Below are 144,179 nucleotides of genomic sequence, written 5' to 3'. Positions count from 1 at the left end.
CTTGCATTCTGGTCGTTGCTTTTAGGAGCCCAGCTCACTCTGGGGTCTCTCCATTTGCCACCACCACCTGACACCCCTACTCAATCACCTGTACCACCCAGCAGCACCCAATCCTATTTGGATCTCTGACCCTCAATGTCGGGCAGCAGACATCAAAAAGATCCCCTTGTTTACCCCTTGTTTGTGGGGCTGTGGCCCCATAGCCGCAGCTTTCGTCGCCTGTGCGGTTTGTGGGCGTGCCGAGGGACCTTGGGGGGGGGTCTCTGGAGGGGAAAGAGTGGGACGAGAGGCCTGGTTTTATGGACAGGTACTGTAACCGGAGAGCTGTGCTCCTGGCTGCTGCAGCGTCGCCCACCGTCTTTACAGACAGGCAGCTGCTAATAACCAGCCCGACGCTGCCTCCAGGCCCCACCCCCCTGTGCCACCTCTCTCCCTTCCAACCCCCTAATACATTTCTCACAGCATCCCCCTCAGACAAGGCTCAGGCTGCCCCTTGGGATCCAAATGGGCTGCCAGCACTGCCACATTTATGACATAAGTAAGGTGTGTGTGTGTGTGTGACCACGTTCGTCCAATCACAAAAGGATTGGGAAGAAAATGGAGCCTTGAGGTACCTCTTCTTCTTCTTTTTCTTCTTCCTGATGAGTGCCACTCATGGAGGTACATTTGGAGTGTTGGGCTCTTGTCCCTGCTGACCACCCTGTGCCTTGTTGGTCCCAGGGGATTCACACGATGATGATGGAGACGTCTCCTCATCTAGGACATCCTCAGGAGGCCTCATCCTATTGAATGCAAGAGGAACCAAAACATTATTTAATTTTCAATCTATAGGCATATATAACAGTAGCAGTCAAAGGTTTGGACACACCTACTCATTCCAGGGTTTTTCTTTATTTTTACTATTTTCTGCATTGTATAATGATAGTGAAGACATCAAAACTATGAAATAACACATGTGGAATCATGTAGTAACCAAATTATTTTGAAACAAATTGGTATTTTATGAAATAGGGCTATCTTCTGTATCCCACCCCTACCTTGTCACAACACAACAGATTGGCTCAAACGCATTAAGAAGGAAAGAAATTCCACAAATGAACTTTTAACAAGGCACACCTGTTAATTGAAATGCATTCCAGGTGACTACTTCACGAAGCTGGTTGAGAGAATGCCAAGAGTGTGCAAATCTGTCATCAAGGGAATACTTTGAAGAATCTAAAATATTAAATATGTTTTGATTTATTTAACACTTTTTTGGTTAATCCATGATTCCATGTGTTATTTCATAGTTTTGATGTCTTCACTATATATATATATATATGATGATATATATATGACTATATATATATATGAAGACATCAAAACTATGAAATAACACATGGAATCATATATATATATAAATATATATTCAGCATTTGTTTGTTCAAAAATATTTACATTCAAGACCAATATAAAATCTTAGTTGGTCCCCATTTGAGAAAGTAGGAAATTGTATGTGCTTTGAATTAAAAGCATTGTGGGTGTTCTGGGAATTAATCATTAACAAACTACCAGAATAAACACTGAACAACCACATCTCTGCTACCAGTGTTAACTGCTGTGTCAGTGTCAACTGGCTCCAGACACAGAGTCCGCTTCTGGGCAACATGTCAGCATAGCAGTAGTAAACACGTTCACCTCCAGGAAGAGAATAGTAGAGATGATGTATTCTACTAACCAACACCCCTGTGAATGTAAACAGTGAGGAGTACCCACATGGCTAACCACAGGGACACCTGAGCTAAGTAGGGCAGACAGTAAATAGCTCAGATTACGAGTGTGGGCTCATCAAAGCACTGAGGTTAACCAAGAGGGTTACTATAAAAGTCCCAGGTAGGTAACTGGCTGGTGGATGGGAGCTGAGACACCCAACCTGGCTGGATACCATAGCAACATAACCACCTTGTCTGGTCCTTATACATCTGGTTCCACAGATGGACTGTTTGAACCCAGGTAAGGTGACAACAGCCCTCTAACTAAAAGCACAAGCTGAGGTGTGGAAACGGGTGTGTGTAACTGATAACCTACCTGGCATTCCTTACAGCACTGCTCAAATATGACCACACTGGTCTGGTACTGTTCTCTTATCACACTTCCGCTCTCACGGTGGAACAGCTATGGGGCAAAACTGAATTATAACGCAGCTGTAGTTTACATGTGTCAAGTGTATGTCTACTCTGTCCCAAAAAGACAGAACGATTCTGTCGGATTGCCAGAATCATAGCCTACACATATCAGTAAGCTACTCTACAACCATAAAATGCATGACATAGCTAGCTCATCTTTGACATTCTATGTAAGTTACAGACAAACTGGCATGGGGTAAATGGAGGGAAACGTGAGGGCACAACTCCGTAATGTTAGCTACCCTACAGTAGACAGTAACGTTAGCTAGCATACTTAAATTGTTTATCATTTCAACATGCACATCAAACTATGCCACTGTGGACCAACTTCAACCCATTCTAGCTAGCCATTATTGACTGTCTGTCGTTAGCATTAAATATGTTTTTTTTTTTAAATAAATATACCAATACCGAATGATTCTTCGCCACAGGTCAGCAGGCATGATGCTCCAGACCGTCTTTTGTCTAACACAGAGACTTTTCAACCAACCTTAACAATTTCTTCCAAACATGTATCTTCTAAAATGTCTGTGTCCAGTTACAGGTGGTGCGTTTGAATTTGAAGTCATGAAGTAATCCAACAATGTGTACACGCCATCTTTCAAATAATTCTCTCATTGACGGAGACAGGTGAGTGTCTCGATCTGCGGCACTTTGGGGTGGACACCTGTCTTAATCCATGAGAGAAGATTTGAAATAGACAAGATGGAGGTGTACACATTGTTGGATTACTTTATGGAGCATTTTCTAAATTCAAACACACCACATGCAACTGGACACAGATATTTTGAAGGATACATGTTTGACTGAATCGAGAACAAAGCAAGTTAAGGTTGGTCTAAAATTCTCTGTGCAACCAGTACCTAACCTATAACTCCCAGTAATAAATATCAAACATCTTTGGTTAAATTACATTATCAGGTGTAACAATCTGTAGCTAAACTGTAACCTAATGCATCAGCTCAATTTCTATATTCTCTATGAGTCTATCTATTCAACTGGTCACTGAAAGCTATAGGCCTACTGGGTGTGCAAGCTTTTGTTCCAGACCTGATTCATCATCTTACTGTTGACCAGAGGGCTGGGGTCAATTTGAATTGAATGCAGTGAATTCAGGAAGCCATTTTAATTTAAAATTCTGAAATGAAAAAAACATTTGAAATAAATCACTTCTACTTCTCAGTTTATTGAGAAGTCATTGAAAATAGATGCCTTTTTATTTTGAATTGTTATTCAAGTTTACTTCCTGAATTGACTGCCTTCAATTTGAATTGGTAGGCCGCCCTGGTTGACCAAACTGAAGACCATGAGTGACCCAAAAATCAAGATAAACACTATCATTCAGTTCACCGTGCACATTATGCTCCCTGGATCAGTCTCACCTTTTCCTCCCTAAGACCTAGTAAGCCTATTTACTCTATGTGGATGTGTGTTGTGACATTTGATCTCAGAATAGGGGCGGATGGGCGCTGTCATGCTATATCCCCATAGAGCACTGGTAGTTTAGACATAATCTTGCTTTCACCCAGAACGTTTGGAGAGATACTTTTGGACACAACAGCTAGCAGTGAGTGGACTTTTTCATGTTAGGCCGTCATTGTAAATGAGAATTTGTTTTTAACTGACTTGCCTAGTTAAATAAAGGTTAAATAAAATAAATGCAATAAATGTTCAGTATCATAGTAACACATTAACACCCCAAGGGGGCAGGTGGTGTGAGTGTAGCCAACACCAGCTGTTTCTTCTGTGAGTTGGCCATGGCCCCAGTTGGAACCATTGGATGGTGGGTGGTGGCTGCTCAATAGGTCGGCCTGCTATGAATGGACTGCTTTGCGTCAGTGCTGTTTCAGCCACACATATGCTATTTGAGTGACTGACTGCTTGGTTGGGTTTACAGCACACCCATTGTCTGAACTATGGGGATCGCTTCTATATCAGCCTACATGACATAGCCACTACAGTCTACTTCCTCCCCCCATCAGTACTCTCCTCTGACTGATCCTGTCAGATATCTAGCTGTTGGGTGGCCATTTTCCTTCCTCGCCCTGAACAGGGCCTATAAATCAGGTGGTCACCTCCTCCCCCTACCCTTTCACGCATTCAATTAATCCAAATGATTTCTACAGGAAATCTGATGAACTAATCAATTCACCTGCACATTTCAATACCCCTGCAGATCCATCGAGTGCCTCTGTGGCTGTAACTGCATGACTCCATCGCTCTTGTAAAAACATTATTAATTGCCACGCGAGCTAGGCCATCCATCTTTCTCCGTCCGTCCGCTCGACACGGGCCCGGCAGGCAGCACAGAAAAGGCTGAATGTGTAATAATGTGCTCTGGCGACAGGCCGCGCCTACTACTACGTCCCTTTTAATCCTATTAAAACAGCTAGCAGCTAAAGGGCCGCTCCTCTCCTCTCTCTCGCCATGCAGAGCCCAGTGTGATGCTACTGACACTGGGAGACAATGGTGTGGGCAGGAGGTGGGGTAATTTCAAAAGACTCGTCGGCCTCTAGACTCTGCACCTATCGATCGCTCTGATGGTGGTCATTGTTTCCGTGTTATTGTTGGAAGGAATGCTGAGGATGTGTGCAGTGTGGGGGGGGGGCTTTGGTTGTGGCTATGGTAACCTACCATCACCCCCCCATGCCTCACTGTAACCCGTGTGCCTGCCATTGTCTGCTAGAAGCTTCCCTCCTTCCCTCTGCTGAATAAATGGAGTAACAAACTGCTCCAGTTGTTTTGTGGTAGTTCAGTGCTTGTCTTTGGACAGTTATGTACTGTCTATCTGATGAATATTATAACTTAATGACTGTCTTTGTCAGAGACAGCTGTGGCACCACCTATCTTCCATTTTACACGTCTAAAGCCACATCACCAGCAGATGGTCAGTGGGGAAGAGAGAACCCTGGACCTCTACCCTCCCCCTCATCCACACACCAACCTCCACGTATCCCACCTCACATAGCTGGTCAGTGTCCATCAAGGTCTGGACAAGCCCCACTCACTATAAAGCCATTGCATGAAAACACTAGCAATCATGGATATATCTGAAAGTCTATATGTTGAATCTGTGACACTTTGTGACAGTGTTTAGAAACTTGATCTGAAATCTATAGATCTACAACCTTCCCTATAAAGGCCTGATGAAGCGGTTTCGTGCTCTTTGGTATAGTGTAGAACATAGCCTAGAGAATTGGTTCTAATATAATTTCCTCACTCAGCCAGCTAATTAAGCCAGCGGCGCATCAGCAGTTAGCACTTAGTCATAATGACAATCATAACCCTTCTGTAGTATCGGCAGAGTAGTCTACAGGGTTTTTCATTCACAGTGAATGGGCACAATAAGCATCCATTCATTCACCCAGTGGATGAATGAGGGATCAGGGTCCCTGTTCTGTGTTTGTGTGGTTCTACAAACACAAATCCAATGGTCAGCGGGCCAGTCGGACACATTGCGTTTTAACATCAACCTGCTGAGAGATTGCCCTGTTTCAGAGCGCTAATCAATTAGCATGCTCTCGTTTGTCACAGCCCGTGCCCAGAGAAATAATCTTCAGTCGCCTGTTAAGAGTATATTGATTTTACACATGCCACAGTCAAGGCATATTGTTGATGGTGCGTGTCGTAGGGGTGGTGAGGGGAGGGAGGGAGCTTGTTGTGGTCTTTAAAGAGCTTGCATGTGATTCAGAACACTGCCCACTCCCCTACTCCCACCCGTCTTGCAATTTATTAGCGACTTCAGCCCTAACCCAGAAGGTCGTTTGACACAAGCAACTGAAAACAATTTTCACAGCCAGGCCCACTTTTTCCAATACCTCAGGCCACGTTGTGCTGCTACAGCTGTGGTTATAGTTCTCAGAGAACCTGTAGTGTTTACTGAGGATCTTAGCAGATTCTCTGTCAGTTCCTGGATGGTTAAGGGGTTAAAATGGAGTAGTAGGGGTATGGGAGGAAACAACATACAGTGGCAGTTGAATTGGCTTCCCTTCAATATAATTATGAGAAACCAATCCATTTTGGGGAAGTTATGCTGAACAAAAATAAAAGGCAATGTGCAACATTTTCAACTATTTTACTGAGTTACAGTTCATATAAGGAAATCAGTCAATTGAAATAAAGGCCCTAATCTAATAATTAGGCCCTAAACTATGGATTTCACATACCCAGCCAATCAGAATTATTTTTTTCCCCACAAAAGGGGCTTATCACAGACAGAAATACCCCCCCAGTTTCATCAGCTGTCCAGGTGGCTGGTCTCACACGATCCCGTAGGTGAAGAAGCCAGATGTGGAGGTCCTTGCCTAGCGTACACGTGTTGTGAGGCTGGTTGGACGTACAGCCAAATTCTCTAAAATGACATTGGAGGCGGCTTATGGTAGAGAAATGGACATTAGATTCTCTGGCAACAGCTCTGGTGGACATTCCTGCAGTCAGCATGCCAATTGCAAGCTCCCTCAAATCTTGAGACATCTGTGGCAATGTGTGACAAAACTGCACATTGTAGAGTGGTCTTTTATTGTCCCCTGCACAAGGTGCAAATGTGTAATGATCATGCTGTTTAATCGGCTTCTTGATATTCCATAACTGTCAGGTGGATGGATTATCTTGGCAAAGGAGAAATGCTCACTCACAGGGATGTAAACAAATTTGTGCACAACATGTTAGAGAAATAAGCTTTTTGTGCATATCAAACATTCCTGGGATATTTTTTCAGCTCATGAAACATGGGACCAACACTTTACATGTTGCATTTATATTTTTGCTCATTATAGTCCCATCACAGACAAAATCCCAACCGTAGTTTTACATTGCTTATGACACGTTGAGATGGTTATTCTGTTGAGAGGGAATAAAAAGGATTAATGTACATATGATCAAATTGCCTGGCACTACTTCTATATATTGTGATATGGATAAGTGTAATCATTATTTTCTGTGATACATGAAAACTCTTTTATATTTTTGCTTCAGAGGATAAAAAAAACTAGATGGCATCATAAATTGACGCCCACTGCCATTGGTTCCAACATAATCGCAACCAATACCCTATGCTCCGCCTATCAACATCCTCTGTTGTCTCCATCTGCGCTGTGGGCTCAGGTGCCAGGCTTCAAACACAGCTGCCCTTTGACCTCATCGACGGATTACCTCACCACCCAACTGTTTTGCTTAGGAGGGTCAGTGTTATGTCGTTTTTCATCCTCCGTTCACTGCATTGTCATGGAAATCATGTCTACATGGTCGCAGCAGCAGCGTGATCACAGTGAACGAGCCTCAATTTCTGGCCAAAATTGGATACATCTCACAACCGTATTGCCGCATGATTTCTGCTTAATGTACAGCCGTCATGTGGGCTCATGAGGGATGGGCTGTAATATATTGGTAATTAAAACAGCCATAGTGGGCATCATGGAAGGCCCAGTGGAGGCTTCCATTTTAACCAATGAAGGCTTCCATTCCAACCCAATAGGCTAATAATTAAAATATGTATGGTTCTGTCGCGTGTCATCTCATAATTGAAGGTTGCTCCTATATTGGCAATGACAGGTAATCCCTATTTTTCTCTCCCCTTTTTTTAATCACACACACACGGATGTCAGCTGTCTGGTATTTCACTCTTGCATCTTGGCTTAGCCTTTGTGTGTGTGTGTATAGGTCCAGTAGGAAACACAGGGGTTTTGGCTCCCAGCCTCTGGTCTCAGTCCGTCCTGCCCATGTGTGTGGCGACCAGGGTGGGCCTGATGGAAACTTGACACCCTGGCCCCATGTGAGACCCATCTCCCCCTTTCCGATTATAGGAAAAGTCCCCCTTGCTGCAGCTGTCTCAGCCCCCCACCTCCAACACATGTACACACACACACACACACACACACACACACACACACACACACACACACACACACACACACACACCCATAGTCCACAACACAACACTACACCTCACCACATGACCATATAAAGACACCAAAACACAAACAACAAAACCACCTCTTTACTACTCCTCCCAGCCATCATGAAGAACTGAATCGGACCCCCCCCCCCCACCACCATCACCGCATTTCCTCAATCTCATCCACCATCAACCACTCCAACTCTCTCTCTTTCACACACATGCACATGCAATGCACGCACGCACGTCCACAGACACACACACACAAAAACACACAAACACACACTAAGCTGGTTAGGAAACTCTACACGTCTGAGTGTGGGTTTATCGGCATCCGTGTGGACAACAGCCGTCAGCCCGTAAAACCCTCTCAGAGCCTCCAACTGCCCCACAATGGAGACCTATTAGACTTTTTATCACGTCTATGTCGGTGGTTTTGAGGAAGAGGGGAATCTCACGACCCTCAAAATGGCTGCCCAACGACCAATAGTGCCCACTGTTGTTGACAACATGATTGGTGTGGCTTTTCTATGATTTTTTTTACATTCATTGAATTGTGTTTCTAATTTACAATAACTCGCATGAAGCTGCGTAGTGAGTAGCGACACCGTGCAGTGATTGTTGTGTGGTGCGCTAACTTTGACTTTAGCGTGAAGTTGTCACCCTTTGACGTCAAGCTGGCACTGTGGAGAGCTGTGAGAGAGCCTACATACCCACAGAAGCCAAAGCTGCTGGATTGAAGTTTTGACACTGGTTCAGCCCCATGCTGATCTGACTGCAGCCACTAAATTAAGAGCTCCCCCTCGAGCCGTCAGAAGGGGTAAGGATCAGCCCTGGAGGATTTGGATGGCAAGAAATAGTTGGATTCCATAAACATCTCCTCGTGCAAGTAGCCTTTAGTGGCCATGATATATCTGTAGTTGTAAAGGATTGCAATTTGAAGCTGTAAAGTTGCTTGAATACAGTGTGTCCGGTCAAGTCACAATTCAGGGATTTCACCTAGTCATATTCAACAATCAAGGTGTATTTTTCAAAAGTTTAAATTGTCACTGGCACCTTGAGAGTCTAATTTCCCCCCCTCTGGTGAGCAGGTTCGTCATTCACAAGCTACAGGAAAGTATATTCAGAACCCACTTCCCTCACAACCCCATGTGACCAGGAGAATTTGCAATATTCATATAAATCTAACTGAACTTGTTTTAAAGATCTCAAATCTGGACGATCATGAATTGACTGCTCAATTCTCTGCGTCCAGTGCATTATCTGTATGATTGAATCACACATTACACATGGATATACAGCTATTGTCAGTGCGGTAGACTAACTGGTAGCCCACTCTGTGTGAGAATGTCTGGATGAATATGTTGGATTATTGATGAGCAATGAATATGAAACATCCTAATGATGAGCTATGATGGATGAACTGCCACCTGGCTTTTCCCGTTAACTCATAGTTTATAGCTGGGTATTTCGAAATAGATTGAGGCGGAGCATTTTTTTCATTCAGATTCAGTTATAAACCGGGGGTTTCATACAACTAAGTAGACTGAAAGTGAAAAAAGCTATTTAGAATTCATTTTTTTCAGGACCAGACCGGACCACTGAGAAGATAGTGCCACCTGATGGTTCGAATTAGCACATTACACCTCTTCAGAATGAAAACGCTTGAAATGCAATGGAGCCAATCTCAATAACTAACGGAATAGTGTAAACGTGAGATGAAATGTGGATTTGATGGGATATTACGGCAGTCTGGCTTCTAGTGAATTATTAGGGATTCTCATGGATTATTTCCACATCTCTATCATATAAATGCAATCCCCCGCCCTTTGTATGTCACCCCCCCCCCCCCCCCCCAACAGCATGCAGACGGACTCTGTGCTTCTCTCACTGCAGCTTGTAAAGGCGCCATAATTTATTGCTCTTGTCATCTGTAAAACGTATCAAATCTACCTCCTGCTGAAGTGAAGCAGCTTCGCATAAGAATAGGATTTGTCTCGCTGTATCAGGGCAGGACGGACCCATGCCCCCCCTACTCCATACCCCGCAAATGATGAAAACAACCCAAAAAACAAGGGAAGACAGAAAATGTGTCGGTCTCAATATATGCCTACGTTTTTATGATCTTCTGTATAATTAGGAATATATTATGGATGATCTACTCTTGCATCCTCTTACAGGGGTTATGACTGCATTGAATGAGAAGCTGGCCATGTCCATATCTAGATGCTTTGAATGTTCATAGTTCATGGTGAATGTTGAAAAGGTCAGTTTCTCTGTTCTTATCTGCCGTAAATGTTGTCTCACTAAAATGAGAGGAAATAATGCATAATAAATCACAAAAATTCAGTAATTAGTCCTCAATAATTTGAAAATACAAGCAGAAGCACATATGAAATTTGTAACATTTATCTAACTTGGCAAGTCAGTTAAGAACAAATTATTATTTACAATGATGGTCTACCCCGGGAAAATTGTGCGCTGCCCTATAGTACTCCCAATCACGGCCGGATGTGATTCAGCCTGGATTCGAAACAGGGACTGTAGTGACACATCTTGTAGTGAGATGCTGTGCCTTAGACCGCTGTGCCACTCGAAAGCTCAACCTGTCTTGCAAATAGTGAATGATTTCATACCAATCCTTTAACAAAAAGGGGAGGAATCAGATTTCAAAATCAATTACATGTAGATGGCTCTGAATCTGTTTTTATGTGTCAGCATGAGCTTGTTCAAAGTATTCCCACCAAACGAGGGTTTGCATTAATTAGTTCTACATCTTTCTGCACTACATCGTGTTGTATTACATCTTTCTGCACTGCATCGTGCTGTATTACATCTTTCTGCACTGCATCGTGCTGTATTACATCTTGCTGCACTACATCTTGCTGCATGGTGAACTGTATCTAACAGTTTCAAGATACATCCAGATTCCTGACATCTGTAAATAGTAATGGAGTAACTTTATAGCGACAATGTTGGCATTTGACCAAATCTTTTCTCTTAGAAGTTTCAGATTTGATATTCACGGCTGTCAATGCCACTTTTGGCTACAGCAGTGCTACAGTTGTTACACATTCTTTGGTTATTGTCCAATTGCAGTTAGGGTTATTAGAGCATGACCAACCACAGAGGAGCAGCAGAGAGGTTGATTAATTACAAGACCCTCACTTGCGGTGTATCAACATGGCGTCAATGAGTGATAGATGATTGGACACACGCATCTCAATAGACTTAAGTGTTCTCCCTTCGTCTCCTCTTCTTCATCTGCACTGATCTGAAACTCCAGGATACTGTAGGTGAAAGCAATATAGCGGGTGAAAGAGGAGGCATCCTGGTTTAAAGTGAAGGTGGAGGGTGCAGAAGGGTGGTGGTGGTGAAGTGGGGTAGGAAGGAGAAGGAGAGAGATTTTAGGGCTGATTTATACTCTCGCTATAATCCAGCGAGGCCCATGTTCAGAGCGGCAGTTAAAATGATATAGACGTCTTGACATGGAAAGAAGAAAAGGTCTGACAGCTCCGGTCATTGGGGAGAAGAGACTCAGAGTTCACCATCAGGGCTGAAAGTATGCAGGTATATTGCATTCCCGCTCATAATAACCTTTCACTCGAACAGGCTCCAGTTCAGCATAGGAAGGGTGAATTATGAGGACACATACTCATGGACACACACCACCAGTGGCTCAAATTGATAGTAGTGTACAGGCAGATTGTCACCAACAGGTGGAGACAAAGCTCTTATCAATTGAGTGGATGGAGCTAACATTTCTGGGATAATTTAGTTTCTACCTAGAACTACTTGTTGATGAAATAATATATGGACAGGGAAGGACAAGAGTGAAGTGACTTCTTGGCAAAAGCCATGAAATCGAAGGGTTGCATAATGTTTACTGACCGTGTTGGTGAAGCTACACTGAAAATCTAGTTTACCAAGCCACCAATTACTTCACACTGGAAGAAGATACGCTACACTAAAGCTACCCTTAAGAAACATATAGTTTACTTAACTAAAGCTATTTTGAAAAGGTAACAAGATGACTAGCATGACTTTGTTATTACATTGTTTGTATACCAACCAGGACCAATGTTGATGACTATTCACTACTGAATACAGGCTTACATTGGGAGTAAAAGAAAACATCATACTGGATGTCAATCTGAAATGTCATAGACTATACATTGCATATGTTAACAGAATGTGTAATTAAGCCTATTAAACACATAAACAATGTTTCAAGTGAGAATTAGGCATGTCTGATGCAAAAAAAGATAAAGGAAATGATTGCCTACTTTACCCAGATTTTATTTTTTTCAAAAAGAGTAGGCCTAGTGGGTAGTTCCAGTAGTTAGCTACACCGATATATGGCAAAAAACACTACCTAGACTTGAATTTAGTTCAACTACCACCAAGCTATTGTAAAATGTAGTTTAATTACACTACCGGTAAAAAGTTTTAAAACACCTACTTATTTAAGGGTTTTTCTTTAATGTAGAATAATAGTGAAGACATCAAAACTATGAATTAACACATATGGAATTATGTGGTAACCAAAGAAGTGTTAAACAAATCAAAATATATTTTATATTTAGAGATTCTTCAAATAGCCACCCTTTGCCTTGATGACAGCTTTGCACACGCTTGGCATTCTCTCAACCAGCTCCATGAGGTAGTCAGCTGGAATGCATTTAAATTAACAGGTGTGCCTTCTTAAAAGTTAATTGATGGAATTTCTTTCCTTCTTAATGCATTTGAGCCAATCAGTTGTGTTGTGACAAGGTAGGGGGTATATAGAAGATAGCCCTATTTGGTAAAAGAACAAGTATAGATTATGGCAAGAACAGCTCAAATAAGCAAAGAGAAACGACAGTCCATCATTACTTTAAGATGTGAAGGTCAGTCAATACGGAACATTTCAAGCGCTATGATGAAACTGGCTCTCATGAGAATCGCCACAGGAATGGAAGACCCAGAGTTACCTCTGCTGTAGAGGATAAGTTCTTTAGCGCTACTAGCTTCAGAAATTGCAGCCCAAATAAATGCTTCACAGAGTTCAAGGAACAGACTCATCTCAGCATCAACTGTTCAGAGGAGACTGTGTGAATCAGGCCTTCATGGTCGAATTGCTGCAAGGAAACCATTAAGAAGAAAATACTTGCTTGGCCAAGAAACACAAGCAATGGACATTAGGTCTGGAGTCCAAATTGGAGATTTTTGGTTCCAACTGCCGTGTGGATGAACGGATGATCTCCGAATGTGTATTTCCCACCGTAAAGCGTGGAGGACGAGGTGTTATGGTGTGGGGGTGACACTGTCTGTGATTTATTTAGAATTCAAGGCACACTTCACCAGCATGGCTACCACAGCATTCTGCAGCGATATGCCATCCCATCTGGTTTGGGCTTAGTGGGACTATCATTTGTTTTTTTGTCAGGACAATGACCTAACACACCTCCAGGCTGTGTAAAGGCTATTTTACCAAGAAGGAAAGTGATAGAGCGCTGCATCAGATGACCTGGCCTCCACAATCCCCCGACCTCAACCAAGGGACTCGCAATGTGTGTGACTTTTGGTGTGGCATTATATTATGTTTTTAATTTTTACACTTAGGTTACAAACAATCTGCCATCTGTCAACGATGGATTTACAGTGGTGGGGTGTTGGACTGATCTTGTTGATCGTGTACATACCCACTACAAACAGACAAAATTATGAAAACGCTACTGGCAGCGAATCCAATACAGCAGAGAGTTCCTACTACAATTGCAACTCAAACATGAACGCGATGGATATCCCAATGGCCCATCTAATCCCCGATTGTCTGCGAGTGGATTACAAACCTACATGCAACCGTGGAAAACGCAGGGTAATCCAACAAACTTCCCTTATCCACCACCTTGCTGATCCAGTCACAGAGGGGAAAAGCGAATGAGCTGTCAGCGAATATGCACTTCCTACACAAATACCGGGAGGCCTGTTTGCTGGAGTTCACTGAGACTTGGCTGAATGACAGAGTCCCGGACAGGGAAATGGAGCCGGCTGGCTTCACTCTGGTCAGAGCTGACAGTGATCGGACAGTCACAGGGAAACATCACTGCTGGTGTCTGCCTGCTTGTCAGAGACCAGTGGTGTAAATCGATCCTGGTAAGAGAGAGACTCTGTACCCCCGACACTGAACTGCTTGCTGTGTCACTGCGACCCTACTAGTTCCCCTAATTGTTTGTTACCGTTGTGTACATTCAAACTAAAGCTAATATAACAAAGGCATCAGAGATTACTTCTAATCTGTCACAGAAATTGGAATCCATCTCCCACGACGCACCCAAATTTATTTGAGGGGATTTTAACAACTGTACTTTGCACAAAGTCCTGTGCACATACCACCAATATGTGAAATGTCACACTAGGAAAAATAAGACTCTTGATTTGTGCTATGGGACAATACCAAATGTGTTCTCTGCCACCACCACACCACAATGTTGTCTACCTTAGGCCAACCTACTGTCACCCCTTGGAGAGGGAGAAACCCACAGTTAAAACTGTCCAGATCTGGAAGGACAACAGTAAAACTTGTCTCCAGGGGTGTTTTGACTGTCCCACCTGCTACCGTCCCACCTGACCAACATCCAGTTGAAAGTGCATTGCGCCAAATTCAAATGACAGAAATATCAAATATCCGATTTCAAAAAGCCTTTACAGCGAAAGCATACATTGCGATTATCTGAGGACATTATCCTAGTCACAAAAAACATACAGCCATTTTCCAGCCAAAGAGAGGAGTCACAAAAAGCAGAAATAGAGATAAAATGAATCACTAACCTATGATGATCTTCATCAGATGGCACTCATAGGACTTCATGTTACACAATACATGTATGTTTTGTTCGATCAAGTTCATATTTATATCCAAAAATCTTAGTTTACATTGGCTCGTTATATTCAGTAATGTTTTGCCTCCAAAACATCCAGTGATTTTGCAGAGAGCCACATCAATTTACAGAAATACTCATCATAAACATTGATGAAAGATACAAGTGTTTTACATAGAATTAAAGATAAACTTCTTCTTAATGCAACCGCTGTTGCAGATTTCAGATTTCAAAAGCTTTACGGCAAAAGCACACCATGCGATTATCTGAGTACAGCGCTCAGTCACCAAAACAAGCCATACAGATACCCATCATTTTGTGGAGTCAACAAAAGTCTGAAATGGCATTATAAATATTAACTTACCTTTGATGATCTTCATCGGAATGCACTCCTAGGAATCCCAGTTCCACAATAAATGTTTGTTTTGTTCAATAAAGTCCATCTGTATGTCCAAATACCTCCTTTTTGTTTGCGCGTTTAGTTCACTAATCCAAATTCACAAGGCGCGGGCACTAAGTCCAGACAAAAAGTCAAAGTTCCATTACAGTTCATAGAAACATGTCAAACGATGTGTATATAATCAATCTTTAGGATGTTTTTATCATAAATCTTCAATAATGTTTCAACCTGACACTTCTTTTGTCATTAGAAAGGAAAGGGAACGGAGCTCGTGCTCACGTCCGCGCGCGATAAACAACTCATAGCTTTCAGCTGAGCCATCTACTGTGACTGGTCTTATTCTCTCCCCTTTCACAATAGAAGCCTGAAACAACATTCTAAAGACTGTTGACATCTAGTGGAAGCCTCAGGAAGTGCAATTTCGACCCCATTTACACTGTGTAGGCAATCACCTCAGATTTCCCACTTCCTGTTTGGATTTTTCTCCGGTTTTTGCCTACCATATGAGTTCTGTTATACTCCACAGACATCATTCAAACAGTTTTAGAAACTTCAGAATGTTTTATATCCAAATCTACTAATAAGATGCATATCCTAGCTTCTGGGCCTGAGTAGCAGGCAGTTTACTCTGGGCACGCTTTTCATCCGGACGTGATAAATACTGCCCCCTATCCCAAAGAAGTGTTAAGAGATGTACAATGTGAGCTCAAAAGACAGATACTGGTGGACAAGGAGGCATACAAGCAAAGGGTAGAGAGGACCCTCTCCTCAGGAAACTCCAGGGTGGCCTGGCAAGGGATTAAATCCATGGCTAGTGCTCCCCACATAGGCAGGGGGAAAAACAGTGCTGACCTTGTGAACATGAGGGCTAGGACATGGCTGAGGAAATGAATGTTTTCTTCTCAAGATTTGAAACAGACAACCTTGTGTCAGAGGTAAAACAAATGGAAGCATCATTACAAATGTTTGAGAGGGTTGTTGTTAAACAGGCTGGTGTTTTGAAGTTGGTCAGGGATGTAACACACATAAAAGCCCAAGGCCAGACAAAATAAGTGGACATGTGTTAAAGCACTGTGCTGAAGTTTTTACAGACATTTTCCAATCCTCGCTTGACCAGCAACACATACCAGTATTGTGGAAAAACTCAATAATTATGCCAATTCCTATAACATCTAATCCCTCTGTGCTGTATGATTACTGCCCTGTTGCCTTGACATCCTTAGTAATGAAATGCCTTGAGAAAATTGTGAAAAGTCACATTGTCAGCATCACTCAGAAGCTCCTTAGACAACCTGAAATGGGTCGATCAGCCCAGAAAGGAGTTGATGACATACGCAACACCAACACAGGCTCTCCTCAGGAATGTGTTTTGTCCCAACTCCTGTACATTTTATACACAAATAATTGTACTAGTTCCCATCCTGACAGACACCTCGTTGAGTTCGCTGATGACACTGCCTTGATCAGCCTGTTGCATAATGATGAGGAACACCATGGCCAGGTCCTAAATGACTTTGTAGAGTGGTGTGACGAATCACACTTGGTCCTCAATACCAATAAGACCAAAGAGATGTGCATAGACTTCAGGAAGCATACAACACCTACCTCTGCAACATCTATCAGAGGTCAGAACATAGAGATTGTAGAGGAAAACAAATATCTGGGTGTCCTCTTGGACAATAAGCTTCAGTGGAGTAAATGTACAGACCTGATCTACAAAAAGAGTCAACAGAGACTGTACTTTCTCAAAAAGCTGGGATCTTTTAATGTTAATTGTACTATACTGACTCTGTTTTACTCTGTTTTGTTTGTTGGTTTGGCAATTCCACTGTCAGACAGGGAAATATGCTGAGAAGGATTATCACCACATCAAGCAAGGTACTTGGAGTCAAACAGACAGGCCTGGATGATATCTTTAAGGTCAGGGCCCTCCACAAGGCTCACAAAATAATTTTAGACCCAATGGAGGCTATTTTATTTAGGCAAAGGGTGGCTATTTGAAGAATCTAAAATCTAAAATATATTTTGATTTGTTTAACACTTTTTTGGTTACTACGTGATTCCATGTGTTATTTCATCACTATTATTCTAGAATGTAGAAAATAGTACAAATAAAGAAAAACCCTTGAATGAGTAGGTGTTCGAAAACTTTTGACCGGTAGTGTACATGCAGGCCCAGTTCACTACTCCCCAACACTGTTCACATGATCAAGCACAGGCCATAAGCATAATGCCTGTTCCTAAGAGGTCCCTACGACAGCAGTACGGTCAATACAGTGGCCACATATAAATCAGCCCAGCTACTCTGGGAAAAGGAGAATGGCCCACAGCAGGTTTAAGTTTACAGTTGACACCGAAAATAAAGAACACTTTAGACAACTTTACTGTGTCCCAAATGGCACCCTATTCCCTACACTCATAGAAAAAAGGCTTCTAAAAGGGCTCTTCGGCTGTCCCCATAGGAGAACCCTTTTCGGTTTCAGTTAAAATCCTTTTTGGTTCCAGGTAGAACATATTGGGTTTCATGTAGAACCCTCTGTGGAAACGGTTCTGCATGTAACCCAAACGGTTCTACTTAGAACCAAAAGGGTTATGCTACCTGGAACCAACAAGGGTTGTTCAAAGGGTTCTCCTATGGGGACAGCCGAAGAACCTTTTTAGGTTTTAGATGGCACTTTTGTTTCTAAGAGTGCACCTATAGGCTCTGGTCAAAAGTTGCTTTGATATGGTCTCTCTTGGTGTGCACTGCAAATTTCTTTATCTCTTAAACATTTATCTCTGAACATTTTCAAGTTATTTTTAATGTAAATATTTTTAAATATTTTTTCTTGTTTTATTACCAGACGGGTTGGTTGTTTAGCAACAAAACCAAAGTGCATGCAACTGTGGGCAAAACAGACATTATTGCCATAGATTGTTGACAACATGTAAAATACACTGAACAAAAAATGCAATATGTAAAGTGTTCGTCCTGTGTTTCATGAGCTGAAATAAAAGATCCCCAAAATGTTCCATATACACAAAAATAATATTTCCCTAAAACATTGCGCACAAATTTGTTTACATCCTTGTTAGTGAGTATTTCTAATTTGCCAATATAATCCATACACCTGACAGGTGTGGCATATCAAGAAGGTGATTAAAACAGCATGATCATTACACAGGTGTACCTTGTGCTGGGGACAATAAAATGTAATCTAAAATGTGCAGATGTCTCAAGTTCTGAGGGAGCATGCAATAGGCATGCTAACTGCAGGAATGTCCACCAGAGCTGTTGCCAGATAATTTAATATTAATTTCTCTACCATAAGCCGCCTCCAACGTCCTTTTAGAGAATTTGGTAGTACGTCCAACCAGCCTCACAACTGCAGACCACATGGCGTTGTATGGCGTCGTGTGGGCAACCGGTTTGCTGTTGTGTACAGAGTGCCCCATGGTGGCGGTGGGGTTGTATAGTATGGGCAGGCATAATCTATGGACAATGAACACAATTGCATTTTATCGATGGCAATTTGAATGCACAGAGATACCGTGATGAGATCCTGAGGCCCATTGTCGTGCCATTGATCCTCTGCCATCACCTCATGTTTCAGCGTGATAATGATGAACAAGAATTTGTTATTAACTGACTTGCCAAGTTAAATTTTTTAAAAGCATGTTACAAGGATCTGTACACAATTCCTGGAAGCTGAAAATGTCACAGTTCTTCCATGGCCAACACACTCACCCATTGAGTGTTTGGCATGCTCTGGATTGACGTCTACAACAGTGTGTTCCAGTTCCCGCCAATATCCAGCAACTTCGCACAGCCATTGAAGAGGAGAGGGACAACATTCTACAGGCCACAATCAACAGCCAGATCAACTCTATGCAAAGGAGACGTCTTGCACTGCATGAGGCAAATGGTCACATCAGATACTCACTGGTATTCTGATCCATGGCCCTACTTTTTTAAGGTATCTGTGATCAGATGCATATCTGTATTCTCAGTCATGTGAAATACATAGATTAGGGCCTAATGAATTTATTTAAATTGACTGATTTCCTTTTTTACTCAGTAAAACCTTTTGACATTTTTACTTATTTTTTATTTAACCTTTATTGAACTAGACAAGTCAGTTGAGAACAAATTCTTATTTACAATGGTCTACCCTGGCCAAACCATAACCCGGACGACGCTGAGACAATTGTGCACTGCCATATGGGACACCCAATCACGGCCTGTTGTGATACAGCCCAGGATCGACCCAGGGTCTGTAGTGACACCTCTAGCACTGAGATGCAGTTCCTTAGACCACTGCACTACTCGGGGCCCTATAGATACCTTGTTCAATATATACAGTATTTTATCTCCAAACGTTTATTGAAAACAAATACATTTGCACAATGAGCACTATCACACAATGGGGAGAACAAGTATTTGATACACTGCCGATTTTGCAGGTTTTCCCTTCTTACAAACATGGAGAGGTCTGTAACTTTTATCATAGGTACACTTCAACTGTGAGAGACGGAATCGAAAACAAAAATCCAGAAAATCACATTGTATGATTTTTAAGTAATTCATTTGCATTTTATTGCATGACATAAGTATTTGATACATCAGAAAAGCAGAAATTAATATTTGGTACAGAAACCTTTGTTTGCAATTACAGAGATCATATGTTTCCTGTAGTTCTTGACCAGGTTTGCACACACTGCAGCAGGGATTTTGGCCCACTCCTCCATACAGACCTTCTCCAGATCCTTCAGGTTTCGGGGCTGTCGCTGGCCAATACGGACTTTCAGCTCCCTACAAAGATTTTCTATTGGGTTCAGGTCTGGAGACTGGCTAGGCCACTCCAGGACCTTGAGATGCTTCTTACGGAGCCACTCCTTAGTTGCCCTGGCTGTGTGTTTTGAGTCGTTGTCATGCTGGAAGACCCCGCCACGACCCATCTTCAATGCTCTTACTGAGGGAAGGAGGTTGTTGACCAAGATCTCGCGATACATAGCCCCATCCATCCTACCCTCAATACGGTGCAGTCGTCCTGTCCCTTTGCAGAAAAGCATCCCCAAAGAATGATGTTTCCACCTCCATGCTTCACGGTGAGGATGGTGTTCTTGGGGTTGTACTCATCCTTCTTCTTCCTCCAAACACGGTGAGTGGAGTTTAGACCAAAAAGCTCTATTTTTGTCTCATCAGATGACATGACCTTCTCCCATTCCTCCTCTGTATCATCCAGATGGTCATTGGCAAACTTCAGATGGGCCTGGACATGCACTGGCTTGAGCAGGGGGACCTTGCGTGCGCTGCAGGATTTTAATCCATGACGGTGTAGTATGTTACTAATGGTTTTCTTTGAGACTGTGGTCCGAGCTCTCTTCGGGTTATTGACATGGTCCTGCCGTGTAGTTCTGGGCTGATCCCTCACCTTCCTCATGATCATTGATGCCCCACGAGGTGAGATCTTGCATGGAGCCCCAGACCGAGGGTGATTGACCGTCATCTTGAACTTCTTCCATTTTCGAATAATTGCGCCAACAGTTGTTGCCTTCTCACCAAGCTGCTTGCCTATTGTCCTGTAGCCCATCCCAGCCATGTGCAGGTCTACAATTTTATCCATGCTGTCCTTACACAGCTCTCTGGTCTTGGCCATTGTGGAGAGGTTGGAGTCTGTTTGAGTGTGTGGACAGGTGTCTTTTATACAGGTAATGAGTTCAAACAGGTGCAGCTAATACAGGTAATGAGTGGAGAACAGGAGGGATTCTTAAAGAAAAACTAACAGGTCTGTGAGACCCGGAATTCTTACTGGTTGGTAGGTCATCAAATACTTATGTCATGTAATAAAATGCCATTTAATTACTTAAAAATCATACAATGTGATTTTCTGGATGTTTGTTTTAGATTCCGTCTCTCACAGTTGAAGTGTACCTATGATAAAAATGACAGACCTCTACATGCTTTGTAAGTAGGAAACCCTGCAAAATCGGCAGTGTATCAAATACTTGTTCTCCCCACTGTACATTGTTACATACAGTTGTTGGTTAGCTAGCTAGCGAATTTAAGCCATATTAGCATTAACAAGCGCAAGACAAAATTAAAGCTGCAACTGTTGCCGGGATCAGCTGTGTGTTCACTGTGCCACCATCACGACAAATTGGGCACATTGCCTTAGCATGAGATACTTCTATACTGTTTACCACGCTTGGCAAAAGTATTCACAGTGTTCGTAACATATATACCAAGTGTTGTTACAATATGAATATTAGTGACTGCTTTATATGCATTTACAGTGGGGCAAAAAAAAGTATTTAGTCAGCCAACAATTGTGCAAGTTCTACCACTTAAAAAGATGAGCGAGGCCTGTAATTGTCATCATAAGTACACTTCAACTATGACAGACAAAATTAGAAAAAAAAATCCAGAAAAACTCATTGTTGAATTTTTAATGAATTTATTTGCAAATTATGGTGGAAAATAAGTATTTGGTCACCTACAAACAAGCAAGATTTCTGGCTCTCACAGACCTGTAAGAGGCTCCTCTGTCCTCCACTGTATTAATGGCACCTGTTTGAACTTGTTATCAATATAAAAGACACCTGTCCACAACCTCAAACAGTCACACTCCAAACTTCACTATGGCCAAGACCAAAGAGCTGTCAAAGGACACCAGAAACAAAATTGTAGACCTGCACCAGAATGGGAAGACTGAATCTGCAATAGGTAAGCAGCTTGGGTTGAAGAAATCAACTGTGGGAGCAATTATTAGGAAATGGAAGACATACAAGACCACTGATAATCTCCCTCGATCTGGGGCTCCACGCAAGATCTCACCCCGTGGGGTCAAAATGATCACAAGAACAGTGAACAAAAATCCCAGAACCACACGGGGGGACCTAGTGAATGACCTGCAGAGATCTGGGACCAAAGTAACAAAGCCTACCATCAGTAACACACTATGCCGCCAGGGACTCAAATCCTACAGTGTCAGACGTGTCCCCCTGCTTTAAGCCAGTACATGTCCAGGCCCGTCTGAAGTTTGCTAGAGAGCATTTGGATGATCCAAAAGAAGATTGGGAGAATGTCATATGGTCAGATGAAACCAAAATATAACTTCTTGGTAAAAACTCAGCTCGTCGTGTTTGGAGGACAAAGAATGCTGAGTTGCATCCAAAGAACACCATACCTACTGTGAAGCATGGGGGTGGAAACATCATGCTTTGGGGCTGTTTTTCTGCAAAGGGACCAGGACGACTGATCCATGTAAAGGAAAGAATGAATGGGGCCATGTATCGTGAGATTTTGAGTGAAAACCTCCTTCCATCAGCAAGGGCATTGAAGATGAAACGTAGCTGGGTCTTTCAGCATGACAATGACTCGAAACACAACGACTCGACAGCACATTCAGAAAGTATTCAGACCCTTTCCCTTTTTATACATTATGTTATGTTACAGCCTTATTCTAAAATTTCTTAAATAGTTTTCCTCATCGAACTACACACAGCACTTCATAATGACAAAGCGAAAATAGGTTTTTAGAATTCTTTGGCAAAGCCTCTCCTGTGTTGTCTTGGCTGTGTGCTTAGGGTCGTTGTCCTGTTGGAAGGTGAACCTTGACCCCAGTCTGAGGTCCTGAGCGCTTTGGAGCACGCTTTCATGAAGGATCAATGTACTTTGCTCTGTTCATCTTTGCCTCTATCCTGACTAGTCTCCAAGTCCCTGCTACTGAAAAACATCCCCACAGCATGATGCTGCCACCACCATGCTTCACAGTAGGGATGGTGCCAGGTTTCCTCCAGATGTGAAACTTGGCATTCAGGCCAAGTAGTTCAATCTTGGTTTCATCAGACCAGAGAATCTTCTTTCTCATGCTCTGAGAGTCTTTAGGTGCCTTTTGGCAAACTGCAAACTGGCTGTCAGGGTGGCTTTCGCCTGGCCACTCCATAGAGGAAGGCCTGATTGGTGGAGTGCTGCAGAGATGGTTGTCCTTCTGGAAGGTTCTGCCATCTCTACAGAGGAACTCTAGAGATCTGTCAGACTGACCATCGGGTTCTTGGTCACCTCCCTGACCAAGGCCCTTCTCCCCCGATTGCTCAGTTTGGCCAGGCGGACAGCTTTAGGAAGAGTCTTAGTGGTTCTAAACTTCTTCCGTTTAAGAATGATGGATTCCACTGTGTTCTTGGGGATCTTCAATGCTGCTGACATTTTTTGGTCCCCTTCCCCAGATCTGTGCATCGACACAATCCTGTCTCGGCGTGCTACGGACAATTATTTTTGACCTCATGGCTTTGGTTTTTGCTCTGACATGCACTGTCAACTGTGGGACCTTTTATAGGCAGGTGTGTGCCTTCCAAATCATGTCAAATCAATTGAATTTACCACAGGTAGTCAAGTTGTAGAAACATCAATGATAATCAATGGAAACAGGATGCACATGAGCTCAATTTCGGGTCTGAATGCTTATGTATAATGAGGTATTTCATTTATTTATTTTTTATAAAAATTTGCACAAATTTCTTAAACCCTGTTTCCGCTTTTTCATTATGGGGTATTGTGTGTAGATTGCTGAGGAATTGTTTTTATTTAATCAATTTTAGAATGAGGCTGTAACGTAAGAAAATGTGGAGAAAGTCAAGGGGTCTGAATACTTTCTTAAGGCACTGTATATGGTGTCATTTAGGGCTCTGAATAATGTGGAGTGTTGTGGTGTGGGGGCTGTGCTTTGGCAAAGTGGTTGGGGTTATATCCTTCCTGTTTGGCCCTGTCCGGGGGTGTCCTCGGGTGGGGCCACAGTGTCTCCTGACCCCTCCTGTCTCAGCCTCCAGTATTTATGCTGCAGTAGTTTATGTGTCGGGGGGCTGGGGTCAGTTTGTTATATCTGGAGTACTTCTCCTGTCCAATTCGGTGTCCTGTGTGAATCTAAGTGTGCGTTCTCTAATTCTCTCCTTCTCTCTCTCGGAGGACCTGAGCCCTAGGACCATGCCCCAGGACTACCTGACATGATGACTCCTTGCTGTCCCCAGTCCACCTGGCCGTGCTGCTGCTCCAGTTACAACTGTTCTACCTTATTGTTAATCGACCATGCTGGTCATTTATGAACATTTGAACATCTTGGCCATGTTCTGTTATCTCTACCTGGCACAGCCAGAAGAGGACTGGCCACCCCACATAGCCTGGTTCCTCTCTAGGTTTCTTCCTAGGTTTTGGCCTTTCTAGGGAGTTTTTCCTAACCACCGTGCTTCTACACCTGCATTGCTTGCTGTTTGGGGTTTTAGGCTGGGTTTCTGTACAGCACTTTGAGATATCAGCTGATGTACGAAGGGCTATATAAATAAATTTGATTTGATTTTGATTTGATTTGCTGGCCTTTTTACTCCACCCATTCCGTTTTGGCTTTGCATGACTGCACCTTAAAGTGTGTGTTATCCTGCAGCATAGCACTTTTGGGGAAATTGAGGTTAGGTCCAATATTGACTACACACCCAAGAGGGAAAGAGGTTCCGCCATCCTAGAAATGTTTTAGTGAAATATAATATATCAAGTTTAGCAAACACTTTTATCCAAAGCAACTTTCAGTCAAGCATGAATAATGTTTCAATGATGGTTGGTGTCGGGAATTGAATCCAATAATTCTGGCGTTGCAATGCTCTACCAAGATGCATGCTTTGTGAAGCCTCAATTGAATGATTATTATTAGGCCATTATTAAGCGATGTTTGTCATATTTGACATTGGTGGTTATGTCACACATTAATGCCACATTTATGAACCCTTTATAAAGCATGACATACGGTTATAGATGATTTGTATAAGCTGCACGTCAATTAAAGCGTACCAATTCCTTTACTCCTAAAATGTTGGAAGTAGGCGGGACGTCCTATACACTGTCCAATAGAAATCAAGGACACTGGATGTAGTTTGAAAGGTTAACGGGAATATGGTCCAATGGGGAAAGGAAATAGGATTCGAGTCCATTCTTACCATACGTCAGCGTTTGAGTCACCCAGCCGCCCTAAATACTGTCAACCAATTGCAAGCATTGTAGTTCATTGAAAGCTCCACTATAGGCTAGGTTAAAAGTAGTGACAAGCGAAACAGGAAATCACAGTCGAAGGAGGTTTCCTTTTGTCCAATGGACGTTTAGGACGTAGTAACTAAGATTATAAATGACAAGGTGACAGCTGTCAGAGTGCACATTGACTGCTGCTGTGAGCGAGAATTAGTAATCTAGGACCCCGTGTGTACTGTAACATTAAGGTGAGTTAATAATTTAGGGTTTCAGTGCGACGCATTATTTTGTAATTTCGGTATGGTTATAATCGCATTGTGAATATTTTGAAATGTCCTGTCAGCATTGCGGGGGCGAATATAAATTGTTAGCACGCTAGCTAGCTAGCCATGCAATGTAGGTGAAGTTGACGGCCATTCAATGATTTCTTCCAAAAATGACATTTTACAGTGAATATATTCGTACTGTAGAATTCTTACCAGAGAATTGTCTACATGGTCAGCCGCGAATACTGTTGGGAAATAAACATGCAAATATTAATATGCGAAACCATGCATTTTGGGGTACAACCGATTCTAAACTGCGGTGAAGCTTCTGCAAAATGTCTGACTTGCTCGTCCATATCTGGGCCTAGTGATCCAGTGCATGTTTTCGGTCATTATGAATTCATGTCCCTGAGGATTGCGAAGGACGTTTAACAATTTGTATCAATATCTAGTCCTGTACCAAATGCAGCGTCCTTGTATTTAAATCCTGTATTGGTGTCTGAGGTTCATTTTTGACCTTCACGTCTCGAGCTGGCTAGCCAAATCCTCCCACCTATCTAACGTTAGCAGTGTCCGTCTGAAGTCTATTAAATTTAGCTAGCCATGGCTAATAACCTACCCGGGTTATCCAACTAACGTTTCATGCTTCCATCTATTTGAAAATCGCTGCTACCCTCATTGCATGTGAAATGGGTCTAATAAGCCACATTCAAGCATGGACAATTTAGTGTAAGTTTCCCCCATGGTGATTCCTTCCGTTGTCATTCGTGTTAACTACCTGCCCAGCGGCGGAATGGCGACAGGGAAGGAGGGGGGTGTACTGTACTAAAGCGTGTGGTTTTTTTTTACCATGAATTTAGCTGGTTTATTAAAAATAAAATAAAAACTCATTCAATCATAGCTAAAGGCTCGCTTGCCTGTCTGGGTCATATGTGCACTGGTGCTACCTACACAATTGGATTAATTAGTATTAGACATCTCTGGAGTCGAAGTTGATCATCGTTTAACTCCCCACTTAGTGTTTTGAAAGGATCTTGTTTAATGCTTCACTGTCATTTGCTTTGGGCTCTTGCCACATTCAATCAAGCATTGCTATTTTCATGCATTTTCACTTAACTAATCTTATGACATGGGTGTAAAGATTGTAACTTGATTCTTTATTTGCGCTGAGTTGTAAACGTTATGATTCTACATTCAAACTTTACAACAGAACCTCAGTCTGCCTTTTGCACAGCCCCTTCCCTGATGCATATGGTCAAATGCTTGACTGGTTACACCTACAGCTTAGGTCACCATTACTGTACCTTTAGCAGTGACGAGCTGGTGTAGGGCTGTAGTTAATGGAAGTCATGCAAAACTCTTTTTGGGGGGTCCAAATGACCATGCTTAAAGATGCCTGTTGAATTGATAGGACATTTAATGGTGGTGCAAATTAGCAGTTCAAATAATGTAATATCTCATCTCTCTCCACAGGCACCAGCCATGTACGCCTGCGCTAAGTTTGTCACCTCACCTGCTGTGGTATGTATTCTTTGACACTACAATGTCACTGTTTGATCCTCTACCAGTTGTACCTTATCAGTCTAGATCTAGCACTTACAATCCTGTTTTGCTATAAGATGCGCAGCAAATGAGTGTCCTTGGTAAGGAATATCACTTTTTATATGTCACATGCGACGAATACAACAGGTGTCAGGATGCTCTCGATGGTGCAGCTGTAGAACTTTGAGGACCCATGCCAAATCTTTTCAGTCTCCTGAGGGGGAATAGGTTTTGTCGTGCCCTCTTCACGACTGTCTTGGTGTGTTTGGACCATGATACAGAGATGCAAACTAGTCACATTTCGGCCAAATTTGCTGTTATGAATCCAAAATTGGTGACCTACGTGATTCGTGTTCCGGTGGGGGTGGGGGCTTTGGCTCACTACTGTCTGTAAGTGAACGAGTGACGTGCGTTTGAAGCATTAATGTTGGATGTCTCCAAGGCTCAGCCAATCGTTCACACAACAGAATGCAGCACGTGACTGGAGAGAGACAACCAATTTGCTAGTTACATCATCAGCGTGAGGGAGAAAGTGAGTTCATGGTGTGAAAATTAGCTTGCTAATAAAGTCAGATGGCTAATGTTGGTAACCTAATCAATTCGCTGTAGTATTAACTGGTTTACTACTCCTTGCCGTTCCTCAAGTTATTATGTGTTAACGTTGCTTCCTGGTAATCTGTTTTTGAAATGTTAACTAGCTAACAAACTAACCACTATCTGTTAACCACATGCTGTAGAGGGAAAAGGGTTACTTTTCAGAATGGGAGAATTTAATGGCAATGAGGTTTTGCTTGTTAAACAAGTGGATTCAGGGATCAAGTGTAGCAGGGCCTGGCTTAAGCTGGATGCCACTATAGAGGTGAAAGGAACACAACACTTTTTAATACAGTGGATAGAAAGGGGTATGCCAGGTGTACTCGCTGCCTCAAAGAGATCAATTATGCCAACAAAGGGTATCCTGCGCTGCTGGCACATTGTACACTTTGCCTGTGGCCCTCTGTTCTACAATGTAGTAATGTGCAATGTAGCCTAAAGATATTGCTTTTGTTGTGTGAGGGAGGTTTATAATTTTTTTTTTACTCAGTGAATGTTATTTTTGCACATGTTGACTTGTGCACTTGATCGTGTACTATAGTGGCCACTATAATAGAGCAAAAGTAGGTATTCTATTTGTTCCATTATATTTCTACTTAAGAATTTTTCCCACCAAGTGCAATATTTAGGTGTGTGGTCAAGTGTTCTCGGCTCTCATGGCTAACTGCAATATTAGTGTATTGTTTAAAAAAAAAAACATTTAAGAATTGACATTTGCAGTGAATTCCAGGCAAACATTGGATTTCTTTCTTTACATTTGTTTTTACCTGTGAGTTAGGTTCACATTAACCACTTTATTTTACATAGACGGATCCTGTAGATCATATTTGTTGTTCCATTAGTTAAACTGCATTTCCCCCTAGCAGGGATTATATATTTTTTGCATGTTTCAGTGCAAAAAATTGTTTCCTTTCTGGGCCCTCACCAGCTTGCATCCCTGGTGATCTTTTGCTGGTTATGTGGACACCAAGGAACTTGCCGCTCTCAACCTGCTCCATTACAGCCCATCACTGAGATTGAGGGTGTGTTCAGTCCTCCTTTTCCTGTAGTCCACAATCATCTCCTTTGTCTTGATCACGTTGAGGGAGGTTGTTATCCTGGCACCACACTTCCAGGTCTCTGACCTCCTCCCTATAGGCTGTGTCATCATTGTCGGGGATCAGGCCTACCGCTGTTGCATCGTCTGCAAACTTAATGTTGGTGTTGCAGTCATGGGTGACTAGGGAGTACAGGAGGACTGAGCACGCACCACTGAGGGGCACCCGTATTGAGGATCAGCATGGTAGATGTGGTGTTACCTACCTTAACCACCTGGGGGCGGCCCGTCAGGAATTCTAGGATCCAGTTGCAGAGGGAAGAGTTTAGTCCCAGGGTCCTCAGCTTAGTGATGCGCTTTGAGAGCATAATGGTGTTGAATGCTGAGCTGTAGTCAGTGAATGGCATTCTCACATAGTTGTTCCTTTTGTCCAGGTGGGAAAGGGCAGTGGTGAGCAATAGATTGCATCGTCTGTGGATCTGTTAGGGTGGTATGCAAATTGGTGTAGAGTCTAGAGTTTCTGGGATAATGCTGTGAACTGACCAGCACATGAGATGAGAAAGCACTTTTTTTAAAGGATGATGATTGAAAGAATAGTCTATGGCAGTGTTACCTGCATGCATGACCAGTGGTCAGCTGGGGATATATTGGGACAACATCACCTTGTAGGCTAATCTAACCCTATAGTACTCAGTTTTTACTAAGGACAAGATTTGGATTGATCATGACATGACACCGGTGTACCTGACTCTGTTCCAGTACCCCTTGTATATAGCCCCGCTATTGTTATTTACTGCTACGCTTTAATCATTTATTCTTAGCTCTTACTTTTTATGTAAATTCTTAGAAGCCCTAAACCAACAATGCAGTAAAGTAAGCATTTCAATGTAAGGTGTTGTATTTGGCTCATGTGACAAATAAAATTTGGTTTGACATTGCCGTTCTACCGGTCTTCATGCCTCTAATCCTCCTAGACGTTAGACTATTAGATGCACCTCTAGGGTCATAATCTTGGCGTGCTCCAGAACTCGCCTCCGGGTAATCTACGTTTGGTAGTCTGTTAGTAATAATTGTAAGTAGAGCTTGTTACATGCTTTTAAGTCTGTCTAGGAGTTTGATGTGTAGTTGTCTCTTGCAGCTGCGTGGGGGGTCCAGAGTCCTCGCCCGGCCAGTCTCGGTCTCAGTCTTCAACAGACCTGAATCCAGAAGTGAGCAGCAGGTAAGCCTCTCTTCAAACCCAAATTAAACCCTGTGACCGACGCGTTGACAGTTCGGTGCTTAGGTTTGTGTAAACCTTTTGCCAATTGCCCCTTTTTTGTTAACCTGACACCATTTATTAGGCCATTTTTATGTTCATAAACTTTATTTAACTCATCAGTAACCCTTATTGCCTCTTCAGTTGTATTTATCCTTAACACCAGACTACTTTAAATCCCTGTATGGGGAAATACTAACATGGCCAGTGCTTAAGTAAGACTGGTATCCAGGCTGTCCTTGTGACCATTTCCAAGGATCCCTTCAAGACTCTCAGTGCGACCATTTTACTCGCATAGCCGCCTTAATATTTTTCTGTTCTACCCGGAATTTAAATGTAGGAGCACCAGTGTGCCTAGAGAAATTAAGGATTTTAACTTTATTACATGAAATATTTTTCATAGTGCTCCTAAATTTCTTTGTGCCTACACACATGTTCCTTGTAAAAATAAGATGAATTTAAAAAAGGCACTGGAGCACTCTGCACTTGTTGCCCTTGTCTGGTCTCTTGAGCAGCACTTTAAACCTCTGCACTAGTCTGTTCTTCTTGATAGGTTCTGTTCTGGACCTTTATTCAGTGGGGTCAATGTACTACTCATACACCGTAATAGTACTGAAATGTATTACGCCTTACAGTTCCATATCATTCCACTCCTAAACAAACCCCAGTTCCAGATGTGTCCCTAGCCCTTATCTGTTATTACATATCAGTTCAGACTACCAGAAGGGTCAAGGTGAATGCAATAGGGAGCTAAGCTTCCATTGTTTTGGAGTGGTGGGCTATTATACTATCTACACCTGTCAGGTGGCCTCAGGTCCATTTTAGTCTCTAGCTCTATGTTGTGATTTTGACTGTGCTGTACCCTGCATCTTCCTTAGGCCCTGTTGCCTGTCAGTGAGGCTTCTCTTCTAACCCGGGGGTTCCAGACCAGCGCTATCTCCAGGGACATCGACACTGCCGCCAAGTTCATCGGTGCTGGAGCTGCCACAGTGGGTGTGGCGGGATCAGGGGCTGGAATTGGAACGGTGTTCGGTAGCTTGATCATCGGCTATGCCAGGTAACTGATGAACGAAAACGATTCAATCGTTTGTGGAAGTGGGCAGATATAGAAGCAAAATTGGATGCAAATCATTGATTGTGGGTGGCAGGGAAATGCTAACATTTTAGCACAAGATTATTGGAGTGAGCCGGATCCTATTAATTTGGGTTCATATCATTAATGAACAAATTGCTACTGGTGCTGTCGGCCAGCCTAAATCCTAACTTCCAGTCCTCTCCTCTTTGTCTCTGACAGGAACCCCTCCCTGAAGCAGCAGCTCTTCTCCTACGCCATCCTGGGCTTTGCCCTGTCTGAGGCAATGGGGCTCTTCTGTCTCATGGTGGCGTTCCTCATCCTGTTCGCTATGTAATTTAGTCTCTCCCATCCCTGTCACCTCCCTTCTCCCAGGGAATTGGAACTCTTGATGCGACGCTCATGAGGCCGTGGCACCGCCATTCCAATCAAAATCTACGATTACAAATCCTGCCTTTTTATGTTCCCCTTTTTTTCAGAAGTTTTACGTAAGAACTCGCTTTGATTTAGACTGTCTCTGAATAAATGGTTGGGATAATTATAAACTTGTCACTCCTTAATTTTCAGTGGTGTTTGGGTGCTGGACTTGAAGACATGTAAAGAGTAACTAAAAGTACTAGTTAAATTGTCACATTGAATACAATATAAGCTAAATGTACTAGTACAGGGATGAGGTCTCAACTTCCTGTTGCGTTTCGAATAATAGAATACACAAGGTGCAATTTCAATAAAATGTAGTTGTGCATCAGCAGTCCCTCAATTAGGCCATGTCGCGCAAAGCGTCTTTAGATTGGGTAGTTAGTCTTGCAACCAGCTATGTAAACTTGTAGGAATTGAGGTCGAATTACCAACTGGGGAGGGCCCGTTTTGATCATCAGTTATATTAAAAACTGCAAGCATTTGCCTCCCCTATGGCAATGTGTAGAATTTCAGGAAACTTTTAAACACAATATTTTTGGGGTCTTCACTCACGAGCAGGGCTGATAAAATGTTTTTGCTCGCAGGGTGGTGGGTATGGATGTGGATACGCAGAGCCACTGCGGATCTAATTTATTTTTGTTGCCCCCTACCCCAATTAAAGTTTCCATCCCTCTACTAGTTTATACAGTGTGGAAAACATTAGGAACACCTTCCAAATATTGAGTTTTGCTCTCGAACGGCCTCAATTTGTCAGTGCGTCGACTAGGTGTCATGCGATGCTGGCCCATGTTTACTCCAATGCTTCCCACAGTTGGCTGGATGAGCTTTGGGTGGTGGACCGTGCTTGATACACACGGGAAACTGAGTGGAAAAACCCAGTAGCGTTGCATACATACTCAAACCGGTGCGCCTGGCACCTTCCATACCCCGGTCAAAGGCACTTAAATATTTTGTCCTGTTCATTCACCCTCAATGGCACACACAATGTCTTGAGACTTAAATCTTTATTTAACCTGTCTCCCACTTGTCTACACTGAAATGGATTTAACAGGACATCAAGGGATTATAGCCATCTGGTCAGACTGTCAAAGAAAGAGCATGCTTTGTACTTTTGGTGTATATGTAATACAATTTTTAGTCTGCACAAAATGTTGATATACAGGCTTGCTTGCCGCAATCTACTTCTGACTTGATTCAAAAGCTGAATTGGGAAATGATCAGTTTTCCTAAGGAGTTTACCTTTGCGCAGTCTTGCAGTAAACCATGCTTTCCTCAGACATTTTGAGTTGGAAGAGTATAGAATGAGGGGAAGCAAGTAATTGATTGACTTGTGAGATTCACCCTTGGTGTAGCCACAGGGTATAGCTGTTTTCCACATTTCCTACACCTGCCCTGTCTATTGCTTTTGAATGCAAGAGGGGGAGCCAATGTGCACACTTAAAGGGGAGGGGAGAATATGAATTCTGCACAGACATGAGTGCCTAGGTGTTTCTGGACAACAATTTTACCTTTTTGGGTGGGTGAGCCAGTGTTACAAGAGGATGAACCATCTTTGAGTGCTTGAAATTAAGTACATTTTTTAAATTGGCTATACTGTACACTTTCGTCATTAATTTAGACCATAAAGCTGAAATGTTTCATTTGGCTCTATATTTTGGATTTGAGGTGTTCTATGCCGCAACAATCCTGAATGTCACCTTTTTAAAGGTATTTGTCACCTTCAAATAGGGGAACTAGATGCATACAGTGCTTTTATTTCTAAATGGTTGAACATACGCATGAACATACCCTCAAATGAAAGGTGATGCTCTGTACTGTCGCGTAATATATAACATTTGAGCTCAAATCCAGAATGCTGGAGTATAGGGCCAAGTTAAAAGTTGTAGCTTCACTGTCTATATAAATATGAGTTTTATTCTCTAGGGTGGTAGTTCCCAACTTTAACAAATATAATTGTGGCACTTAAAGTCCCTATAAATGTATTTAGAGGTAATGACCATTTCATCTGATCGATACACAATCTATTTTCTGTGACATGTTTTTATATATTAAATAGGTTATATTATGAAAATTTTGATAGTTCCTTACTCATTATGGTTGATTTGTGTGTAGCCCTTTAAGTGTGTTCTGCCAAATCTGGACCAGATTAATTACATTTTTTAGCTCCGGTAAAGTAGGTCTTTAGTTTTGAACGGTTTGGGCTACAGAGGAGCGGTTTAATGTATTTTAAAGGCACAACCACCGACACAAAAGCAATGCTCCATTTGTTTCTATGACAGATGCCGTTCTATAGTTTAGCCCAGTCATATATTAAGAAATATTTCTCTGACTAAACCTGATCAGACTTGCCCGATAAAATGATACAAATGACTTTGCTTGTGGTGTCCGCCCCTCAAATACAAATGTAACAACAGTCTGAGCACACTGGACTTGAAACAACGATACATATGTAACCATGTGCCATTTAATGTACTATCTGACCTGCACTAGTGCTCCCAAGTCTAAATGCTATGTGCATTCACTATACTGGTGAGAATGTACAACTTCAATCACTAATGGAAAAAGTGACTGTCTGAATGGAAGAATTTAACTATTAAATATTTTCTGGTAGGAGACAGTTAAGAGGACACCCAGGATGTTCTATAACCCGGAGTTAAACTAAAGCAATCTTCTATAAATTTACAAGTCAACATTTTTTTAACTGCCAACTCATTTACGTTATAATCCACGTCAAGGTACAGTCGGAAGTTTACATACACCTTAGCCAAATGCATTTAAACTCAGTTTTTTCACAATTCCTGACATTTAATCCATTTAATCCATTCCTCCTGACAGAGCTGGTGTAACTGAGTCAGGTTCGTAGGCCTCCTCGCTTGAACGCGCTTTTTCAGTTAGGCCCATAAATTGTCTATAGAATTGAGGTCAGGGCTTTGTGATGGCCACTCCAATACCTTGACTTTGTTGTCCTTAAGCCATTTTGCCACAACTTCGGAAGTATGCTTGGGGTCATTGTCCATTTGGAAGACCCAATTGTGACCAACCTTTAACTTCTGATGTCTTAAGACGTTGCTTCAATATATCCACATAATTTTATTTTCCATCCTCATGATGTCATCTATTTTGTGAATTGCACCAGTCCCTCCTGCAGCAAAGCACCCCAACAACGTGATGTTGCCACCCCCGTGCTTCACGGTTGGGATGGTGTTCTACGGCTTGCAAGCATCCCCCTTTTCCTCCAAACATAATGGTCATTATGGCCAAACTGTTCTGTATTTGTTTTATCAGACCAGAGGTCATTTCTCCAAAAAGTATGATCTTTGTCCCCATGTGCAGTTGCAAACTGTAGTCTGGCTTCTTTATGGCAGTTTTGGAGCAGTGGCCTCTTCTTTGCTGAGAGGCCATTCAGGTTATGTCGATATAGGACTTGTTTTACTGTGGATATAGAAACTTTTGTACCTGTTTCCTCCAGCATCTTCACAGGGTCCTTTGCTGTTGTTCTGGGATTGATTTGCACTTTTCGCACCAAAGTACGTTCATCTCTAGGAGATGAGCGGTATGACGACTGCGTGGTCCCATGGTGTTTATTCTTGCATACTATTGTTTGTATAGATGAATGTGGAACCTTCAGGCGTTTGGAAATTGCTCCTAAGTATGAACCAGACTTGTCAATTTTGTTTTCTGAGGTCTTGACTGATTTCTTTTGATTTTCCCATGATGTCAAGCAAAGAGGCACTGAGTTTGAAGGTAGGCCTTAAAATACATCCACAGGTACACCTTCAATTGACTCAAATTATGTCAATTAGACTATCATACGCTTCAAAAGCCATGACATTATGTTTCTGCAATTTTCCAAGTTGTTTAAAGGCACAGTCAACTTAGCGTATGTAAACTTCTGACCCACTGGAATTGTGATACAGTGAATTATGGGAAATAATCTGTCTGTAAATAATTGTTGGAATAATGACTTGTCTTGCCCAAAGTAGATGTCCTAACCGACTTGCCAAAACTATAGTTGGTTAACAAGACATTTGTGGAGTGGTTGAAAAACAAGTTTTAATTACTCCAACCTAAGTGTATGTAAACTTCCGACTTCAATTGTATGGTGTTGTAAAGAAACTAAAATACTGACTGTAGGCCAGTGGAGGCTGCTGAGGGGAGGATGGCTCATAGCAAGGGCTGGAATGGAGTCCATGAAATGGCATCAAACACATCAAAGATGTACTTTCTTTGTGTTTGTTACCATTCCATTGACTCCATTCGAGCCATTTATGAGCTGTTCTCCCCTCAACAGCCTCCACTTGTGTAGGCCTACTGCTGTATGTTGCTAGTATCCCTGACAGCCTCATAACATGGACGTAGAGTCCAACTACAATACCGATGATCGCCGCCAGGTGGCAGTAAAGGTATTCTGTGCTGTGTGGAGGAAGTGGTTATGGAAAACAGAAGAAAAAGCTAACCGATAAACAGGCTGAATCCGCAAATTGCGTTGATGACTGGCAAACTGAGAATTTGTGACGGGTAATATATTATAGCGTTAACTTTTCGACTGACTGTTTGTAGTTTCATATGACATAGCTAAACACGATTAGCTACTTTTGGAGGCGAGAAGAAAGGCATACAATGCCGTGGGAGCGCTTTTTCTCATCTTCGCCTCTCCTTGCTCGTCTTCCTCATTTACCGACTGCGTGAGGACGGACCCAAACAAGAAACTGCTGTATCGACAACTGTCAATAACTGTAGCTAGCAAGCTAGCTAGCTGTAACCTGAACAAGTGTTAATTTACAATGGCGGATAGCGTAGGAGAGGTTGCTAATGGTGAAATTGGGTTAGGTGTTGGTAGTCAGGGAAATGGAGCTCCGTTGTTACCTAGTTTGGGTAATTCTCTGCCGGGCCACTCGACGAGTGGAGCTAACCTGGCCTCACCACCTCCTGCAGCGGCCGCAGAGACTGGCCTAGCTGTCATGTCCCCTGGAGCCACAACCACCTCAACTGTGGTGACTGGGAGCGGGTTTGGAGGTGCAGGTGTTCTTAGCGCTGTAGTGGGCTCTGCCATTCCAATACCCCTCTACTCGGCCACCAATGCTCTGCCAGGCGGTATCGGTTTGGGGGTGGCCGGAGCAGGCCTCTTGTCCCAAATTCATGCAACATCCTGGGACCCAACACTAAGTACCGACTGGGACAACGAGAAGACGTCCCAGCAATGCATTCTCCGAATCAAAAGGTAAACATCTGAGTATCCAGATATACACTGGTGGGCTTGCCTGTTACAACATTTGGAATGTGGTTCCATGCTGTCTGAAAACGAAAGAACCACATCACACGTGTTTTTGTGACTATAAATGTTACTTTTTGCAAACACCAGTGTTGCATACGGCAGGGAGCCTAGTGGTAGAGCGTTGGGTAAGTAACTGAAAGGTTGCTGGATCGAATACCTGATCTGACAAGGTACAAATCTTTAGTTCTACTCTTGAACAAGGCAGTTAACCCACTGTAACCCCGGAAGGCGTCATTGTAAATAAGAATTTGTTCCTAACTGACTTGCCTGGTTTATTAAAAAAATAAAGTCTATGATCATGACTCAGTTCCATGACATTACACATGAGTCATTGGAAGGCGTCTACTGTTTTGGGGAGTTTTGACAAGAGCCGTGACACTGTCTGAACTTTGGTACCTTTCATATCAGGTGCTCTAGAGTGGCGCAGCGGTCTAAGGCACTGCATCTCAGTGCTAGAGGCGTCACTACAGACGCTGGTTCGTTCTCGCGCTGTGTCACAACCAACTGTGATCGGGTGGGGCACAATTGGCCCAGCATCGTCCGGGTTAGGGGAGGGTTATTTTAAATAACAATTGGTTCTTAACCTACTTGCCTATTAAGATATAGGTAAAAATACAACATTTGAGGAAATACATTTTTTTTTTAAAGCAATAGGTTAAATTGATACACATGTTCATTAGTGTTAGTGTTCCCACACGGCCATATCTCCATGTTACAGCACTTGTTTAATTAGCTATCTAGCATGTTCTGAACACTTGTATCTAAGCACAACTCGAGAAGTGTAGTTTCGTTGGATGGAGGCACCCATAACTGTATGGATCTGTAGAAAACCTCTGCAGTAAATGTATATTTTTATTTGAAAGTTTCTTTCCCGCTGATGAAAGCTAAGGGATATGTTTCGAAAGCTCTGTCCCGAGTGATGATTAACGACAGTTAACTTTAAAACGGTGTCAGGATTGTAGTTCCAAAGAGGTAGTTTTGGGCGAAGCAAATGGCTGAATGCCACTTAACTAGGACTGACAGTGAGGATTTGTGAAGAGCAGAATCAACAACCTCTGCAAATTCAAAACAATTGCTTTTGTTAGAAGGTGTTAATTATGTAAATTACAGCTGAAAAGTACCAGAGGCCTGCCTTTGGTCCCATGTGAGCGCAGGTCCATTAGAGTATGACCCCGTGAGACACTGGTACTGGCCCATATAGATGGAAACAGAAAAGTCTGAGCCTTTTTGGGTGAAACACTGGGGTAAATCCTGTAAGAAAATGGTTACTTACGCTACTAGTTAGGCCAATAGTTAGTATTGATTGGTCAGAGTTACTGATGTCATAACGTGTCAATCCATTTGCTTACTATGATGTGACTCTGTAATTAATATATTGACCTTGTATTATGAAAAGTATAAACACAACATTGTCAACATTACATTGTTGACATAACAGGTGCCACTTGTCTCTTAAAATGTTTTGCCCCGAGTGCCAGTCTGCTTGTGCTAATCATGCCAAGTAGGCAAGAGCACAAACAGATCTGGGATCAGGCTGCTATCATTGTGTATTAGCATCTTTTCTTAAGTTTGCCTTCTTACTCTCTCCTCAGGGATATAATGTCCATCTATAAGGAGCCTCCCCCGGGTATGTTTGTGGTTCCTGACCCTCACGACATGACTAAGGTAAAGCTCACCGACTTCCACCACCACCCCCTAGGTCCACAGGGTCTGTTCTGGTACAACTGTACAAAGTCAGACAGCAATGGGAGTTTCATCAATGGCCATTGTCATTTGGCTATGATGTTGAAATATGAGCCTTAGACCTTACTGTGCTACATTTATCTAGCCAGACTGTGAAGTGTTTGGTGCATGAAACAATCCAATATGGGACTTGAAAGACAGGGGCTGCCCTTCAAATGTTGATGCAGAGTTGCAGTTAAAGCAACTCCTATCCCAGGCTCAAGTTGTGTGGGGGGATCCTTCTTTTAATCAATTGTTAATTTTCTTTTGTCAGGTCCCAATTTACTTTATAACCCACAGACTCTATGTTTGTACTAAGTCCAAAAACATCCATGAAATTGGACATACTAAACAAACAATACAGCCATTGAAGAACTTTTGCTGTGGCAAGAGGAACAACAGCCATCTTGGAATTAGTGTTCTGAGGACTATTATGAGGATTATGGAAAATTTCAACGCATCAACACCCTCACTAAATATTAGTCCTGACTCTAGTCTTCCCTCCTCAGATCCATGCCCTCATCACAGGACCCTTCGACACGCCCTACGAGGGAGGCTTCTTCCTCTTCCTGTTCCGCTGCCCCCCGGACTATCCCATCCACCCCCCACGGGTCAAGCTCATCACCACCGGCCAAAACACTGTGCGCTTCAACCCCAACTTTTACCGTAACGGCAAAGTATGCCTCAGCATCCTCGGGTAAGTCAGGATCCTGCAGCTCAGGGGAAACCTGAGCAACCCATACATCTATGCCCATTTCCCTTTCTAACTAGGGGAGGGGGTGACTAGGGGTCGAAATGGGACAAGGCATTCAGCAGTCGACCTTTTAAACCCAGACCCATAGAATAGTAGCTCTTACAAACTATATACATGGGACACAGTGGGATGTGGGGCGGCAGGTAGCCTAGTGGTTAGTGCATTGTGCCAGTAACCAAAGGGTTGCTAGATTGAATCCCCGAGCTGACTAGGTAAAAATCTGTCCTTCTGCCCCTGAACAAGGCAGTTAACCCACTGTTCCTAGGCTGTCATTGTAAATAAGAATTTGTTCTTAACTGACTTTCCTAGTTAAATAATTTAAAATGTGACCTGCAATCAATATCAGGATCCCACCTAATTAAACACAGAGAATGAAAAACAGCAGACAGTACTGCCCAATAGTTGCAAGTGCTTCTGTATTGCTCAAGCCTACCTGGTCTGACCACAACTGTAAGGGGTCATTCTTTGGCAGAACATGGCTATTTATGGCAGCTCTCTATATAGAGACGCAGATCATTTCTTGCATTTCAGCACATCCTCCCAGAGCGCCCCCTCACTGTCAATGTGTGTGACTTTGTCCCAGAAGATGCGATGCCATCATTCTCCTGCTTTCAATAGTACACAACAACAAAAATATATTGGAATAATGTGCCCATGTATCGTAATTCAAATCAAATTTTATTTGTGACATACACATGGTTAGCAAGTGTAGTGAAATGCTTGTGCTTCTAGTTCCGACAATGCAGTAATAACCAATGAGTAACCTAACAATTCCACAACTACTACCTTATACACACAAGTGTAAAGGGATAAAGAATATGTACATAAAGATATATGAGTGATGGTACAGAACGGCATAGGCAAGATGCAGTAGATGGCATCGAGTACAGTATATACATATGAGATGAGTAATGTAGGGTATATAAACATAAAGTGGCATAGTTTAAAGTGGCTAGTGATACATGTATTACATAAAGATGGCAAGATGCAGTAGATGCAGCAGTTTAAATGAGTACAGTATATACATACAGTGGGGCAAAAAAGTATTTAGTCAGCCACCAATTGTGCAAGTTCTCCCACTTAAAAAGACGAGGCCTGTAAATTTCATCATAGGTACACTTCAACTATGACACAATGAGGGGGGAAAATCCAGAAAATCACATTATAGGATTTTTAATGAATTTATTTGCAAATTATGGTGGAAAATAAGTATTTGGTCAATAACAAAAGTTTATCTCAATACTTTGTCATTGCCAACAATGGGTATATAACAGAGGTCAAATGTTTTTTGTAAGTCTTCACACACTGTTGCTGGTATTTTGGCCCATTCCTCCATGCAGATCTCCTCTAGAGCAGTGACGTTTTGGGGCTGTTGCTGGGCAACACGGACTTTCAACTCCCTCCAAAGATTTTCTATGGGGTTGAGATCTGGAGACTGGCTAGGCCACTCCAGGACCTCGAAATGCTTCTTACTAAGCCACTACTTCGTTGCCCGGGCGGTGTGTTTGGGATAATTTTCATGCTGAAAGACCCAGCCACGTTTTCATCTTCAATGCCCTTGCTGATGGAAGGTCTTTACTCAAAATCTCACGATACATGGCCCCATTCATTCTTTCCTTTACGCGGATCAGTTGTCCTGGTCCCTTTGCAGAAAAACAGCCCCAAAGCATGATGTTTCCACCCCCATGCTTCACAGTAGGTATGGTGTTCTCTGGATGCAACTCAGCATTCTTTGTCCTCCAAACACGACAAGTTGAGTTTTTACCAAAAAGTTATATTTTGGTTTCATCTGACCATATGACATTCTCCCAATCTTCTTCTGGATCATCCAAATGCTCTCTAGCTAACTTCAGACGGGCCTGGACATGTACTGGCTCAAGCAGGGGGACAGGTCTGGCACTGCAGGATTTGAGTCCCTGGCGGCATAGTGTGTTACTGATGGTAGGCTTTGTTACTTTGGTCCCGGCTCTCTGCAGGTCATTCACTCGGTCCCCCTGTGTGGTTCTGGGATTTTTGCTCACCGTTATTGTGATCATTTTGACCCCACTGGGTGAGATCTTGCGTGGAACCCCAGATCGAGGGAGATTATCAGTGGTTTTGTATGTCTTCCATTTCCTAATAATTGCTCCCACAGTTGATTTCTTCAAACCAAGCTGCTTACCTATTGCAGATTCAGTCTTCCCATTCTGGTGCAGGTCTACAATTTTGTTTCTGGTGTCCTTTGACAGCTCTTTGGTCTTGGCCATAGTTGAGTTTGGAGTGTGACTGTTTGAGGTTGTGGACAGGTGTCTTTTATATTGATAGCAAGTTCAAACAGGTGCCATTAATACAGGTAACGAGTGGAGGACAGAGGAGCCTCTTAAAGAAGAAGTTACAGGTCTGTGAGAGCCAGAAATCCTGCTTGTTTGTAGGTGACCAAATACTTATTTTCCACCGTAATTTGCAAATAAATTCATAAAAAAATCCTACAATGTGATTTTCTGGATTTTTTTTTCTTCTAATTTTGTCTGTCATAGTTGAAGTGTACCTATGATGAAAATTACAGGCCTCATCTTTTTAAGTGGGAGAACTTGCACAATTGGTGGCTGACTAAATACTTTTTTGCCCCACTGTATACATATGAGATGAGTAATGTAGGGTATGTGAACATTATATTAAGTGGCATTGTTTAAAGTGGCTAGTTATACATTTTTACATAAATTTCCATTATTAAAGTGGCTGGAGTTGAGTCAGTATGTTGGCAGCAGCCACTCAATGTTAGTGGTGGCTGTTTAACAGTCTGTTGGCCTTGAGATGAAGCTATTTTTCAGTCTCTCGGTCCCTGCTTTGATGCACCTGTACTGACCTCGCCTTCTGGATGATAGCGGGGTGAACAGACAGTGGCTCGGGTGGTTGTCCTTGATGATCTTTATGGCCTTCCTGTGACATCGGGTGGTGTAGGTGTCCTGGAGGGCAGGTAGTTTGCCCCGGTGATGCTTTGTGCAGACCTCACTACTCTCTGGAGAGCCTTACGGTTGTGTGCGGAACAGTTGCCGTACCAGGCGGTGATACAGACCGACAGGATGCTCTCGATTGTGCATATCTGTAGAAGTTTGAGTGCTTTTGGTGACAAGCTGAATTTCTTCAGCCTCCTGAGGTTGAAGAGGTGCTGCTGCGCCTTCTTCACCACACTGTCCGTGTGGGGGGTCCAATTCAGTTTGTCTGTGATGTGTACGCCGAGGAACTTAACTTACTACCCTCTCCACTATTGTCCCGTCGATGTGGATAGGGGGATGCTCCCTCTGCTGTTTCCTGAAGTCCACAATCATCTCCTTTGTTTTGTTGACGTTGTGTGAGGTTATTTTCCTGACACCACACTCCGAGGGCCCTCACCACCTCAATGTAGGCCCGTCTCGTCGTTGTTGGTAATCAAGCCTACCACTGTAGTGTTGTCCGCAAACTTGATGATTGAGTTGGAGGCGTGCATGGCCAAGCAGTCGTGGGTGAACAGGGAGTAGGAGAGGGCTCAGAATGCACCCTTGTGGGGCCCCAGTGTTGAGGATCAGCGGGGTGGAGATGTTGTTACCTACCCTTACCACCTGGGGGCGGCCCGTCAGGAAGTCCAGTACCCAGTTGCACAGGGCGGGGTCGAGACCCAGGGTCTCGAGCTTGATTACGAGTTTGGAGGGTGCTATGGTGTTAAATGCTGAGCTGTCGATGAACAGCATTCTCAAAGGTATTCCTCTTGTCCAGATGGGTTAGGGCAGTGTGGTTGCGATTGCGTCGTCTGTGGACCTATTGGGGCGGTAAGCAAATTGGAGTGGGTCTAGGGTGTCAGGTATGGTGGAGGTGATATGGTCCCTGACTAGTCTCTCAAAGCACTTCATGATGATGGAAGTGAGTGCTACGGGGCGGTAGTAGTTTAGCTCAGTTACCTTAGCTTTCATGGGAACAGGAACAATTCTATTTTGCACCAATGGCTCCTTGAAACAGCTTTAAAATACTTCCTCTCTTTCCCTTTATAGTAGTGTTGGTCAGTCTCGGGAACCTACAGGGAGTGCACAGTTGATCTACTATTCAGTCTACAATACTTTTTTGGGTGAAGCACCGTAGCTCATATACAACTTAAAACTTTATTTTGCTTGGTGCGTAGGCTCCTGACCTGAATCTTTTGTGCTTTAACCTCTTTGTTCTGGGTTGTTGTCTAGGACTTGGACAGGGCCAGCATGGAGCCCAGCCCAAAGCATCTCCTCCGTTCTGATCTCCATCCAGTCCCTGATGACTGAGAACCCCTACCACAACGAGCCAGGCTTTGAACAGGTAAGCCTATAGCACACTGGCAAGTTGGCCTCTAATTTAGCTGGCAAGCCAAACCATAATCCCCAGAATGCAGTTAAATCCCACTGCCTTATGGGGAATCTGGTTCCCTGAAGAAATGCTGCCATTTTGATCAACAAAGCTACTGTGTTTTTGGCATATGATATTGTGATGTAATATGACAGTTGTCCGACTTACAGAAGACTTCAGCTGTTCTATGTTTCTATTTAGTTGTTTGCTATTTCTTCCCCATTTGTAGACGTTTGTGTAAACGTGTTGGTGAAAAGCAACAGACTGACCATATCGGTGTGGGATGTGTCACTTTTTGTGTCTTGAATGTCCCCCTTACATCTGCTCCCTCTGACACTCCCTTTGCCAGGAGAGACACCCGGGGGACAGCAAGAACTACAATGAGTGCATCCGCCATGAGACCATGCGCGTGGCTGTATGTGACATGCTGGATGGGAAGGTGCCCTGTCCAGAAGCCCTGTGGTGAGTTAATCTTGGATTGTTGACTCCAAAATAAAAGTTTGAGACTTGAAACCTCAAAAGTGGACTGATGTCGAGATGAGTCAATGTTCCACGGCATCTATTGTCTAGATCCAGCTACAATTCTTCAGAAAGTATTCAAACACCTTGAAGCTTTCCTCATTTTGTTGTTACAGCCTGAGTTTAAAATGGATTACATTTTGATTGTGTCACTGTGTCATCTACACACACTACCCCATAATGTCAGTGGAATTATGTTTTTAGAAATTAAAAACAAATGAAAAGCTGAAATGTCTTGAGTCAAGTGTTCAACCCCATTGTTATGGCAAGCCTAAACTTCAGGAGTAATTTGTTTAATAAGTTGAATGGACTTACTGTGTATAATAATTGTTTGGCATGATTGATGATGCAGATGCTAAGCGACAGAACTGTTTTGCTAGCACAGACTGGAATTTCTTCCGGGATTCTTACGATAGCATTTAGTAGTACACCACATCACTGGCTTCATCAATAAGTGCATCAACGATGTCGTTCACACAGTGACCATAAGTACGTACCCCAACCAGAAGCCATGGATTACAGGCAACATCCTCACTGAGCTAAAGTGTAGAGCTGCCGCTTTCAAGGAGCGGGACTCTAACCCGGACGCTTATAAGAAATCCTTTGACGAACCATCAAACAGGCAAAGCACCAATACAGGACTAAGATTGAATCGTACTACACCGGCTCCGACGCTCGTTGGATGTGGCAGGGCTTGCAAACTATTACGGACTACAAAGAGAAGCACAGCCGCAGCTGCCCAGTGACACTAGCCTACCAGATGAGCTAAATAACTTCTGTGTGATCACGCTCTCCGTTGCCGATGTGCGTAAGACCTTTAAACAGGTCAACATTTACAAGACCACAGGGGCAGACGGATTACCAGGTCATGTACTCCGAGCATGCGCTGACCAACTGGCAAGTGTCTTCACTGATATTTTCAACCTGTCCCTGACAGTCTGTAATACCAACAAGCAGACCACCATTGTCCCTGTCCTCAAGAACACCAAGGTGACCTGCCTAAATGACTACCGACCCGTAGCGCTCACATCTGTAGCCATGAAGTGCTTTGAAAGGCTGGTCATGGCTCACATCACCATTTTCCCAGAAACCCTAGACCCACTCCAATTTGCATACCGCCCCAACAGATCAATAGATGATGCGATCTCTGTTGCACTCCACACTGCTCTTTCCCACCTGGACAAAACGAAGACTTATGTGAGAATGCTATTCATTGACTACAGCTCAGCATTCAACACCATAGTGCCCTCAAAACTCATCACTAAGCTAAGGACCCTGGGACTAAACACCTCCCTCTGCAACTGGATCCTGGACTTCCTGGTGGGCCGCCCCCAGGTGATAAGGGTAGGTAACAACACATCCGGCATGCTGATTCTCAATACGGGTTCTCCTCATGGGTGCATGCTCAGTCCCCTCCTGTACTCCCTATTCATCCATGACTGCATGGCTAAGCATGACTCCAACACCAAGTTTGCAGACGACACAACCGTGGTAGGCCTGATCACCGACAATGATGAGACAGCCTGTAGGGAGGAGGTCAGAGACCTGGCATTGTGGTGCCAGGTTACAACCTCTCCCTCAACGTGATCAAGACAAAGGAGATGATTGTAGACTACAGGAAAAGGACTGAGCATGCCCCCATTCTCATCGATGGGGCTGTAGTGGAGCAGGTTAAGAGCTTTGTACCTTGGTGTCCACATCACCAACAAACTAATATGGTCCAAGCACACCTAGACAGCAGTGAAGAAGGCACAACAAAACCTATTCTCCCTCAGGAGACTGAAAAGATTTGGCATGGGTGCTCAGATCCTCAAAAGGTTCTACAGCTGCACCATCGAGAGCATCTGGACTGGTGGCGTCATTGCCTGGTATGGCAACTGCTTGGCCTCCGACCACAAGACACTACAGAGCGTTGCACGTACGCACATCACTGGCGCCAAGCTTCCTGCCACCCAGGACCTCTATACCAGGCAGTGTCAGTGGAAGGCCCTAAACATTGTCAGATTCCACATTGACATTGAATATCGCTTTGAGAATGGTGTAGTTATTAATGACACTTTGGATGGTGTATCAATACACCCAGGCACTACAATGATAGTTGTTCTTCCTAACTCTCTTGACTGAGAGGAAAGAAACCGCTTTGGGAGTTCACCATGAGGCCAATAGTGATTTTAAAGTAGTTGGGAGTTAAATGGCTTTGAGATTAAACAACTGAAGATAGATCAACAACATTGTAGTTACTAACATAAATGACAAAGTGAAAAGAAGGAAGCCTGTACAGTATACAGAAAAATATTCCCAAACATGCATCCTGTTTGCAATAAGGCACTAAAGTAATACTGCAAAAAAAAAAATGCAGCAACAAAAATGTACTTTTGTCCTTAATACAAAGCATTATGTTTGGGGCAAATCCAACACAACACATTGAGTACCACTCACTATATTTTCAAGCATGGTGGTGACTGCATCATGTTATGGGTATGCTTGCCATCTGCGGGGACTGGAGGTTTTTTTAGGATAAAAAGAAACGGACTAAAGCTAAACGCAGGCAAAATCCTAGTGGGAAAACCTGGTTAATTCTGCTTTCCAACAGACACTGGGAGGCAAATAGACTTTTCTGCATTATAATAACCTAAAGTCCCAGGCCAAATGTACACTGGAGTTACTTAAGACGATACTGCATGTTCCTGAGTGGCCTAATTGCAGTTTTGACTTAAATCGTCTTGAAAATCTATGGCAAGACTTGAAAATGGCTGTTTAGCAATGATCAACAACCAGCTTTTTTTTAACCTTTATTTAACCAGACAAGTCAGTTAAGAACAAATTCTTATTTTCAATGACGGCCTAGGAACAGTGGTTTGTACCTTGTCAGCTCGGGGGTTTGAACTTGCAACCTTCCGGTTACTAGTCCAACGCCCTAACCACTAGGCTACCCTGCCACCCTTGACAGAGCTTCAAGAATTTAAACAAATAATGGGAAATATTGTACAATCCAGGTTTTCCAAGCTCTTAGAGACTTACCCAGAAAGACTCACAGCTGTATTTGCTGCTAAATGTGACTAATGTGTTGACTCAGGGGATTGAATACTTATCTAATCAAAATATACTTTTTTTATTTTCCATCAATAATAACATTTTGTATTTTGTGTAGATCATTGTCAAAAATAAATGTAAATCCATTTTAACCCCACTTTTGTAACGCAACACAATGTGGAAAAAGTCCAGGGGTGTGAATACTTTCTGAAGGGACTGTATATGCCTGAACTCCAAATTAAGGCTACAGGCCACGTCTAATGTCCTTATTGTATATGAGGCATATAGTTGAACCTTAAGGGATTGCAAGAGACATGTTCTAAACCACTGACCCACAATCCATTTCGAACACATCTTTCAATGGCGAGTCATTTCAATTGTAGCTGTTTAGCAAATGTTTTTGTCGGTAGTTAATAACCTGTTCCTGTGATGCAGGAGTGTGATGGAGAAATCATTCTTGGAGTACTATGACTTCTACGAGGGGGTTTGCAAAGAGAGACAACACCAACAGGGACAGACCATGCAGGTATTGCCAGAGACCTCATTCTCCCTCTCATTCAGTGTGTGTGTGTGTGTGTGTGTGCACACACGTTTCTTTATGCACCTTGGAGAAGCAGAACACACAGGTTATAATGCATCACACATCCTGATAACTACTGCACCTTCCCTGGGGTTCTAGCAGGGTTTCCTAAACTGGGTTCTCGGGACCTCAAGGGGTACACGTTTTGGTTTTTGCCCTAGCACTATACAGCTGATTCAAATAATCAACTATTCATCCAGCTTTAATTTTAATCAGCTGTGTAGTGTTAGGGCATAAACCAAAATGTGCACCCATTTGGGTCCTGATGACAGAGTTTGTGAAACCCTGGGTTAGAGGACTGAGGGATGTACATGCCCAAACATTTAAATGGATACTTCAGGATTTGGCGGTTAAACCTTGTATCTTCTTCCCTGGACTCAGATGAACTTGTGGATACCATTTCTATGTTTCTGCTTTCATTATGAAGGAAGTTGGAGGTAGTTTCGCGAGCCAATGTAGACTAACATTAGCACAATGACTGGGTGTCTGTGGTAACAGCTAGCAATGACTGGATGTCTATGGTAACAGCTAGCATGCTAGCTATTACCATAGACGCCCAGTCATTGTGCTAATGCTGGTTAGCAACTGTGCTAACGCTAGTTAGCAATTTCCTTCAAACTTTACACAAACATAATAATGACATCCACAAGTAGTAGCATTGTGTGTGTAAAATCACTGGGGAAGCCAGGGGGGGAAAGATTATGTGTTGTGATAATTGCGTTGTTTGCTCTATAACCTGTTAGGCCTATCTATCACTGTCGCAAGGCATATGAACGAAGGCTGAGACAATAAGAAGACAGTGGCAGAATAAATTTAAACACGCCGTCTGTTTTATCACAAAATCAGAGACCAAACTCTGTCTGTTGGAGTCCACAAGGCATATTGCATGTAACAAACAGTTACATGTCCTACAAGCATGGTCATGCAAGTTAATGTTTCCACCATTTTCAGACTGCTAAACAACTGATTTAGAACCACAGTTGAAGTCGCAAAGAAAACAGGAGCTGCCTCCACTATTCTAGCACCATTTCAACATCATCAAATCACCCATGCTTAGTCTAATACAGTGACAACTAAAAGCTACCAAAAACAAATTAGTCGAAAAATGTGGCTGTCCATGGTTCTGGTGTGTGTGTGTGTGTGTGTGAGCATTTGTGCAAGTAAAAAAGACAAACATGTTGACTCACCCAACTTGTAGAGAAACGCCAATGCCATCCTCTCATTCATATTGACGAAAACGGTCTATAACTCTGTCATACAGTACAGTTTTTTTTGTGTGTTTTTTGTTCGAGGCTACCTGGTTAAAATGCTTACTTGCTAGCCTAACTTTCTTTTGTGAGAAACTTTAGCTAGTTAATCAAATCAAATTTATTTATATAGCCCTTCGTACATCAGCTGATATCTCAGTGCTGTACAGAAACCCAGCCTAAAACCCCAAACGGCAAGCAATGCAGGTGTAGAAGCACGGTGGTTAGGAAAAACTCCCTAGAAAGGCCAAAGCCTAGGAAGAAACCTAGAGGAACCAGGCTATGTGGGGTGGCCAGTCCTCTTCTGGCTGTGCCGGGTAGAGATTATAACAGAACATGGCCAAGATGTTCAAATGTTCATAAATGACCAGCATGGTCGAATAATAATAAGGTAGAACAGTTGAAACTGGAGCAGCAGCACGGCCAGGTGGATTGGGGACAGCAAGGAGTCATCATGTCAGGTAGTCCTGGGGCATGGTCCTAGGGCTCAGATCCTCCGAGAGAGAGAGAGAAAGAAAGAGAATTAGAGAGAGCATATGTGGGGTGGCCAGACCTCTTCCGGCTGTGCCGGGTGGAGATTATAACAGAACATGGCCAAGATGTTCAAATGTTCATAAATGACCAGCATGGTCGAATAATAATAATAATAATAATAATAATAATAATAAGGTAGAACAGTTGTAACTGGAGCAGCAGCACGGCCAGGTGGACTGGGGACAGCAAGGAGTCATCATGTCAGGTAGTCCTGGGGCATGGTCCTAGGGCTCAAGTCCTCAGAGAGAGAAGGAGAGAATTAGAGAACGCACACTTAGATTCACACAGGACACCGAATTGGACAGGAGAAGTACTCCAGATATAACAAACTGACCCCAGCCCCCTGACACATAAACTACTGCAGCATAAATACTGGAGGCTGAGACAGGAGGGGTCAGGAGACACTGTGGCCCCACCCGAGGACACCCCCGGACAGGGCCAAACAGGAAGGATATAACCCCACCCACTTTGCCAAAGCACAGCCCCCACACCACGACATTAGCCTTCTATGTATTGAACCCTCAGGCCAGGGGCACAACAAATTATGTTCTGCCCCTGAACAAGGCAGTTAACCCACTGTTCCTAGGCCGTCATTGAAAACAAGAATTCGTTCTTAACTGACTTGCCGAGTTAAATAAGGGTAAAATAAAACAATGTATGGTTGGATCATAATCGCTGTCATAATCATTGGCCAGTAAGGTGAATGAAGTCAAACCACAAGTAGATCTCCATCCATGACTAATTTAGGAAAAACACCATTTTAGCTAGCCTGCAGAGGACCACAACCAAATGCAACAATTCAAGTTTCTGTCAATGAAGTATGCTTTTCATGCAATTTGAAAGAAGTGACGCCAACTTCCCATGACACTTTTTGTCATTATTGGTGTGCCAGGACCTGTCACAGTTGAGTGCACTCAGTTTAGCTCAATGCTGATTGGCTATTATTTTATACTTTTTTTAAAGAATTATCAAGGGAGGCCAAATACTCACTGGCTTCCCATGCATTCCATGCTATGGGCGTCAACAATGTCATAATTTTGGATCCGACAGTATCAGATAGATGACCTACACATGGAGACAGAAGGGTGCTGTTTTGCTCTCAGATGCTTTCTCCGGTGAGGTACATTCGGTCTCTTGCAAATTTTGCTGATGACACAATCGCACTCCACACTGCCCTTTCCTACCTGGACAAAAGGAACCCCTAGGTGAGAATGCTATTTGTTGACTGCAGGTCACGTTCAACACCATAATGCTCACGAAGCTCATCATTAAGTTAAGAACCCTGGGACTAAACACCTCCCTCTGCAACTGGATCCTAGACTTCCTGATGGAGTGCGTGCTTAGTTCCCTCCTGTACTCCCTGTTCACCCACGACTCCAACACCAAGTTTGCTGATAACATAATGGTGGTAGGCCTGATCACCAATGAAGAGACAGCCTATAGGGAGGAGGTCGGAGACCTGGCAACAACCTCTCCCTCAATGTGAGTAAGACAAAAGAGATGATCGTGGACTACAGGATAAGGAGGGCCAAACACGACCCCATTCACATCGATGGAGCTGTAGTGGAGCAAGTTGAGAGCTTCAAGTTCCTTGGTGTCCACATCACCAATAAACTATCATGGTCCAAGCACACCAAGACAGTCGTGAAGAGGGAACGACAAAACATTTTCACTCATTTAGGTTATAATCCACGTCCAGGTACAGTTGAAGTCAGAAGTTTACATACACCTTAGCCATACATTTATACTCAGTTTTTCACAATTCCTGACATTTAATCCTATTAAAAATTCCCTGTCTTAGGTCAGTTAGGATCACCTCTTTATTTTAAGAATGTGAAAAGTCAGAATAATAGTAGAGAGAATTATTCATTTCAGCTTGTATTTATTTAATCACATTCCCAGTGGGTCAGAAGTTTACATGCACTCAATTAGTATTTGAATTGTTTAACTTGGGTCAAACGTTTCAGGTAGCCTTCCACAAGCTTCCCACAATAAGTTGGGTAAATTTTGGCCCATTCCTCCTGACAGAGCTGTTCTGAGTCAGGTTTGTAGGCCTCCTTGCTCGCACACGCTTTTTCAGTTCTGCCCAAAAATATTCTATAGGATTGAGGTCAGGGCTTTGATGGCCACTCCAATACCTTGACTTTGTTGTCCTTAAGCCATTTTGCCACAACTTCGGAAGTAGTTAATAGTTTCTACACTGCTGCGTAGTCACTTGACCCCTACCTACATGTGCAAATTTACTTCGACCAACCTATACCTCCGCACATTGATTTGGTACCGGTGGTTCCTGTATATAGCCTCATTATTGGTATTTTATTTTTTTTACTTTAGATAGTAAATATGTTAACTCTATTTTTCTTAACTGCATTGTCGGTTAAGGGCTTGTAAGTAAGCATTTAACTGTAAGGTCTACACCTGTTGGATTTTTTTTCTTGGATTGTTTTGGGAAGCCTGACTTCCCTTGGCATCCATGAATACATGCCACTGTCCACGTTCACCTGACTCTTCATTGCCAAAATAATTTGTCGCCGTTTACAGAAGGTTGTCCAAACATATATAAAGAAATTATCTCGTATGTATACATTTTTTAGATAGTATACACTGCTCCCACATGCTATAAACCTGCACCACAACAGTGGAACATTTCAGATTTGAAATATGAGATGCACATCCCACACACTCTTTCTCTCCTTACACACCTCCAGGACCCTTTTGGGGAGAAGAGGGGTCGCTTTGACTACCAGGGCCTACTGGCACGCCTGAGCATCACCCAGAGGCGCATTCGAGAGAAGTGCCCACCGGAGGACAATGATGACCACTCAGACTCTGACACCAGCTCCTCAGGCACGGACCCAGATAGCCAGGGCAGCTCCCAGCCTTAGTCACCAGATGGCGCCACGCTACCTTTTTCAGTCTCCCCCTTTCTGTTTTTGCAAGATGGTTTTGGCTCAAGTGAGATGTTGAGGGGAAAGGCCTGATTTCAGGAAGCACTTATGATACAAAGGCAGGGGATAGCTTAATGTCTGTTTTGATTGGTTCTCTCACCCCCCCCCAATGACTGCCTTTTAATTTGTTTCCCCCAGCTGTTGTACGTTAACAATGCCAGTCTACACTTAGATGGTGTTAGGAGTTTGGCTTGTAGAAATGGACACTGTTTCTTTGAAAGCAATTTGTCATAGATTCTGCCTTTTTGTCTTTGTTTTCCCATGCCCGATTGCATTAGGAAGAAGAGGTGACATCTAAGATTGACCATTCTCAATATTCAGTCTGTATAACCACATCAGTCATCTTAATCAAATCACCAAACTTCTATTCATACACACACCTCAGACTATCCACTTCTAAAGTCCCATTGTCTCATGTTCTTTCCTTAATCTGAACAGTACTTAATAAAATTATGAACCAAGTCATAATTACATTATGAATTCATAATGAATTGCATTAGTAAAAATAAAAAACACCTCCAGTAATGACTAGTACAAAATATGTACAGTTGCGGCCACATATATTGGCACCTTTGCACTTTACAATGGAACAGATTGTAATATTTATTATTTTCAAAACTGGTTGGATAGCTATTTTTACCCTATAGGCACTTTCAACTTAAGACAAGTGAGGAAAAATTACACAATCACTTGCCTCTAACCAAATTTTGTTTTGAATTTTCAATAATGCAATCCAGGCCATATTTGACTTTAAAAAAAAATCTACATTGCAGTTTCATAACATTTCTCGGTCCTTTGCAGATACAATTACGTAAGGTTTTTTTTTCTCTACTTATTTGTGAAGAAATAGTGAATCGTTCGAGGGTGCCAATATATCTAATGTATATATGCACAGCGAGAGAGTTTATTGTGGTCTATGGGGAGTTTCTTTAAATTTTCCATTGACTGACTGCTAAAGCCTGCATGGAAAGTTTTTTTTTTTTTTTTTCTCTGTCTGCATGAAAACAAATCTCAATGTTTGATGTTCATGATTATCATTGAGCTGTATGTAGTGTTGTGGATTTTACCTTCAAGAGATGTTTTTCTTCTCTGATGCTAAAATGCTGGTAGAGTCTAATAGGGATCCTAATATCTCCATTTAAGCTAAATGGCGGAGTCTATGGACATTAGGTTGGGGGTCACTACAAAACGTTTAGAAAGCCGAATTTGTCATTTGACCTGTCCCATTTAACCAATGCCACGTTTTCTGTTTTTCATTGAAGGCAGTGGACTGGTGCCTCTTCAGCTCTATATAGCGGAGTCAGCCGGTACCAAACAGGCACAGACCTGTTTGTTAGATCTCCACGGTGTCACCTTTTCAGTCATCTGAAAGCCACCACCAGGATTTTCAAACGAGCCACGGGAAATGTTTTATGATGGTAACATAAATACCAGACACCTGCTTTGATGCCGTGACAACTTTCATTCATTGAGAGTTTTCGCCTGCGATGGGTTTCTGTAGATTGGTTTGTAGAATGATTTTATGTTGGTTTGGCCGTTTTTAAGCGCTAAATGTTCTACATTGGCTTACATATATGGTGTCAGAGGTGCGTTCCACATGTTGAAACAGTCTTAAGATACAAGTTCAATATAAACCTAACCTGGCAGTAACACTGACAACACAAACTTCAAATGGACTTCAAGTGATCGAGGATTTTTTTTTTTTTAAGTATGAGAAACCGTATGACCCGTTCTAAACAGTGGTCTTGTCTGCTGTTACAGGGGTCAATCTTATTTTTTCATATTGATGTGAAGTTCTTATTCTTGCTTTGAAAGACGTTAAGCCTTATTGAGACTTCTTCCCGAGCCACAATTGTTTTCAGTCTCTGAATTGTCCCCCTTCAAAGTGTTACAAAACATTGCCTATCAGTCTGGGCAGCTCACCAATTACCTCTCGTGAGGCCTCAGCGGCTGTTCAGCGGATAGGGGGCTAAACACCTCTACCGTGTCACTTGGTTTGTAGTCCTGTCTAGCAAGATGCAACAAATAATTATACTGTCTTCAGTCTTTATTGCATTTTGGAACTACCCACTCAGGATACAACAAAACCTCTTGCTTTGTAATTGCCTGTCTGGACCACAATCTGTCTAATTAAGGAGACCAGCTCCAATGCAGAGTGGCACCCAAACAGGACTGGACCACACCCTTCTTTTCCTTCTCATGGACATGTTTTTCTATTCCCTCCCATCTGGGTGCATTTCTGCTCACTTCTCTCAGTCGAGAGAGACTGGGACTTCCTCTCACAGGAAAAAATGTTGGATTCAATAGATCTAATGTTTGAGAGTACTGCTAACTTTGTTTGCAAAGTTTGAAAAAAAAAATGTTTAAAATGTATGACTCTACTGCAAATGAAAATATTAAAGCAAAGATACTACTGGCCAGCTCCACTGCAAAGGATTAGGTGTGAGATGCTCAATGTAGCGACCAGTCAGTTTGAAGCCTTGTTATGGTTTGGTGTGTATATTCCTGTAGCATTCTGATGTGACCCGTCTAGTGTGTCCCTTGTCTGATGGTTTATTTTGGGTTTGTGCCCCCGACCCAGAGATTCAAACTGAATCGCTTTTATTAAGGCATCTTCAATCCATAATGATATGGATTTCCATGTAGATGTTTTCAGGAAGTGACTTATGTAAAGCGTAGAAACTTCTAGAATAAATGTTGGCCATGACATAGTAAAAGGATATAATAATTACAAATGGGGTTACCTTATCTGTCATTCATCTCAATGAGATAAGTAACATTTGTATTGAGTCCCATTGCGTTAGATGTCTCATAGTATGTCCGACCTTCAATCTATGTAATTTCTTATGAGATGAGTGTGACACTAATATACTGCACCTTTTCCCCAAGATTGAATTTAGGACTTGGGATGGTGTAGAGTAGACTACATTGCTTCTTAGATGGCTACCAGCAATGTATAGGGCTGCTAAACCTAGCTGCCACAGAGCTGCTGCTCTACGACAGGGTTTCCCCGAACTGTCTCACCCCCCCCCACCCCCTTGTGGTGCACATTTTGGTTTTTGCCCCAGCACTACACAGCTGATTCAAATAACCAACTCATCAAGCTTTGATTATTTGAATTAGCTGTGTATTGCTATGGCAAAAAAATTAAACGTGCACCCAAGGGGTGGCCCCCAGGACGGAGTCTGGGAAATCCTGCTCTACAGTACATTCCCACAGGGGCGTTCAACACTCTAATGGCCATTCATTCTGTCTCAGTCAATGGTAAGTGAATGGTTTACATTTTTGAGTTGACAAGATGTGGGACCCATTTTAGGCCTTGACCCAACGTTCCAGGCCAAGGCATTAGTCCCAAAACTTTGACTGCCACGTTTATGCAAGACTATTTTCATCTGATTTAATTTCTGTTTTCATTATATTGTATATGTAAAAAAAATACTAATAAAATATACAAATGGCTATTTTGATCTGTGGCATTCTGTTTCAGTGCAAGTGTTATTATTATTAATAGTGACAATTTTATATGCATTCAGTTGAGGGCTTCAGTCCAGCCACTGTTGCGTTGGTAATACCAAGGAGGACTACAAGTCCCGTAAGCCCCATATGTAGTCAGTTCTGAAATTGTTGCTTTTTGTGGTCAATTAACAATTTCTTTGTGGATTTTGATGTGTGCTTGGGGTTATTGTCTTTGCTGGAAGATCCACTTGAGGCCAAGTTTCAGCAACCTTGCCTGGCTACCCAACCACATTGCTGTGAGAACACCTAGCCACACCCACAAACGTTTCACGATCATAGAGCAGCGGAAGAATTCACTTTGAGTCGTCCATCAAGAGGCAACCAGGTTTTTGGCTACAATGTCCTGGCACTGGGTAAAGTTCACGATGCAGTTGACCATAAGGGCCCCAGGACCAGTGAAAGCAAAATAGCCCCATAACATCAAAGATCCACCACCATATTTTACAGTAGGTATGTGGTTCTTTTCTGCTTATGCATTTCGTCACCAAACCCACCACTGGTGTCGGTGGTCAAAGAGCTTCTTTTTCCTGTCATCTGACTGGTCCCAATCCAAGTGCCAATGCCATTTAGCAAACTCCGACCCCCTGAATGAGACATGAGTCCCCCTAAATGCAACAAAGTCAAACTTTGGGGAGGTCTCTAAATAATGAATGCTAATTTAACCATTCTCCTATTTGTTAAAATATAACTTGTACTGCGACAGTGGTAAATATTAAAATAAATGCTCATTCCAAATTAAATTAACATCCCCACCTCTGTGTCATGGTTCAAACCATTTTTTCCCCCATGTGGCTGCACCAAGGACAGTCCTGTATCTCAGCCCCTTTTCAGGTGTCCCAACTTTTATTTTTACAAAAAATGTCGTCCTGTCAGCAAGACAAATCAATTAAATCAGGGTGCAAGAGTGAAGACCCAATGACAATTGCTGAATGTCATTACACTTTTTGTTTGACAGTAAGATTGGTTGTGTTCACTCCAAATAAAAAGGTGCTGGTTCAAATCCCCGAGCCAGCAAGGTGGATGAATCTGCCGTTCTGCCCTTGACAAGGCAGTTAACCCCCAACAACAATTTCTCCCCAGGCGCCGATGACTTGGATGTCAATTAAGGAATCCCCCCCCCACATCTCTCTGATTCAGAGGGATTGGGTTAAATGTGGAAGACACATTTCGGTTGAATGCATTTAGTTGTGCAACTGACTAGGTATCCTCCAATTGTAGGAGGTACTTTGAATTGAAAAACATTGAGACCCCCCCCCTGAATGTCACGGTATAGTTCGCACTCTGCACGCACACCAGTGGTGAGCTTGGCATCAATAAGGATGCATAAGCAGAAAAGAACCCCATACCTGCTGTAAAATATGGTGGTGGATCTTTGATGTTTTGAGGCTATTTTGTCTCCACTGGTCCTGGGGCCCTTGTTATGGTCAACGGCATCATGAACTTTACCCAGTACCACGACATTTTAGCTAAAAAGCTTGAACACCATTGAAAACTTGTGGTTTTAACTGAACATGGACTATAAGTAGATATCAATGACCTGGAACGATTCTGTATGGAAGAATGGTCCCAATGTGTTCTCCATTTTTTTTAAAGATTCAGTGCCGTTATCCTTGCAAGGTGAGGTATTGAAAACATGGGTGACAATCATTTTGATCCTATCTTTTTGAGAGACAAAAGTATTACTTGTTAAACATCTCTTTATCTGAGCAATTGTATTAGTATAAAATAAAATACAAATTTGGGCATACAAAATACAGTTGCTCAGTATTTGTATAATTTATTTTATGCAGTCTTTTTTTGTTAATCTTTATTAAGGGTGCCAATCATTTTGTCCCCCCCAGTTTTATGATTGAAATGAGATACAAAACGAGCTCCGGTGTGCTTTAGGACCATGCAGATAGCTCCAAGCGGTATGCTGTTTGGAGTGTTTATCAGACTGGATAAAATAACTTCTAAATCCAAAGTTGTGCCTCTCTTTAACTTCAGTCTGTATATCAATACACAGGAATTACATTAATCTATGCTACATGTGAGACTTGACGAAAATGAGAGCATTCCATCATGTGAGATAAGGGACTACTGGAGAAATGTTGGCTATTCTGAGGGTAGCCTGCTTTGGACTACGTAAAATAACGTTTTATGGATACATTATTTTCTTTCTTAGACTTTGGACAATGTTGTGTGCTTTATCAGGCACAGTCAGTAAGGCTTTCATCTGTTAGAGTTTCACAGATTTTATTGATTGAATTTATTGATTATTTCTAATTATGTTTTTCTTTTCTCATTTGTAGTTATGTTAACAGTTTAAAAGAGGATTAAAACATTGAATTCAGGACCAAAAAAAAGACCATTGATCTTAACTATTGATGAAACCATATAGAAAGCCACAACTTCATGATGAAACATTTGTGATTGATAGACTAGTACATTAGTTGATGACAGCTTAATGTGAGACAGTCATTTTCTCCAGTTGTCTCCTCCACGAATAACATGTTGCTATTGTTCTATAGGCCTATTTAATTTATACATTTTTAAAACGACTTTTTGACATACGTTTTATACAGTATTCATCTTCAATCGTGATAATGTTGGATTAGTAAACGCTCCTTCTATCTGACGGACCAAATACCTTCATTCTATCGACCCTCCATCGCACACTGTCTATTATTGAGATGGGCGGGAGGCGCTTTCTTTCAACTCAACAGGTCGCTGCATCCCAACCGACAACAACATAGACAATTGGTATGAAATACAGTATATTGAAAGAATTGAGTCAATTTTGATACAGGGATCCAGTATGTTTTTATCATTTCGAAATTGTACAAGATTCAATATGATTCTGATGGGCTTCCAAAGCATAACTTCGAGGTCGCGCCATACTGTTCCTTGTTTTTTCGAAGTAGTAACTGATCAAGTCTCTTGAGTTTTGTTTTATAATTATTAATATGGCATGTGTGTTGAATTTCAAACGGAATATACTCTGCAAACATGAATTGTTAAGTTAGTAGGCAGTCTTGACACCATTTCAGATGTCTATTGTAGTATATTATTTGTATCCTATTATTTATATTTTTATCATTATAATTACTACACAATTTATACAATAGAAAATCAAAGAAAACAAAGGTGTATTCAATGACATGTTCACACTTACACCTGGAAATCTATTTCATGTCATGTTTCCCTTGTGATGGTCTGATTCGTTTAAGATGAGCGTTGATTTGTAATTATATGCCTTTTCGATAGCTTTTCGTTTGTGCTTTCAATAGAACTGTTGATGAGAAATTTGAAGAATTGTTCTATCGTTCCAAAACACAAGTTAACAATTTTATAACACAATAATTAACGATGACTCAAAAAATATGTTATGTGATAGCTTCTAATAAATTGAATACATTTCAAATACAAAAGGGATTTAACCAGATAGTTCACAACAGTTAATTATTAAATTTGTTGTGAAATATTCCCGTGGAAGTAAGCTAACATCATTGCAGTCAGCAGGCATGCCTCAAGTCATGTTTGATAAGAGATAAGCTACTTCGATATGCTGAAGAAATCATAGTTTGGCTTTAGCAAGCATATGGAACAATGTAGCCTATATGTGCATGTATTTTATATGTTTGATTTTATATTGTTTGGTAGGCTATTGTATTTAAAATGTTTACTTCGCTGCAGTAGCCTGCATTCAGTATAAAAAAAACCATCTTCATTTGATAATAAAGTTCAGTATTCTATGATGATTTGATAATTTCCCTTACAGACCTATTAACGGATTACTGTTTAATGAGGGATAATACAACATAAAAATAATGTTCATGGTGGGTTATGTTTTGAGTTGAGGAAAAACATTATACATTTTAACCATTTTAGTTCATTTATGTGCACATGCAATGCGTTATCTCAGCGTGTCCACTTGGTGGGGGTAGCTACGAGCAGAACAATCTTGGTGGGTGACACGTCTAGGACCACCTCTTAATCGATCATTCTTCTGAACACAGAACTGTTTATGTTCTTAAAGATCTTCTGTAGCAATTGATTAATGATTGGAATATCGGGCAGATTTGCTGATATTGCTAGATAATATGACAAACAAACAATAGATTATGGGATAATGAAGTAGCAAACAAAATCACATGCACTAAAATTCCAAATCAAAACTATTTGTGATTTTCAAATAAATATTTAAGCCATTTGTGTTTTGAGCAAGGCAAGTTCATAATTGATTGAAAGTGGCTATTGCAATTAGGCTACCGAAAACTTGGGGATATTGAAAAAATAACTGAACACCGTTTATTTATTTTCACATTCGTTCAAGGAATAACTCAGAATCCTCTTCAGTGTTTTTTTTTGTTCCTGTTGGCGCTTTTCTCGTCGGAAATAACTTTGCCCTCTTCTCTCTCTCTTTCCCTCGCTCTCCCTCTTTCTCTCTCTCTCTCTTTCCCTCTCTCTCTCTCTCTCTTTCCCTCGCTCTCCCTATTTCTCTCTCTCCTTTCCCTCGGTCTCCCTCTTTCTCTCTCTCCTTTCCCTCGCTCTCCCTCTTTCTCTCTCTCCTTTCCCTCGCTCTCCCTCTCTCTCTCTCTCGCTCCATTTTGAGCATTGACTGAAACAACAGAAACTATCGTATCAGAGAACGACACATGAGAAATTTCTGAACAAGTCAATGGTAAGAATTACTAAGATTTTCAATAAGTAAATTTTTTAACGTTTTTATTTACTTCGGTTTCGTAGCCGTTGACTTAATATGAACAAACCTAGTAATTTCTACCTTGTCCTTCTACCTAAAATATCATATAACAATGTTTTGATCACTGACTAATATCTCTCATAGGGAATACAATAACCTCAAATTATGTTTTGATATATATAAATTGTGTAAGAATATATTTGGTGAATAGTAATAAGTCTCTAACATGATTCTTTTGAGTACAATTCAATTACAAAATACATCCCTTAATGTTACTAAAAACGTGTTTAGTAACTGTTCATCTGCCAAAGTTGTCTTTGTTTCTGTAATGAACAGAATTATGAAGTATCATAAATAAGTCTTTGTTTTTCTGTATCGTTGTTATAAACATGGATCAAATTGACTGAAATGGTTATAGAGTTTTGAACTGTTTTTACTGTCATGAAATTGAGGTTGAATTAAACCTTTTCACAAATATTTAGTTGTAAATCTTTTAAAGCATGAAACTTTATAACCTTCATAATGTTGTTGTTGTTATTGTTGTTCAACTTCTGTCTGAATTTACTGTGAACTTCTGGACTTATTTTCCTAAATATGTGCCTTGCAAAATATATATATTTTTATGTTTTAGTTCCACAAATGCTGTATCAAGTAAGACACACTTTTGAATAAGGATGTTTATACACCCACACCTGTTTCAGGCTTATTGAAGAACAGGAATGTAATACCCTTTTAGCCATAACTACTCTGTAACATTACAAGTTTGGTTCCAGACTTTAAAGCTGATGTTTTAATACTTTTTAGACAAGCATCCTCACTTCCAGTTTGATTTGACATTCAATTTGGAGAAAAAAATGCCATGTACTAAATCTGGCCACATTCTCACTTAACACTGTAATTCTCTAAATGGGTAGAAACGTAAGTCACCATGGAAATTTAAACTGCACAAAAAAATGTTGCCGAAAGCAGACTACCATGTATTCTTATTACATGCATGTAGCCAACCTTCACATTAGGAAGTGTGTAGTACCACACAACCTCAGAAGTAAGGGTGACTGACAACCAGAGGGAAAACACAAACAAGAAACAACACTTAACAAACAGCACCCTGACCCATTGATATCCTATACAAGCCTCTGAAAAGGTAGCACACTTTAGGACTCTAACAAGTCGTACTGTCCCCTGAGATAAGTAAATCTGGAATAGGATGGGGGTCCTCAATCAAACAGATGACGTAATATAGCTGCAGATGCATCCCAAATGGCACCTTATTCCCTTTATAGTGCACTACTTTTGGCCAGGACCCATATGGCTTTGATCAGAAATAGTGCATTATGTGGGAATATTTGGGTCATAGCCAAAGACTGACGCCCACTGAGAATGATAAACATCATCATTACCTTACGCAGAATGAACCAATTCACAGACATAAACCTGATGTGTATAGTCAAGCATTGTCTAAACTACCTTTGGAATCCTTACATACTATAGTAGTATGTATCTGTTGTAGATGACAGTGTATATGAATATCCAGGGTCACAATGCCAGTAAGATGGTATGAATTAAGTTTTCTTTATATCTTAGGATATTTTGGCTGTGTAGGCTATGTTAGCACGCAAACATTCCATCTCCAGTCAGTCAACCTCTACTGGTATCATAAAGAGCCATCACTGTGATGGTACATATGGCACATTCTCATTGGATGTTTCATGTATCTTCTCCAAAGGTGAAAACGATAAATACAAGATGATGTGTTCTGTGACAATATTGGATAGATGCTGAACCAATATGTTTTCCCCTCAGGTGTTCCGCCTAAATCGCACACAATACTTTACATTCTAAAATGTAATACCATGTTTGCAGTATGCCACTTCCCTTCCGGCTCTTGATTGTGTCTTGCATGTCAACATGGTGTCCCTCTTGGCTATTTACAATAACGCTTCACTTACTACATGTCTCTTCTTCTAGGTATCAATCTCTTGTTACGATTATGCCACGAAAACAAGTGTAGTGTAGAACACACTCTAAAGACAAACTGACAAACCGTTTTGGGCGGCCGTCCGGTACTGCCTCTTAGGTAGAGCAGCAGCAGCGTAGCCTCGTGTCCTTGTTGGCATGCAGTCTCATCTTCATTGAGAAAATTGCATTTGAATTCTCTTGAGCTGTGTTTTTTTCTCAACTAATTTGATCAATGATCAGTAGACGGTTCATCAACTGCAGCTGTTTTTTGTGGAAATACATGACAGATGTTATTATTACCACTATTACTATACTGGAATTGCTTCTAACTAAACTATCCTATCTTTATCACATCTTCTTTCCATTTATTTTCATTAACTACCAAGATCACCTCGTGTTTTGATGCCTCTAAAAATTGTACTTTGAACCGTTTTATGCAGAGGCTATGCAGTGGTGGGAAAAGTACTCAATTGTCCTACTTGAGTAAAAGTAAAGATACCTTACTAGAAAATGACAAGTAAAAATTAAAGTCACCCAGTAAAATACTACTTGAGTAAAAGTATAAACAATCTGGTTTTAAATGTACTTAAGTACAGTGATGGAAAAAGTACTCAATAGTCATACTTTTTTCTATTAACGGACAGCCAGGGACACACATTCCAACACTCAGACATGTCTAGTAAGTCCGCCAGATCAGAGGCAGTAGGAATGACATGTTATATTAATAGGTGTGTCAATTGGACCATATTGCTGTCCTGCCAGAGCATTTGTAATGTAATGAGTACTTTAGGGTGTCAGGGAATATGTATGGGAGTATAAAGTACATATTTTCTTTAGGAATGTAGTCGAGTACAAGTAAAATATAAATAGTAAAGTACAGATACCCCAAAATACTACTTAAGAAGTACTTTAAAGTATTTTTCCTTAAGTACTTTACACCACTGAGGTTATGTTATGTGAGCCCAAAGGTTTATGCTGTAGCTTATGAATCTACATTTTCATTAAATGTAACAAGAAAAAGAGAGGACATCTTGGTAAATATAGTATCAGCAACATCATTGAATAGAAACATAATTCAATAGAAACATTCTTACTCATGTACCATGCAGCCATTATACCAGTGTAAGAGGGAACTCGGTAAGACTTTGTACGATTGCTGAACATACAACCTTCCTCGTTGCTGACCCACTGCGTATGTTTCATGCAGCTTAGGTTTTAGTATCCTACTTAGATGTCTGTATATCTCAGATATAAAATGGAGAATACAGAGAAATCAGAAAAGGGTCCATAGAAAGTGGTTGAGAGGACATCGCTTTGCAAGACAGGTGGAGTGACAAGGATACAGTTAGTTCAAACTCAAAAGAAACTAGCTACCATGTTAGATCTATACAGTTTAACTTTCTTTCATCGCCTTTCATCGCCTTTGATCCATCAAAGTACTCCTTACAAATATGTTGTGTGTTAGGCAGTGTAACTTGGAAATGGGAGTCTCGCCCTTTTTTAATTCAACAATATTACGTTTGTGTCACAGGGATTTCCATGGTATTTTGAGGGTATTCCACCTAATCATTCCATGGTATTTTGAGGGTATTCCACCTAATCATTCCATGGTATTTTGAGGGTATTCCACCTAATCATTCCATGGTATTTTGAGGGTATTCCACCTAATCATTCCATGGTATTTTGAGGGTATTCCACCTAATCATTCCATGGTATTTTTAGGATAGTACACCTAATCATTCCATGGTATTTTTAGGATACTACACCTAATCATTCCATGGTATTTTGACGGTATAGCAGCCAACCTAACTAATGGCTCAATTTATAAATGCAGTTTGGTATTACATCACCAGTGTTTACTAGGTTTTTCCCATCATGCAAAAAGTGGTGAGACACCATTCTTCTAGTTTTGCATTCCCACCCAATTTAACCTCTGCTTATCCTAACCTCTTGACCTCCTTCTTTGCACCTCCCCCCAAAACATACATACACACAACCACCACTACCAGTGAAGAAGGGGAGTTGAGCTGATTTGGTGAAAGTCAAAGTAGGAAGTGGGTGTTTTTTCTGTTTTGCACAGCACGTCCATAACTCTCCCATCTGCATAGCTTTTAACCCACAATGTGAACAGCAACCCACACAACACCCTTTAAACCCCATATATATATATATATACAAAATATTTAAGCTTCATTGTTACATAGGTGCAGCTTGGGTATTCGAACCAGCTACCTTTCAGTTACTGGCCCAACCTTCTAACTGCTAGGCTACCTGCTGCTGTTACACAGACAGTCATGTTGCTGGTAGACCAGTGAAATAGCAGTGAAGAGGAATGAGGCTTTGGAACACCCAACAATGGATGCCCTTATGATGTTCCATCAGGCATTAACTGACATGACTGTTATTGTATGTAGAAAAACGTTTTATTGGGGTGCCAGAGTTAGTAATTGACCGTGCATCGCACTGATTGAACAGCATTCACTGTTACCTCGATAACAAATTTATCGTCAGTGTCCCGCTCACTCATATAGCAGCAGAGAGATGGTTGAAAAGCACAAAGAGGGGATTCTGTACAGCAAAAGCACTGGTACTCCTGTATCCTAGATGCCGTCTCCTGCCGTTGTGCACTTGAGCAAGGCACTTACTCCCTTAATTACTCCAGGGGTGTTGTACTATGGCTGACCCTCTGCTTTAACCTCGCCACCCTGTTTGTGTACGCTATGGGTGTCTTTCGGAGGGGTTGGGATAAAGTAGAACACACATATTTTTGTTGAACATTCGTGGACAATGGACAATAAAATTATCTTGATTTGCAATATGTTGGCTGCACCATCCAGAGGGTCTTGAATAGCTGCATCACCGCTTGGTATGGCAACTGCTTGGCATCCAAAAAAAGCAATGTTTGGTAAAAATGAGGTATGTGAATGATGGTCATGCTAAGGCAAGCAAGTTTTGGAGGGAATTAAGTGGCTACAATTTTGTAGTTATTTAATTTAACGTTTTTCCATTTAATTAACAGGTATTGTCGTCCCCCCCCCCAAAGATTAGTGTGTTAAACTTTATTTTATACATTTTATTTTGACATTTTTTAGTAATTAACTCTTAAAAGCTACAGTCTGGAATCAAAACATTGAAACAAAATACCATTGCACATCTTACTATTAATATCCTCACTATGATGAGGTTTTGATGTAAGGGGGGCAATCCAATGTTAGCCCCAACCCACTTGCCTTAACTATTACTGGTTTATTAAAAGCGAATTACAATTTTTATCTCAAAACAAGTGGATTATTTATATTTAAGCTTCCCTAATTGTATGTCTAAAATATATATATATATATATATATATATATATATATATATATATATATATATATATATATATATAATATATAATATTCATAATTTAGATTTAATTTAATTTAAAAATTTTCTAAATTAACTTTTTTCTAAATGATGAATATTAGATCAAATTACCTCCGAATTTCCAACAGACCCAACAAAAATTATTATAATCATTTTCCTCAGAATCGTTTCGTTAGGATGGCTTACATTTTTGGGATGAAACAGATCATATTTTTAGTTAAGCAACAGTAGTGGCAGCCAGGTAAAGTGAAAAATAGACAACAAAGTGGTTTCTGTGAGAATTATAGGGCTGGGGGCATCTACCCCGGGGGGTTAGTTATCCCACGTTTACCCTACATATTACCTCAATTATCTCAACTACCTCCTACCCTTGCAAATTGACTCGGTGCCGGGACTGCTTGTATATAGCCTCGTTATTGTTATTTAATTGTTTGCAACCTTTTCTTTTTTTAATTACTTTTTAACTGCGTCATTGGGAAAGCGCTCGTAAGTAAGCATTTCACTGTAATGTCTACACCTGTTGGCACACGTGAAAAATAAAATTTGTTTTGATGATGAAGTTATCAGAACCTCATTTGTTTCATTAAGTTATCAAACTTTTTAGCTGGGTTCAATGTATTCCATTACCAGTGTGTGTTTTACATACCAGTGATCCCATACATCTTAATTAGAGCCATCAGAAAAATGATACTGCAGCAACAGGAAATGTGAATTATTATGTTGATTATAATCAATGGACATTTTTATAGCGGTTAATACATTTTTCTTAAGGGAAAATCAAGTTTGAAATTTCAGAGGAAATTACAGACTTCAGAAGCCGTTTTTAACCTCAAATACACAACACATTTTAAATTGCCTGCATTGCAGGAAAGTTTTCCTGCAACAGATTGATCAAATTAAGATCCTACATCTGTACATACCAGTTCCCTATCATGCACAGTTGTGTGTGGGTCTCCATAATACCTGCATTTATCGTTTTAGTGAGTGCATGAGACATAAGCAAAAAAACATTACTTTGCAACCTTTCCATTTAGACCATTAAAAGTAGTTTGAGTTATTTATTTTGTTGTCCTCTGGGTTTTTTTCTGCAATTTATGTTAAGTGTCTTGTGATTTGACCTAATGTAGCAACCTCCTGGGTTACAACTTCAATTCCCTAGTGACTAAGACTTCCACATTGTACCAGACTGAATAACCCGTTAACATTAAGTTAACTCAGCAAAAAAAAGACACGTCCCCTCACAGTCAACTGCATTTATTTTCAGCAAACTTAACATTAAATATTTGTATGAACATGACAAGATTCAACAACTGAGACAGAAACTGAACAATTTCCACAGACATGTGACTAACAGAAATTGAATAATGTGTCCCTGAACAAAGGTGGGGGGGGGGTGAAAATCAAAAGTAACAGTCAGTATCTGGTGTGGCCACCAGCTGCATTAAGTACTGCAGTGCATCTCCTCATGGACTGCACCAGATTTGCCAGTTCTTGCTGTGAGATGTTACCCCACTCTTCCACCAAGGCACCTGCAAGTTCCCGGACAAATTCTGGTGGGAATGGCCCTAGCCCTCACCCTCCGATCCAACAAGTCCCAGACGTGCTCAATGGGATTGAGATCCGGGCTCTTCGCTGGCCATGGCAGAACAATGACATTCCTGTCTTGCAGGAAATCACGCACAGAACGAGCAGTATGGCTGGTGACATTGTCATGCTGGAGGGTCATGTCAGGATGAGCCTGCAGGAAGGGTACCACATGAGGGAGGAGGATGTCTTCCCTGTAACATACAGCATTGAGATTGCCTGCAATGACAACAAGCTCAGTCCGATGATGCTGTGACACACCGCCACAGACCATGACGGACCCTCCACCTCCAAATCAATCCTGCTCCAGAGTACAGGCCTCGGTGTAACGATCATTCCTTTGACGATAAACGCAAATCTGACAATCAGCTCTGGTGAGACAAAACCGTGACTCGTCAGTGAAGAGCACTTTTTGCCAGTCATGTCTGGTCCAGCGGCCGTGGGTTTGTGCCCATAGGCGACATTGTTGCCGGTGATGGCTGGTGAGGACTTGCCTTACAACAGGCCTAAAAGCCCTCAGTCCAGCCTCTATCAGCCTATTGCGGACAGTCTGAGCACTGATGGTGGGATTGTGCATTCCTGGTGTAACTCGGGCAGTTGTTGTTGCCATCCTGTACCTGTCCCGCAGATGTGATGTTCGGATGTACCGATCCTGAGCAGGTGTTGTTACACATGGTCTGCCACATGTTTTTCAGAGTCAGTAGAAAGGCCTCTTTAGTGTCCTAAGTTTTCATAACCTTAATTGCCTACAATCTGTAAGCTGTTAGTGTCTTAACGACCGTTCCACAGGTGCATGTTCATTAATTGTTTATGGTTCATTGAACAAGCATGGGAAACAGTGTTTAAATCCTTTACAATGAAGATATGTGAAGTTATTTGGATTTTTACGAATAATCTTTGAAAGACAGGGTCCTGAAAAAAGGACGTTTCTTTTTTCGCTGAGTTTATAAGAGTATAGGAACCACTGAACCAATTAAGCTTTGACCAGGCAGTCTGTTCTAGAATTTAAATTATTTTTGCACCCTACAAATCACATCAATGATACAACACCAAACATACGGGTTGACTCAATATTTAGTGACATCAACCATTTGTTTTTTTTGAGTGACTGGTGCCATTGTTCATAGCTTTCAACATAAACAGTGCATGTACTAGGCTGTGGCAGTTCCTCCTTACATTAGTCTTTGTGAATCTTTTTTAATCTGGTGTGAAGTACTCATTATCAACTCAATTATCCCAATGTGTTCATTATTCTATTGTTTTGTGCATTATTGTATGTATTGTAAGTGTTTGCCTAGGTTGTTTTTCTAATGTTATGGTATGTTTTGGCCATATGCACTTTCAAAATATATGTTCCTTTTGTCTTTTACAGTTTTTTTTATCTTAAACTGACTTTCATTATGTGCATTTGTGTGTTTGTAAAACGTTTTTTAAAAGATAACAATCAAAAGTTTGGACACCTACTCATTCAAGGGTTTTTCTTTATTTTTTACGTTGAAACACACATGGAATCAAGTAGTAACCAAAAAAGTGGTAAACAAATTAAAATATATTTTTGATTTTAGCCACCCTTTGCCTTGATGACAGCTTTGCACACTCTTGGCATTCTCTCAACCAGCTTCACCTGGAATGCGTTTCCAACAGTCTTGAAGGAGTTCCCACATATGCTGAGCACTTGTTGGCTGCTTTTCCTTCACTATGTGGTCCAACTCATTCTAAACCATCTCACTTGGGTTGAGGTCGGGTAATTGTGGAGGCCAGGTCATCTGATGCACCACTCCATCACTCTCCTTCTTGGTCAAATTGCCTTTACACAGCCTGGAGGTGTGTTTGGTCATTGTCCTGTTGAAAAACTAAGGATAGTCCCACTAAGCGCAAACCAGATGGGATGGCGTATCGCTGCAGAATGCTGTGGTAGCCATGATGGTTAAGTGTGCCTTGAATTCTAAATAAATCACTGACAGTGTCACCATTAAAGCACCCTCACACCATCACACCTCCTCCTTCATGCTTCACGGTGGGAACCACACATGCAGAAATCATCCGTTCACCTACTCTGCGTCTCACAAAGACATGGCGATTGGAACAAAAAATCTACAATTTGGATTCATCAGACCAAAGGACAGATTTCCACCAGTTTAATGTCCATTGCTTGTGTTTCTTGGCCCAAGCAAGTATCTTCTTCTTATTGGTGTTCTTTAGTAGTGGTTTCTTTGCAGCAATTTAACCATGAAGGCCTGATTCACACAGTCTCCTCTGAACAGTTGATGCTGAGATGTGTCTGTACATTTATTTGGGCTGCAATTTCTGAAGCTGGTAACAGTAATGAACTTATCATTTGCAGCAGAGGTAACTCTGGGTATTTCCTGTGGCGGTCCTCACAAGAGCCAATTTCATCATAGCGCTTGATGGTTTTCGCGACTGCACTTGAAGAAAGTTCTTTACATTTTCTGGATTGACTGACCATCATGTCTTAAAGTGGATGGGGCCACAGTGTCTCCTGACCCCTCCCGTCTCAGCCTCCAGTATTTATCCTGCAGTAGTTTATGTGTTGGGGGGCTAGGGTCAGTCTGTTATATCTGGAGTATTTCTCCTGTCTTATCCGGTGTCCTGTGTGAATTTAAGTATGCTCTCTTTTTAAGTCTCTCTTTCTTTCTCTCTCTCAGAGGACCTGAGCCCTAGGACCATGCCTCAGGGACTACCTGGCATGATGACTACTTGTTGTCCCCAGTCCACCTGGCCGTGCTGCTGCTCCAGTTTCAACTGTTCTGCCTGCGGCTATGGAACCCTGACCTGTTAACTGTGATTACTATTATTTGACCATGCTGGTCATTTATGAACATTTGAACATTTTGGCCATGTTCTTTTATAATCTCCACCCGGCACAGCCAGAAGAGGACTGGCCACCCCTCATAGCCTGGTTCCTCTCTAGGTATCTTCCTAGGTGTTGGTCTTTCTATGGAGTTTTTCCTAGCCACGTGCTTCTACACCTGCCTTGCCTGCTGTTTGGAGTTTTAGGCTGGGTTTCTGTACAGCACTTTGAAATATCAGCTGATGTAAGAAGGGCTATATAAATACATTTGATTTGATTTAAAGTAATGATGGACTGTAGTTTGTCTTTGCTTATTTGAGCTGTTCTTGCCATAATATGGACTTGGTATTTTACCAAGTAAGGCTATCTTCTGTATACCAACCCTACCTTTTCCAAACACACCCGATTGGTTCAAACACATTAAAAAGGAAAGAAATTCCACAAATCACATTTTAACAAGGCACAACTGTATTCAAGGTGACTACTGTCATCAAGGCAAAGGGTAGCAACTTTGAAGAAATATATTTTGATTTGTTTAACACTTTTTTTGGTTACTACATGATTCGGGGCAGCAGGGTAGCCTAGTGGTTAGAGCGTTGGACTAGCAACTGGAAGGTTGTTGGTTCAAATCCACCTAGCTGACAAGGTACAAATCTGTCGTTCTGCCCCTGAACAGGCAGTTAACCCACTGTTCCTAGGCTGTCATTGAAAATAAGAATTTGTTCTTAACTGACTTGCCTAGTAAAATAAAAAATAAATAAAAAAATCCATATGTGTTCTTTCATAGTTTTGATGCCTTCGCTATTATACTACAATGTAGACAATAGTCAAAATAAAGAAAACCCTTGAATGAGTAGGTGTGTCCAAACTTTTGACTGGTACTGTATATCATGTGATTACATGGAATTTCAAGTTCTTGGTATAATAACTATGTAAGTACACAGTACCTATTATTTGGGCTTACTAGTGGTTAATTTGAAACAGAACTTTGTCAGTATCCTTTCAGTACAATTCGGCCATTGTTCTATCTGCACTTACTGTGTGACGCTGAAGAGGTATAGGTTAAGGATTATGTTATTAATATTAAATAGGTTATAGAGTAGATGCATCTAAGAGAAACTTAGCATACTGTACGGTTTTGTCAAAATGTGTAATTCATTTTTTTAAACGTTTAATTAGCCTAAAAATAATTTTGTGATTGGTTCTCAAGCCCACGTCTTCGTATAGCATTAATTATTGTGATATTATTGCCATTTTAATTTTAATTAATACATCACAAATCAAGCGTTCCATAACACATGTGTTATAACGTGAGCTGTTGCCATGTGTTATGCATAATGAAATTGTTGGAAGATTTTGAGTTTTTAACCCTCCCTTTTAACCCTTTTAACCCTCTGTAGGCAAGGCATTTTACAACAAAGCGATACAATATGCCTATATGCCACGTTGAATACAGTATATGCTGCACTCTCAGTAGTTAACAAAATGCCTCAATGCAGATTCATTATCGTATAATTTATTCAAAGTTATGTTCTGTCTGCAGAGATAATTAAATGATTATATTAAACACACTTAACTCACTAAGTTCGTGACTGTTCATTATGAAGTACACGACTTTCGGTGGAGCACACTGTGCACACTGACTGCAGCAGAAGCTCTGCCATTTCCCCTTCCAATGAAAAGCTGCCCTTTGCGCTTTTGGGGCCTGCACCACTGGATCCTCCATTTTGAAAATTAAATCAGGGGATTGGGCGTATTTTGCCTGGTAGAGTTGTGTACATCATGTGCAGCGAGCTGTCAGTTCCCTAAAAGCCCTATACAGAAATATGATGAAAACTTGTAAGGCTTGCTATATGGCCAAAGAATAACCGTAAACCAATGAATCGTTGCTCCAGCGAGGCCTTCTAGTTTCAGGCGAATGCAACAATGTTACGAGTGAAACCATGAACCTAAACAATGATACAATGTAACAATTTCCTTCCACGCTCGGCAGTTTGTTACAATGTATCTTGCTTGACTGCTGTTGGCCTCGTTGCCCATGTCACAACCTTTGTTATAGACTTTCGAAAATGACTTGAAGTTCATGATTTTACATTCATGTAACATCCTCCTGACGACCAAATTCTTTATCACAATGCATATTCATTGGAGAGGCGGGATGACTTCAAGAGCTGGGCTGAAGAGAGAATGTCTTGACCAAATGGTATATGAGCTAAGAGCTGATATTAAACTAAGTAGACCACAACTCGCACACGTCCGACACAATAGTCATCCATTATGTTCCTATCCAAAATCTGCGAATGATTTATATATTTTTAAAGGACAAAACACACATCCGCATCTTGAAGGAAGTATCTCCTCACGGTGACTGATATTCAGCAGACATCAGACATGCCCAGCACACTCGCGCATGTGTGAGCTACGTATGCATAAAGCCTATACGCACACAGCACGGTGGCATAGCATGAAGGCTCGCTTCGTACACTCATCTGGTGAGCTACGCCGCCAGGAGGCTGGCCCTTTCTCTAGCTACTCCAATACCACGTGGTTTCCTCTTCGCAAACAAAAAAAATGTGAATTCGAGTCGGTTTAGAGGCGGTGCCATCGCCAGGCAGAAGGATCTGTGACAGTGCAGGGTACAACTCGAGGTTGAGGGGCAGAGAGAGGAAAACATTTCTCCCGATCCCGCCATACTTCTACCACTATTCCACCATAACCACCATCAAATTAATTCAAATTGATCCATTCTACATTGTGCGATTCATTCGCTTGGGTTGCTGCAGTCAAGGTTTCTCCACTTCAGTATTGGACTTAATCAGACTACAACATTACCATTACTTTAAACTTTTTTTCCTTTTTCTTTTTGATTTACTTTGAAAATAAATGTATTTCGTTTTCTTTTACTGCTTGTGGACATTTGCAAGTGTTTTCAACCTGTGATCATCCTGGGTAGATCTATCTCGTTGCGTTTTCAAAGAAAAAAAGTTTTGTTGCTCATATTTTTTCATTTCAATTGGAGGACCTCTATTTTTCAACATGAACAAGCTATACATTGGAAATCTCAATGAAAACGTGACTGCAGAGGACTTGGTTAAAACCTTTGATGACAACAAGATTCCATACTCTGGGCAGTTTCTTATGAAAACTGGCTACGCGTTTGTTGATTGTCCGGACGACCAATGGGCTATGAAAGCCATTGAAGCATTTTCCGGTAAGTAATTGAACGTAAATGATCACTTCAATAGCGTCGTACCTTTATGTAATTTAATTCAATGGGGAAACCACCTAGGTTCAAATATATAAGGGTTTGCCCACTCCCCTCACGCGTCCCAATCCTAATTGTCCAGTAGAAGACATGATAGAATTAAGAGACACTTCGTAGCAAATATGTTGCATTGGCCTATAATAATCGAGAAGAGGTTTATGAAGTGCTTAGCCGAACAACAAGATACTCAACTTTTACAAGGAGAGGGGGCCCATCACATAGGCCTACCTATTTGAATGAGAACATCAAGATATCCAGATTTCTCGAATCGTATTCTATTTTAGGTCTATTTACATACACTAAAGCGCAGTTTTGTCCTTGATATGATAGCCAAATGCCTATATTTCAGCCTTTTGGCCACACGTTTTTATTGTACTTACCGAAGCCTTGCTCTCTGGTGCCTTGTATGACTAGGTTCTGTGTACTCCATAGAGCTGTAGAATCAAATCTTACACCTCCCCCTTTTGGCGAAAAGGCCACTATAGCTAAGATAAAAATGCGTTATATGTGTAGTTTAAAAGCATATATCGACACTATTCTTTCATAGATTAATGGCTTTGATTGCCTTGACAATTACATTGCCAAATTACTTTCCCATTCTTCTCACAAGTCACGAACAGGCTTGATTTCCTTACATGTATCTTCATGGTTTCCTACATATGTAGCATGTGATGTATTCTATATAGCACGAAGGTCGCCATGCTGCTCGTGTGTTATGCCTGAAATAGATCACTAAGAACTCTAGGGCACGCAAATGTGCATCTTCAGCTTTTAATAAATGTTTGACAATGTCCTTTTCAAATGGACTATAAGTGTTCTGTTGTTCTCTATATGACATGAGGGACTGGGAAGAATGAGTTGTAAAAGATCAACAATATGTGGAAGTGAAATAGTAGTTGATGATTTAATTCACAACGCAATTGTTGAATGGCTTTCCATTTGAGCCAGGAGGGTAACTTCTTGCCCATCATATTTCAATGACAGGCCTATTGCGTTATTGGGCACTAACTACTTATCTTGAACATGCATTAGTGCATATTAGACAACATAAGACACAATTAAGCAACACACAACTCAGTCACATGGTAAATATTATTTATATATGGCAAATACATGCAATACACTGTCTACACTCTGAATGGAGGACATGGCCTCATTTTTTTCAACATAAACATTTATTTTACAGGTAAAGTGGAGCTCCATGGGAAGCATATTGAGGTCGAACACTCTGTCCCTAAGAAGCAAAGGTATTTAGCACCCTCCCCCAATAACACTTCAGTTGTTGCATCTGTTAATGTATGGATTTAGCTGGAGAAGGGACATGTTGCTATTTAAGTTAATGCACGCATTAGATGTCGAGTTATATGCCTGGTGTGTGGATGTAGTAGTAAGACTCGCAAATCTATTCTTTTAAGGAAGTTTTTGCATTTAGGCTACTCTTTAATTACATTGCTGTAAACGGTGTGGCCTACTCATGTGTGGAGTATGTGGTGTCGCGAGTCTTGTCTACGTATGCACTAAAAGCTACTCTTAAAACGAAAATGAAGGCTGTCCATTAATTACTGGGACACTTATTTGACACTGTGAAGGTAATATCGGTTGCAACGTCATCACTTAAATACCTCATGTTCATTTTCACCTCCGGAAGGCCTTGTCATAGGCATAGGCCTTCCTGTGTGCAGAATTATTTATTTATAAAAAAATGTGTAGGCCATAGCTACTTTTCACATCTACTTTAGTGGCATTAGGTACGTGGTTACGTTGTGTATGTTGGCACTATATTGTCATGCACAGCCTAGTGACAATTGAGTTGCTATGTCAATATGTGGGATTGAAATTTGTTTAAATCACGTTACGACAACAACTGAAACTTCAGTAATGTGTTGTATTGCGATTATTCGTTATGAAGAGCGAAGCCTTTTAATTGCGTTTTTGCTCTAATTGCACACGAACATTGTTTTGTTGTTGTCTGGGCGTTGTTTTATAATGTTGAATCTCCAATAAATTTGGTCTCTGGGTTAGAAATGTGAAAAATACTATTTCTGGTTATTAATCATGAGGTAGGCCTGTAGAAAATAAATTGTTATATGTGCATGCATAGGCTATGCCTATTCTTGCTCTGGTCTAATTAATATTTTGTCATTAAACATACGTGTATGTGGGTATGGCAGTAAACACATATTGTGCTGAAATGTAATGCAATACTCACATCAAGTCAATGGACATTTCGTCAAAAATAATTTGAGTAGCCTAGGTTATTTATCCTGTCTATACATGCTATATCAAAATGGGGATATTGAGCCCTCCCTCCATTACAGTTGACCCAGTTAAAAATATTACTAAATTTCAGCGTAGTTAAAAATAGTTTCAAACAAATATTCATTACCATTAACCTTTTAACACATGCAGTTTATTTGAAATTATTCGTCTACGAAAGTACGTGTTTGAGATTAGGGTGTAACAGTTTGAGGTTAGGCTAAGAGTTTTTAATTCGGGTGTAGTTACACCTTTTTTACCAGCCTTTTTTTTCAAGAAAACGTTTAATCAAAGTCTATTTATTTTGACTTACTAATATGTTCAAACATATGTTATGGCCTATCTGTAAAAGCGGTATGTATGGAGGCTGATGTAAACGTATAGACTACATTCAAGTCTGTAATAGACCGTATCCCTGACAAGGAAAAGTCGTGGCTGTATTGCAATAATAATAGAAATATGTGTTATAGCCTACCATTCAAGTGTCATTCATTGGTGGATTCTATGCCTGTATGGGACCAACAATTATAACGTTAAATTAATGCATATAGGCTTTTTACAACCTTTGTCTGTATAACAAATTCACGGATATGCATAGGCCTATGGGTAATTTGAACGAGGCTGTATGTTTAACCTTCAATGGCATAGAGAAATATAGTTTAGGTGTTCGCCCATGCAATAGCCTACATTTCAGTGCAACTGTTAGAATATAGCTGTGTTGAGGTTTTCGCCCATGGAATAGCCCTTTATGTCACAACTGTTAGATATTAGCTGTTAGTTACTGCTGCACTGTTGGATCTAGAATCATAAGCATTTCGCTACACTTCCAATATCATCTGCTAACCACGTGCATGTGACCATTAAAATTTGATTTGATTTGATTTGAACTGGAGAGGCCTACCTTTGGTGATATACAACACGTGGTCGCCCCCACTGAGAGAAGTCATCCAACGTCACTTGAGTGGGAAAAATGGCGATCCTCATCATGAATGGCAAAGGGTGTTCTTTCTTTCCGTCATTCACTGCTGCAAAGCACGCACTCCTCTCTATTAATGTAGCAAATCTGTTTAAGTTTTGTTTTCTGTTGATCTTAGGCCTTTATAGCCTTCACCATGAAGTTAAACATAGGCTATAAATTAATGTTTCGACTAATATCTTGCTAACACTCAAAATGGCCGCAACAACTCAACTAGCGGTGGCCAAATTCCTTTAAAACCAGCGTTAGGAATTTAAATTCACGTGAATACATTTTTATAGTTCTGTCATTGTCACCTGAACATATAAATTGTAGTCCTATCAATTATTTGGGAATTCTGCAAACGCTACCACAGGAGCCTGTGCTGAGTTGTGTTGTTTTAAATTTCCAATGAACATGCTTCGCAATGCCTCATTTGATTTTGATGAGAAGCCCAGACATAGGGGCTTTAATGAAAAAAAAAAAAATCATTTGAAGAAAGTGGTCATTTTATGGGGTATTAGACAATGGTTGAAACTGCTCCTTTGGCTCATGCCTCTCCTTGAGAAACCATGTGACTGGAGTGCAACACCAACCCATTGTTCCATTTTATTTCGCCCACTGTAAAATAACTCATTTTGACAAATATCTATTCTACGTGCCACTCACTATAGGCTATTTAAAATCACTTCAGCATATTATCTTGATCTAGTTTGTTTTTCTGCACACTAGTGCTTAAATTAGGCAACTCTCCAATATTCAAACTATATTGTGTATTTATATATAATTGTTTCTTTGTATTGGCTTATGTTGCCAGTCTTGTTGATTAACACAAATATATATCTTCACAAGCCATGTCCTTTCTGCTGCGTCCTAAGTATTGAGGTGGACTTAAGCCTGTGAGTGAAGTAGAACCTAGTGTGCGATGTAGAGTTGTGGTTGTGTGTCAGAGAGAGAGAGAGAAAGGTGAGAGGGGGAGGGGTGATAGAGGAAGGATCTTCAGACATAACTGTGCCTCCTGACATAAGTGCATACACTATAAATTAGAAATGTATGCAGAGAGGGAACCCCCTCCCCTGCAAGTAATCTGTTGATGTGGCCCTGGGCATTGAAATGTACTACAAAATCAAATAAAATGTTATTTGTCACATGCTTCGTAAACATCAGGTGTAGACTAACAGTGAAACGCTTACTTACTATTAGAATTAAGCTGTTGTGACAACTCCTAGTTTGTGTCTGAAGTCTTGAGAAAAAATGGGAGACTTTGTTTGAGATGAGAAAGTTAAAGGTGCAATATGTAGAAATTGCCCCACCATTTCCTGGTTGCTAAAATTCTAATAGTTAGCCTGATTTCAGTTTATGTGACAAAACAAGCAAGTGTAGAGAATCATTGTACCATCTAAACCGCCATGAGATATATGTTTAATAACCAAAAATATTGTATTTTCAGCTGTTTGAAGATGGTGTACAAAACCGAAAGTAAAAGACCCAAAAATTTTACTTAAGAACGGGAAGCATAGAAATAATGCACATAGAACAGATCTACCACTCCTTAGACTTGCTTCCAATGAGAATAAAAAATCTGTTACTCACATTTCTATGGGAATTTGGTGAGGTCACACAAAACGTTAAGTGTTATATATTTCTGGCATGGCTTGCCACAGCTCTAAAAAGTAATTTTGGAACATTATGGTTTTTTTTTGTGTGAATTTTCAGATTTAAAAGAGTAGTTCACTATTTTTACAACTTGATGTCAGATGCTTCCAGGGCCTGAAATTAGTCTATGGGCCAGGAGAAACTGTAATCCATGGTTCGGTTCTCTTTATTAAACAGCCACTACAAACTTCAGCTAACTTTAGCCACCACAAGCTAATAATCAATGGAAGGGATGGGAGCATGTGAGCATTTTCTAAATGGCCAATTCACCTTTAAGGAACATCAAACCAAAAAAAATGAGTTGATTTGAACTGATTTCAGGTGATTTGGAAATACTTTAAAAAAACATACTCACATGGTCCTCTGTAGCTCAGTAGGTAGAGCATTGTTCTTTGCTATGCCAAGATAGTAGGGTCGGTTCCCGGGTGGCTAAGGGTTTCTCTTGCAGTTTCTCTTGGCCCATAGCCTACTTTCAGGGTGAGGAACCATCAAACATCAAGTTGTAAAATAGTGAACTACTCTTTTAATATGTGTGTGTTGGTGTGGGTATGTTCAGCTTTTGTGTGTACCACACCTCTTCCACTCACACTTGCACACAAAACCATGGCCCTGCTTCACTGATTTAAGCTTAATGAGGAATGCTACATTAGCTCGAGCATGGCCGTTTGCAACGCCGTGTTGGGCCTATTTTGATGTGCCTACACTTCTGAGAGATGTTGAAACAAAGGGAAGTTCCAGACCCCCTCCTAAATGCCAGGTGCTGGTAAAAAAAAAAAAATCTCCAATAGCCTACTACCCCCACATCACCCCCCCCCCGCCCCCCTCCTCTAGTATCACCCAACACCACCCTGAGAGAACCTGAAATGAAAAAAGAAAGGTTGGCTTCCTATTGTGACATCATGACCAGTGTTTGCAGGCTTCCAGGCCACTTGTCTATGCCCAGTGGAATGCAGGGATTGGCTATTGAATGCTTTGGGCACATCTGTATTTGGGGGGCAGGGTAGTTGCAGGAGTGCTTAGTGAAAAGAAAACATGCCCTCTGTACTCCTGATTGCATTCATTACTATAAATATATATGAACTGCTTTGTAATTATCCTCCCATTTGTCTCCTATCCATCCAGTATGACTTTCTGTTACTGTTGCGCTTATGTGCAGAAAATATGTTGTCCTCAGGGTTTTATAGAATTTGAACTGATTGTATTAGTTTGTTTGTCCTCTTATTGATTGCAATAAACATATTTGCATATTTACTGTTTTAAAGTATGTTGGTGCTCTTTAAAAAAAATGTAGGGTTAAATGAGGGAAGAAAGTTTACAGGTGTGATTTTATTATGAGGGAAAAGCCCAGTAAATGATTATTCAAATAATGTTTCACAAAGTTTCATTGAAAATGCTTGAAATTACTTTGAAATGTACATCGAAAGAATGAGTCATGTGTCATATGCAAAACAGGTCCTATTGGTTTTTTTTCTTTCCCGCGTTGCTAACAAACTTCCTTGAAATATGTGGCACATATGAAAAATCCTTGATCTGCATCAATCAAGCACGTAGTAGTGCTGTAGTATTGCTCCCATTGCCTGTCTCAAGCTAGCAGCCAGCAAACTCAGTTTCTTCCTCTCATGATTGTTGTACTACCAAAGGCAATGCGAGGGAGGGGGCGTTGTGAGAGAGGGGGTGCGACCAATCAGCTGGCTGGAACACCTGTGTGCAGCGCCGAGAGGCCGTTGACGCTGCAGCACACAAAAAGGCAGTCCCTCGCTCCCTCCCTCTCCTTCTCCCTCGCTCTTTCTCACACACACACATCCACTCACAGCTGGCACACACACCCGACCTCTCACACACCCACAGCAGAAAGGCATGTTCTGCTCTCTATTACATTCCTGATACATAACTTTTTGCCAGCCAGGCAGAATGAGAGAAAGAGTGTGAGTGGCTGAGTGAGTGAGTGAATGAGAGAAAGTGAGACCAAAAGAGAGAAAGAAAGAGAGCTGTCGCATACATACATGCACGCACGCTCCTCTACAGGGTCATATGATTAGCTGCTCGCTCTCTTTCCTGGGCTTCAGTTGCGGAATATAGTGGAGGGAGGAGAGGCAGGAGCGCTGCATGGAAGGACTTCCTTATGGGCTTTCAGAAGGAAAGAAAATCTAGTGGGGGGTTGTGTGGGTTGTGGAGATGGCGAGAGAGACGTGTCCATTTCTGTGTGTATGGATTGGAGAGAGGGAAGGGAATCTGTTGGAGGGGGCGAGCTGGGGGGAAATGTGCACCGTCTCTTTAAGAAACTGCCAACCCCTTGCTAATGTGCCTTCTTCCCCCTCTCTGGTTCGGACCATCTGTCCTGTTTTTAAAGGGGCTGAGTCCCACTCCCTTCAGATCTTCTCACAGCTTTGGACTTGCCATGGACACCACTAACCTCTAAATCCACCCCCCCCCCCCAACACACACACATCAACCAGCCATGGCTGCTGTGGGAAAAACGCAGGGGGATTGGCAACGTGTCTCATAAATTTAGGTAAAAATGTGAACTGTTGACCTGGAAGAAGCCAAGGGTGAAAAGAAAGAAAGGCAGGGGGAAAAGACAGAATAAAAGAGGAGATCTTTGGGTTTTGTGTTGAATGGGAGAGCCTATAAGGCGGTGGAGCAAGGAAAAGAGCGATCCACTCGGCTGGGATCAATGTGCAGCCAAATGGATTTGTCTCCATGTGCGAGAGTCAGGATTTTCCGAGCTGCAACTGAAATGCAAGGGAAACCAACCCTTCCCACCTACACAAATCAAATCAAAATGTATTGTTCACATACACATGGTTAGCAGATGTTAATGCGAGTGCAGCAAAATGCTTGTGCTTCTAGTTCCGACAGTGCAGTAATATCTAACAAGTAATCTAACAATTCCCCAACAACTACCTAATACGCACACATCTAAAGGGGTGACTGAGAATATGTACATATAAATATATGGATGAGTGATGGCTGAGCAGCATAGGCAAGGTGCAATAGATGGTATTAAATGCACTATATACATATGATATGAGTAATGTAAGATATGTAAACATTATTAAAGTGGCATTATTTAAAGTGTCATTGTTTAAAGTGACTAGTGATCCATTTATTAAAGTGGCCACTGATTGGATCTCAATGTAGGCAGCAGGCTCTCTGAGTTAGCGATTGCTGTTTAGCAGTCTGATGCCCTTGAGATAGAAGCTGTTTTTCAGTCTCTCGGTCCCAGATTTGATGCACCTGTACTGACCTCGCCTTCTGGATGGTAGCGGTGTGAACAGGCAGTGGCTCAGGTGGTTGTTGTCCTTGATGATCTTTTTGGCCTTCCTGTGACATCGGGTGCTGTAGGTGTCCTGGGGGGCAGGTAGTTTGCCCTCGGTGATGCATTGTGCAGACCGCACCACTATATGGAGAGCCTTGCGGTTGAGGGGGGTGCAGTTGCCGTACCAGGCTGTGATACAGCCCAACAGGATGCTTTCAATTGTGCATCTGTAAATGTTTGTCAGGGTTTTGATTGACAAGCCACATTTCTTCAGCCTCCTGGGGTTGAAGAGGCGTTCTTGCGCCATCTTCACCACACTGTATGTGTGGGTGGACCATTTCAGTTTGTCTGTGATGTGTATGCCGAGAAACTTAAAACTTTCCACCTTCTCCACTGCTGTCCCTTCGATGTGGATAGTGGGATGCTCCCTCTGCTGTTTCCTGAAGTCCACAATCATCTCCTTTGTTTTGTTGACGTTAAGTGAGAGGTTGTTTTCCTAACACCACACTCCGAGTGCCCTCACCTCCTCCCTGTAGGCCATCTCGTCTATGTTGGTAATCAAGCCCACTACTGTTGTGTCATCTGCAAACGTGATGATTGAGTTGGATGCGTGCATGGCCACGCAGTCATGGGTGAACAGGGAGTGCAGGAGGGGGCTGAGCACGCACCCTTGTGGGGCCCCAGTGTTGAGGGTCAGCGAAGTGGCAATGTTGTTTTCTAACTTCACCACCTGGGGCGGCCCATCAGAAAGTCCAGGACCAAATTGCTTTGAGGGTATTATGGTGTTGAATGCTGAGCTGTAGTCAATGAACAGAATTCTTACATAGGTATTCCTCTTGTCCAGATGGGATAGGGCAGTGCGCAGTGTGATGGCGATTGCATCGTTTGTAGACCTGTTGGGGCGGTATGCAAACTGAAGTGGGCCTAGGGTGGCCGGTAAGGTGGAGGTGATATGATCCTTGACTAGTCTCTCAAAGCACTTCATGATGACAAAAGTAATTTAGTTCAGTTGTCTTTGAATTCTTGGGTACAGGAACAATGGTGGCCATCTTGAAGCATGTGAGGACACACACACACACACACACACAGCAGCGAGGCCCCGGGGTAGAGTTGAGCTGTCCCTGTGTGGACAGACAGAGGCTCGCCTCACCGTCCCATCTAAACAATTAGATGATAATGAACCAATGTGGAATTCGTTTGCATTGTAAAATGTGAATGGTACAATGTTTAAAAATGATCTTAGATATACTTTATTATCGAACTTTCTCTAGCTTCATTATGAAAGTTAAATATAGTTTCCTAAGAACAGTTGAAGTGTGAGAAACACTTTCTTATAGCTCAGACATTGTGATAGGCTTGTCAAATATTTGCCTTCCGACAGTACTTAGTACCTCTGAACATTGTCACTTTTGTGTGTACCCAGCAAAGACCTTGAAGTCATCAGCCACTCAGCCTTGTTAAAATACTCCAAACCAGAAGGTGACAGTAGCATTGTTTGGCAATATAGGTCCATGTGTGGAGCTTATTTTATGGTCTAGATTCCAATGTTGGCTAGCTATATAGCAAGCTGCGCTAATGTTGCTATTTTGTAGAAAGCCATAGTTGATACTGGCCAGATGGCCACAGCTAGATAACTACCTAACATGAAGAATAAGAAACTATTTAATTAACTATCCATAATCCCCTACTGCCAGTGCCAGCTCATAGCCAAATATTTAGCTAACTAGCGTCAGCATATTCTCTAGCTAGCACAGCATAGCTAGCTAGCTAGGTAAGGAGTCTGCCCTATCTTGGCAGCTAACACAGGCAGGATTTGTAAACAAATCCATTGTGATTTTATTATAGTGTCAATATCAGTTATCGAGCTTGGAGGAATTATTTTGTTTTGTGTGAATTGCATCTGTGCAATTCCCTAGTTACAATCCCATAGCCTACATTGCATATGAAGTGTGACTTGCTCATGACATTTAACCATGGATGTAAATTGCCCTCTTTTTTCCCTTTTTGGTGTCACTCCTGTTGGCTTCCTCACGTGGGGGTTTGTTCTCTTTGATTGGCTCAAAGTCAAGTTGTTGGCCACTTATGAGCATTGCGATTCTACAAGTAGAAACGTCCGGTTTGTTGCTACCGGGTCGGCACGAAGCAGGTACCAGTTTTGTCCTAGCAAGAGAAGGAACGGCTTCCTACAGTGATACAATTATTTCGGCAGTCTGATTCATGCTTTAGGTTGTGCCCATACACTTTAAAGTACTTTATTAAGTTAAATCCAGTCCTTTTCTCTCCTTTAAGATATTTTACAGACTGTTCAATTTGGTTTGAATAAAAACATCAACGTAGGATTAAATAAATGCCATTTAGAACATTTATGAATGGAGTAGAACTGAAGGTATGTGGCCCTTTTGTGATGGCTGGCCTGTCTGAAGAGCTTTCACTACTAAGGGGCGTTTGTTGATTTGTTTTTATTTATCATTTTTATTTACTCTGGGTCACACAGTCAGCTGATGTTTACTTACTTACCTCACTGTTCCTGGAATACAAAGTCTTCAGCCTCGCTCAGTCTAGCAGAACGTCTTCACCCCCACCCCCCAAAAAGTACTTCCCTGTGTTAGGGGCCTCCCGCCCCCTCACCCCTGACCTCTCTTTGTGTGCCTTGTGAACTATCCTCTCTGGATGCTCGGTTGGGTGAGGAACAGTAAACACCCCCAAAGTTTCCCCCTGGGGAAAACCGGAGGATGGGAGGGGTGTGTGTGCACGACGGGGCAGTGCCTCTTAGAACTAAATACTTAAACATATATTTTGCAATGAGAGAAATTTAAGATCAAGGAGCTATAGTGTTTGTATGTCAGTGGTTCTTGTGGCAGAGTTATTCTGTGTAATGAAGTCCCTCTCTTGCTATTCATGTGGACCTTTACAAACCTGAAGTTGACTGCTTTCCACAGGAACTATGTGTACCATGGGTATTATGTCAAAGGCACATTTTTCTGAAATAGTCTGTCTATTATATAAACTATTGAGGCTGGGATATGTTCCCTCTTTAAGTTGTCACATATAGCTTCTGCTCCAATATGATGCAGCTTTTTGTAAATAAGTTAACCTGACACAGTAATAGCTAGATCCGACTGACATCCTCGTATTTAGTACCTTTGTATTCAAATGTATTACACTATCAGTACGTTTGCTGTGGTCTGTGGAAAGACCCATATGTGGTTGTCTTACCTAGTTGAATGCACTGACTGTAAGTCACTCTGGATAAGAGTGTCTGCTAAATGGCCGAACTGGAAAAAGGTATTCAAGGAGAAAGTCTCCTTTTACACTGAATATCATCTTCCCTCTAAATGTGGGAGAAAGTTAAAAGATGAATAACATCATAGGTGTGCATCTTGTGTGATCTTCTTCATTTTTTGCGAGTTTGACTCATCAAATTGAATCCGTCAAGAGGTCAAACGTCCTTATTGGATTTCTCCTTGACTTTGTTTGATTTCCATACTCAATGCAGACAAGCTTGTCTCGTTGCCTTGTTATAGCTTGTTATGAAATTGTCTATCAGTGCTATGTCTATCACGCCTGTTCCTTTGTATCCTTCCGAGTTGATATGGAAAAGCAAGGCCAGAGGGAACAGGGCAGAGCCTCTGTATTCTGCATCTGCAAACCCAAAAGAAGCTAAGATAAGCCTCCGGGCTGCAGCTCTAGATGGCATACAGTACGTTGCATCTCTCAGCACCTTTAGCCACAGTCAATCCACAGTGGGTCAGTACGCAAGACCAGAGTGTCACAGTAAATGACTGGTGACAACTGCTATCCCCTCCATATCGATTCATTGAAAATTGAAGGGTGTTAGAACAAACGGGTGATAGATAATCATAAGCCACGTCCCACTGCTACATGTCTTGTTTCATTTCCCCGTGTGAAAATTCCAAGGGATCCATTTTTATAAAGGTGTGACTGGTTTATCTTTATTTCTGTTGTCTATTTATTAAATCAAAGGATATTGATGTAATGTTTTCATTGGGAGGAACTAACATCTTGTTAAAATACTGTTATTGCCCTGTTATTGCCACTTTATGTGCTATAATATATAGTGCTGCAGAGTTTTAATGTAGATACATTTAGGCATCATCAAAAGATTGCTGGAAATTTTTCACATGTAATTCACATTAAGTTCACATTAAGTTCACATGACCCATGTTGTAGACCGAAACGCTTGTTTCTCTTGGAAGTTTAAATGAAATCACCACATTTCATTTCTCAAAACATTGCTCTTCATTTATTAAACAGTTGAAATTGAACATGCATTACTTCACAATTTGAATGGATAGATGTTGTATGCCAAGATGTTGATTATTCCTTTCAAAGTGACTGAGCTATTCTGATATTGACTATTTGTGGGATTTTTTGAGTATACATTCATTAGTTCACAAATACGTTTGAATGTGTTTGCACATTTTGAATCGATATATATTAAATGCCAAGATGTTGATTACTCATTTCATAGCCAACGATGTTTACAATTTGTGTAGTGACAAGTCTTTCTCTCTTTAGATTTAGTTCACAACAGTAAAAAAGTCACTTTTCACCAGCTCTGTTGCATTTAATCACCTCTTCTCATCAAGAACCCAAATGTTGTCTGTCATGAATGTGCTTCATCATCCACCTGTTTGATCACCCAGGGCAGCCATTTTGTTCCAGAGTGCTCCCTGTACACTTGGACACCAATGAGCAGAGAGCCTAGTGGGCGGAGCTTCCCCAGCCAGTCCCCTTTGCTGTTCTGCTCTGCTTTAAGAGGTGTTGTGTCTCATGTGGATTTTCCAACTGTGCTCCCACCTCCTTTCTGTGGGTGTCACAGCGGGGCTTGGCACCCAAAAGGGCCGGAATGTGGAAGGTCTCGATGGGGAGAGAGGATATTTCTTGCTCGTCTTCAGAAATCCTTGGCCCACTTCTCAGTAATTTAGTCCAGGGGTTCCAAAGTAGCGGAGCTCTAAATTGTCTGCCAATTTCCATACATTTTCAAAAAAAAAAAAAAAAAAAGAATCATAGTTTGCATGTCTTCAACATCCAAATCCTGTTTCATGAGTGGTAACCCAGATGTGAGTGCAGATCCCAGTTGTGGAAAGTGTAGATGCAATTCTAGTGCACATATTGTATGTACTGTACAAGGTCATTAAAGCTCTGAGAAAGATAAAACTGTTGTAGACAGAATGCTCTTTGGCAAGATGCTTTCTATGTTGTTTTTTTCTAAGTTAATGGACTGTTGAGCATTAGTTTGATTTTCATAATACATTTCAAATAGCTCAATGAAGTTATTGAAAGACTGTCTGCAGTGTTTCTCTCTGAAAAGACAGTTTGAAGTGGGAATGTGATAGTCGCATGTGGTAGTCGCAGTAGCAGCATGATCTAAGTATTGTGGAGTTGTGTGGGCCAAAGATTCATAATTGTATTATGTTCTTATATTAACTTACAATGGGGTTCTTGAATGCTAATCAGACTGTTTCCCTTTTTGTAATGAATAACTATTGATTTATGAAATATTGTTTTCATATAAACAATGATCTAATGCTATTAACATGTTCAGCCTCAATGGACAACTTAAGACTTTTTGAAAACTGTCTTCAAATGACCGAAATAAATCTGAATGACATTTTTTGTAGTATTGAATTGGAAAAGAATACATGTCTTTTTAAAGTATGTAATATGACATCACGCATAAAAGTGTTACTGAATCTCAATAAACTATGGTTTATAAACAAATTATTTTTTTGTTGCGTCACAGGTGAGAAAGCAGTGTTATTCTAGACATCCAAAATGACCAATCGATTATTGAGACAATTAAAATAACTGTGACTGAACAGAGTGTAGGTTTACAGGTCATTTATCTGTATTTTTAAAGTATGTCTTAGTGACCAAATAGCTCGGTCCTTCACGGGTCAACACCCTTGGTAGTGCCATTGCTCTATACGGTGGCCAGAAGTCATCACCATTTTCCTAAATAGTTACTGAAGGACTACTTCATGTAAACCTTCCCATACAGTTAATAAGGTTGTGTTGTATCTGAGGCACATGAAAGGATGGCTTAATACTTGTTAACAGTTATGTGTTAATGGGGTTTCCCTTACCATTGAGCTCGGTGACAGTTTGAAGTTTGTTTCCCAACCTTTCCTAAAGTCAAACGACCTAGTTGCCTCATGGGTGGAATGTTATTCATGTTTTTCACAACTTCAGAATGTATAAACATACATTTTTTTGAAACCTCAGAAAGTCTGGTGTTTCTATGTCAAACGGTTTTGTTTTATTTCAGTCTTCTGTGATGTATTGAAAGTGTAATAGTGGGATGCAAACTCAAAATGTTATGCATTTCAAGACTGTATATCTGAAATTGTACAGGTAGGTGTTGTCTTCCATTTTTGAAGCCCATAACCATTTGTGTGAGGTGTATACATACCACCCTGCATACCACTGCTGGCTTGCTTCTGAAGCTAAGCAGGGTTGGTCCTGGTCAGTTCCTGGATGGGAGACCAGATGCTGCTGGAAGTGGTGTTGGAGGGCCAGTAGGAGGCACTCTTTCCTCTGGTCTAAAAAAATATCCGAATGCCCCAGGGCAGTGATTGGGGACACTGCCCTCTATAGGGTGCTGTCTTTCGGATGGGACGTTAAATGGGTGTCCTGACTCTCTGAGGTCATCAAAGATCCCATGGCACTTATTGTAAGAGTAGGGGTGTTAACCCCGGTGTCCTGGTTAAAATTCCCAATCTGGCCCTCAAACCATCACGGTCACCTAATAATCCCCAGCTTATAATTGGCTCATTCATCCCCCTCCTCTCCCCTGTAACTATTCCCCAGGTTCTTGCTGCAAATGAGAATGTGTTCTCAGTCAACTTACCTGGTAAAATAATTGATAAATAAAAAATATAACATGTAGATTTGTTTAAGACTACCAAGTAGATTTGTTTAAGACTACCAATAAACACTCTGTGTTGACCATGATTTAGCCCATGGCAGTATTAAGGAAATACTCAAATATATATATAAAAAATGTGCCTATGTCAAGCTTTAAAATGTGTAGAATTAGAGGGCAACATTAATGGAAAAAGATAGAAATCATCTAATATCATTGAGCATGATTACTTAGGATGTAGGAAGATAAGTGTTGACATGTCTCTGCTGCAATTCACATATTGATATAAGGTGGTAAGAAGTGGGTGTGTCAAATGATATGTAAGTATTTTATTATTATTGTTCTCTTATGAGGCCTGACAAAGCAAAGTGAAGACCCATTTTCTCCCCTCCTCCATTTTTCTACCCTCTATCGCTCCTTCTCGCTCCTTCTCGCTCTTTCGCTTTCTCGCTCTTTCCCTCAGTCTCACAGCTCTGACTCTGAATCAGTTAAAATGGAGCCTCCAGGTCACATGTCTGCCAAACAGGCATGTGCTGGTATGGCCATGCTATCCCCTTTCACACACACACACACACACACTACAAGGCAGAGGGAGCGAGGGCGGCTTACAAACCTACACCCTTACTCAACCCCCTTCCCCCACCTCATACCTCTCCCCCTCATACTAGTCACTTCATCACACTGGGAGTGTGTGCCATGTCACACCAGGACACATGCTCACATGGATGTGAGTGTGAGTGTTGGATTTCTGGATTAAGATAATTTGCTGAGTTGCTGCGCACATAGATCGAGGAGCAATGAGATCTAAATCTATTGAAATATGTTTCGTGTTGATATTATTTTTGTCCAGCAAACATACAAAAGCAAACGTGCATGGTTGCTTTGTTATTTGATAATGCACAGCTGTATTTTTCCTCCCCAGTTGTGGTTGCAAGTGTCATTTCAGTCTCATACGAATGGATGAGGTTGAACACACTCTGACCGATGTTATGAATAAAACTTGTTTTTGTGTGGTTTTTAGTTAAGGTTCAGGTCTAATTAAAATTACTGGCATGCCATTGGGTCAAAATGTTATCCTTGTCTTCATTATCCATATACAGATAACTGCCAAAATAATGGAAACACTTGAGTAAATTTTATTTGACCTTTATTTAACTAGGCAAGTCAGTTAAGAACAAATTCTTATTTTCAAAGACAGCCTAGGAACAGTGGGTTAACTGCCTGTTCAGGGGCAGAACAACAGATTTGTACCTTGTCAGCCCGGGGGTTTGAACTTGCAACCTTCTGGTTACTAGTCCAACGCTCTAACCACTAGGCTACCCTGCCGCCCCGAATTGAGGGTTCTGTCGGCTCTGTTATGGTGTGGGGTGCATTTTCCTGGCATGGTTTAGGTCCTCTCATCCCCTTAGAGGGAAAGGTAAACCCCAATTAAATACACAGCCATTCTGAATGATCACCTTCAACCTATGGTGAAGCACTTCTATCCTGATGGAAGTGGCCTCTTCCAGGATGACAATGCCCCCATCCACAAGGCACGAGTGGTCACTGAATGGCTTGATAAGCATGAAAACGATGCAAACCATATGCCATAGACGTCTTAGTCACCAAATCTCAACCCAATTGAACACTTATGGGAGATTCTGGAGCGGCAACTGAGACAGTGTTTTCCACCACAATCAACAAAACACCAAATTATGGAATTTCTTGTGGAAGAATGGTGTCGCATCCCTCCAATAGAGTTCCAGACACTTGTAGAATCTATGCCAAGGAGCATTGAAGCTAGTTCTGGGTTGTGATGAACCAACACCCTATTAAGACACTTTATGTTGGTGTTTCCTTTATTTTGGCAGTTACCTGTTTGTTAACCAAGATGTTGATTGATCTCTACATAGTGAGTTTAAATGTGTTTCAATTCCTCTTCACCTTTAGTAATACTTCTGTTACAACTTTGCTAATAGTTACTTTATTGAGGGAAAATGTACTTACTAGACTGTGATATGTGGTTGTCTTACCTAGCTATCTTAAGATGAGGGCACTAAATTTAAGTCGTTCTGGATAAGAGCGTCTGCTGAATGACTAAAATGTGTGAATATTGTTATTTTGAGTCTGAGAATTTGATAGATTTGTTGAATGTTCATAAAACACACATGTACAGAGAACCCCTGCAGTTTGCTAATTTCTTAGAATAACCTCTGATACCTCAAGCAAATGTGAAAAAAATATTGCTATCTACCTGAAACCATGCAATGGAATTATGATGAAGTGGGTCCTTGCTTCAATGTTCAAGTATTGAGCAAAATGCTTGACAGAAATGTTATTTGTCATCTAGTTTAGAACTATTTTAGTTGCATTAGTTTTAGCTCTTGTTATTTCTCTCTAAGGCTATGTGGACTGTACCAAACATAACACATGGCTAACAGAGGTGCGCTCTAGTGTGTCTTGAAACAGTTTTTTATTAGAATATAGAGGCCAAATATCTTTGCCATGTTGATCAGTAATGATCATTACCCGACATTCCTCATTCAATGTTTGGGGCAGCAGCCATGGCGTTGTGCTGTGTGTTGGAAGTTACACATGAGAAGGGAACAAAACCGAGGAAGGGAGGGATGCCGTGGCTGTTCCTAGGAGTCAGTTGCATATAGAGTGGACTGGCCACCCACATTCTGGACGTTGTATAGGTCCTTGGGGTTCATTGATTCAAAACAAAGTCAGAGCTGACGTCACACTCTCCCGAGGAAGAAACCACCCTCTTGTTTTTGAAACACAAGTACATTGTGGCTCTCTTTCTCTCTCGCTCTTTCTCTCTCAAAGTGAACTTTGAAGTTGGAGATGCTTGTTACTTTTAGCAAGGTTTTGAAAACTGTTTGTGGTCATATTGATTCATATGGATATTTTGGTAATGTTTTTAGAGGAAGGTTTGAAGCGTTTATTTTTGTTAATCTGTTTATGTGACTGGGGAAAACAGAGATCTATACATGAGCATTGTAGTGAATGATTACCTCACACTTTGTTACTTTTCAAGTGTTCCGATTTGTTCAAGGACTCTAAATTCTCAAAAGTAGGAACATCTTATTTAGTCAAAATACTTATTTACCCTTTTGAATGTAAATGGGAGAATAACTTCTCTATTCTTCTGAAGTGGATCTCACAGAAGGCTTCTGGTTGGACCACGTTTTTAGTTAACTAAAGATGGTGGTGTTAATAGCATAGAACGTTGTGGTTGAAGAATTTAGAAACAAAAATATTTTTTTTTGAAAATAGAAAACAGTATATGTTGTAGTGCTGGATAACCAAACTTTGAGCAATTGAATGTCACTTAACACAAAGTGTACTTGATAGAAAATGACATTCTTTCCACAGTTGTATTTTTGTACATTAAAATCGGGCAAAAGACAGGCTTTACCCCAATGCTGACCATTTGGAGAGAGTCCTATAAGTTAGACTGGAAATAGTACTGTATAATTGAGTATAATACAATACAATTTCTGTTATTACTCTATGGAAATTAATTTGTTATTCAATTATTTTAATTTATGTGTAAAGATATGTTCACTTTTTTGAGTATGTTATGTTAATTAATTGTAAAGGTTTCTGCGCTTAATTGACTTGTAGACTAGTTGTATTGAATTCGGAACTTTGCAGTGGTAACATTGTGATTTCATTAGGGTGTAGGCACAATGCTTTAACACTATCAGATTTAAGACAACTATCTTAATATGATGTTCATGATTTTCTCATTTAGGAGGAGTTATTTGTCTCCCCTCACTCCCTATTCTCGCATATATATTCACTGTGCATCCTAAAGGTACTCTGATAGTTGTTTTACATCGGAGTTATAATGTAATGTATCTCGATATATAATAAAGCAACAAAAATAACCATTTGACATTACACCAACTTTAATGTTATTCAGTTTTCAAAGTATTTTTTTTACATTTAAATTCAAACAATTATCAGTGATTGATATCAGATTTATAGCAGTAGATCTAGGCCTATATCAGTTCTCTCAGATTCAGAATCACCTTCATTCGCCAAGTACATTTAGCATACTCGGAATGTTACTTGGTGATATGGTGCTGCTAGTGATAGACAGCATTTAGAAACAGAATACAGAAAACAGAGTTTAAACAAAGTTTACATACATACATTATATTTATTATATACAACTAGGTAGAGTGAGCGTAGAGCTAGCAATAAGATAATGAGCAAATATGCAAATACACAAATGTTCACCAGTGTGTGTTTCATGTAATTGTTTATTGTTTCTTTGGCGTAACACTTTATATATTATTTGTGGGGAAGAATAATTTATCTTAAAGAATGAATTGGAAGATTTCGAAGTTTTGTTCATAGTGTACATTAAACAGCAATGAGTTGACGACACTAAAGTTGTTACTCTGGCAAAACAATGTGGATAAACTTGAGAATTGTACATTTTATTTGAGTTTATATAATACTTACATTAACTATAATTCGTTCAACTAGTAGGCATTCTCCCGTAGTGTTTTAATTATTTGTTTGCAATCATTGTGCACAACATAGATCTAAAGTATGGATTCAGATGGAACATAGTGTTGTCATCTTTATGCTACATTATGATTTCGAAGAAACGTAATAAGATGTTTTTCATTGATTGATAATGATATTTCAATAGCCATTATACTCTAGAGTGTAGTTGGGTGTTGATCCTTAAACTGGTATGTGTCTTTTCTCGCTATCAAACAAATAACTCGGTTAGTACATCCATTTCAAGTAGAACGATTAGTGGGGTTTTGTCATGCTTCTCACTTCTTGCCTATTTGGAATAAACAGTGGTTTATCTCCTCCCATGCTTTGATGAAAACTGACACACGTTGTGTGATCGAATGGATTTGTCTTTGCTTTCTCGGACGTATTATGGGCAATTAAGAAATACATTTTGCACCTTTATGAGGACGCATGAGGCTTTTGATAATTCATGTATAGGCTATAATGCATATAACATGTAGGCTAACCGTTTAAACACTCCCTTATTCTCGGTCTCATTAGATCCAGTAGACATGTCGACATCACATGAAAAGCGAATGTAAGGATGTGGGGTTATGTTTCCGCTCCATGAGTCATGTTGAACGTTATAGCAAGTAGCCTACGTAGTTCTATGACTTCTCCTGGACAGTACAGCGACGGGAAGCAAATCGACCACGTTAACCGCAGCAATGATTAATCTGAAGTAAGGCACTCTTCAAAAACAGTGCATATGTATCAGAAATGTGTCACTGCTCGATATCACCAGCATAACCAAACCCTTGCTATACCCCCTGTATGCGTCAGGCGTGCTCTCTGGCATACATTGTAGCCACACGCTCCCTCCTTTCTTCTATCCAATGACTGCTTCTATCTTCTCCCCCTCCCCTCCCTTTCGCTTCTCTAGGTGGGCGGTGCAGCTACTAGGAGAACCGCCTCTTCCACGATGCTGTAGTACTCTCGAGTAGTTTACAGACTTTATGAATGAAGGCAGGTTTTCCTCCAAACAGCAGCGCTAGGCTGTAGAGCGAGCGCTAGCAGCTGAGCGATGGGGGAGGTGTGTAGCCACCGCACTGACAGACAGAGAGAAGCAAGAGTGTTTGCTTTCTCAATAGGATGCAATGAACAGTCTTTCCTTTCCAACGAAATATAGCCAGACGTGCATTCATAATATGTAGATTTACAATATTTTGCATGTCTTCGACTATGGTTGCATAGCCTATAAAACGCCGATTGTTTAACTTTTAAACAATAGTGATAAAATGGCAGCTGTTTTTGTTTGTTTTTGTGTGTAAGTTATTAATAGTATATTATCTTTATAAGCGTTTGTTTTACCCATACAGGAACCTAGCCACGAATTCTCAACGTGGTGACTGACTGTGACACTCATCCATATCAATTTATTCAATAGGTGACGCCCAGATGAATAGTGCTCTCAGTGATGTTTCTAAATGTTCTGGTATATTCTGCGCTGCCACATGTGACTGTATTTCATTGTAGTAATTGGGCGTTGTCCAATAAAGATGGCTACCTACTTGCTGGCTCACATGGTTCAGACTTATCTAGGGTGGTGTCATTCGCAGTGAACTAGAAAATACGGCTTTACAGACGTGTGTGTCTACGAGCCCTGTAAGTGTTCAAACTGCAACCATATCAAGTTATATGCGGTGTTTGGTTTTTGTTTATATTCTGAACATATGCCTTCTCATTAACCAACAGACCGCACATTCATCCTAATCCGGACTACTTCTAATTTGAAGAATAGCTTTCTTATCTGTCTGATTCAGATGTTTACCCGCTGGGTTCTGCATGGCAAATGTGGAATATGGACAGATAGACAAGTAAGGAAAATAGCCTTCGGTTCTGATTATGAGGTTATAGACCATATAGCCTAATGTGTGAGGAATGTTTAGGCCTATGGTCTCAGTCAAGTAGCCTACATTTCTCTTGTATTGCCTTCCGGGAAATTTACGGCGATAAGTATCCCTATGCCTATGCAAAAACTGGATACAGGTTTCTACAGACTTTTGTCTTTTGACCATCAGTTGATTGGATAAACTGTGAAAGAATAGTACTTTTAAACCTGTATAGCAGTGTTAATTGTTGATTTTTAGAGCAATATAAATTAATTGGCAATCATTTGGGCATTAATATTGCATACAAATATCAAATCAATAGGTCTATGTGGGCATAGGGCCTCAGGTGATATGGCAGAGCCTGTCAAATTGGGTGGGTTACCGAGAAACGAAATATCATCGTTTTGGAAGAGAAATACATGCAAGATCATCCACCTAGATAGACTGATCTTACCAAAACTATTACATTTGACCCTCCTCTTCTCAGTTACTTCAACCCAAATCTGAGCGACAACTTTTTCTAATGATCAAACTGTACGTAATTAAACGAGTAGCCTGTAGACTATTCTTGAGCTATTATAAATATATGGAATAATGTCAATCAAAGTTATTAATTTACTTTATATGCTGTAAAGTGGACATATATTTCTCTCGAACCCATGCAGTGCATAAATTGTAGGCCATTGTTGCGCACAAAATGACGCTCGAGGAAGACGACGAGGCGCTGGCAGCATCAACCTATAGCCTACTGCAAGGCTACGGGACTGACCATATTCACATGGCATGAAGTGACCAGACTTCAGTAGCACATCTACAGTGTAAAGAAAACGTGCATTAACAACTGTCGTGCATAAATATGTCTTTATTATTCCATTTCGTATGTTAGAAACAAATAAATGCACTCATAGCCCTGCATGCGTAGGCTTATAGGTAGATTCTCGAAACCTTGCTCTTATCAGAATGGAAATATAGGCTATATATGTGTTTTTCAGGAATCAGAATGTATAACAAAAAATATAAATATTACGTTATGTGTGAATAAAGTGACAATGCCTAAATATACTCGATGGAGATCAATATCTCACCTACAACGTACTGTTAGGCTACTGTGCCACACAAAATGGAGACCTTGCGGCTGCCATCTTCTCATGACGAACGGGTCATTGTGGAGATAAGCATTAACTTTGAGCCAGACTAAAGGCACATCTCTCCTTCTCCACTGCTAAATGAACTCCAGAGTTGTTCTCGCAGGTTCAGCTTCGTCTCACTATACCAGCCACCGCAACGACCACCCCACCTCTTCCAGGCAATGGCGCGAATGCGCTCTCTACTGTGTAGGTCAGACCTGTAGAGTAGACTCATTTCAACAGTGAAGGAGAGGGTCCTTGGCTGCGATTCGCATCATTCATTCATGTGCACAGTGTATTTACGGACGTAGGATCTTAATTTGAGCAGCAACAGGAAATGTTAATTATTATGAGGATTATAATAATCGACATCTTTGTACTCAACTGCTCTGAGAAAATGCAACAAAACGCCTGCATATCAAATGCTATCAATCTTCCGCTTTCGGGCGGTTGTAGGTTGACGTGTCGGTTTTTGTGTAGCATTTTGATTCAAGCAATTACGTAAAACCTCACATATGATATCCCTATGTAGCCTATCAGGCATGTATGATGTCATGTAATAGGAGTGCCAGAGGAAGCTCTGTGAAAAATGAGCAGTAGTGTGTAGCTTGCTGACTGTGTTCCACACCCTGCACAGCCAATTTTAAGTCAGGGGAAGCCCATCCCCCGTTATGGCGGCTGCACCTCAGCTGAAGCTGCGGCCCCTTTGAACAGTTACATTGTTTGCTACTAGTGCTACGCCCTCTGGCCCTTTCTAAACTCTTAAACTTCAGCATTTCATAATCACTCCGGGGTCAAGGGTTGTGGTGTATGGTTCGGGTCAGTCCGCCATTGCTGTGATGGAATGAGCTCGGATCGAAAACCTCACCAGATTTGTTTTAGGCTCGGGAACTGTGGAATTCGGAGCCTGGAAGAGGGCGGAGTGAGTGAGTGAGAGGAGGGATAGAGGGAGGAAAGGAGGAGGGAAGAAGGGGGAGCTCGTAACGTGATAATGTACGAGAGGACCTGTGTTTCCTCCCCTGCTGGTTGCCATGGCAGAAGCCCCACATTCCTCAGCTGAGCATTTTTCCCCTCAGTCAATCGGTGTTTGTGTGCGTGTGTGGTGCAGCACTGTGATGCATGAGAGAGATGGCACCATAAGCACAGAGGCTCCCAGGGGCCTCAAACTCTACGTGCGCACACACACACACACACACACACACACACACACACACACACACACACACACACACACACACACACACACACACACATATACACACACCTTGATGACCAGGTGTTTTTGTTTCACATGCTCATCCGCAGTTTAAAGCAGCATAATAGTCAGTAACACCTTACCGTGACACTATTTTAGAAAACATCCATAGTTGACTCATAAGCAGTAAATACATATTATAAGAAACAGCTGCGGTTTAATTTAAGTAGGCATATTACTTAATGGTTAAGTGAACAATTACATACATTACCTCAACAGTAATGTCATATTGTAAAAGTGTATAGGCAACATTCTAAACCTACCATTGGTCATTAATAATTTTCCTTGTCATGAAGTGTTAGGCTATTAATACCTAATAGTATATTCATGCTGTATCTGTGTAATAATATGTTTATAATGTAACCCTGTAACTCGTGTTCCTTTAGTGCTTATGAATGTGTTATGAATGCTTTATTAGTCAATTCATTTTTTTATGGCGTTGTCAAAAAAATATGGTTGTGGTATATTAGATTAATATGGATGCCTTTTCAAAGATGAGGAGCTTGAATGATTCTGAAATATATGGGACTCGAAGACAAAGTTACTGATTCGATTGAAAGTCGTGTATTGTACCGGAGCAAATCGACATATTCAATCAACGAGTTTAAAAAATAAATAAAAAACTAGAATGCCATGAACACTTGATTGCAAAGAAAATACCATCCATTACCTAAGTTATGATTTGGTCATTTTCTGTAATTGATTGAGGTTTGTTTAGATAAAATTGGGATGAGAAACAAATCTTATCATGCCATGACATATTTGGGATCTCCAGAGAAGAGGAAGCTCCAGTGCCTTGCAAAAGTATTCAGACCCCTTGGATTTCTTTACATTTTATTTTGTTACAAAGTGGGAATAAAATGTATTTAATTGTCATTAGTTTGTCAACAATCTACACAAAATACTCTGTAGCCTAATGTCAAAGTGGAAGAAAAAATGTGAACATTTTTTAAAGATTAATAGAAATTAAATAAGTAAAATATAGTAGTAGCATAAGTATTCAGCTCCCTGAATCAATACATGTTAGAAACACCTTTGGCATCGGTTACAGCTGTGAGTCTTCTTGGGTAAGTCTCTAAGAACTTTGCACACCTGGATTGTGCAATATTTGCCCATTATTCTTTCCACAATTCTTCAAGCTCTGTCAAAATGTTGGGGATCATGGTTAGACAGCATTTTTTTTAACCTTTACTTTACTAGGCAAGTCAGTTAAGAACAAATTCTTATTTTCAATGACGGCCTAGGAACAGAGGGTTAACTGCTTGTTCAGGGGCAGAACGACAGATTTGTACCTTGTCAGCTCAGGGATTCGAACTTGCAACCTTTCGGTTACTAGTTTCAAGCAGATTTAAGTCAAAACTGTAACTTGGCCACTAAGGAGCATTCACTGTCTTCTTAGTAAGCAACTCCCGTGTAGATTTGGCCTTCTGTTGTAGGTTATTGTCCTGTTGAAAGGTGAATTCCCTTCCCAGTCTCTGGTGTAAAGCAGATTTTCCTCTAGGATTTTGCCTGTGCTTAGCTACATCACACTTTTTATCTTGAAAACCTCCCCAGTATTTGTTGATGTCAAGCATACCCAAACCATGATGCAGCAACGACATGCTTGAATATAAGGAGGCAGTTACTCGGTGATGTGTTGTGATAGATTTGCCCCAAACATACAGCTTTGCAATTCAGACCAAAATGTGTATTACTTTGCTGTTGTTTTTTTGCAGTATTACTTTAGTGCCTTGTTTTAATATATAATCCACAGCATAATTATTAACTTGACCATGCGTAAAGAGATGTTCAGTGTCTGATTTGTTATTGTTGCCCATCTACCAATCACTGCCCTTCTTTGAGGCTGTCGAAAATATCCCTTATCTTTGTAGTTGAATCTGTGTTTGAAACACAATACTTGACTGAGGGACCTTACAGATGTTTTCTGTATAGGGGACAGAGGAAGGGTTTGTCATTTAAAAAAATAATGTCAACCCCTTTTATTTCCCACAGAGTGAGAACATGTAACTTATTATGTGATTTGTTGAGCAAAATGTTTACTCCTGAACTAATTTAGGCTTGCCTAAACAAAGGGGCTGAATACTCATGCAAATACTATATCTTAGTTATGACTTTTATTTTTAATTAAACATTTTAAAATAATATTTCTTCCAATTTGACATGACAGAGTATTTTGTGTAGATTGTTGACAAAAAAAAAAGACGGTTGAATCCATTTTTAATCCCACTTTTTGACACCACAAAAATGTGAAGAAATCCAAGGGGTCTAAATACTTTTGCAAGGCACTGTACATGGCGTTAGTTATTAGTACATTGTCTTGTTTGTTCTTCGTCTGTCTTTAATCATGAACCATAAAATACTAATTGCGAAGGGAGCAAGACCAGGTCAGTGCCAGGGGAATCACTCCTCTACTTTCAACCACTGCTCCTCACGGTAGCCCTGCAAGCCCCTCTCTCTCCCAAACCCGTTGAACACCTCCATCCACCGGTACTGTACAACCACAGAGGAAATGTATTGTGACATATCAATACATCTTTGATTGGAAGAGATTCCTCCCTCTCAGCAGGTTTTCTTGGCCAACGAGGTTGACCGAGCCTTTGAACTCTCCCGGCTATTCTTGGTAAAGTAGTCTTTGTAAGGTAAAAATTCTTTGTCTTTTCATTACGTAATACATGTCCACTTGCGCTTGAGCTGGGTAGGTGCACACTTGTAGTGAGTACCAGGACCTTGAATTTAGATTCAAACTATAGAATATTGACTCTAAAATCTGACTCCAGTACCTCAAATGAGTACTGGCATCTATTTCATTCTAAGCAGTGGTATACCCAAGTACACTGAAGCTCAGCCTGTGTAAAGAACATGTCATGCATGCTGCCAGTTGACGACATGCTGCCAGTTGACTACATGCTGCCAGTTGACTGCATGCTGCCAGTTGACTGCATACTGCCAGTTGACTTCAAGAAATCACATCAAGTGCTTGTGCCTCCTACTTCCTCTCCCCTACCACTCTTTCTTTGCGCTCCTCTCCACCCCCTCCCTCTCTCCCTCCCTCTCTTGCACACTCTAGCTATTTAAAGCATGGAGTACAGTATTACATCCACAGAAGGGTTCATGTCTGTCTTTGATTGACACACTGAGGATTATTGGCACTTCAGGCTCTAGCAGCTAGATCGTACAGTGTTATGATATTTGGTTGCCTTTGCACCTTCCCATTAACAATTAAATATTAATCTCTGATTTTATGCTCGCTAGATATGCTCGCTAGATAGTCCCCATAAAATATTTACTTATCTACTTCTCTCTCCTACGTAATAGCTGCTCCTATAGCAGTGTGGGTCTTTCATTTTGATCAATATGTCAACTTGCAAGCTGCTTTTTTGTTTCCTGTCCTCCCTCACTCTGTTCTCTGCTCTTTGAAAAATGTGAGTTAACATCTTGGTAAGCTTTTATGGCACATTGTGAAGATTTGCACATTGAAACCTTTCAACGAGCATGACCAATCCATGCAAGTGGAGTTTTTAGTCGGTTAACAACCGTCAGGCGGCTGCCATGTTGGAAGTGTGATCTAGCGTGTGTACAATCCCTTGTTTGTCATGCAAATAATTCTGCATTGCATTTAATGTGAGGCGTTTCTATCAATCATTTATCAAAACAGTTGGCAGCTCGTCTGACATTCATATAGCCTATCTGTCACTGATGAGCACAGAGCTCCAATCATCTCTTAGTCATTGTTTTGCTTTGTACATTGTTTGAATTTGAGATTACATCCTCAATAGGACTTTCAAGTAGTCTGTTTCAGTTTCAAGTTTTGTGTAAGGAAGCGCACGGTATAAATCGTCCAATGAATTGCTTATTTGCAGGTTCCTTCTCGACAATGCAACAACAATAAGAAATAATAAAAGATAAGAATAGGAACATAAAGTCAATGACAGTAGAATATAATTAACATTTTAGCATAAGTATAATACAGGAAGGCACAATTTATAGTCCAATATTTACACGTGTATTGGGAAGGGGGGCATGTGTATACATTTCACAGTATAAAAAGAGTATGCTAGCAGCAGTTGTGATGTGTGTGTGTGCAGCATGAATGTATATGTACTGTATGTGTGTGTATGTCTGTGTGGGTGTGTGCATGAGTGAGCTCATGTGTACTATGGTGCGAAGAATCAGAGCAGGTGGTCAGTCCAGTTTGACTGTTCAGCAGTCTGATGGCTTGTAGATAGAAACTGACTGGTGAGGACGTGCAGATTTCAACAAAAGCCAACCATTTATTGTGTTTGAGTGCCTAGACATGATGGAGGATTTTCGTTTTTCCCAGTTTTGCTTCCGACTTTTGATTTGGCTCCACATTTTCTTCGATTTGTACCTGGAAAGTGCCCATATCCTTAATTTTGGGCATAGTGTGAAAATAATGGGATTTTGAACTGACAAAACCCACTGGGCACACCATGTCATGTCAAAGTGGAAATGTGGGACATTTTTGTTTGAGACATTAATTATATTTCAACCTTTATTCACCCACTCAAAAAGACAGCAAGAGTTTGCTAAATTCCCAGTATGTTATAACTATGCTCTCAACCATATAAAAGCACAACTAAATTCCAATAAAAAAAAAACAATATTTGATTTTGGTTGTCATCTAATGGCACTTTCAACCATTTAAAAGCACAACAAAATTGAAATAGGAATACACTGTCAGCCATTTTTAGATAATAACTTAATGTGTTATCACTGTGCTTCATCTAATAGCACAACCAAATTACCTGGATTGTAGTTGAGATTACATTAAAAGTACATAGTGCAAGTGATGAATGCTGTTTGAGATTCTACACAGATATTTCAATTGTGAAGATCTCCACAGATCCTGCGACCTTTGCATGCTGTCTTGAACATGCACAGTTTCTGTGATTACATAAAGACTTGTATAATTACAGTAACCTTAAAATGTGACCGTGGATGAGTTACTCATTTAAGGTTGAATAAAAACTGCCAAATTAGTTTGAAAGATAGCCTTAACTTTACTGTTTTACAAAAGTCATATTGAATTGTGTTAGGTTGACAACGCAACAAAATTTCAGCATTTAAATAAGATTTATGTAATGCTTGGATAGTTCCATTTGAGCCACTGGCTTAATTCTATTCTTTAACATTATTTTTGGTTTAGTTGGAGACTTGAACATAAATTAATAGGCTATTTACTAGTTAATAGGCTATTTACAAGTTAATAGGCTATTTACTGTATAGCAAAACTGATATTTAAATGTGTGGTTTTAAACGCAACCAAATATTTACATTTGAAGAAGATATATATTTTGTGCCACTGACTTAGTCTGACTTTAATTCCAGTTTGTCTACAAATTAATAATTGATATGTTGGATTCATGTCCCCAATCTCAACCAAAAGTCGAAGTTAAAGAATAGGACTAAATCAAATCAAATCAAACTTTAAATACACAAAATAAAGTTTGATTTGATTTAGTCCTATTCATTAACTTAGATCTTTGGATGAAATGGAGACGAGAATCCAACATATTTATTATTAACTTGAAGATAAAATTTGACATCAACCAAGGCTTGAAATCCTAGGCCTTTATGTATTGTCTATTTTTAGTTGAAACCTGGGTTGAATTAAAACAATAGCTGTTGATGACTTTGCAAATGCAAATGTAGTGTTGGTTCCATGTTTTATGTGTTGAAATAAAAGATCCCAGACATTTTCCATACCCACAAAAAGCGCATTTCTCTAAAATGTTGTGCACAAATGTGTTTACATCTCTGTTAGTGAGCATTTTCCTTTGCCAAGATAATCCATCCACCTGACAGGTGTGGCATAACAAGAAGCTGATTAAACAGCATGATCATTACACATGTGTACCTTGTGCTGGGAACAATAAAAGGCAACTTTAAAATGTGCAGTTTTGTCACACAACACAATGCCACAGATGTCTCAAGTTTTGAGGGAGCGTGCAATTGGCATGCTGACTGTAGGAATATACACCAGAGCTGTTGCCAGAGAATTGAATTGTAATTTCTCTATCATAAGCCACCTCCAATGTTTTTTTAGAGCATTTGACAGTATGTCCAACCGGCCTCACAACCACGTGTATGGCGTTGTGTGGGCGAGCGGTTTACTGATGTCAACGTTGTGACAGGCGGGTTATGGTATGGGCAGGCATAAGCTACGGACAACAAACACAATTGAATTTTATCTATGGCAATATGAAAGCACAGAGATACCATGATGAGATCCTGAGGCCCATTGCCTTGCCATTCATCCGCCGCCATCACCTCATGTTTCAGCCTGTTAATGCACGGTCCCATGTCACAAGCATCTGTACACAATTCCTGGAAGCTGAAAATGTCCCAGTTCTCCCATGGCCTGCATACTCACCAGACATGTCACCCATTGAGCATGTTCAGGATGCTCTGGACCGACATGTACGACAGCGTGTTCCAGTTGCCACCAATATCCAGCAACTTCGCACAGCCACAATCAACAGCCTGATCAACTCTATGCGAAGGAGATCTACATGAGGCAAATGGTGGTCAGACCAGATATTACTGGTTTTCTGATCCACGCCCCTACCTTTTTAAAAGGTATTTGTGACCAACAAATGCATATCTGTATTTCCAGTCATGTGAAATACATAGATTAGGGCGTAATGAATTCATTCTAATTGACTGATTTCCTTATACGAACTGTATCTTAGTGAAATCTTGGAAATTGTTACATGGAAATTGTTACATGTTGCATTTATATTTTGGTTCAGTATATATAGGCCTAAGTAGTATAATGTTGATGATGTATGACTTATAGAGAGTATGGTTGTTATATGTGTTATATTTGCTCTGTTAAACCCTCCCTTTGGAATGACTTCGATAGCAACAGTGAATCTATTTAGTTATTAAGAGATCTCTCAATAATTCATTCTCATGATAGCACATTGTTAGTAGTTAGTGGTGAAAATCAAAGTTATGCAGGGCTTGGTTAAAGATGGGAGACCAAATGGAGAAGCTGCCCAACTTGTTATTTTTTTCTTCTAGTGGATATAATGTTGAAGATCTGATGTTGTCTCAACGATAGAAATTCAACATATTTTATAAAAGGTTTGTCTAGGTTGAAAATCGGTTACCATCATGACATCGTTCTGTGGTTGAAATTTCACACGCAAAACAACAGTTTTTGATGACTTTTTGCAAATCCAATGTATTTTCCACGTAGATACCACATCACAATACGTTGACAAATTACGCTGAAACAACGTTGATTCAACCAATTGGTGCCGAGTGGGAACTGTCTCTTTTATTCATATAGGCCTACGACAGTTCACAGTTGTAGCATTTGGGATGATAACCGTTTCCCCAAGTCTTTCCACTCTGTAGTTTTTTTCAGTGAGTTCTACCCTGCAGCAGAGGCGGCAGGTAGCCTAGTGGTTAAAGTGTTGGACTAGTAACCGGAAGGTTGCAAGTTCAAACCACTGAGCTGACAAGGTACAAATCTGTCGTTCTACCCCTGAACAGGCAGTTAACCCACTGTTCCTAGGCCGTCATTGAAAATATGAATTTGTTCTTAACTGACTTGCCAGGTAAAATAAAAATAAATAGATATGTACCTTCAGAGCACCCTGAGAAAATAAGACTCTTGCATGCTATTTCTCAACCCTTTTGTTGTTCAGCAATTCTCTCCACACGGGCAAATTTGGAGCCTCTTTTTCTGACCTCTGTTTTTGAAGTGTAATGAACCAGGTGAAGATTGTAATCGTATAGACAGCGGCAGTCTTTCCACCAGCTCTCTGTTCTCTCTTCATACAACAGACTCTACATATTTAGACTCTCCCTATGCAAGATCTCCCTGTGTTTGTTTTTGCTAGCATGTCTTCTTTGGGCATTTCCATATGATTCTAATCCCTATAGGCAGTGACATAGACAGCCTGCTATAGCAGCAGAAAGGCCCAACTCTTTGTGTGTGTGTCCATGACATGTTTAGGGTTAATGTTGCATCGGTGCCTCATGATTGCCTGGCTAGTGGAGTGACCTTTCACCCGTTGTAGGGCAGGGCGTGGAGCGGAGAGAGGAGGGGGTGGGGGGGTAAAGGGAAGGTGGGGGTGGCTATCAGGTATTCTAAGTGGGAGGGGGTCAAGTGGGGGAAGAGGGAGGGGGAAGGGTTGTAAATATACAGTGTAGGGGAGAGTGGGGTAGGTTGAGCCAAAGGGGTAAGTTGAGCCACCCAAATTTATAATTTGACCAAGTATTTAGGAAGAGGTCATGATTTCATGGAGTCTATGAAGCAAGGAACCACATGGAAAAAGTGGTAAGCAAGTTAAATCCAAAAAATAAGATTTTTACCAAGTCAAATGAATATATTGTGTTAGAGGTTTCATGATGCTTGCATCTAAACCAACGTAGATCATTTTAAGATTGTTCAGTTGGGATCTCTATATGCTTCAATATGAGGTCCTAAGCCTAGCATGAAAGTGCATCCTTGTAGATGTGTGGGCTAATATAGTCATCATGTTTGCCTTGGGGTAAGTTGAGCCATTGGTTGAGCCAATGGTTGAGCCAATTGAAGTGTTTTCTTCCCAGGCGTAATGCAAGGAATTATTGTTGGGATATGAGGTAACAACAGGGCCTGGCCTATGTTAAAAGTGTTAAATAAAGTACAACATGTTTGTTAGGAGTTAAGTCTGTGTTAAAAGATGCCTAAAATGATTGAAAGACAAAAAAGTGTGTTGAATTATGTTTGGGAAATAAAGATTGTTATGGTTTTAAAAAGGTAGTGATAATATTTCATTCAGTACAGAAATGTGTAGGCGGCTTAACTTACTCTGTCCTGCGGATCAATTTACCCCATATCTGGGGTAAGTTGTGCAAAGACACCACTTTTTTGGACAAGCTATGTTTTAAGAACTGTAAGGTTTACACGAATTCGGATCATTTCCAAGGATACCCACCATACTGAAATATATGTAGATATATTTGTTAGAAAGAATACTATATTTTTCTTGACGGAGTGATGCTGAATGTAAAAAATGGCTCAGATTACCACACTCTTCCCTATATCTTGTCTCATGTCAGTGCTCCTTGCTTACACTGTATGTTGATGGAGTCATTTAAGCCTCCATGTTTTGTTGAGAGCTTCTTGGGTGGTAGTAAGGCTATTTCACAAAGAATTGTGATAAACATACATCCACTACTTGTTTCTGAGTAGTTAGCTCCTTGGCTCTCATTTGTCCTGTCTTGTGAAAGGCCTTCCTGGAGTCATGGGCACCAACATCCTGGTATGGACTGCATGGAATCTCCGTCAAGATGGCGCCGACAGACACGGTCTCCCTGTTGCTAGCTTTGCTGTGTACATTTTTTGTTTTCATGTTATTTCTTACATTATTTTCTCAGAACTTTTCTTGTATCATTACCTTCAGCCAGAAATAAATGTTGGACATTAGATCGGTGGTCACTCACCAGAAAGTCTAGCAGAAATTTGTTTGCATACCATCCACCGCTTATATTACTCGCTAACGTTCAGTCTTTGGACAATAAAGTGGATGAGCTCAGGGCAAGGATCTCCTTCCAGAGAGACATCAGGGACTGTAACATATTCTGTTTTATGGAATCATGGCTCTGTCCGGATATATTGTCCCCGTCCATTCAACCAGTGGGGTTCTCTGTCCATCTTGCGGACAAGAAGAAAAAACTCTACCGGAAAAAGAAAGGCGGTGGGGTTTGTTTCATGATTAACAAAATACAAACTAGCCAAATATGAACTTTGCTCTGCAATAAGGAAGGCCAAAACATACCACAAAAAACACCTGAAAGCACAATTAACTGCCAATGACTCCAGATCAGTCAGGAAACGTTTACAAGAGATGACAAATTACAAAAAATGATCCTCCCCACTTCAAATGAGGACCCTGACCTCCCCGACAAGCTCAATGTGTTTTCTGCGCGCTTTGAGGAAACAAGTGCATAGACACTTAAACCCCCCCCCCCCACACTTCACGTACCCCCCCTCCCGACACCATTCACCATACAGGAGGTGAGAATTGTTTTCAAAAAACAGAACATAAGGAAACCCGAAGGGCCGGATCAACTTGCCCCAGCTGTGCTCCACCACTGTGTGGAACAACTGGCTCTAGTGTTCACTGACATTTGTAACATTTTCCTTATGCCATTGTACAGTACCACAGTATCCACCATCATCACTGTCCCCAAATCACCCAAAACACCCTGCCTCAAAAATCTGAGCCCCATCGCCCTGACTTCTGTGGCCATAAAAGCGTTTCAATGCCATGTCCCAGCCTACTTAACATCATGCACATCCCCATTGATGGATCCACTCCAGTTTGCCTAGAGAGCTAATAGGCCCATTGAAGACGCTGTCGACCTGGCATTCCACCACAGATTGCAACACCTGCAGACACCTAACAACTACTTACGCCTCTTGTTCATAGACTTTTGGATCGGCCTTCAAAACCATCAATCCCCACAAACTAGTCACTAAGCTGAAGGACATGAACATCAACCCAGCTATGTGCCACTGGATACTGGACTTCCTGAGGAACAGAAGCCAGACTGTCAAGGTAAACAATCTGACATCTCGACCTCTGACCCTCAGTACTGGGGCACCACAAGGTTGCGTGCTGTCCGCTCTGCTCTTCTCCCTCTTCACGAACCAGTTTACATCCCATGAGACCACAGTCGAGGTCTTTAAATATGCTGACAGCGCCACCATAGTCAGCTTCATCACAGACAACAATGAAACACATTACTGCCATGAAGTGGCCTTTTGCCTTTTGGTAGGCCGTCATTGTAAATAATAATTTGTTATTAACTGACTTGCCTAGTTAAATAAAGGTGAAATAAAAAGTGTCTCAGGCGGTGACATAGTGTAAGGACTATGACCTCATGCTCAATGCCTCAAAAAACACAGATATAGCCATAGACTACAGGATAAGAAAGAACCCCAAGGTCATAATCACTGACCAACCAATAACCTTGATAGATTCTTTCAAATTCCTTTGCACTTACATAATTGAAATGGGACACCAACTCCAACCACATCATCAAGAAGGCCCAGCAGAGGCTTTACCTTCTAAGACAACGGAAAACGTACAGGGCCAGCTGCTGGTTCAGTTTTACACAGCCATCATACAGTGCACTATCACATCATCCATTATATTTAGGTATGGGAACATGGACAGTCACATTGAGAAGATACTACAGAGGGTTGTGTCAAATGCCTTCAAGATCACTGGCTTTGACCTTCCCTCTGTGAGCTCTCTGCACACCAAGCGCACATTCAAATGTGCGGAAATAAATCAACAACCTCCCCTCATCCCTCCAGCCAATTAACTCTTTCAGCCCCTACCCTCTGGAAGGTGTTTAAAAAAAGTTTTTCCCCACAGCTGTCAGAACGTTGAACTCCCTTCGCATTGGTTGTATGGCAATAAAGTATATTGTATCTTGTAACGCATGGTGTGATTGTGGTAATGTACAGGAACTCAAGTCCTTTTGTTCTCTCGATCTGGAATCCTAAAATTAAATGCCGACCGCATCACCTCCCGAGATAATTTTCTTCAGTCATCATCACTGCCATGTATGTTCCCCCCCAAGCCTACACCGTGACGGCTCTCAAGGAACTACACTGGATTATATGCCAACTGGAAACCGCATATCCTGGGGCCACATTTATTACAGCTGGGGACATTAATAATGGACATCTGAGGAAAACGCCACCGAAATTCTATCAACACATGTGTTACACGCTGAACATGGACCCTGGCGCTTTTCTACTCTCCCTTCCGGGACAGCTATAAGGCCCTCCGCCGACCTTCCTTCTGTCACGACTTTCGGCCGAAGTTGATGCCTCTCCTTTCCATTTGTTTTGTCTTTTGTTTTCTACACACCTGGTTTCAATTTCCCCATTACTGTCACACCCTGACCATAGTTTATTGTATGTTTCTATGTTTTGGTTGGTCAGGGTGTGATCTGAGTGGGCATTCTATGTTGGATGTCTTGTTTGTCTATTTCTATGTCTGGCCTGATATGGTTCTCAATCAGAGGCAGGTGTTAGTCATTGTCTCTGATTGGGAACCATATTTAGGTAGCCTGGGTTTCACTGTGTGTTTTGTGGGTGATTGTTCCTGTCACCAGATAGGGCTGTTTCGGTTTTCCACGTTTGTTGTTTTGTATTGTTCATGTTTCATCTTAATTAAAGATGTATCTAACTAACCACGCTGCATTTTGGTCCGATCCTTGTTCCACCTCTTCATCAGAAGAGGAGTTGGAAGAAACACGTTACAGAATCACCCACCACAACAGGACCAAGCGGTGTGGTAACGGGAAACAGCAAAGGCAGCAGCAGGAGCAGCGATCACAGGACTTCTGGACTTGGGAGGAGATATTGGACGGAAAAGGACCATGGGCACAGCTTGGAGAATATCGCCGTCCCAAGGAAGAACTGGAGGCGGAGAAAGCGGAGAGGCGCTGGTTTGAAGAGGCAGCACGGTGACGCGGTTGGAAGCCCGGGAGTCAGCCCTAAAAATATCTTGGGGGGAGGGGCTCACAGGGAGTATGGCGACGCTAGGTAGGAGACCTAGAGCCTTCCTCCTCTCCTGCGCTGTTGAAGTCTCCTGCCTGTTTAGCGCTGCCAGAGCCTACCGCCTCTACAGCGCTGCTGGAGTCTCCCGCCTGTTTAGCGCAGCCCGAGCTGTCAGTCTGCATGAAACAGCCAGAGCTGCCAGTCTGCAAGGAGCTGCCAGTCTGCAAGGAGCTGCCAGTCTGCAAGGAGCTGCTAGTCTGCAAGGAGCTGCTAGTCTGCAAGGAGCTGCTAGTCTGCAAGGAGCTGCTAGTCTGCAAGGAGCTGTCAGTCTGCAAGGCGCTGCCAGTCTGCAAGGCGCTGCCAGAGCTGCTAGTCTGCAAGAAGCCGCCAGAGCTGCCAGTCAGCATGGTGCAGCCAGAGCCGCCAGTCAGCATGGTGCAGCCAGAGCCGCCAGTCAGCATGGTGCAGCCAGAGCCGCCAGTCAGCATGAAGCAGCCAGAGCTGCCAGTCAGCGTGGAGCAGTCAGAGCCGTCAGTCTGCCAGGATCCGCCAGTCAGCCAGACTCTTCCAGATCTGCCAGACTCTTCCAGATCTGACAGACTCTTCCAGATCTGCCAGTCAGCCAGACTCTTCCAGATCTGCCAGTCAGCCAGACTCTTCCAGATCTGCCAGTCAGTCAGACTCTTCCAGATCTGCCAGACTCTTCCAGATCTGCCAGTCAACCAGACTCTTCCAGATCTGCCAGTCAACCAGATTCTTCCATATCTGCTAGTCAACCAGACTCTTCCAGATCCGCCAGTCAACCAGACTCTTCCAGATCCGCCAGTCAACCAGACTCTTCCAGATCCGCCAGTCAACCAGACTCTTCCAGATTCGTCAGTCAGCCAGGATCTGCCAGAACTGCCAGCCAGCTGGGATCTGCTGGATTCAACTGCCTGACTGAGCTTCCTCTCAGTGCTGGGCTTCCTCTCAGTGCTGGGCTTCCTCTCAGCCCCGAGCTGCCCCTCAGTGCTGAGCTGCCCCTCAGTGCTGAGCTGCCCCTCAGTGCCGAGCTGCCCCTCTATCCCGAGCTGCCCATCTGTCCCGAGCTGCCCCTCTGTCCCGAGCTGCCCCTCTGTCCCGTGTTATTTAGTAGGGTTGCCGTGGCTAGGAGGTCACGGAGGCGGACAAGGTGGGGGAGGACTACGGTGAAGTGGGGGCCATGTCCAGCACCGGAGCCGCCACCGTGGACAGATGCCCACCCAGACCCTCCCCGATAGGTTCAGGTTTTGCGGCCGGAGTCCGCACCTTGGGGGGGGGGTACTGTCACACCCTGACCATAGTTTATTGTATGTTTCTATGTTTTGGTTGGTCAGGGTGTGATCTGAGTGGGCATTCTATGTTGGATGTCTTGTTTGTCTATTTCTATGTCTGGCCTGATATGGTTCTCAATCAGAGGCAGGTGTTAGTCATTGTCTCTGATTGGGAACCATATTTAGGTAGCCTGGGTTTCACTGTGTGTTTGTGGGTGATTGTTCCTGTCTTTGTGTTTGTTGCACCAGATAGGACTGTTTTGGTTTTTTGCACGTTTCTTGTTTTGTAGTGTTTGTGTTTTAGTTGTTTTATTAAAACATGAATCTCAATAGCCACGCCGCATTTTGGTCCGACACTCCTTCACACCAAGAAAGCCGTTACAATTACATGTTCATTATTTAACCCTCTGGTTTCCCCCATGATTGTGTGCGTGTTTGTTTTATTGTAAGGCTGTATCTGACGGCTGGTATATTATTGCCGGGTTATGTTATTTACTCCGTTTATGTCGGGGTACCGGTATTTTTCCAGCTCCATAGTATAGTATTTATACTGGTATTTTCTTGTATTAAATACCTTGTCCACGCATCTCAGCTCTCCTGCGCCTGACTCCTTTCACCAGTTACCCACAGCCTTGCTTGACACCTTCAGCAATTTAGAACACAACTCAATTCTGCTCCTCCCCACCTATAGGCAGAAACTTAAACAGGAAGCTGCCATGAAAAGGACTGATCAACATTGGTCTGACCAATCGGAATCTATGCTTCAAGATTGTTTTGATCGCGCAGACTGGGAAATGTTCCGGGTCACCTCTGGGAATGGTATCAACGTATACACTGACACGGCGACTGGGTTCATCAGGAAGTGCATAAAGGATCTCGTTCCCAATGTGAAAATTAGAACTTATCCAAGCCAAAAACAATGGACAGGTGACAGCATTCCCGCAAAACTGAAAGCGCGAACCACCGCAGTTAACCATGGAAAGGTGACTGGGAACATGGACTTGCACAAACAGACCATCCACGACCTCCTTGAGGCAATCAAAAAGGTAAAGCGACAGTACAGGGACAAAGGGGAGTCACAATTCAACGGCTCAGACATGAGACGTATGTGGCAGGAACTCCAGACAGTCACGGATTATAAAAGGAAAGCCAGACACGTCACGGACACCGCCGCCTCACTCCCAGACGAGCTAAACACGACGAAGTAAACATACAGCTTCACGGAGACTGTGTACTCTCTGTCTCCGTGGCCGACGTGAGTAAGTCATTTAAGCGTGTTAACCCTCGCAAGGCTGCTGGCCCGGACGGCATCCCAAGCCGCGATCTCAGAGCATGTGCAAACCAGCTGATTCGAGTGTTGTCAACATGTGCTTCAAGAGGTCCACCATTCTTCCTGTGCCCAAGAAAGCGAAGGTAACTGAACTGAATGACTATTGCCCCGTAGCGCTCGCTTCTGTCATCATGCAGTACTTTGAGAGGCAGATCACTTCCACCTTACCCGACACCCAAGACCCACTACAATTTGCATATCTCCCAAACAGATCCACGGAGGTCGCAATCGCCATTGCACTGCACACACTGCCCTATCCCACCGTTTGCGTGCGTGTGCATGTGCGCGTGCGTGTGTGTGTAAAGGTGGCTGTTTTTGTAGTGTCGCTCTTCTTTTCCCCATAGTCACCAACACCAAGGTGGACAATGATCCAATTCCTTAACTAGGCTTTGTGTAGTGGTTTTAATTTACTTCAATAGCCCGCATGTTCTCTCTCTCTCTCTCTCTCTCTCTCTCTCTCTCTCTGTTGACCCACACATTACAGTACAGTGCATACAGGATCTTCATTTTTTTTGTTGTCAGTTTGCTACAGCAGGAAAATGATCCTGCACAACAGGAAATGTGAATAATTATGTGGATTATAATTAATGGACATTTTTGTAGGGGTTGATGCATTTTTCTCAATGGAAAATCAACGCTGACATTTCAATGTGGAAATGACAAACTTCAGAAGACTTTTATAACCTCAAATGCACTCCAATTTGAAAATGTCCTGCATTGCAGGAGAACTTACTATGCCCTGGAGAAACCGCTTGAAACCAAAAACATTCCTTTAACATGTTGAACTTTGTTAATATTGCTAAAATTAGAGATTAAGGATTTGAAGTATTTTTAAAAATAGATATTTGTTTGTATCACTATCAATACTACCACATCTCAAGGTATGATTGAATGGTAAGCAATATCTGCATCTGTCTTACTATTTCATTACTATAAACAAGTTATTTTTTGTGTAAAAATATCATAAAATCGAGGTGCAACAACAGTGGCTCCCAACCATCGTTTGGGAAAATTGAAGGAGGAGTGTGGGGCTTTAGGGTGTACGTTGTATGGCAACCTAACAAGACACTTATGAGCCAATTATTGGAATGAGCTTTTCAATTAAGTGATTACAATTCGCATTTAGCGCTATCGTTCTCTCTGAGCAGAAGCTATGGTGCTGCTAAACTACATCCCTTGCTATTGTATGGCCTTGTTGTAACAGTTATTATCTGGAGCCTTTGAGCTTTGTATGGTGAGAGTGGATTTGGTTTCATTTATGGTGGAGATTCAGGCTCGAGTTCCATTGCGTCCCTGAGAAAAACTGCTACCTCTTTTGAAGGGCGTAGGCAGCAGAGAAGGGCTAGTAGGGATGTGAGGTTTATTCAGCTAAGCTGAAATGTTGAATTATCGCTCAAAACAAAAACAGTATTGAATTTAGCGTTTGATACGAACATTGCAACTTTAGGCATTCTGAATGCACCGTTTGTGGAATGCAAAGTTCGAACACGCCGGTTGTGGATGTAGCCCTAAAAATTGTGTGTTGAAATTATTTCTCAACGTCAATGTTGACAGACTGGTCTTTTTTAATGTGAAATCAAAACATGAATTCATTAAAAAAAATCAAATAACAATAAGGTTTTATTGTCAAATTCACCGGATAGTTGCAATGAAATAAGCATCAAGTTGTAAATACCAGATAAAATCTACACATTATGTCGTCTACACGCATAAGGTCACGCATAAGGTCACAGCTATAGGAAGAAGACGTGAGCATTTTGACTGAAGGGCTTTATAGCAGTAGTACAGAGCCAACATATATCACGGCTTTGGCAGTTCGCTGCTTAATCTCATTACCCTACTGCTCTATAGACTCTTAGACAAAAAGGTCCTATCTAGAACCTAAAAGGGTTCTCCGGCTGTCCCGATAGGAGAACCCTTTGAAGAACCCTTTTTGGTTCCAGGTAGAACCCTTTCCCCAGAGGGTTCTACATTGAACCCAAAAGAGTTCTGCCCGGAGCCAGAAATAGTGTACATAGGAGCCGTTAATCAGTAGCCCTGTTTTATTTGATTTTTTAAGAGGCACCTTTTTGAGGGCCCCACCCCTTTCCCTTCCTCCATCTCTCGCCCCTCTCCTCTGCTCTCCACATGCATTGAGAGGAAGTTAGCTGGGAGTGGGGGTGTGTACATGTGGGGGAGGGGCGCAGTGCTCGGAGAGAGAGGGAGAGAAGGCAAGCTGCTGTCTTTGAAGCCTATTGTTTTTTTCTTCTCTCTCTCTTTCTCTCGCTCGCTCTCTCTATCTCTCTCCCTCTCTGCATTTCATTCCCTACTCCCCCATCATCCTCTGAGCTTGGTTGCTGATTGGCCAAGCCACCGAGAGGGTGAAATTAGGCAGGAAGTAGCTCTGGATAAAAAGAAAAGGCAAAGCGGTGCTACATGACTGAGACTTCCTGTGTGCTCCATTTCCTGCTTGACCTTTCACCTTGCCCATGGGCCCCACATAGTTAATTTGGTGGGATTTGGAGGTCTGCAGCTACCCTGGTGCACATGTGTGTGTTAGCATGTGTGTGTACTTCTTTCGTTCCGCTGAGTTGGTTGAGTTGTCGTGGGCCCCTTTGCTTGGTAGACTGTATATGTATTGCTGTTGTGTAATTGTCGCTATTCTTCGGCTACGCCATCTTCGCTAAAACAAATTTTGGCCTCCATTTTCAAAACTCCATGGTCTGTTGTAGTTATACTCTCAAATGAAAAGGACTGTAAGGGTTACTTAGGCCAAGTTAATCACATAATCACAGTTTGTATGTGTGTATTTGTGTTGGTAGGTGTTTACAGTATGTTAGTATAGTCATGAGTATTTTATCTATGTGCCCTTTTATTTTAGCAAGTGTGTTCAGACCTACATTTATGGCGTGCCTTTGTTGGTTTTCGACTGTATCTTGTAAATCAAGGGGCATCTACAAAGTCTGTATGCACTTGATGCTTGTGGTGTGGGTGTGTTTGTGTTTTCAGTACACATAGTGTGTGTATATGTGTGTGTGTGTGTGTGTGTGTGTGTGTGTGTGTGTGTGTGTGTGTGTGTGTGTGTGTGTGTGTGTGTGTGTGTGTGTGTGTGTGTGTGTGTGTGTGTGTGTGTGTGTGTGTGTGTGTGTGTGTGTATTCAAACGTGAATGTGTGGAGCCTAAGTGACTGTGTGGGTGTGTTTAAAAAAAAAACATTAAAAAAACAAACTTTTTTACAATACTAATTCGGATGTATGTGCAAATATGCACATGTGCGGATGAGTGGGTGTGTTTGTTATTAATATGCTTGGTGGGTGTGTGACTTGGTGTGTTATGTGTGGGCGTCTGGGTGTGTGTTTATGATTATGGGCTATGGAATGCTCCTCACTGTTTTTTCCTTCCACCGGGAGGACGGCCGGGTCCTCCAGCCCTGCTGAGACTGTCCCATCATGCATCGGTGAGCCACCGGTGGGGGGGCGCTCTAGGGACCTTTCCAATGCTAAACAGACGGCCTGATGGGAATGGGAGGCGAGCCACCCAGGGCGATATGCATGCCTGTGTAACAGCTCTCTGTGAAAATTGCACCTCCTCTGTGTATGCATGTGTGTATGGTTGTGTAGATTTTACCCCTATGTAAAATTATCTGAGGGTGTGTGTGTTACGCAATTGAGCCCGAACTTGGCACCGGAAGTTTTTTTTTCTACATTTGTGGTTCCTTATTTGTAAAGTCTACATACAGTATGAAAGTAAAGGTTTGAATATTGTAGTTATGTTTGTTTATTAAATGGTGAGGTGATACTGTAGAGCAGAGTTCTCTAATAGGCGGCCTACCGGCGATTTTTCTTTTTGCCCCCAAGGTTTCTGAGCAAAATAAAAAAGAGAATAAATAAATATACACTACCAGTAAAAAGTTTGGACACACCTACTCATTCAAGGGTTTTTCTTTATTTTAACTTTTTTCTACATTGTAGAATAATACTGAAGACATCAAAACTATGAAATAACACATGGAATCATGTAGTCACCAAGAAAGTGTTAAACAAATCAAAATATATTTGAGATTTGAGATTCTTCATAGTAGCCACCCTTTGCCTTGATGGGGGCTTTGCACACTCTTGGCATTCTCTCAACCAGCTTCATGAGGTAGTCACCTGGAATTTAATTGCAATTAACAGGTGTGCTTTGTTAAAAGTGAATTTGTAGAATTTCAAATCACATCAAATTTATTTGTCACATACACATGGTTAGCAGATGTTAATGCGAGTGTAGTGAAATGCTTGTGCTTCTAGTTCCTACAATGTAGTAATAACCAAAAAACAAAAAACTGCATAGTTTCCTAGGAACGCGAAGTGAGGCGGCCATCTCTGTCGGCGCTGGAAGTAATTTATTTCCTTCTTACTGCGTTTTTTTGCCAATCAGTTATGTTGTGACAAGGTAGGGGTGGTATATAGAAGATTTGGTAAAATACCAAGTCCATATTATGGCAAGAACAGCTCAAATAAGCAAAGAGAAACTACAGACCATCATTACTTTAAGACATGAAGGTCAGTCAATCCAGAAAAAGTAAAGAACTTTGAAAGTTTCTTTAAGTGCAGTCGCAAAAAACCATCAAGTGCTTTTTTGGTCTGATGAGTCCAAATTTCAGATTTTTGGTTCCAAATGTTGTGTATTTGTGAGACGCAGAGAAGGTGAATGGATGATCTCCGCATGTGGGGTTCCTACCGTGAAGCATGGAGGAGGAGGTGTGGGGTGCTTTGCTGGTGACACTGTCAGTGATTTATTTAGAATTCAAGGCACACTTAACCAGAATTCTGCAGCGATATGCCATCCCATCTGGTTTGCGCTTTGTGGGACTATCATTTGTTTTCCAACAGGACAATGACCCAAACACACCTCCAGGCTGTGTAAGGGCTATTTGACCAAGAAGGAGAGTGATGAAATGCTGCATCAGAAGATCTAGCCTCCACAATCACCCAAGCTCAACCCAATTATGATGGTTTGGGATGAGTTGGACCACAGACTGAAGGAAAAGCCACCAGCAAGTGCTCGGCATATGTTGGAACTCATTCAAGACTGATGGAATAAATATATATACAAAAGTATGTGGACACCCCTTCAAGTTAGTCACACCCGTTGCTGACAGGTATATAAAATCAAGCACAGCCATGCAATCTCCATAGACAAACATTGACAGTAGAATGGCCTTACTGAAGAGGTTAGTGACTTTCAACGTGGCACTGTCATAGGATGCCACCTTTCCAACAAGTCAGTTAGTCAACTTTCTGCCCTTGTCGATCTGCCCCGGGCAAATGTAAGTGCTGTTATTGTGAAGTGGAAAAATCTAGGATCAATAATGGCTCAGCCGTGAGGTAGCAGGCCACACAAGCTCACAGAATGGGACCGCCGAGTGCTGAACCACGTAGTGCGTAAAAATCAGCTGTCCTCAGTTGCAACCCGCAGCTTCATGAAATGGGTTTCCATGGCCGAGCAGCCGCATACAAGCCTAAGATTACCATGCGCAATGCCAAGCGTAGGCTGGAATGGTGTACAGCACGCCACCATGGGACTCTGGAGCAGTGGAAACGCCTTCTCTGGAGTGATGAATCACGCTTCACAATCTGGCAGTCCAACGGACTAATCTGGGTTTGGCGGATGCCAGGAGAATGCTACCTACCCCAATGCATAGTGCCAACTGTAAAGAATAATGGTCTGGGGCTGTTTTTCATAGTTAAGGCTAGGCCCCTGGCCTGCACAATCAACCCCATCAAACACCTTTGGGATGAATTGGAACGCTGACTGCGAGCCAGACCTAATCACCCAACATCAGAGCCCGACCTCACTAATGCTCTTGTGGCTGAATGGAAGAAAATCTCCACAGCAATGTTCCAACATCTATGTAATTTTCGTTATTGGACATAAAATGCCAGGAATTATATAGTAAGTACATTTACATTTTAGTAATTTAGCACACTCTCTTATCCGAAATTACTTACAGTAGTGAGCTCCAAGTGATAATACATTTTTGAAATCTGTTCCCAAGTATTCCCATGTGTAAATAGAGGGATATGTGATCGTACCCCAATGTTACCAAGGCATGAAATTATTGTGTTTTTGTAAAATACTGTATCTGTTAAGGATTCTTGTGGTCAATTTGCAGTGTATAAATGATTTAGAGCTATGTCCCGGCACCCCGACCAAGGACAAATCAGCCCACGGCTGAATGTAATTGGGGACCCCTGCCGTGGAGGCCTATCCTTGAATGAAATGTTGCGGGAGAGATCTTCAAAGGAGAGATATACAGGAACCAAAATTGATGACATGAGTATAATGGAGGACAGAGAGTTAAGCTATTCAGTTAGGACCTTTCGAAACCTCCCGCAAGTCAATTTTCCCTTGCATAACCAAACAGTGTCTGTACAACATGTACACACTTACGTACATTCAAACACACCTTCGCTCTTCATCACAGGTCTGTAGGAAACGTGCTCCCTGGCACTTTCACTCTTCCTCATTTTCAATGTTTGGGATGTCTGTCCTTTACAGAGTGTGCTCTCTCTCTCTCTTCCCTCTCTCTATTCTTCCCACCTGCTGTGCTTCTCCCACCCCACCCTATATTCCCTGACCATTCTATTCTTTCACATGGTAAACTAACTCCTCCTTGCCCCTCCTATGAGACAATGCTATGGTCTCACCCCCCCCCCCCCCACCTTCAGACCAATAGAGTCTCCTGATCAGTCTTAAAGGCCCTTCCCATTTGACCCCACAAGCGCAAAGCTGTGGGCTTGAGGCTTCTAAGCGTCCAGGCCCCTCGTCTTTCTCCCATTGTCCTGTTGGTACCACCACAAGCTATATATGTTAGATGCTACCTCAAGGACAAAGTCAATTTGTAAGTCGCTCTGGATAAGAGCGTCTGCTAAATGACTTAAATGTAAATGTAAATGTAATGTCAGTAACACAGACATAAACATTCCTTAAGCTTCAGCTGAGCTTTGTTTTTCAAGAATTTCAAATGTTTGTTCCTTTTGGAGTATTTGCTATGTGAGGTCTAGAGCATGTGGAGGGAAGACCACCCCTGAAGGGAAGAACAACAACAGATGAATGGGTGCAACCATATTGTCTCCTCGCCACTCACCCATCTTCCCCTCCCCTGTCGTCATGGCGTCAGCCAATGAGGTGCCTGGGAGTTGGCGGTCAGTGTTGTCTAGGTTCATTTAATTTAACAGTTGGTGTGGGTGTGGGGCCGATAGTTGAGGGGGGTTGAAGGGGCAAATGTGAGTTAAGTGTCGGGTGGGGGAGTATGTAGATGTGGGGGTTGGGTGGATGGTTACGTCTATTGATGTATTGATTTGCGGGACAGGGACTTTGATGGATGAAAAAGGGTTTTCGCCGAGGAGGAAAAGTACCAGGAGCTTGGTGGCCTTGGTAGTTCTGCTCACTGCACCATCCCACATTCTCCCCTAACCCCCCAGACCAGCCCGCCCCCATCACACCAGGCCTAAATCTCAATTCAATGGCTCACCCATCCCCCTCACTTGCTCCCCTCACAAATAGCCTACCGTGGGTGGTGAAGCCTGAAGCTCGGCCATGATCTTGGCTGTTGATTTGGTGGCTTTCACAAGTTTACCCAAAATGGCCAAAACTATTTGTTTTCAAGACTTTGTGGTGGCCTTTGAGTAACTGAACCATTCTATGTGGCTAAAGGGTCGTTAGTGCCTTAATGGTTACAGCACATTCAACCCATTGCTGAACTACCATCCAACCGTGTTGCACAGGAAACAGGAACATCTTAGCCTCATCACCACCCTGAAACCTTTCGGAATGTTGCTGCTCTTGAAAACAACCTGTGCCGTGTTTGTATTGGGTGGCTTTATGGTAATATATGTGTAGAATGTCATTTACCTGAGGCCCATGAGCTTAGATTTGCCCTTCCATGTGTTTTGTCGTGCAGAGCCCGAGAGGCGAGGCAGGGAATTTTTATTGGGTTGCGTCTCTCCTGGGTGTGGAAACTAGGGTTCAGAGGTCACCAGGGGACTGCCACATATTAACCCTTTACAAACCAGCAGAGCAGTGAGCTGCCCCTCCCGTATGACCCCTGGCGCCCGTTCTCTCCTCTACACACACACCAAACACACACACAACCTCTCACATAGATCATTAGAGCTCCCTCTAGAGTTTCAATCAGGATGCTGGCAACCAATTCCCAGCTCTGTGTTTCAGTTGCCCTTAGGCACACAGATCTAGCATCAGCTTACCCTCTAAAATCTGGTGGTAGATGCGACCTTACATCTAGGAGTGACGTCATCCTACTCCCAGACAGAGATCCTAAGGGGTTAAATCAGGAAAATTTGATAGGCTACTAATACCTACCTGCTACCCCTCCCTGTCCTCTTTTCTCTCCTCTCTATATTCCCCTGATCTCCTCCACATTGCCTTCTCTGTGGCCAAATCTTTGAATACATCTGTGAGTACTACTTTGGTACTGAGTGGTTCAATATATAAGTTATTCAGCTTGTTTGTTTATTCTTGTATTTTGGGGAACCTTGATGTTGTTATGGCAGTTGTCCTCCCCCTGCTCCAGTTCTTTCTCTCTCACTCCTATTTGCGCCTTGTGACACTCTGTCCCTTTCTCGCATGCGTTCCCCTGCAGTCAACTCTCTCTCGCTTAATGCCAAACCCCCTCACACACTCTCTCCCTCTACTATACTCCGTAATAGTTTGACTCTCTCTCTCTGAGTCCAGGCCAGCAACAGGCAGCGGGATATGCAAGCTGGCAGATGCTGATGAGCTGAGACACACACACACACACACACACACACACACACACACACACACACTTTCAGCGTTGCTCATGTGTACTGAACCAGGATGTTTAAGCCTGAAACACAAGACTGCCAACCGTGTGTGTCTGTCTGTCTTTCTTGACAGCTTGTCATAACTTTCAATGGAGCATTGGCGGTCAGTACAATGGAGCTCATCATTTTTTTTTATGGTCACAGACTTCTCAGTTGAGAGGCTCAAAGTATTGGAGTTGTACATATAAAATATATGGAGTAGTGACACCGATGCTCTTTCCTCTCACAGTTGCTGCAGGCAAACTGTGATACACTGGTATTTTATGATGCTGAACTGCGAACCAGAGAACACAATCATGCTGCTGATTCAATGAAATAAAGAATGACGTTTTACCAGTTTGGTAAATTTCCATGTAGGTTTACAATAAAAAATATTCCGAATTGGATGGTTAATTGAGTAATAATGCCTGAGAAACTGGTGTTTGGAGGATAAATGGGGTGGCAGAGTAGCCTAGTGGTTAGAGCGTTGGACTAGTAACCGAAAGGTTGCATGTTCGAATCCCCGAGCTGACAAGGTACAAATCTGTCGCTCTGCCCCTGAACAGGCAGTTAACCCACTGTTCCAAAGCTGTCATTGAAAAGAAGAATTTGTTCTTAACTGACTTGCCTAGTAAAATATTTACAACACAACCCAGTCGTCTGTTCTATTGCCATACTGGCTGGCAACGTTCTTATCCCTTGCTTGCTAGCAAGCCAACAACGGCTAACTTACAGTCATGTCAAGAAATGCAGCCAGAATAACAGCAAAGTAACTGCATTTGCATTCTCGTGACAGTTATTTGGATACATCCATAACAATGAGCTAATGGGGCACGATTTGACCTGGCATAAAAAAGGTGGTCACTCATCAGGACGCTGTTGTTCAGAGGAACTAGACAACAACACAATCACTTCAAACTGGAAGCTGGAAAGACTGCAAACTAGCTGCACTTTGTTTCATTTGCCATTTTTTCAATTGACAGTTGTTTATATCTATAAAAAATTATGCCAGCTGATTCATGATTTAGACTGGCTGAGAAACGCAGCCTGCTTGTCTGTCTTGTCCCGACTCCCGACACGTTCATTATTATGGGACAGCTGGAGATTGAATTTCAATATTGAAAAATGTTGCAAATGTTGGAGAGACAGCGAGGTTCATACAAATCTCCGCTGTTGAAAACTAAATGTTAGTCTAAAAGAAATCTAAGATAATGTCTAGATGCTTTTTATAGTGGAGATTAAGTATATAAATTGCCTGGCTGGGGAGATGAGACAGTGGATTACGCAGTCAGCTGGAACAGAGTAAATAGGCATTTTAATGTCCTAGATTTAGCCGGTGGTAACTTGTGGAATAGACACCGGCTGGAATGAGGTTTCATCCAATCAGCATTCAGGATTAGAACCACCCATTGTATAATATAGTATAACCACACAACAGGTAATAGTTTAACCAAATCCATTTGACTGCATAAAATATGTAAATGTTTTACAGGATTGTTTGAGTTGAATATTTTCGAATAGTATTTCTCTCTTTCTTTCTTTCTTTCTCTCTTTCACTCTCTCTTTCTCTCTTTCACTCTCTCCTAGGACCAGGAAACTCCAGATCAGAAACATTCCTCCACACCTGCAGTGGGAGGTGAGTGCCCCTGGTTTGACCAGGACATAGTTTCACCATATCAAAATGTATCAATGGTCCGTTAGTGTCTCTCAACCAGTTGGTGTTACTTTGAGACGGAAAAGCATAGATTAGTCCCTGCTACAACAAAGGTAAGTAATCAAAAAAAAACATGTTCCCGAAAAGAATGTTCTGTTTAACCGTCTGGGATGTGAGTGAGTTAAGGGGATAAAAGGCACTTAGATTAACTATGGCTGCGGGCATGAGCGTGTGTGTTCGTATGTGCATTTGTGTCTTTATTGTGTGTGTCTGTGTGAGTGTGTGCTGGCGTGGGCTTCGAGCGGCGCACGCTGCTGCTGACAGCTGGACGAAGACAGGCCACATGTCTCTGCTAAGGCGGGGCTCTTTTGCTTTCTCTCTCTCTCTCTCTATCTCTCTCCCTCTCTTTCTCTCCCTCCCTCTCTTTCTTTCCACTCCGTCCTGACGGGCGCTCTCGTGCAGCGCAGCGTGTAACTTCCCTAGCTGGCCACATGAGGGTAACGTTTCTCCACCCATGTTCTAGCCCTGCACGTGAGCCACAGTACAGCATGGAATAAAACAAAACGAGGCCCAATGTCAGAGGTAGAAACAGCAGGGAAGTCAAACCAAGCTTCTGGACAGCCGCATAGCCATTTATCCAAGTGACATACAGTAGTGGGTGCCACAATTATACGTATGGGTGGTCCCGGAAATCAAACCCATTATCCTGGCATTGCAAGCACCATGCTCTACCTACAGAGCTACACAGGACATAAGTAGACCAGGGAAGCATCTCTCTCCTGTCAGTTACACTAATCACTTAGGTGGCAGGTTGAAATGATGCAGACACTTTGACCCTTGAGGACTGGAACTGCTTTACACTGATGTAGCACATGAGACAAATAACAGAACATTGCAGAAACCCAGTTTAGGTGCAAATGTTGTAACACAACTATAATGAAATTGTGTTCTCCCCTCCCTAGGTGCTGGATGGTCTGCTGGCCCAATATGGAACCGTTGAGAACTACGAACAAGGTAAGATACTAAAGTTACCTCTGGGGAAAAATAGAGTTATTCTGTCCTTTTCATAACCAGTCAGACTCCGCTCTGAACATCTCACTTGCAAATCCAATGATAAGGCTTCCTTTACACACTCACTGGGCGAGATTATAATGAGATTCACAGTAATTCTTTGCACTTTGCTCAATGCTTTTGCACCGCAAAAATGTCACTCACTGTTTTCTATCCCTGAGACCTGACCGGATCTGCTTACATATCCATCTGAGCTACAAAACAAAAGCATATCCATAAAGCGTCTCAGAATAGGAGTGCTGATCTAGGATCAGGTCCTACCTGTCCAGGTAATCTTAGTCATTAAGATCTAAGAGGCACTCCTACTCTGAGGCGCTTTATGATCAGAGTTCTGACATTCCTTCTGTAGTCCAAGCACCTCTCTTCGTGAATACAGCTCATTAAGAAATAGCTTGAGTATACCAGTCTACCGGAAACAATGCGAGAGGGAAGTCTTTATGTCAGTTGTAAATCACTGCTTCTCAGTCCTTCTCTGTCAGCGAATCAGGTTTGATCAATGGGATATCCCATGCTCTGTCATAGGTCAATCAATATCAATAACTCTCAGTGCTCAACTGTTCAGGAAATGGAAAGGAGGTGGGTTTATAGCCTCTGACTTATGCAATCTCCCCTCCTCTCTCCTCTCTCTCTCTCCTTGCATCTCTCTCTCGTCCCCTCTCCTCTCACTCTGGCTGCTTTTCTTAGTGAACACAGATAGTGAGACTGCGGTGGTCAATGTCACATATGGAACTCGGGAACATGCCAGACAGTAAGTCTCCCATAGTACATTATATTTTCTATATCTCTACTTACAAATGTACCCACTCCATATCCTTTCACACCTTGCTCATCTGAATGTTTTTGTGTCCATATAATATATATATATAGGCCATTGAGCAGACACATTTATCCAAAGGGACTTACAGTCATGAGTGCATACATTTGACCTCCCAGGACTCAAACACACTATCCTGGCATTGCAAGCACCATGCTCTACCAACTGAGCTACAGAGGATCATACGAACAAAGCGTATAGGGCTAAATTATGTCCAAATGTTTTTTCAATATTTGAACACTCAAATCAAATCAAAGTTTATTTGTCACGTGTGCCGAACACAGCTATGAAATGCTTACTTACAAGCCCTAACCAACAGTGCCATTTTTAAGTAAAAAATAGGTATTAGGTGAACAATAGATAAGCAAAGAATGTGTTTTCAGTCAACTTACCCGTTTAAAAAATAAAAATTACAGTTGACTGAGGCCGCTCTAGCATGGAAGAAATTCGATCAACTGACTCGTTGGAAAGGTGGCATCCTATGATGGTACCATGTTAAAAGTCACTGAGCTCTTCAGTAAGGCTATTCTATTGGCAATGTTTGTCTATGGAGATTGTATGGCTGTGTGCTCAATTTTATACACCTGTCAGCAACGGGTGTGTCTGAAATCCACTAATTTGAACAGGTATCCACATACTTTTGTATATTTAGTGAATATATATATATATATATATATATATATATATATATATATATATATATATATATATATATATATATATATATATATATATATATATATATATATATATATAATATCACTCGCTTGACCTCTAGTGGTATGATAGTAGGACTGCAGTTGGGGATTGCGCTGCGCTGCAACAAAAATGATCAAAGATATTAAAGATGAACTACACACATGCAGCTGATGAATTTGGCCATAGTAGAAGGTTTCACTTAAGAAAAGCATTATTTTGAGACATTTGGCTTTCAAGGTCCACTTTATTTCAGTCAAATCATATAAAACTCATTTTAAAAATGTTTTCAGAAAACCTCATGGATAAATGACACAAACCACAGGAATTCTTTCTTTCTCTTTCGTCATCCTTATAAACGACCATTTCTAGTTTTGTTGATATTGTCGATGTGTGATTAAATGTGAAATGTAACATCCACCTCCTTCTCCCAGGGCTATCCAGAAGCTGAACGGCTACGAGTTTGAGAACAATTCCTTGCGCGTCTCCTACATCCCAGATGAGACGTCCGATGTCGACTCCCAACGCGGCCAGGACAACAGTCGTCGCCCCGGTTACGGGTCCCGCGGCCCCCGTGGAGGTTCCCCAGGCTCAGGCATGCCTTCAAAACACCAGCACGCTGACATCCCCCTCAGACTCCTGGTGCCCACCCAATACGTGGGGGCCATCATCGGCAAGGAGGGTGCCACCATCCGCAACATCACCAAACAAACCCAGAGCAAGTGAGTACCAATATGACTTGACCAAGTAACCGATGAGTACCAGTGAACCAGATCAAGTAAGTGCAAGTCACCGGTATGGCCTCTAAAAGAGAACATGTTGCTAGAATAGACCGAGCAAAGCCATTACTGATATGAGGCTTTTACATCCCATCTTTGTTAATGTTTTGAAAGTGAGTATGAAAAGGTACTGGGAGCATTGCACAACCCAAAGGGCTTTCAATTGAATTTAAACAAACCAAAAGTGCCCAGCCCACCTGTTTGTGGACACTATACTGTATGGCCAAACGGACTTTCCTGCGTTTTCCGTCCCTGCTAGAATTGACGTCCATCGCAAAGAGAATGCCGGCGCCGCTGAGAAACCAATCAGCATCCACTCCACCCCTGAGGGCTGCTCCTCTGCCTGCCGTATGATCCTGGACATCATGCAACAGGAGGCTAAGGACACCAAGACGTGAGTGCAGTGTCCATGAAGCAGCTGTCAACCCTGCACAGTGTGAAAACTTTAAAGTGACCCTCCAGCTATTTTGTAACTTTTCCCATTAAAAAACGATATCTCCAATTGTGCTTGGGGTGAACTTTTATGCATACAGTTAGGAAACGGTATATTGGGATTTTCTCCTGTGTTTAATCTCATACTGTGTTCTCCTCATCCTCTCAGTGCTGAAGAAGTACCCCTGAAGATCCTGGCTCACAATAACTTTGTAGGCCGACTGATCGGCAAGGAGGGGCGCAACCTGAAAAAAGTGGAGCAGGACACCGACACCAAGATTACCATCTCTCCGTTAGTCACACACATCTAAAAACATACACACACATCTACACACATCATGAAACACACAGGTCCCTGGTTATGTTTACGCAGAGCTGCCACGGTCAATTAGGAAAGATCATGCACCATGTGATTGAAACCTATGACTATATCTAATGACTGAGACTGATTAATTGTACAGTTGTACGGGCCTCCCGAGTGGCGCAGCGGTCTAAGGCACTGCTCCACAGTGCTAGCTGTGTCACTACAAATCCAGGTTCAATCCCGGGCTGTGTTGCAGCCGGCCGTGACCGGGAGACCCATGAAGCGGTGCACAATTGGCCCAGCCTCGTCCGGGGTAGGGGAGGGTTTGGCTGGCAGGGATGTCCTTGTCCCATCATGCTCTAGTGACTCCTGTGGCGTGCCGGGCGCATGCACGCTGACACGGTTGCCAGGTGTACAGTGTTTCTTCCGACACATTGTTGCGGCTGGCTTCCCGAGTTAAGTGAGCAGTATGTCAAAAATAGCTTGGTGGGGTTGTGTGTTGGAGGATGCATGGCTCTCGACCGTTGCCTCTTCCAGAGTCTGTATGGGAGTTACAGTGATGGGACTAGCCTTTAACTACCAATTGAGGAGAAAAAAGGGGTAAAAAAATAGAACTATATGTACTGAGTGGTTTCTTAATTAGTGTAGTCTCCAATGATCACTTGATTAACAGCGTTCCTTGTTCTTTTTCTCCCTCTGCTCCTCTCCCCTTCTTCTTTCTTATTCTACCCACTCTTCCTGTTTCTTATCTTCCTCCTTTTCCACCTGACCTCTCCCTCTTTCCTCTTCTCCTTCTCTTTCACTTCTCCCACCCTCTCTTCTTCTTTCCCTCCGCACCTGTGCAGACTCCAGGACCTGACCGTGTACAACCCAGAGAGGACCATCACAGTGAAGGGACCCATCGAGGCCTGTTGTCTGGCCGAGACAGAGATCATGAAGAAAGTGCGTGAGGCCTATGACAATGACATGGCCGCCATGAATGTGAGTCAATGCTCAGTAAAGTTACTGGCCTCCAATTCTCTTCAAAGCACAATGGTCTCTCACATAGATCTTTCCCCTGGCCCTGGCACTTTAGGTTTCCACCTGTATTTGTTGACTTTAATAGCGAGAAATGCACATACAGTCATTGTCACATGCACTCAAACTATCATGCACTCTCAGTTCAGTTCCTTTGGCACTTACCTGCTTCTTGTCTCCAGCAACAGACTCATCTGATTCCCGGATTGAACCTTGGAGCACTTGGACTTTTCCCCCCTTCCGGTTCCATGCCCCCTCCCCCACCAGGCAACTCTGCATCCCCCTACGGCTCTTTTGGGGTAAGTTCACAGGCTTCTATCTAAGCTAGTTGGGTTCCAGTCATTGAGCTTCAGCTCAGTTTGCTGTGTTTGCAAACGCTGATGCTAGCTCTCACAAACATGACTTCTGTCTGTCTCAGGGTTGGGTTATGGTGTGGCAATAACCTCTAGATCAGCGGGGTCAGATATTGGTTGGGCTGTGGTCATGTTGTGATACAGCTGTAACTGTTTCATGTCACCCTACAGGCCCCTGAGCAGGAGACAGTCCATGTGTACATCCCGGCCCAGGCGGTAGGAGCTATTATTGGCAAGAAGGGAGAGCATATAAAACAGCTGAGCCGCTTCGCTGGAGCATCAATCAAGGTGAGAAATTTACTAGGATACACAGGTGGCAGGGTAGCCTAGTGGTTAGAGTGTTGGACTAGTAACCGGAAGGTTGCGAGTTCAAACCCCCGAGCTGACAAGGTACAAATCTGTCGTTCTGCCCATGTTCCGAGGCCGTCATTGAAAATAAGAATTTGTTCTAAATAAAGGTAATAAAAAATTGCTCACACAAGGAGTCAATGAGGAAAGATAATACACCAAGCTGATGTAAATAGTGCATTCCATCACTGCTCTGAAACTGATTTGAAAAAACACTTCCTTCTGATTTGGCCCATACCTGGCTCAAACTCAGGACCTCTGCCTTGCTAGCACACGTGACCACCCTCCTGAAGCATCTTGCCATTCGCAAAGTTCGCTATTCACTGGCAAAAGTGGGGAGACATCAGGCTGAGGAGTCAGTTTTGCATGTGCTACAGACCTCTATCTATGTGGTTTAAGTTGACCTTCATATCTTTTCCCCTGCCAGATTGCCCCAGCTGAGGCTCCAGACTCCAAGATGCGAATGGTCATTGTAACCGGCCCACCTGAGGCCCAGTTCAAGGTACAGTAGAATGGGAGCATGATAAGACAATCTCTTTTTCAGCCTCTGTTTTTCATAGTGTTCAGAACTGGGAGCCCTCTTCTTGGTGTTTGCATCTTTTGTTGTGTGTGTGGTCTCTGCTTGCCTGTCCTGCCTCATCCCTCATCCGTTTCCTCTCCTCCAACCTGTGTTTCCCTACTTTTAGCCTTACACTCTTCCTCTCCTTCATGCTCTCTTTTTCCCTTCCAAATCCCTGTTGAAGTCACACGTCAAGCCATGGGTATAGTTACTTTTTGATGTCAAACTTTCTTTGTTGCCACCTCAGGCTCAGGGCAGGATTTATGGCAAACTGAAGGAGGAAAACTTCTTTGGGCCGAAGGAGGAAGTGAAGCTGGAGACGCACATCAAGGTAGCTGCTGCCGCTGCCGGCCGAGTCATCGGGAAAGGCGGAAAGACGGTGAGTGTAAAGGGTCTTCTCTAGGTCCTTTTCAGGTTGCATCCCTTTCTCTTTTTGTACCCTGTGTTACAATCAATTCTGTTCCTCTATGTCCTTTGTGGCCATCCTCTCCTGAGCTAGAATAACCGAGCATAGGACCACTAATCACGATAAACAGCCATCTTAGTTTTATCTAAGTGCAAATCACTAACAAAACCGTCTTTATTCCTCAGGTGAATGAGCTACAGAACCTCACTGCAGCTGAGGTGGTGGTCCCTCGCGAACAGACCCCCGACGAGAATGACCAGGTTATTGTCAAGATCATCGGCCACTTCTACGCAAGCCAGGTGAGGATCTCCAAGTCCTCATTCTCTTTCATAAGCCGCCTATAGGATTTGGCTATATAGAACCTACCAAGATTTGAAGAGGCCCCAACCTCTCCTCATCATTTCCGTCAACAGTTTCTCCAGTACTCTTCAGTCTTCTCACATGCTCACTCATATGTTGTTGTCTCCTGCAGTTGGCCCAAAGGAAGATCAGGGACATTCTTACGCAGGTCAGGCAGCAGCAGAAAGGAGGCATGGGGGAGCGCCAGGGGGAGCGCCAGGGGCCACACCCACAGGTCTTGTCTGAGATGGGGCCCTCCCAGGGACTGGCACAGGAGCCCCGGCCCCAGAGAAAGTGACGGGGCAGAGGGACCTTACCGGACAGACAGACAGAAAAACGAACGGAGGATAGATGAATGGACGTATAAAAGAGAGCGACACACGGACCCAGCGATAGACAGGAGAGATGCGAGTCAAACTGAGTCAGAGAGAGGAAACACCTGAGAGAGGACAAAGTTTAGAGAGGAAAAAAAGAGAGGTAAAGTAAACTTAGAGAAAACAGAGACCAGATGCCAGGCCAGAGCGACTGACTGGGAATGGTGAGTTGTTTGGAGGAGGTGGTAGATAGAGGCGTCCTTGTGTGTTTCAGAGAGGGTCTCTCTCTCTCACACACCAATGGGGGTCATTTGGTTCTCCTCATATGGAGAGCGACTACTTTCCCTGATCACACTTGGATAGGCCAGCCTACTTGATACTAAACCCATACTGAGCTCTTAACCATCTCCAGCCAGTCCTATATTTTAAGGGTGGTTTTTTTAAAGATAAAGATATATGTATAGAAATGTTTATTCAGAGGTATTATTAATAGAATGCAGTGATCGGGAGCCGGGAGAGGGGGCGGGGAAGCCATTGCAGTGGGGGCGGGGAAGCCATTGCAGTGGGGGCGGGGTCATGGATTAAGTGACCCTTCGTCAGCCAATGAAAGTTCAGCAGAGGGGCCGCAGTTGTTAACACTGCTCTTTGACTCCTTCATAGAAATCTAAGAAGAAAAAAAAGAATAATATGAGGTTGTAAATAGAATCTTCATGAAATGTAATGAAATGTTGCGCTCAATCGCCTTGCCTTTTGGGGTCGCCTCGAGACTCAGGTCGGCCTCGTTTCCAAGACACTGTTTGTTCCTGAGGTCCCGATAGGCGTCTGGTGGTCGGAGCAGTGAGAGATCAGTAAGAGCGTGGAGGCCGCGGCTAGTCCTGCAGTTCTATTGCAGAGGCTTAGCTCCGAGACGCGGAACGAGAACGACCGTAAACTAGCTAGCCATGCTCGCTGGCGAGCGGCCCACGCCTAAACGGCATATTTTATATATATATGATATGTGAGTTAACCCAAGTCCCTCGGGAGAATGAATTGAGGGCAAGGAGAAATACTGTGTAGCAGTCCTGCAATGACTGACAGGCAAGAGGTCTTATTTGATTTTGCTCGTTGCCTTTTTCATGCTCAGACCCAATTTAGACCCAAACCGGTTCTTTGGAAACCCCTGTGTGTTCTGGATTTCGTTTTATTGGATCTATGAAAACGTCAAAAACGAAATCTATTGTTTAATTTGATACCAAGCAGGATTGGGCCCACACGTACTGAAGTCACATACGAGTTTGGAGACTAGATGGAATCAAAAACAGTACACACAGCAGTCTTTGAGGACCACGACTGCATTGGTCAGGTGAGTTGATCCACAGTCCTTGCCTTTAGATGGAAAGGTAATAACAGTTAGTAGGGATGGCTTCCTCTCTCTCTCTCTCTCCCCCCTCCGCTGAAGGCCTGCTGGTGACGCTTCCAGACCCCACCTAATGAAGGAGGGGTAGAAGCATGGGGCGCTCTCACCGTTACTAGAAAAGATTAGATAAAATGAAATTAAAAATAAAAACCTACCTCAGGGTATTGTTACCTCAGTATTCCTAACTTTTTTTTTGCTTGCTGGTGTTTTATATAAAGCTGAAAGTCCTGAATATTTTTTATTTTTTTAAGAAAAAATAAATACATTTTTTAGGTTTTGTCTTGTTGCTTTGGTTATTTTTTTCTGTTTTTTTTTGTGTGACTTTTATTTTGAAAATCAGAATGACCCAGAGGTGATGCCCCAGAAGAGAAAGTGAAATTAGCCAACAATGGCCAAGTGATAGAGGACCATGTCATGTGTTGTCATGCCTGCTTTGGGGGCAGCCTCTGGCTCTTCTGAAGTATGATTGGAGCATTCGGTCTTTAAAATCAGAGTATTGGCCAATGGGAAATGGCGCTGTTAGTCAAGAGGGTCTCTGGGCACATGTTGGTCCATACCACACCATGGGTGTGGGTTATGATCAGGTGCCGGTAATTATGTTTTTGACATGGTCAAAAGGTTATTTATGATTATATATGTTTGTCATACAAGCTATAATTTGTTATACTGCTGAACTAGAATACTGACAGCATGACAGGATAGGTTTTTGAGGCAGAATTCCCATGATATGACTTTGACCACTGTGTATCCAAGGCCCTCTTGTCTGTTTCATGATGACATCATCTTAATGCGCAGAATGTTTACTTACATGTTGCAGTCCATCTTTAGTGCTGTGCCAGATAAATGTTGATGGAAGACTGAAGGGCATTCAATCTGTCCCCTTGCTCTGAAAACACTGAATGTGAATATTTATTAGCTCTGTGCACTGACCAATAAGCCTCAGCCCTCCCCACACTCACAGATCTGTGAGTGTGATAGCGTGTGGGTTTGGGTGTGTTAGTGATTTTTTTGTTTCTTGGTTTTAAGTGTTACATTTTTTTGCGGGGGAAGTGGTGGGGTGTAAAAAAAGCAGAAAAAAGTAGAAAGAGAACCTATGGACTCGGTTTGTCTTTCAACAGACAGAGGGGTGTTCAAAAACCTTTTAAAAATGGGAGCAGAAAGCAAGGAAGTTGAAAGAAATGCATCAAATAAATAGATTCAACCTGTTCATTAGATGTAAAAGGAAACCGATCACCAGACTTTTGTATTTTTGAAATAACTATGGGGGGGGGGGGGAAATGATGAGAAATGATGGAAAAGTCGAAGAGTAAAACGTGCCAGGTCACTGATTGACACTGCCAGATAGCATCATTTCCACAGCCTGAGCTATTCACTAAACACATCCAGTAGACTGGCCAGCGGCTTTGAAACATACTTTCTCACCATCGACAGGTGAAAGTCTATTCTACTGTTTATGCTTCCATTTTTTTTCAAGAGACGGCAACTTCTTGTTTCGCCATGGCAAGAGCTGATTTGACATGTTTAAAGGTCTCCTTGGCAATGAGCATATGAAAGGAGCATATGACTCCATCATCATGTGGGGTAAATGCTCCTCAGAAGTTTCCGTCTCTTTCCGACCCATAGTGCTCTGTTCACAAACACCAAGACACACTATTTTGGATTATTCAGACTGCAGCCATTTTTTTTTTTTTTTTTTGTATACAGCAAGCTTTATTTGGACATGACATCTGGTTAAGAACTGTTACACTAATTGAATAATGTAAACAACTAAATATTGAAATGACCGAGAACCTCCAGGACTTTTCTAACTTGATGCAATTTAGTAAGGGAGGTGTAGAAGAGTGACGGGAGATGGGCCAATCTTTTGTGGAAAGCGGGGGAGGGACTTATCTACTATGTCAGAGACTGACAGACAAATAGCGTACCCTTGTTTGATGTACAAGAATTGCCTATTTGTGTTAGGTCACTGGAAATGCAACTGTACACCATATAGTCCAGTCAAAGTGGACTTAACGTCACACACGTAACCTCCTCCCCTCTAGTCTTCTTTCACTATCTCACCACCCTGGTTTAAGATCCTTCAACTCACACTCTCTTACTACCAGGATTTTATCTGTACTTTTCTGTACTCCACAGGACTAGGAGGACCTTTTTAAAAAATCATTTCATTTTTGGGAGTTGAGGGGAACTACGGAGTCCTCCACCCTCTCTTACGCTGGCCTCGATTGTGTTCGTTTTCTCACTTCTGTTCAGATGTTTCTAGTTTTATTACATATACTTTTTTCAATTTGTTTCCGTTGCTTTAGTTTGGAAAAATAGTTGATTACCTTCTTTTCTTCCAATCATGTTTTTAATGCACAGATCTCATAAACAGCTACTAAATAAAGACAAAATACTAACATGTAACGCATTACATGGATGTAAGTAATAACTGTGCCAAACAAGTTTTAGTACTCAAAAAGAGAAAGAATAAGAATTTGGTTTTATCTGTAATGGATGACACCTGGTCTGTTCACTGAGTGGCTTAGTCTTCAGCCCTCACACTTTTGAAGCACTATAACATGAAATCCATGCTCGTTGTCTGTGGCAAAGCGAATGGCTCACAATTGTGTCCACAAACAAAATTTTCTAAATCTCTAAAATGAAGTCCTTTTTTATGCAATTTGAGTGATATGTCGACAAGCTATATTCATGGTCAACATTTGGCATGTGGACTGTTGATTATCGAACTTATAAAACAAACCCACAACAATATGACACAACTATTTTGAAACTACCCATCAAAGCTTGTAGCTTAGCATATTGACGACAGATTCAAGCTTTCGTAATGACGGCTATGATTACTGAAACAAAGATGCACACCACAATGTTTTTTTCCTCATTGGTAGACTCTGGTCTTCACTTAAACGAAACATCATAGATGTGTGCTACAAAGATGAGACAAACCTCACACATAACTGGGAACGCTACCTCAAGACTTAGCCATAAGATTGTTTTTATCAACCAGACAAGAGCAAACAGTGCATGTTACAGTATTTTCTTTCATTCACTTTAATTTATTTTTTAATTTTTACCTCTACAGCTTTGAGTTGGGACTGTAAAAATAACAATAGATACAGAGAGTGAAGTGGGGTGCAGGAGCAGGGCAGGAGAGGACTATGTGTGGGGAGTGACTGGGTCTATTATGGGCATCCCCATAAGGCTTGGGACATGTTGGTTTGAGTGATAAGGGGGCACTGAGGATTGGAACAAAGTGAATACATGGGAAACTAAACCCTTGCGGCTCTTTTGGTGGAGCAGGGTTGTTCGCTCTCTCTTGAATGAGAACCCAAGGGCCCTGAAATTGCTTCTATCCCTCGTTAGATTCACCACACTCTGTGCCTGTTCCACATTTCTCCTTGTGACCTCTTCAGATAACCAGCTCCCCCATAGGCCCTCACCTTGAGGTCCTGATGCCCAGTGTCCCACCCTCCTCCTCCCACAGTCCTCCTCCAGCTCTGCCCCTCTTCCATCTCTCCCTTTGTTTTGACTTCCTCAATCAAGGGGAACGATACCTGTAACCATGTAAATTCTTTGTTGATCTACCTCTTAGGAAAAAAATTGGTAAAGGTCAAATTAAAAAAGGACATAAAAAAGTTTAACATTTGAAAATGCTCAAATAAAAATTAAGTAAATGAATAAATAACTGGGTAGCTGCATCTCCATATACTGTAGTTCATAGTCTATTAAAGGAAAATAAAAACTTTTACTTCTTCCAAAGATGATTTTGTTTTCTCTGTTGTTAGAAGCTGGTTTGAAAGTTGAACTTAAGTATTTGTTTTTCTCAAAAAACAAGATAAACAAGATTTAATTATACAATTGCATTTTTGTTCTTCATTAGATGTACGTTTTAGCCTCAACATTCTTTCTCTTTTTTTGTTTGATTTATTTTCTGATTGCTTTTTCAAATGACATAGGATTGTATTTCTTGTGTTTGGATGCATTAGGATTCTCTCTCTGTGAACTGCAACATAATAACACTCAGTAAAACCTTTTCAGAGCAGCATGATGTCTAAACGATTAGATTTTTATTTTTTATTTTGAATGATTCATTTGAAAAGAAAGGACCTGTTTAGCTGGTCAGTCTCCGGAGTAGCTGGAGGAGGAGGACATGGAGAGAGAGAGGCCCATCTATCGGGCTCTGCTCTGCTGCCAGCCCTCCTCCACCTCTGGGGCCTTGACCTTTCAACTTCTGCCCGCCTGATTTCTTTAGTTCTCATCAAGACTTGTTTTAAACTCCTTGTAAACAAAACAGAGCATAGATATGAATGTGTTATTAAAAGATGAGAAAACCGGAACCGGCTTCTGTCTTGTGTGTTTGCTGTGTTGTCTTTTTTTCCTCTATACAGTACCTCCACCACTGTGGTCTTTACAGAAAAATGACAATTTAACCACAGAACTAGAATAACTCATTATATTTCTAAGAGTGGAACACTGTTTTTTATTTTTTTTCATTTCACCTTTATTTAACTAGACAAGTCAGTTTAGAACAAATTCTCATTTACAATGACGGCATACCAAAAGGCCTCCTGCGGGGACGGGGCCTGGGTTTAAAAATAAAAAATAAATACAATATAAATATAGGACAAAACACAAATCATGTGTTGTCTCTTGTTGTGATTTGTGTTTTGCCCTAAATTTATATTGTATTTGTTTTATTTTTAAACCCAGGCCAACACAATACTACATAAAGAGAGACCTAAAGACAATAACATAGTAAGACCGCAACACATGACAACACAGCATGGTAGCAACACAACATAACAACATGGTAGCAACACAACATGGTAGCAGTACAAAACATGGTACAAGCATTACTGGGCACAGACAACAGTACAAAGAGCAAAAAGGTAGGTAAAAACAATACATCACACAAAGCAGCTACAACTGTCAGCAAGATTGTCCATGATTGAGTCTTTGAATGAAGAGATTGAGATAAAACTGTCCAGTTTGAGTGTTTGTTACAGCTCGTTCCAGTCGCTAGCTGCAGCAAACTGAAAATAGGAGCGACCCAGGGATGTGTGTGCTTTGGGGACCTTTAACAGAATGTGACTTGCAGAACAGGTGTTGTATGTGGAGGATGAGGGCTGCAGTAGATACAGCTGAAGTCGGAAGTTTACATACACTTAGGTTGGAGTCATTAAAACTTGTTTTTCAACCACTCCACAAATTTCTTGTTAACAATCTATAGGTTTAGCAAGTCGGTTAGGACATCTACTTTGTGCATGACACAAGTAATTTTTCCAACAATTGTTTACAGACAGATGAATTCACATATAATTCACTGTATCACAATTCCAGTAGGTTATAAGTTTACATACACTAAGTTGACTGTGCCTTTAAACAGCTTGGAAAATTCCAGAAAATGAAGTCATGGCTTTAGAAGCTTCTGATAGGCTAATTGACATCATTTGAGTCAATTGGAGGTGTACCCGTGGATGTATTTCAAGGCCTTCCTTCAAACTCAGTGCCTCTTTGCTTGACATCATTGGAAAATCAAAAGAAATCAGCCAAGACCTCAAAAGAAAATTGTAGACCTCCACAAGTCTGGTTCATCCTTGGGAGCAATTTCCAAATTCCTGAATGGGACCACGCAGCCCTCATGCCGCTCAGGAAGGAGATGCCTTTTGTCTCCTAGAGATGAACGTAAAAAGATGAAAAGTTCAAGTCAATCCCAGAACAACAGCAAAGGACCTTGTGAAGATGCTGGAGGAAACCAGTACAAAAGTATCTATATCCACAGTAAAACCAGTCCTATATCGACATAACCTGAAAGGTCGCTCAGCAAGGAAGAAGCCACTGCTCCAAAACCCCCTTAAAAAAAGCCAGACTACGGTTTGCAACTGCACATGGGGACAAAGATCGTACTTTTTGGAGAAAATACCCTCTGGTCTGATGAAACAAAAATAGAACCTGTTTGGTCATAATGACCATTGTTATGTTTGAAGGAAAAGGGGGACGCTTGCAAGCCGAAGAACACCATCTCAACTGTGAAGCACGGGGTGGCATCATGTTGTGGGGGTGCTTTGCTGCAGGAGGGACTGGTGCACTTCATAAAATAGATGGCATCATGAGGATGGAAAATTATGTGGATATATTGAAGCAACATCTCAAGACATCATTCAAGAAGTTAAAGCTTGGTTGCAAATGGGTCTTCCAAATGGACAAGGACTCCAAGCATACTTCCAAAGTTGTGCTAAAATGTCTTAAGGACAACAAAGTCAAGTTATTGGAGTGGCCATCACAAAGCCCTGACCTCAAGGCCTGACCTCAATATTTGTGGGCAGAACTGAAAAAGTGTGTGCACCAGGAGGCATACAAACCTGATTCAGTTACACCAACTTTGTCAGGAGGAATGAGCCAAAATTCCCCCAACTTATTGTGGGAAGCTTGTGGAAGGCTACCAGAAACGTTTGACCCAAGTTAAACAATTTAAATGCAATGCTACCAAATACTAATTGAGTGTATGTAAACTTCTGACCCACTGGGAATGTGATGAAAGAAATAAAAGCTGAAATAAATCATTCTCTCCTATTATTCTGACATTTCACCATTTTAAAATAAAGGGCTGTTCCTTACTGACCTAAGACAGTGAATTTTTACTAGGATTAAATGTCAGGAATTGTGAAAAACAGAGTTTAAATGTATTTGGCTAAGGTGTATGTAAACTTCTGACTTCAACTGTATCTCAGATAGGGGAAGTGAGGCTGAAGAGGGTTTAATAAATAATCATCAACCAGTGGGTCTTGCAAAGGGTATACAGAGATTACCAGTTTACAGAGGAGTATAGAGTGCAGTGATGTGTCCTGTAAGGAGTATTGGTGGAGCACTATGTATCATGTCTCGATCTAGAGTTTGAAATTCCAATCAAAGATATCGATGAAGAGTCTAGGAACCCTATGCTATTGAACTTTCCTGGAATAACTTAGAAGCAACCACTGCTATTAAAAAATACTTATTTAGGCCTATATACTCTCAGCAGAGTTTACCAAAATGCTTTACTTTATGAGGCAATGTGTTCCTCTGACACATAGAATATTTATATCATGGGTACACACTTGGCTAGGTCAAGGTCCTGAAATGTATTTTTTACACTATGAATTTAGCAGTACCCCCCCTCTTATTAAAAAGAATAACTAGCACATAACTTTCTGAGAACCATGTTTCTTAGAGCTTGGTGAGAGCATGGTTGTTCTATGGTTATTTTGCATACAACCTTCCCACAATTTTCTGGGCACAAGATACCCACATAACATTCTGAGAACCATAAGTTTCTTAAGTGAGAATTTCAGTACTTCAGCATAACTTTTTTCTGCACGTTTACTCATAGTCCTATTTAAAGTTAATGTTCTCAGAACATTAAGAACATTTTATATAAAAAAGAAAAGATTGGTAACGTTCTAAGAACATGTACATTCTGTTCTCAGTTCCAACAAAACTCGCTATCATCCGTCTTATTAAGTGTGTTTCAGTGCGTTCGCCGAGCACACTAATTGGCAACACCTGATCTTAATGAGTGCTTGTTTCCTTTTAAATGGGGTCTCTTAAAATACACACACCATGCTCGCTCCATCCTGGTGGCGCTGTGGACTAATTCCATGGATAGAGAACAGAAGATCATAGGTTTGAGCGTCACTGACTCCATGCCACAATTTAAAAAATATATGTTTTTGCATGGTTGATGCCTAAGCAAAATAATTTCCATGTGACCTATCTGTGCTTGGAGTTCAAAACCGTTAACCCAAACTGAGCTAGCAGTGTTATTAGAAGTCTTATTAAAATATCAAGTGAAAGTTAAGTTATTCTAAAACCTCCAAATAACATATAATTTCCAGCCTCAGAACGTTAGTAAATCTTCCCAGGAAAACTTTCCGAAACCATAGAAAAACATTGTCAAAACCTGCCTGCAACCTAAAAATGAACGTTCTCAGAACAAGCTAAATGTTCACTCCTGTTCTCAGAACGTTTAAAACCTTTCAGTTTTACCGGTCAGGAAACGTATGAATTCGTTCCCAGAACCAATGTGAAACCAAACACTTCCATTCCCACAACTTCCAAGGAACCAAATGTGCTGGCTTGGTCCCGAGTGTCCCGATTGAAATGTCACTAATCATACCTGTCTAAAATACTGTTGAGTTCGGTAGTCAGGAGCCTGTGTTGCTAATAAATACATTTGAAAAAATCTAGGAAAATGAAAAAGCAGACAATTTCTATGCTTTTACATAGATTTTCTTATAAATGTTACCTTTTTATGGCTATGAAAGAAGCCGCTCCATTTTTCATGACGCAATACCTACTTTCAACCTAATTGGACAATAATCTATCCAATCACATTCCCCGTTGAACAGCGGTCGCTGAATTTTGAAAACCAGAATGGCTACTGGGGCTTTTCAAGCGTAAGTTCCTTAAGCATTTTTATCAAATTGAATAATTTTATGCGATGCATTTCAACCCTATTCCGTAATATCGTGCCTTTCGTCAAATTATGAATCGCGGTAAGGCTTCTTATAATAGCCTAGTTAATTGTAAATCCCTAAAAATATCTGTCAATATGTGAGTATCTAGACAAGCAAGCTAGCTGCTAACGTTAACTAGCTTTTCTTAGTTTGACTCTGAACCATCGTTTTCAGGTTGCTTGAAAGATGCGACCATGTACTTTTGGATTTGTACGATGGGGCAGAGCATCGGGAGGGTGGGGAAGCGGAGTTGATGGTGCCCTACCTATCTGTGAGTAGGTTAACACCTCACCTACTGTAGACACTTTGAAATGCTTGGCCAAACAACTCGTCAAAATGTTGGAGTTTGTCAAAGAAAAATATATGCATTGCATTAATTACATTTATAAGTACTATCTGTGTTGTTCAGGAGAGTCGTAGTAAACAGAAGATTTTGGGCAGACAGTTGTTTGTGCTTGATGACATGATGCAGCTTCTGGAGAGACTGGAGACAACTGACCAGCTGTTTAATGAACCATGCCCCCCAAACCCTGGTAACACACAGATACACACCCAACACATAATCAGCAATAATGCCTCTCAAGATATCCTTACTTCCATGGCCTCTTAGTACCACTTAATAGTACTTCGAGGGGTCGGGGAGATCCCATTTTGTAGTACTTTTAGAAATGACTGGTCTTCTGTGTACAGGCAATGAGGCTCACAGCCGCTGGAAGGTCCTGAAGAGTGAATATAAAGAGGGTGTCCAGGAGGTGGAGGCACTCATTAGCACCTTACGGGACATGATGGACAAACTGCACCACAAACGGGACCGACTGACAAACCTGGTCACAGCACTAGAAAATAAGGTATACATGCACTAATGATGCATTCTCACGGGGGCACACACACCCTTTAGTCTGTACGGTGACTTTCCAATTTTTAAAAAGAGCAACGGACCTATCACAATTTGCAGACTTTCGACGGACATGGTCTTTTGTATGGTTACTTATGGTTACTTTGTATCAGTCCTTTGTGATGTCTTTCCACATCTCTCCCATAGAAAGATCTCAGCCTGCAGATGGGGGAGTCTCTCCAGACAGCCTACAATGCCTTGCGTGTGTGTGAGGGGCAGCTGGCCCAGCTGAGGGCGGAGACCGACGCCACACTGGACCGCTCGGCTGACTGGCAGCACCTGAGAGACGCGTGAGTGACAAGCAGCGCTATCCACCAATCATACATCCTTGCAGAGACGTCCTATTTCTACTCTCCCACCTCCACTAATTTGCTTTGACTTTAGTCTTGAGCTACCACACTTCCATATTGTTCACACCGGTATTAGAACTCTCATTCAATGTCCTATTTCATAATGAATGTGAGAAAGACAAACATTTAGATTTTCCCCAGTCTAAAATCAAACCAGAACCCCTAACCTAGTCCCTTGGTAATTCCAAATGAGGGTGGGCACCTGACTGCCCTGCTCCAGTCCATACTCAACTCTGTCTCCTGTCAACCAGCCTGCAGGGCTATGTGGAAGAGACACAGGGGGTGATGCAGTGTATGCTGCTGTCGGTGGGGTCCTCAGAGCTTTGTGTGGAACTGAGGCCCCACTTCTGTGGGTCCACCTCTGGCCAGCTGGAGCCCCTCAGACTGACTGTCACTTGGAGCCCTGATGACCACTTCCACCTCCAGGTAAACAATACAGCTGACCTCCGACCTGGGTGGTATTCATTAGGAGCCAAACAAAATGTATAGGGACCTTCTTGAATTTGTCCAATACAAACTCTTGTTTTAGTTGCTTAAAGTTTTCAGTTTTGAATAATCGGTTTCTGTTGCAAATCATTTTGCTACGCTGTGCGACAAATTAATACACTCCTGGTTTGGTTTCTGGTCCATACACATATTTTCCATATCTCCTGGTCCGGTTCCATCCTAGTTCCTACACCTCTTCTCCTTAGCTCCCCCTGAGACCCTTTGTATTCCTTGTGTTCTAGATGGGAATCATTGTTAGATTTAGCCAAGTAAGATATGTCTACATTATTTCTCTGTTTTTGGCACCTATTGAGAAAATATTTTTTTTTGCCACCATTAGTCACAACCCCCACTTTTTCCCTCTCTCCCTCCTTCTAGGTGTATCAGGGTACTGCAGGGCTATTAGAGGTGTCAATGGAGGGTTGCCTTTCTCATCTCAGTGCTGCCTTGCTGGAGGTCATGCAGTGCTACACCAGCCAGGGAGAGATGCTGGCTGAGATTCAGGCCCTGCATTCCAGGTACGCACACAGTGCCTACAAAGATCAGTCAGTGATGATAGAAGCGAGACCCTTGATGTTCAATGATAAAGTGGAATGATGTTTCTTTCTGAGATCGAATCCTGTTGCTGTTTGAATGGCATTACCACATTATCTGAAGCATTAAAAGCAGCTGTTAGATTATATCCCACTGCCTCTCTCTTGGAGAGGGATCATTGAGACACTTACAAAAACCAATGTATACAGTTGATCAGACCCCTGACAGAATATCTTCAGTATTCTGAACTACTCAGTTCTACTGAAGGTGAGTAGAAGTTGCCAGCCAATATTGAGTACCTTTTCCGATGCATTCTCAATCACACTATAACACTTTATGTTCATAATATTGCTTATACTCCAACACTTCTAAGCAAGAATTAGTCTGTGAGGGCTTATTCGTATCTGTGGACATTTTCATATTCCAAACACAATGACGCATGATGACGTTTTCATTCTTTAACACCTGTGTTTGACATGGTGAGTATTTCTCCTGTCTGTAGGTTTGCTATAGACTGGCGTCCAGGCCAGAGACTGCTCGTGTTCCTGAAGACTGCCTCTAGTGTGTGTAACTTGAGGGTGGAGGAGGGCTACCCCTCCAGAGGCACAGCTACACTCATCTCTGTACGCAGGGACGGAGAACTGGTCGACAATGCTTTCCTAAAGGTAAAACGTCCATCGCCATTACCTGTTTATTGATGTATTGAGTCCCATTGAAATGGTATTAGCAAACACATTTTTAGCAAAGATTGAGCACTGTCCTTGCCCTTCTAGTTATCTACCCTTAAACATTAATTATTTTGTTCTTGAAGTTATTATTTACCCTCTGGGGTCAGTATTTTTTTGGAGATCCCCTTAAAATTGGAAATCCACAGCTGCAAACAACCACGTAAGTGATATTGATTTTTACATTCCGTTACAATGTGAGACATGTTGTTTGAATTTGCAGCCCCCCCAGAAGACCCTCTCTCTGACAGAGTGGCTGGAGTTCCTTTCATCCAGTCCGAACGTCTGACCATCCTCTCGCTCGTCTACACAGAGGAAGTGGCTGTTTCTCTCCATGATCACTAAATGGCGCTCTTGCCTCTGTAATATGTAAATATTAGGAATGTAACAATTTACTGATGCATCGGTCCTGGTTCAAATGTTTTAAGATACTCGTGCGTGGGTTTGCAGGAGCCCAAACCAATCCAAATTAAGTGTGCGTCGGTCAGAACTGATTCAAATGATACAATCGTCAGTTCACTGATGTTTTTCACTCATTGTTTTATTCCAAAAATACCTCTTATGTGTTATGACTGAGTTAATGCGTCCTCCTTTAGTTCAGTAGGCTATTGAACTTTTATGTATGTAACTGCGAATGACTGTCAGATAATTGTGAGCACAGTGCAGGTAGAGACAGCTGCATGCGCCAACTAGAGGTAGGCCTATCCCTGTTCTAATAGGCTGTTCGTACATCAGCGCTGCATCTTCAGCATTCAGATGCTTTCACAATGTCATCATAGGGTTTATTAGTTGAGTGACAACAAATGTAATTTGCTGGGACATTGTTACCAAATGCTATGTATAATAGTTTTTTTACTGGAGTT

At 41.8% G+C, this 144,179-nt stretch overlaps 4 protein-coding genes across 6 annotated transcripts in view; all 4 read left to right on the top strand.

Moving 5' to 3' along the window:
* The first annotated feature begins 25,454 nt into the window (after window positions 1-25,454).
* LOC135555810 (ATP synthase F(0) complex subunit C3, mitochondrial-like) lies at window positions 25,455-31,622 on the top strand. Its single transcript, XM_064988558.1, has 5 exons — window positions 25,455-25,560; window positions 27,052-27,099; window positions 29,889-29,969; window positions 30,884-31,062; window positions 31,300-31,622. Exons 2-5 carry the CDS (start codon window positions 27,061-27,063, stop codon window positions 31,412-31,414), a joined length of 414 nt encoding a protein of 137 aa, XP_064844630.1. The 5' UTR covers window positions 25,455-25,560; window positions 27,052-27,060; the 3' UTR covers window positions 31,415-31,622.
* Window positions 31,623-35,922: 4,300 nt separating this feature from the next.
* On the top strand, window positions 35,923-52,537 carry LOC135555809 (ubiquitin-conjugating enzyme E2 Z-like). Its single transcript, XM_064988557.1, has 7 exons — window positions 35,923-36,718; window positions 38,365-38,437; window positions 39,004-39,191; window positions 43,436-43,547; window positions 43,924-44,036; window positions 47,562-47,652; window positions 52,196-52,537. Exons 1-7 carry the CDS (start codon window positions 36,282-36,284, stop codon window positions 52,370-52,372), a joined length of 1,191 nt encoding a protein of 396 aa, XP_064844629.1. The 5' UTR covers window positions 35,923-36,281; the 3' UTR covers window positions 52,373-52,537.
* Window positions 52,538-72,957: 20,420 nt separating this feature from the next.
* LOC135555808 (insulin-like growth factor 2 mRNA-binding protein 1) lies at window positions 72,958-130,956 on the top strand. 3 transcript variants are annotated; one of them, XM_064988555.1, is made up of 15 exons: window positions 72,958-73,567; window positions 74,808-74,868; window positions 122,937-122,985; window positions 123,966-124,017; window positions 124,768-124,822; window positions 126,019-126,306; window positions 126,623-126,757; window positions 126,965-127,087; window positions 127,945-128,080; window positions 128,299-128,415; window positions 128,641-128,757; window positions 129,245-129,319; window positions 129,624-129,755; window positions 129,968-130,081; window positions 130,255-130,956. In XM_064988555.1, exons 1-15 carry the CDS (start codon window positions 73,393-73,395, stop codon window positions 130,417-130,419), a joined length of 1,794 nt encoding a protein of 597 aa, XP_064844627.1. In that variant the 5' UTR covers window positions 72,958-73,392; the 3' UTR covers window positions 130,420-130,956. The 3 variants fall into 3 exon arrangements, with proteins under 3 accessions (XP_064844627.1, XP_064844626.1, XP_064844625.1); XM_064988554.1 differs by having other exon boundaries at window positions 124,759-124,822; window positions 128,305-128,415; XM_064988553.1 differs by having other exon boundaries at window positions 124,759-124,822.
* Window positions 130,957-140,230: 9,274 nt separating this feature from the next.
* LOC135555807 (uncharacterized) overlaps window positions 140,231-144,179 on the top strand; it is a 4,868-nt gene continuing 919 nt past the window's right edge. The window contains exons 1-9 of the mRNA XM_064988552.1: window positions 140,231-140,266; window positions 140,501-140,597; window positions 140,736-140,859; window positions 141,017-141,174; window positions 141,369-141,511; window positions 141,823-141,997; window positions 142,436-142,575; window positions 143,094-143,256; window positions 143,540-144,179. The exon at window positions 143,540-144,179 is cut by the window's right edge and continues 919 nt beyond it. Coding sequence (XP_064844624.1) covers window positions 140,244-140,266; window positions 140,501-140,597; window positions 140,736-140,859; window positions 141,017-141,174; window positions 141,369-141,511; window positions 141,823-141,997; window positions 142,436-142,575; window positions 143,094-143,256; window positions 143,540-143,605 — 1,089 coding nt within the window. The 5' untranslated portion in view covers window positions 140,231-140,243 and the 3' untranslated portion in view covers window positions 143,606-144,179. The remainder of the gene's footprint in view (window positions 140,267-140,500; window positions 140,598-140,735; window positions 140,860-141,016; window positions 141,175-141,368; window positions 141,512-141,822; window positions 141,998-142,435; window positions 142,576-143,093; window positions 143,257-143,539) is intronic.

This window comes from Oncorhynchus masou, chromosome 15 (assembly GCF_036934945.1).
Source record: "Oncorhynchus masou masou isolate Uvic2021 chromosome 15, UVic_Omas_1.1, whole genome shotgun sequence".
NCBI lineage: Eukaryota > Metazoa > Chordata > Actinopteri > Salmoniformes > Salmonidae > Oncorhynchus > Oncorhynchus masou.
The sequence above is the reverse complement of the archived record's forward strand: the minus strand, read 5'-3'. Positions and strand labels throughout refer to the sequence as shown.

Bases quoted from the DNA above. Each gene is read 5' to 3' on its own strand.
- LOC135555808 (XM_064988553.1), top strand. From the start codon at position 73,393: ATGAACAAGCTATACATTGGAAATCTCAATGAAAACGTGACTGCAGAG. The intron at 73,568-74,807 runs GTAAGTAATTGA...TTTATTTTACAG, and splicing joins AGCCATTGAAGCATTTTCCG to GTAAAGTGGAGCTCCATGGG. The intron at 122,986-123,965 runs GTGAGTGCCCCT...TCCCCTCCCTAG, and splicing joins CTCCACACCTGCAGTGGGAG to GTGCTGGATGGTCTGCTGGC.
- LOC135555809 (XM_064988557.1), top strand. From the start codon at position 36,282: ATGGCGGATAGCGTAGGAGAGGTTGCTAATGGTGAAATTGGGTTAGGT. The intron at 36,719-38,364 runs GTAAACATCTGA...CTCTCTCCTCAG, and splicing joins TGCATTCTCCGAATCAAAAG to GGATATAATGTCCATCTATA. The intron at 47,653-52,195 runs GTATTGCCAGAG...ACACACCTCCAG, and splicing joins AACAGGGACAGACCATGCAG to GACCCTTTTGGGGAGAAGAG.
- LOC135555810 (XM_064988558.1), top strand. From the start codon at position 27,061: ATGTACGCCTGCGCTAAGTTTGTCACCTCACCTGCTGTG. The intron at 27,100-29,888 runs GTATGTATTCTT...TGTCTCTTGCAG, and splicing joins TTGTCACCTCACCTGCTGTG to CTGCGTGGGGGGTCCAGAGT. The intron at 29,970-30,883 runs GTAAGCCTCTCT...CATCTTCCTTAG, and splicing joins AATCCAGAAGTGAGCAGCAG to GCCCTGTTGCCTGTCAGTGA.